The 143,251-nt window shown below is 51.3% G+C and overlaps 2 protein-coding genes, 1 long non-coding RNA gene and 4 gene segments (V, D, J or C); 6 read left to right on the forward strand and 1 right to left on the reverse strand.

The window, feature by feature from the left end:
• LOC120380443 overlaps positions 1-692 on the forward strand; it is a 719-nt gene extending 27 nt beyond the window's left edge. Inside the window, 2 exon segments of the V gene segment in view lie at positions 1-101; positions 193-692. The exon segment at positions 1-101 is cut by the window's left edge and continues 27 nt beyond it. Of these exon segments, the coding sequence occupies positions 44-101; positions 193-641 (507 nt within the window).
• A 9,340-nt stretch (positions 693-10,032) lies between these two features.
• Positions 10,033-47,038, forward strand: LOC120380442. The segment is given in 2 exon segments: positions 10,033-10,127; positions 46,604-47,038. Coding segments are annotated over 2 exon segments (432 nt in total).
• Positions 47,039-68,987: 21,949 nt separating this feature from the next.
• LOC120380830 lies at positions 68,988-69,639 on the forward strand. The segment is given in 2 exon segments: positions 68,988-69,082; positions 69,176-69,639. Coding segments are annotated over 2 exon segments (522 nt in total).
• Positions 69,640-74,053: 4,414 nt separating this feature from the next.
• Positions 74,054-79,467, forward strand: LOC120380831 (immunoglobulin delta heavy chain-like). The gene is made up of 3 exons (XM_039498729.1): positions 74,054-74,148; positions 74,242-74,577; positions 79,124-79,467. Exons 1-3 carry the CDS (start codon positions 74,091-74,093, stop codon positions 79,465-79,467), a joined length of 738 nt encoding a protein of 245 aa, XP_039354663.1. The 5' UTR covers positions 74,054-74,090.
• A 10,027-nt stretch (positions 79,468-89,494) lies between these two features.
• On the reverse strand, positions 89,495-117,931 carry LOC120380482. 2 transcript variants are annotated; one of them, XR_005587777.1, is made up of 4 exons: positions 117,765-117,931; positions 117,234-117,354; positions 96,973-97,064; positions 89,495-93,327 (listed from the first exon to the last, which is right to left on the reverse strand). It is a non-coding gene; the product is annotated as an uncharacterized LOC120380482 (long non-coding RNA). The 2 variants fall into 2 exon arrangements; XR_005587776.1 differs by lacking the exon at positions 117,765-117,931 and having other exon boundaries at positions 117,234-117,474.
• On the forward strand, positions 98,088-99,379 carry LOC120380459. The segment is given in 2 exon segments: positions 98,088-98,874; positions 98,993-99,379. Coding segments are annotated over 2 exon segments (426 nt in total).
• A 23,384-nt stretch (positions 117,932-141,315) lies between the features above and the next one.
• Positions 141,316-143,251, forward strand: part of LOC120380832 — an 80,115-nt gene continuing 78,179 nt past the window's right edge. Inside the window, exon 1 of the mRNA XM_039498730.1 lies at positions 141,316-142,091. Coding sequence (XP_039354664.1) covers positions 142,073-142,091 — 19 coding nt within the window. The 5' untranslated portion in view covers positions 141,316-142,072. The remainder of the gene's footprint in view (positions 142,092-143,251) is intronic.

Raw genomic sequence — 143,251 nt, forward strand, 5'->3', positions numbered from 1 at the left:
CAGAACTGCCCGGTCCAGCCCGCTGGGGAGTTTCCCTCACTGCATGAACACGAGAATGAAATCTCTGTGGCTTTTCCTTTCCCTGGTCTCCGTCCCCACCTGTAAGTGTCTATGGGGCAGCGAGGGAATTAGGGGCAGAACCATAGATTTGTTCGGTGCTAATACTTTCCTCACTTCGTTTCCTTTCCCCAGGTGTCCTCTCTCAGGTGCAGCTGGTCCAGTCGGGCCTGGGAACGGTGAAGCCCGGAGAGACCCTCGCACTGACCTGCGCTGTCTCGGGTGTCTCCATCACTGACAGCAGCTACGTCTGGCACTGGGTCCGGCAGCCCCCCGGGAAAGGGCTGGAGTGGATGGGGTACGTGTACCCGTATAGTAGCGGGGAGACAGGCTACTCCCCGTCTCTCCAGGGCCGAGTAACCATCTCTGCAGACACCGCCAAGAACCAGTTCTCGCTGCAGCTCCGCTCGCTGACAGCTGCAGACACCGGCACCTATTACTGCGCCAGACACACAGTGACACAGAGCAGAGCGGGACTGGCACAAAAAGGGGAAGCTGGTTCTAAGCAGCCGAGTGAGGCCGGAGAAGCGGGGAGAGCTGAGCCCTTCAGACATAAAGACACACACACAGTTGACCGAATATGAACAACCCGCACACTAACAGATAGCTTTTAAATGCCTCCAGCTGCCACCCAGTTTCTCTGGACACCATTTACCTTTCCGCTGCTACAGGAAGCTTTGCAAAGCTACTGAGAAATGTGACATTTGTTACATTACATTTATTATAGTAACAGGCAGAGAAAGATTCATGGCAACACAGTTACACAGAAATGACTCAGGACTCCTGTGTCTGTCTGTCTGCCTGTGTGTGTGAGAGTCTCATTCTGTCCAGCAGAGGGCAGCGGGTTTCCTCTCACACCCTCCACCCCCAAAGCGGTTCTTCAATAGGAAGCGCCTAAAGATGCGCCATTTCCCCCGTGTGGCCACACGCCAGGTCCCCCCGCAGTTCTGCTCCCACGTGTTGCTGTGCTAGGGACAGAGAGTGGAGGGGGTGCGGGGAGGCTGATACAATCAGTCCTGGTCACATTCGCAGCTCATGAAATACAGCGTGATCAGCCCCCTGTGTTCATAGCCCTTATCCCGGACTGCAGAGCGGGGCTGCAGCCAGGAGTTCAGGCAGAGATGGCGGGTGCCCAGTTTACAGGGGTTGTCGAAAAATGGCACAAAACATAGACAGAAGCCCATGGAGTGATGGGAGAGAAAAAACTCTGAGCCCGCACCCATGATGCACTGCGATCCATTCCCCATTCCCACAGTTCCCAGCAGCAGCAGGGGGTGAGTTGCAGTGGGATAGTTACCCATGATGCACTGCGATCCATTCCCCATTCCCACAGTTCCCAGCAGCAGCAGCAGGGGGTGAGTTGCACAGTGGGATAGCTACTCATGGTGCACTGCTCTCTCTGTCAGTGCTAGAGAACCAACACTATACAACATAAACACTAACCCAGGAACCCATCCTTGCAACAAAGCCCGATGCCAGCTCTGTCCACATATCCATTCAAGTGACACCATCATAGGACCTAATCACATCAGCCACTCATCAGGGGCTCGTACACCTGCACATCTACCAACGTGATATATGCCATCATATGCCAGCAATGCCCCTCTGCCATGTACATTGGCCGAACCGGACACTCTCTACACAAAAGAATAAATGGACACAAATCTGACATCAGGAATCATAACATTCAAAAACCAGTGGGAGAACACTTCAACTTCTCTAACCACTCTGTGACAGACTTGAAGGTGGCAGTTTTGCAACAAAAAAACTTCAAAAACAGACTCCAAAGAGAGACTGCTGAACTCGAATTAATATGCAAATTAGATAAATTAACTCAGGCCTAAACAGAGACTGGAAATGGTTGGGTCATTACACTAATTGAATCTATTTCCCTATGTTAAGTTCTCCTCACACCTTCTATAGGTCATCTTAATTATCACTTCAAAAGTTTTTTTTCTCCTGCTGATAGCTCATCTCAATTGATTAGACTCTTCCTGTTGGTATGCATACTTCCACATTTTCATGTTCTCTGTGTGTATAAATATCTCCTGTCTGTGTGTTCCATTTTATGCATCCGAAGAAGTGAGCTGTAGCTCATGAAAGCTCATGCTGAAATAAATTTGTTAGTCTCTAAGGTGCCACAAGTACTCCTGTTCTTTTTTTAGAGAACCAACTGTGGACCTGCTCTGCCGACACAGGGAGTGGCGTGTGATCATCAGCATAACTAGCTTAACTCTGTAGCTCAACTTAACTCTGTAGTGTAGACATGGCTTTAGGGAAAGCAGATTCAACATGGAGGTTCCGGCCTCTGGGGTGCTGTAATTTACCATTTCCATTGTTGCCTGCAGGGAACAAGACACTGGCCTTGTCTCACTCCGGATGTTGGTGCCTACAGATAAATCTGTTCCATCCCCCTCTGTTGTGCATCTCCCTTCAGGGCTGCTGCAGCCCCAGCTCTCAGGCTGAGACACCCCAGAAGAGGCATCGTCTCTCCATGCCCAGTTCCTTCCCTTTCAATAAAGCTGTTTGTCAGCCTCTGGTGCCTGAAACCAGCCTCTCCCTCCCACTGCAGCTGTGACTCCTTCCCCTCAGATGTTCCCAGGAGCTCCATTTCTATTGGCAGAATCTGTACGTGCCTTGTACTGATTCCATTTCCCCAGCACAGTCTGCAGTAGCCACAGTTCCAATGGAGAGAAACCCACTGACTGCTCCGGCCTGTGGGTCACACCCTAAGAGATGAAGGGCGCTGTTTCTCTCCTACCCACCAGACAGTGCTGCCTAGTTAGAGGTCTCCCCAGTAGTTTATAGTCTCTGGATGAAATCTGCATGGAAATGCCTTGCCTAGGGGGTTCTCCTGAGTCCAGGTTCTGGTAACTGTCCTCTGGACTCATCTTCCTACCCTCAGCCATCACTAGTCCATGTGCTGAGCTGAGCGCATGGTCTCCGTGTGTAAAGGGGACACGTGTCCCTGAGGGGACATCGCCATGTACCGAGCGCCTGCCCCAGGGGATTCCTATTTCAATACAAACTCTGCGAGCCTCAGTCTCTCCCCAGACATAGAACTGCCCGGTCCTGCCCTCAGGGGAATTTCTCTCATTGCTTTTTCTTTGCCCGTTCTCCGCCCTCATCTGTGAGTGTCTATGGGGCAGTGTGGGGATCCGGGACAAATCCGTAGATTTCTTTGGTTGCTAATTCTCTCTTTGCTCTGCTTTGCTTTTCCCAGGTGCAGCCAGTCCAGTCCAGCCTGGGACCAGCGAAGGCAGAGAGACCCTCACAGTGACCTGCGCTGTCTAGGGGTTCTTCATCACGACTCCGCAGTACGAGCTGGACTGGATCTGGCAGCCCGCTGGGAAAGCGCTGGAGTGGGTGGCTTATGTGGTTGCAGGTAGTGATGTGAGCACAGGCTGTGCCCCATCTTTCCAACGCTAAACCACCAACCGGGGAGACACTTCCAAGAACCAGCTCTCCCCTGGCTCAGCTGACTGACAGCTGAAGACACCACCACCTATTCCTGAGCCAGGCAGACATGGACAGTGACACGGAGCAGAGCGGGACTGGTGCAAACGGCAAGTGTCTGATAAACTGCAAAGTGAGGCCAGAGTGACAAGGGTACTTTGAGCTCCCACCCTCCACCCTGCCCAGCAACACACAGTGGCTAGAACAGGACAAACATCCCCAGAAATATTGTTAAAACTGCCCCCAGAAGTCCCCAGTTTCTCAGTGCCCAATTGACCTGTCAGCTGCCCCAGGAATCCTGGCAAGCTACTGCCAGAATACAGTGAGTTGTTTGAATTTCCTAGACTCTAGCAAGAGACAGGGAACAATTCATGGATGTACAGAGTTGGGTGCAGACAGGGACCAGGGGAGGTGTCGATCTGTTTGCCTGTGAGTGTCTCTGCGTGTTTGTGTAGACTAAGAGGTCTATTTCCAGCACAACCCCCCAACACACACATCCCCCCAATCCTCCTTCCCTCCATTAGGGAACAGCAGTCTCTCTCTCTCTCTCTCTCTCTCTCTCTCTCACACACACACACACACACACACACACACACACACACGGCTTTTATATACGGAAAGCACGTAACATGGAGCTGCTGCATTTCTCTCCAGGGTTTGGTCCAGATTCTCCCCCTGTCCCAGCCATCGCAGCCCCTGTTCTCACAAAGCCCAGACCCTGCAGCGTCTCTCCCTGCCTAGTCCCCTCCCACTCTCAGCGCAGGAAAACCCAGGAGAAATCCACATATTCTTGTGCCTCAATCTCCCCCCAGAACCCAAACTGCTCGTTCTTCGCTGGACGTTTCCCTGCCAGCCTCCAACCTGACTAGGAACTCTCTGTGGCTATTCCTTCCCCTGGAGCCCCAAACATCCCCCAGGCCTCATCCCAACCCTCAGTGTGCCCACCCTCACACACTGGTACATAAGTACATAAGAAGGGCCAGACTGGGTCAGACCAAAGGTCCATCCAGCCCGGTGTCCTGTCTATGACAGTGGCCAATGCCAGGTGCCCCAGAGGGAATGAACAGAACAGGGAATCATCCAGTGATCCACCCCCTGTCACTCACTCCCTTCCTCTGGCAGTTGGAAGTTGAGGTGCACCCAGAGCATGGAGTTGGTCCCTGACCTTATTGGCTAATAGCCCTTGGTAGACCTTTCCTCCTCCAATTCTTTTTTTTTTAACCTAGTTATATATTTTGCCTTCACAGCATCCTCTGGCAAGGAGTTCCACAGGTTGACTGTGCATTGTGTGTCTGTTGAAAAAGCCCTGTCATAGGTCTCACCCCCACTTAGAGCTGTTGGGTTCCAAAGTGGGGACCTGCCTTGGTTTCCCTCTAAACTAAAATCCTAGTTTAGATCTAGTAAAAGCTGCCACCACCCAATCAGGAACGTGGATTGGGACACAGTCCTTCCCCAAAATCCTTGGGGATCCCAAGAGCCCCAAATCCATGGAGTTCTTACACCCAGGAGAAATAAACCATTCCCCCCTGTTTCCTCCCCCCTCCCTTTTCCTAGGAGAGATACCGGGATCTAACTACAGAGGGATACCTCCCTCCTCTCCTTTCCCTGAGAATCCACCCAAGGAAAGACCAACCAAGTCCTTCATAGAAAAGAATTTATTAAAGAATAAAAAAAAGAAAGTCACTGTCTCTGTAACCAAGATGGAACAATATACAGGGTCTAAACTTATCAATCTCTGGAGAGAATTCCCCCTCCTTTCTTTCTCAGTAAAAGCAATCACAGTACAGACTTAAAGAAATTCTATAGCAAAACACAGAATTGCAAATACAGAAATAAAAGTATAAGAATACTAGTTCCTTGCTAATACTCACTAGCTTGAATAGAAGAATTTATTGCAGAAACCTGGGAGGACTTGATTAAGATGTCTGGACTCTCTTAATTCCCAAGAGAGACTCTCAAAAAAACAAAGAACAGGGGGAAAAAAAACTTCCCTCCACAGGGATTTGAAAATATCTTGTCCCTCATTGGTCCTCTGGTCAGGTGTCCACAGGTACTGCTTGTTAACCCTTTACAGGTAGACAAAAACCTTAACCCTTAACTAACTGTTTATGACAGCCCCCACGCAACACGTTCCATTTCCCACGCTCCTCATTCCTGTCACTGCAACCCCAGCCCAGAAACTGCATCTTCTACTCAGGCCTGGTTCCCTCCCCTTTCCCCAAAGCTCTTTGTGAGCCCGTGCTCCTAAAACTGGCCTTTCCTCCTCCATTAGATACTCCTAGCAGAGTCTCAGCATCGGGACATCCATTCTCTGGTGCAGTTTGCAGTATCCTCTGCTGTGATGTTCATTTTACAATCCCAGCCAGAAATGGGGGGGTGGGGTCTGATTTTCCCATTCCCCACACTGCACTCCAGCCTCCCGGGAAGTTTATCCCCACTTGGAGATACCCACATGCCAGTCCCTGTGTGGGGGAAATGCTCCCAATTCCCTTGTGTCCTTTGGTGTCATTCCCATGTTTCCTGGGGGGAGTGGGGCGGTGGTGAAGGAACTTTTAAATGTGAGCAGAGGGGAAAGAATCTGAGCCCTCCCTGCCTAAACAAACCCTCTGTTATCACCTTGATTGGAGCTCAAAACAATCCCCAACTTTATACTCGCAGACACACAGTGCCAAGATACCACGGTGATGGGCGCTAGTCTCAGACCCCGGACAGAGGGAACCAGGGCAGTGATTAGGAGGCGCTCGCTAATGCTCTGCTCATCCCCCGGCCTGTCACACAGCTAATGGGGGGAGACTGGCCAATGGGCACTGGAAATCGCACCTTGTTCCAGATCCTTTTCAAGAGGGGCGGGGGAGGTTGGGGTGTTTTATGCAAATCTCAGGCCCCCGTTCCCCGTTTAAAGAGCAGCTCCTGGGTTCTCACCGGGACCCTCCTGCTCAGGGCCTGACCCGCATCTTCACTGGTTTGCGTTTCACTTGAAGACCAACATGAAATCTTTACTCCTCCTCATGCTGTCTCTGGCCGCTGCCCCATGTGAGTGTCCAGGGGAGATTTGGGAGACGGGATCGATGCCTTGAAGCAGAATTGGGGCCTTAATGCTCTGTTTTCATTCCCCAGGTGTCCTCTGCCAGGTGCAGCTGGTCCAGTCTGGCCCGGGAGCGGTGAAGCCAGGGGAGACCCTCTCACTGAGCTGCGCTGTCTCCGGGGTCTCCATCACTACCAGCGGTTATGCTTGGCACTGGGTCCGGCAGCCCCCCAGCGAAGGCTTGGAGTGGCTCAGGTATATAAACTATGCTGGGAGAACAGGCTACACCCCGTCTCTCCAAAGCCACCTGAGCTTCTCCAGAGACACGGCTAAAAACGTGCTCTCCCTGCAGCTCCGCTCGCTGACAGCTGTGGGCACCGCCACCTATTACTGCGCCAGGAGAGACACAGCGACACGGAGCAGAGCGGGACTGGGACAAAAACGGGAAGTGGCTGATAAAGAGGAAAGTGAGGCCAGAGTGACAAGGGGAATATGAGCCCCCACCCCCCACCCTGCCCAGAAACACACAGTGGCTAGAACAGGACAAACATCCCCAGAGATATTATCCAAACTGCCCCCAGAGCTGCCCAGTCTCTCAGCGCCCAACTGACCTGTCAGCTCAGCTGCCCCAGGAATCATGTCCAGCTACTGCCAAAAATACAAAAAACTCCACGAATTTATTTGAGCAAAAGCTTTCTGCATGCGGCCGATGAAGTGGCCTGTAGCCCACGAAAGCTTATGCTGTCACAGACTCACAGATCGTGCTCACTCTTGGCCCTGTGCGGTCCGTGGGGGGTGCCCCTTTCATTGAGACAGCCCTTCTCGGGGGGTGCCACTCTCTCTGGGGGTCAGGCCCCTCCACCTCCTGCAGCCGCACCTCTCTGAGCCTTAGCACGTCTGTCTCTGCCATGGGCCCCCTCAGGGAGTGCATGCGCTCTGGGCTCCCCGGGCCTCCTCACCTCCGAAGGGGTTGATGCAACTCTGGTCCCTAGACCGCAGTGACTCTCAGCCAGCATAAACAGGAGGGTTTATTGAGAGCTGAACACAGCACAGGGAACTCTCAGGGCCTCAGGCCTGGCCTCCCTCAGCACAGCAAATCCCAGTCCCCCTGCATCCAGGGGGGCTCTGCCTGCTCCCCCTCTCCAGCCCTGAGACCCCCCTGCTTCCCAGCTGGGCCTCTGATATCCCCGGCCCCAAGCCCCGCCTCTGTCCATTGTCTTCTCTCCAGGTAAACAGGGTCATAAACAGGAAGGCCTGGGTCTCCTCTCCTCTCAGCCCCCTTCTGGCCCCTCTGGCTGGAACCGGGGTCCTCTCTTCGCAGCTCATTGTCCTCCCACTGGCCAGAACCGGCTGCAACTCCTGAGCTGGGTCTCTGGGTCACCAGGTCACCAGTCGCTGGGGTCTCCATCCTCCCGGCCATCGGCCAGGGTCCCAAGTTCCCTCTCCGGTCCTGTGTACCAACAAACTCCCTCTCCCCTCCCCTCATTAAACCAGTAACACCCGGGGACACTGAGTCTCCCTCCCTCTGCGTGCAACCCACTGGAAAACATAGAAAAAATAAGAACCCCCCCCCACTTCGTCACATGCTCACATAAATTTGTTCCTCTCTAAGGTGCCACAAGTTCTCCTGTTCTTTTTGCTGACACAGACTAACACGGCTGCTACTCTGAAACCTGCCAAAATACAGTGAGTTGTTTGTATTTCAGTGGCTCTAGGAACAGGCAGGGACTGATTCAGGGATGTACAGAGTTGGGCACAGACAGGGACCGGTGGAGGTGTCCATCTGTTTGCCTGTGAGGGTCTCTGCATGTTTGTGTGCACAAAGGTCTTTTCCCAGCACAAACCTGAGCCCCAACACACACACACACGCACGCACACACACACACGCACACGCACACACACACACTCACGGCTTTTCCATACGGAAAGTACCTGACCATCAGCTGCTGCATTTCTATCCAGGGCTCGGTACAGACTCTCCACCCTGTCCAGCCATCGCAACCCCTGTTCTGACAAAGCCCAGACCCTGCAGCATCTCCCCATAGCCCAGACCCCCTCCTACTCTCAGCACAGCACAAGGAAGCCCAGTGGAAATCCACAGATTCTGGTGCCTCAATCTCTCCCCATCACCCAAACTGCTGCTTCTCCACTGAACATTTCCCTGCCTGCCTCCAACTCCCACCAGGAACTCCCTGTCCTTTTCCTTCCCCTGGGGCTCCAAACGTCACCGGGGTCTCATCCCACCCTGCCAGGAGCAGTGTCCCCACCCCACACACTATTACATGAGAACAGCCAGACTGGGTCAGACTAAAGGTCCATCTAGCCCGGTGTCCAGGTTGTCACAGAGTCCCCGGGAAATGCTCTGGAACTGCTCCCTACAAAGCCAGTCAGGACCCTGGTGAAGTCTCCTCTCTGTGAGTAACACAGAGGTTTATTAGATGACAGGAACAGGGTCTAAAACAGAGCTTGTAGGTACATAGAACAGGACCCCTCAGCCAGGTCCATTCTGGGGGGCAGTGAGCCAGACCCCCACGTCTGCACTTCACTCCCAGTCCCCAGCCAGTGTCAAAACTAAACTCTCCAGCCCCTCCTCCTCTGGGATTTGTCCCTTTCCTGGGACAGGGGGTCATCTGATCTCTTTGTTCAGCTGGCACCTTTGTAGAGGAGGGGCCCAGGTCATTAGTTGCCAGGAGACAGGGTGTCTCTAAGGTGCCACAAGTGCTCCTGTTCTTTTTGCAGATACAGACTAACACGGCTGCTACTCTGAAACAACAGAAACAGGGCTTCTTTCTTCAATTTGCAACTCTGAATAAGACACATTTATTCAGTTATTGCTCCAACATCTGGCAGTTTTGCTGACCAGCCTTATCTTAGCAAAGGCAAGGTGATCTTTTGGTTATTCTGCTTTCTCTTGGCTAATCACTATTTGCTAGGCCTCTGGTCTCTTGACCAAACGCTGGACTTTGGCCCTGGAAAAGAGCTGGCACATTTCATATACCAAGTTCTTACCTAAGCTGCACATGGATTTTAACCCTTTATCTCTCCACACCTGCACCACTTTCCCTGTTGGATATATCTGCATGTCAGTTATTAACTAACCCATATTACTCAGAGGAATCACCTTCCCCTTTGCTCATCCCCCCTGACAGCTCATTTCTACTGACAGCTTCTGTGGACTGTTTATGCTTCTCAGAGATGCCCAATGCATTTCATAGCAGCCCCTGTTAGAGGATGGGATTCACCGAGCCAGTTGACCTCTTTCCTAAGACACATTGGAAAGTGCATCATAAGGTTCAGTGACCTCCGCATCCCAGCCCAGGCATGATGGAGATCTGTTTCAGTCCACTCCACCAGCCAATACCCCCTACCTACGCGGCTCCCTGTCGCCTTATACCCTCTGGGTGTAACCCGCATGCAAATCCCTCCCCACAGGATTGCTGGTTAAATACAAACCCCTGATTACAGCAGCCTCAGTCTCTCCCCAGACACAGAACTGCCCTGTCCTGCCTACTGGGGAGTTTCCGTCCTTGCATGAAAACGAGAATGAAATTTCTGCTGCTTTTCCTTTCCCTGTTCTCTGCCCCCATCAGTGAGTGTCAGCCAATGGAGCAGTGGAGGGAATTGGGGACAGGTCTGTGGTGTGTCCCTGTGGCTAACGCTTTTCTTGCTTTGTTTCCCTCTCCCCAGGTGTCCTCTCCCAGGTGCAGCTGGTCCAGTCCGGATCGGGAACGGCTAAGCCTGGAGAGACCCTCGCACTGACCTGTGCCGTCTCCGGGTTCTCCATCACTACTCAGTATTACTACTGGCACTGGATCCGGCAGCCCCCCGGGAAAGGGCTGGAGTGGATGGGGTACGTGTACCCGTCTAGTAGCGGGAGCACAGGCTACGCCCCGTCTCTCCAGGGCCGAATCACCATCTCTGCAGACACCGCCAAGAACCAGTTCTCCCTGCAGCTCCGCTCGCTGACAGCTGCAGACACCGGCACCTATTACTGCGCCAGAGACACAGTGACTCAGAGCAAAGCGGGACTGGCACAAAAAGGGGAAGCTGGTTCTAAGCAGCCGAGTGAGGCCGGAGTTACAGGGACAGTGGAGCCCTGCAGAGAAAGAGACACACACGGCGAACTCACTTGGAAAAACATACAGCCAAGTCGTTGGGATTTTTTTAATACTCTGCAGAATTTACCCAGTTTCTCCGGACACGCCTCGCCTTTGAGCTGCCACAGGAATCCTGGGAAACCCACTGATAAAACCCAGGTGTTTCCTTCCTTCCGAATGGCCATGGGAGCGGGCAGGGAAAGCATCCCGGAATTAAGACCTACAAAATAATCGCACCGCGTGTCTGTGTCGCAGTGCGTGTTAGGTGTGCAGCGGGAAGGTCGCGGTCTTTGCCCTCGGCAGAGAGTGGCGGGCGGCACCACACTCACAGAGAGAGAGGGAGGAAGGGAGAACAAGTCTGATTTTCTCCAGTAGGCGGCAGCAGTCCGACACGCCCATACACAGCGAGAGAGCAAATCCCATTCTCTCCGGTAGGGGGCAGCAGTCCGACACACCCATAGAGAGAGAGAGAGCGCAAATCCCATTCTCTCCGGTAGGGGGCAGCAGTCCGACACACACGCGCGGCTGCTGGGTAGGAAAAGCGCCGGAGCAGAAGGTGCCGGTTTCCTCCCCAGCCTGGGCTGCAGCCGCTGCCCCGTGTCCCGCCAGCACCGCCCTTGCTGTGACACAGCCCGGAAGCTGCTTCCCTCCCGGTCCATACAGCTGTTTGTCGGTCTCTGCGGGGAAACCAGCCTCCCCCCCCCCTGCAGCAGCGGCTCCTTCCCCATCCGACCCTCCCGGGAGAGCCCCCCGCCTCGGGACCTCTCCGGCGCGTGGTCTGTGCCGGTGGCAGGCGGCCGGCACGTTTTGGAGCAAGGAGAGACACGCATTGATTTCAAGGGGCTTTCACCTCAGACATGGCGGGGCGGGGGGGCAGTATCTGACTCTCCCATCCACCGGACAGCGCCCCTGCGTAGCGGTCCCTCCCCCGGGTAGTTTATCCCAACTGGGTGAGACCCGCATGCAAATCCCTGCCCGGGGGGTCCTGTTAGATACAAACCCCTGGTTCTAGGCACCCCAGTCCCTCCCCAGACACAGAACTGCCCCGTCCTGCCCGCTGGGGAGGTTCCCTCATTGCACGAAAACAAGAATGAAATCTCTGCTGCTTTTCCTTTCCCTGCTCTCCTCCCCCAGGAGCGAGCGTCTCTGGGGCAGCGGGGAAACTCTCTCTCTCTCTCTCTCTCTCTCTCGGGTGGGCAATTCTCTCCTTGCTCTATTTTTCTTTTCTCAGGTGTCCTGTGTCAGGTGCAGCTGGTCCAGTCCGGGGAGACCCTCACGCTGACCTGCGCTGTCTCCGGGGAATCCATCACTGACAGCACTTACCGCAGGGACCTGGTCCGGCACCTCCACCCCGCCCCTCCCGAAAGGGCTGGAGTGGAGGGGACGCGTGTATCCGTATAGCAGCAGCAGCAGCGCACACTGCGCCCCGTCTCTCAAGGGCCGAGTCACCGTCTCTGCAAACACCGCCAAGAACCAGGTCTCCCTGCAGCGCCGCTCGCTGACAGCCGCAGACACCGCCGCGTGTTACTGCGCCCGGAGAGCTCCACAGCAGGGACCGGTACACGAAGGGCAGGGGCGGCTCTAGGCACCAGCAAAACAAGCTGGTGCCTAGGGCGGCAAAATGTAGGGGGCGTCCCCTGCCGCCAGAGGGGGCGGCAGGCTGGGCCGGCGGACCTGCCGCAGTCATGCCTGCGGGAGGTCCACCGGAGCCCCGGGAGGACCGGACCTGCCGCAGGCATGACTGCGGAGGGGGCGCTCGTCCCGCGGCTCGGCTGGACCTCCCGCAGGCATGACTGCGGCAGCTCATGCGGAGCCGCCGGACCAGCGAACCGACCGCAGCTGCTGGAGGTCCAGCCGAGACACGCGGACCAGCGGTCCCTCTGCAGTCATGCCCGCGGGAGGTCCGCTGCTCCCGTGGCTCCGGGGCGCCTCCCGCGCATGACTGCTTGGGGCGGCCAAAAACGTAGAGCCGCCCCTGACGAAGGGGGAGCGGTTTCCATGCAGGGCATTTACTGTCTCACAACTTGCACTGTCTGGAGGCTTGGACGGGTCGGATTTTTACTGCCGGACCCAGTCCGGTAAAGGTGAATGTCAGTAAACACACACACAGCCCCGGCCCCTGCCCCCCAAGACAAATTTCCATCCATCATCACTGACATTTACAAATGTTCAAAGTAAAGAAAAGCTTAAAACTCAGAATTTTGTGCAACTAGGTAACGCTTCAAAATGTTTTCAACTAAACCTCAACATTGACTGTCCCAAGAATGATTTTTAAGAACCCAAATTCTGACAACCGCAATTATCTCCCATTTCAGGTGGCTACAGGCCAATAATTTCCACAGGCTCCAGGATGTTACTTCCAGTTCAAACACGTCATAGACAGTCCTTCCGTCAGCTCGCCGTGGGTGGAGCCGCTCTGGCTGCTAACCCAAAGGGATACGTGGGACTGGAATTATCAAAGAGCTCGAAGCACCAACAATCTGGGGGAGACATTCACAAAAACAGAGGCACCGGAAGTTATATTTATCCTCCTGGCACAAAATCCCGCCTGCCTCGGAATTGCAGCAACCCAGAGCGAGCTGTGCAGGGGCCGAATTGGTGATTCCTGGGTGCTGGGGTCATTTATCCTTAATAAATAAACACTCAGGATGGAACAGTCTTGGGATTTCTCTTCCCTCTCGTGGCTGCTTTAGGTGAGAATTGAGAGGAGATCCAGAGACAGAAGGATGGAAATAATATATTGTAGGTGTCAAGTGAAAGAGATTATGGGTATGGTTTTGGTTATGTTAAAGAATTTTTTAGGATTAGGGTTAAAAAAATAAGTATCGGGTTCTGGTTTGGGCGAGGATTCAGCATTCAAATTAAAATTAGGATCAGGACTAGAGCTGGAGATAGAGGACAAAGTTAGGATTAGGGGTAGGGTTAGAAATAAATGTAGGGTTAGGTTGTGGTTATGGTTACGTTTAGGAGAAGGGTATAATGAACAAATAAAAGGATGGTTTTGGATAGTAGATGTAAAGTGAATCTTTATCTTGTTAGGAGGAAAGTCACCAAAATGGAATCAAAAGAAGTAGAACTCGAATGCCCTTCAGATCAGCTTATTAATGTTATTTAATTGCCTGACTCACACTGAAATCAATGGGAGGTAGGAGCTATTGATAAGTGATTTCTTGACAGACAGGAATCAAACTAAGTTTTCTTTAACTGTCTTAAGATCTGTTTCTTTATCTGGGGATAGTGGGTGCCATTAGGACAGGGTCTCCTTCTTAACAGCTTGCTAGTACATTGTTTTAATGTAATGTAGATGGAATGTGAGGAGGTGACTTCCTGCTTCTCAGCTAATGGCTGCTGCTTGGCTGCCTTTTTAATCTGGCTGCAGATGAAGGCCATAGGCTTTAGGCCTTACAATATGGCTGCAGACAAAGGCCTTATCCTTATAGCGATTTGCATGCGGGTTTCCAAGGGTGGGTATAATAAATGACAGGGGTGAGCACTCAGTACATGACCATGTCCCCTTGGGGACACAGATGTGTCCTTTACACCTCAGAGAGACTGTGTGCTCAGCTCAGCACCCGTGTCTAGTTGGCAGTCGGTATCAAGCCAAGTGCCCCAGGGGTGGTCCTGGTTCCGATTTTGTTCAACATCTTCATTAATGATCTGGATGATGGGATGGACTGCACACCCAGCAAGTTTGTTTATGACACTAAGCTGGGGGGAGAAGTAGATACGCTAGAGGGTAGGGATAGGGTCCAGAGTGACCTTAGCAAATTAGAGGATTGGGCCAAAAGAAAATGGATGAGGGATCTGGGGAAGATATCTGTCTGTGGAGATGGTCCTGCTTTGGGCAGAGGGTTGGATTAGATGACCTCCTGAGGTCTCTTCCACCTCTAATATTCCCTGATTCATGTCAGGCTGTGGAGCTGTGTGAGGGTAGGATGGTGGGACCACAGGGCCTGGACTGAGATTCTGAAGAACCCGCTGGAACAGGGATTTGTGTATAGGTTTCACCCAGTTGGGATAAACTGGCAGAGATACTTCTAGCTAGGCAGCCTCTCTGTTGGGTTAGAGAGTCTTACATGGTCTTTATGTATGTAAGTTGTGAGATGAAGTCAATGGTTGTCTGTGCATTGGAGCACTGGCTACCACAAAATGAGCTGGGCAAACAGTGGCCTAAAATACAAACAATGCACAGACCGTGTCAATAGAAATGAGACTCTCCCGGGAGTGCGTGAACATGAGAACATACGAAAGTCCATAGTGGGTCAGACCAAAGGTCCACCTAGCTCAGTATCCTGTCTTCCAACAGTGGCCAATGCCAGGTTCCCCAGAGGGAATGAACAGAACAGGGAATCGCCCAGTGATCCATCCCGTCGCCCATTCCCAGCTTCTGGCAAACAGAGATGGGGCCACCATCCCTGCCCCTCCTGGCTAATAGCCATTCATGGTCCTATCCTCCAAGAACTTCTCTAGTTCTTTTCTGAACCCTGTTCTAGTCTTGGCCTTCACAACATCCTCTGGCGACGAGTTCCACAGGTTGCCTGCTGGGGAAAGAGCTGCAACTTCAAGGTAAGAAAGGCTGGTTTTAGACACCTGTCTGACAAACAGCCTTACCTGAAGGGGAGAGATCTGGGCATCAGGAGAAGATACAGCTTTGATCTTTGTCAGAATGACTGTGTGTTTGTGTGTGTGTGTGTGTGTGTGTGTGTCTGTGTCTGTGTGTCTCTCTGTGTGTCTGTGTTTGTGTTCGTCACTTTCCTACTATGGGGTGGAACGAGTCCTTCTCCATGTCTCTCTTTACAGGGAACAAAGTTGAATAAACCCATTTTATCCCTTCTGCCTCCTGTAAATATCCCCGGTGCCTTGGCCAATACAGGGGAAATTCCTGTCCAAGGGCCCTGAATGGGTGTGTGGAAATTACTTACCCTTTTTGTACGAATGTTTTGCTCTGTGTCACTGTGTGCCTGCCTGGCACAGTAATAGGTGCCGGTGTCTGCAGCTGTCAGCGAGAACTGGTTCTTGGCGGTGTCTGCGGCGATGGTGACTCGGCCCTGGAAAGACGGGGCGTAGCCTGTGCTCCCGCCATATGGATACACCCATCCCATCCACTCCAGCCCTGTCCCGGGAGGCTGCCGGACCCAATGCCAGGCGGTATCGCTGCTAATGGAGGTCCCAGAGACAGCGCAGGTCAGTGTGAGGGTGTTTCCGGGCTTCACCGCTCCTGGGCCAGACTGGACCAGCTGCGTAGCGGACAGGACACCTGAGGGAATTAGAGTTAAATCGTAACTACCTTGCCAAGGGCTCGGCCGGAGCGTCAGGCAGAGCGTGGCGAGTCCCGACCCCGCTCCCCCGGCCGGAGCGCGGCGAGTCCTGGCCCCGCTCCCCTGGCCGGAGCGCGGCGAGTCCCGCGGCCCCGCAATCCCGGCAGGAGCACGGCAACGCCACGGCCCCACTCTCCTAGTGGGAGCGCGGCAATCCCTGCGGAACCACTCCGCCAGCCGGAGCCCCGGCCGCACTTGCTAAAGCCACCCTGCCGTGATCATTTCCCCACCGCCTGCCCTAGACACTCACAGGGCGAGACGGACAGCAAACACAGAGTGGATAACAACGATATCATCTTCCAGTAGGAGAGTGCAGCGAAGGAAATCCAGTTCTCTGGCAGCCAAGAGCGTGGGAGAAGCCAGAGTTTGCCATTTTATGGGGTAACCCGGAGCTGAGATTTGCATAAATATCACACACCCTGCCACTGCACTACAAAGTGTGATCTCTAGCTACTGCTATTCAGTCAGTTTCTAATTAGTGTCCACTTTGCCCCTTCCTTCCTTCCTTCCTATGCCCCTACATTGGCGCCCATCACAATAAATTTTGAGTTCATGTTTGTGATTTCAAAGTTGTCGGTTCTTTCCGAAGACCACAGGGAGCTCCATTTGGCACAGATGACTGTCTTTTCTCCCATTCTACACAAACTTACAAGTTCTTTCCCTCCTGCTGATACCTTGGAAACCTGCAAAGCACAGGACAGGCCCCAAGGGAAGCGTGTTTCCCACACAGGCTGCTGTAGAATTAACTCTCTGCCCCTCCGGGCTTTCATCGCCTTCCTTTGGGGTCAATTGAATTCCGCTACACTTGGGCGCAGCGCCCCCGTCTGGTGAGACCCAAAGCTGCAGCTGCTGCTTGTGAAAAGTCTCCTTCAGTGCTGCCCAGAAGTGGGAATGAACATTCAAAATAATTTAAAAAACAATACTAGCTGCCAATTTAATTTTAAAAACAGCAAAAAATATCCAGCTCCCTTTCCATTTCTGATAAGGAATCTTGAAGTTTTAATCTCCTCAGTGTCAGGACTGGCTCTAGGCACCAGCAAAGCAAGCACGTGCTTAGGGCGGCACATTTCCAGGGGTGGCATTCCGGCCATCCTCTTCCAGGAGTTGAGGCTTTCAGGTGTTGCAAGGAAAAGAGCTCCAGCCAATGTGCTTACTCGAGATTCACGGGGTTACTGTACAATTGCCCGCTAGAAAAGAGAAGCTGGGAGCATGGAAAGCTAGAAGGAGCTCAGGTGCTGGGAACAGAGACTGGGGCTGGACCAGACAAACTTCTGCAGGGTCTAGTTCTCTTTAAAATCTTGCCATCCTACTAATGGGACTGACCCCACTGGCTCTGGTGGAACAATATGTGGGGTAAGGGTTACTAGGCTAGGAAGGGTTTGCAGGGCCACTCTCAAAATCCCAATGGAGCTGAAATCAAGAACCTCTCCAAGCGCAGACCCAGGGGCGGCTCCAGGCCCCAGCACACCAAGCTAGTGCTTGGGCCAGCATGCCACAGGGGGCGCTCTGCCGGTCGCCAGGAGGGCGGCAGGCAGGCTGCCTTCGGCGGCTTGCCTGCGGAGGGTCCACCGGAGCCGCGGGACCAGAGACCGGCAGAGCGCCCCCCACAGCATGCCGCAGTGCTTGGGGCGGCGAAATGTCTAGAGCCGCCCTTGACTCAGGCTAGGAAGGGTTTGCAGGGCCACTCTAAAAATCCCAATGGAGCTGAAATCAAGAACCTCTCCGAGCGCAGACCTCACTGTGTCCAATCAGGTTTGCCTCTCTGGGCTCCAATCCATGTAGGGTTTAAATGGAAATAGGTACCATTTCCAAGCTAACCAGTTTGCAACAAACTCTGAAGCCCTCAATCCTGAATTTTGGGGGTGTGCAAAGGGCCAGCACATCTGGGAAGAGGAGAGCACAGAGGGGCTAGCACAGACGTGTCAGCCAATGCAGGGTCCCTTCACTGGGATACCTTGTAACCGCGATGGTTTATAATGTCAGAACTCAGTCAGGCACCTGAGGGGAGAGATCAAACAGCTGGTTTGTGGATCTCCAGAGTGAAGTTCAGCCTGACAGCTGGATCCCACGTGCATCGACCCTGTCCTCTAAGCGAACATGGACTGGCCCTTGGCAAGGCTAACACAGAGTTCAGGCTATTTCACACTCATGTGTCTGGATGGAGAGAGAGATTTCAGACCGGGCGCTCCTAGGGAAACCTAGGGGGACTGTCCGTACAAATAGGCAGCGGACACAGGGGATCAGGCTGATGCAGCCAGCCCCATTTCCGCTCCACCATCACTGATGGAGCCCAATTCCCCCAGTCGCTCTGTACGGCTACAGCAGGCTGCCCCAGCCAAAGGCGCCTGGTCTGACAGAGCAGTGTCAAAAGAAGACCCGACTCTAAAGAAACAAGGACTGGTCAGAGGGACAAGATGCAAGGATTTCCAGGAGAGGCGATCTCCTCTCTCTGTGTCTCTCCTAACAAAGGCGACACCAGATGCCATCCTGGACTCATTCCGTGCTACTCTGGACACGGTGAGGCGAGTCAGGGTCAGGTTTTTTCATGGCTCTGGGACAGACTGAGTGGTGCCCCCAGACCCCATTGTCCTAATCCCTCCCCCCCCCCACACACACACTCTTCCCTTTTGATCTGTGGGATATTTCCTGACCCTAGACATGTGAGGCATTCGTTACAGGAGCAGGTCACTGGAAGGAGGGTGGTGATGAGAAAGCGGGACGGGGGGACAAGGGACATTCCTTCCAATTAAGGTGAAAGAGAAAGACACCAGGAGCCTTTTACTGAAAGGAGGGAGAAGCAGGGGAAAGAAACACTGGTGGGTTTTAGACTTTAAGGAGTGAAACTCTCTGATCTCGCTTCCAGTCTGGGTGGGAAGTGAAGTTCTGCGCTGAAAGAAGAGCAAATGCAAAAGAGATTCTCCTTTAATACGACAAGATGCCCCCAGTAAACCAAGTAACAAATACAAGCCCCGTCTTTCTTTTGAATCCAAGAGATGCCCTTGGAATGAGGTTACAGAGCCATCAGCAGCCATTGATGAGCAGAGTGGAAAACAATTCAAATCAGGGGCTGTGCAAACATGTGTAAAAGCCACAAAAAAGCAGGGGGGAGGGGGTGGTTTGCTTGGGGTGGCAAAAAAACTAGAGCCGGCCCTGGGAGGGATATGTCCACAAGTGGGCAGATGGGACCCAGACGAAGGAGGACATGGTTAAACTGATTGTACTGGAGCACCTGTATGAACATTGCCCATCCAACCTGAGAATATGATTGGTGGACAAAAGGCCAGAGGCCCTGAAGAGTGCAGGGCATCTGGCTGACAAGTTTGTGGACAGCTGATCAGGGGATGGAATGGAGGAATCCCAAAAGAATAAGCCCACCACTGTGCAGAGACAGAGTCAGTCTGGGATGCCCCAAAGGGGGAATGTGGAGAACCCCCTATCAAGGGGAACAACCAGCATCAAGACCAACCGACTGTCTCAAGGGGACCAACAGAACATGAATTGTTATTACTGTGGGCAGAGAAGCCACATACGGACCAAGTGCCCTAAGCTCCAGGACAGACTAAGCGGACCAAACCTGCGAAGAGTTAACTGGGTAGGGTGAGGAAAGTTCAGGGGTAGGAAGAGGAGGGGCAGGGGTGGGGCCAGACGGGGTCGAGCACCCACCAGGCAGAAAGGAAGTCAGCGCCACAAGCTACTGTATCTGGCCCATGACATTTCTCTCTCAGGATACCAGAGAATCTGCTTCTCCAGTCATTGTGTAGCATTGCAGGCATGAGTCCAGGGCAAAGCAAAGTCTCCTCTGTCTCTTCCAAATTCACCTTCCAGCGAGCCGCTCAGATAGGTGGCAATATCTTGGCTGGAGGGGGTCCCAGCAATTTGCTTCTTGACAGCATCCTACACAGCAGTCTCCACGATGTCCCTCACCGTGGCATCCAGGCACATCAGAAGGCGAAAGGCATGAGTGATCAGGGCAATGTCACGTAGATAACCCATTCAAGTAACGTTGGCACCGCCCTGTCTGTGCGAGATGTACACCAGTTCACTGCTGTCCCTCTGGGGAAGAAACATCCACTTCTTCACCAGCTGCCGGATGGTGTTGTCTGCCTTCTATGGCAGTACCTTTGCCATGGCAGATCCCTTCAGGATGAAAGAGATATGGAGGATCAGGCAGATGTTCAAGGTGTTGATCGTCTGCCACGGTGCCAGTAGGGAGGAATTAATTCTAGTCACATCTCATAGGATCTCCGTGATGGGGTCCTCAGGTGTCTGCTGGACGTGGAAACCCGTGGGCATGCCGAGATGTTGGTACACTTGCCCATCCTCAAGGAAGATCATGGGTTTTCTAAACCATTATGTGGAACTTCTTGTAGCTTTCCACTGTAAGGGAAGGGGGGGTCAAACTAGGAAACAAAGGACTCCTGCCTTGTGCAAATCTTATTTAAGGGTGGGGAGTGAGGTAATCCCGGCCATCAGTTCTCCCCGGCTACCCCACCCAAGATGACGTCTGGAAGCAAATAAGACTGAACAGGGGGAAAGAACTGGGTCCAGGCTGGAAGGGCAACTGGCCTGTGAAGAAGATTAGAACAACATTTATGGTGAGAACTCACATGTAACCAGTTTCTTTAGTGTTTTAAGCTTAGTTTGCATACTCTGTTTTATTTTTTTAGTAATCTCCCTTGTTCTGCCTGCTACCTCCTTAACTACTTAAAATACACCTGTTCTAGTTAATACATTTATTTCTGGGCTATAACATAACCCACTTTATGTGATTCCCTAACAACACACAGTCAAGCTGTGGAACTCCTTGCTAGAGGATGTTGTGAAGGCCAAGACTATAACAGGGTTCAAAAAAGAATGAGATACATTTATGAAGGATAGGTCCATCAGTAACTATTAGCAGGATGGGCAGGGATGGTGTCCCTAGCCTCTGTTTGCCAGACGCTGGGAATGGGCGACAGGGGGTGGATCACTGGATGATTCCCTGTTCTGTTCATTCCCTCTGGGGCACCTGGCACTGGCCACTGTCAGAGGACAGGATACTGGGCTAGATGGACCTTTGGTCTGACCCAGTATGGCCGTTCTTATGAAGCACTTGTTCATACAACTGGTACTGTCAGCTTGTGGAAATCATTGCAGGGGATGCTATAAATGCCAAAAAAACCAATTAGATAAGTTCATGGAGGACAGATCTAACAATGGCTATTAGCGAGGTGGGCAGGGATGCGACCCCATGCTCTGAGTGCCCCTAAACCTGTGACTGCTAGAAGCTGGGACTGAACAATGGGGGATGGATCACTCAGTAGTTGCCTATCCTGTTCATTCCCTTTGAAGCATCTGGCACTGGCTGCTGGCAGCAGAAAGAAGACTGGGCTAGATAGACCTTTGGTCTGACCCAGTATGGTCATTCTTATGTTCTTATGGGGAGAACCTCACACTGACCTGTGATTTGTTCAATTCCTCTAGGTCTCTAGTCCTTAGTGGGTGTTCCTATTGGTCATGGATCCAGCAGGGTTGGAGAGGGTGGGACAGGCTCCCAAAAAACAGGATAGAGGAGAGAGTTAGGATTAGGGGTACAGTTAGAAATAAATAAATGGTTGTGGTTAGGATTAGGGTTATGGTTAGGGAAAGGGAATAATAAAAAATAAAAGAAGCGTTTTGGACAGCGGAGGTATAGTGATTCTTTATCTTGATAGGAAGACAGTTGACAATATAGCATCAAAATAAATGGAACTCTAATGCCCATACATCCAGGTTTTTAACATTATTTAATTGTCTAACTCCCAAAAAAGGGGAAGAGGATTCTATGCAGTGCAGTGAGACCAGTATTAGATGAAGATCCTTGCTGTGACACATGCATTCACATGAACATAAACTCATGCACAGCAATCTCCCCAGACCCCAATACACAGTAAATTGAATATGACACCATATGCCAAAAATAAAAAGCTCTCTCTCTCTCTCTCTCTCTCTTTCTCTCACACACACACACATACAGACTCACTTATAGACTCGCCCAAAGTGAATCCACTATGAAAAATATATGTAAACATTTGTATTCAAGTAAACAGACGTCAGGTAATTTCTCTCTACTGCCTGCCCTATCCAGAGCAGGGTCTGCCTAATCTCCCACAATACACTGTCCCCAGAGTTCTGTTGCAATACACAAATTCAGTCAAAATGTGAGTTGGCATAATCCAACGTCTCGTGGGAATTCTGTGAAACAGAAATAAAATAAGGTAACAGCACAGACATGGAGTATAAAGAGTAAGAAAAAGGCAACATGCAATGTGCGGGTGTGTTCTCTGTACACAAAGGTATAAACAGACACAAAGCGAGAAGACCCCCGTTACCTCCCTTAGCGGGCTTCACGTAGATGGAAAGAGAGAGCATGTTTCCAGGGGCGGCTCTAGGGTTTCCGCCACCCCAAGCAGGGCGGCACGCCGCGGGGGGCGCTCTGGCGGTCGCCGGTCCTGCAGCTCCGGTGAATCTCCTGCAGACTTGCCTGTGGAGGGTCCGCTGGTCCCGCAGCTCCAGTGGACCTCCCCCAGGCATGCCTGTGGAAGGTCCACCGGAGCCGTCTGCCGCCCTCCTGCGGGACGCCGTCCCAAACGCGCACTTGGCGCGCTGGGGTCTAGAGCCGGCCCTGCATGTTTCAGAAACACCCACCGAACTGGGCTCTCCCACTTCAGCAGGGACCGTCAGTGAAAAACACAAAAATTCAGACACATCTATCTACGTGCACAGACAGCAATTCTCATCTCCTCTGGTGGGGGGCAGGAATTACCTGGGAACAGTCACTGCTGGCACCTTAACAAGCATCCAGTAATCACTGGGGGAAATCCACTGGCTTGTGCGGTGCAGGTCAGATTAGCTGGTGCAAATAGTCCTCTCTGGGCTAAATATAATATGAAACTATTAACCTGAAAATGACAAACTATAAGGGTCTGCTTGCCCCTCCAGGTTACTCTTAGGGCTCCCTGAGTGCAAAGTTCTTCATTGCATAAAACCCCAAAGCTGCATCGTCCCTTTGGGTCTCCGTTTCCTCCTCCCTCACTGACCCTGTTTGTCTGTATCCACTACCGAATGCCCAGTGTCTCCCCACGTCTGCACCACTTTCCCCGTTGGATATATCTGCAGTGTCACTTATTAACTAATCGGTACTACACAGAGGAATCACCTTCCACTTTGCTCATCCCCCTGACATCTCATTTCTAGTGACTGCTTCTGTGCACTGTTTATGTCTCTCGGAGATGCACACTGCCTTTCTCAGCAGCCTCTGTCGGAGGTTGGGATTCAAAGACTCAATTGAGCCCTATTCTAAGGCACACTGCACTGAGCGGAAAGTGCATCATAAGGTTCAGTGACTTCCACATCCCAGCCCAGACATGATCTTGTCCACTCCACCAGGTGACACTCCCAACCTACATGGCTCCCTGTCACTTTATACCTGCTGGGTGCAACCAGCATGCAAATCTCTCCCCAGGGCATTGCTGTTTAAATACAAACTCTTGATTCGAGGAGCTTCAGTCCCTCCAAAACACAGACCTGCCTGGTCCTGGCCACTGGGGAGTTTCCCTCATTGCATGAAAATGAGAATGGAATCTCTGTGGCTTTTCCTTTCCCTGCTCTCCACCCTCACCTGTGAGTGTCTATGGGACAGGTGGGGAAATCCAGGGCAGAACCATACATTATTTCTATGGCTAATTCTCTCTTTGCTCTGCTTTGCTTTTCCAGGTGTCCACTTCCAGGTGCAGCTGGTCCAGTCCATCCTGGGAGCTGTGAAGCCTGGACAGACCCTCACACTGACCTGCACTGTCTCGAGTGTATCCATCACTGACAGCAGCTGCTCCTGGGACTGGATCCGGCAGCCTCCTGGAACAGGCTGGAGTGGGTTGGAGGGATTTATCCATATGGTGGGAGCACAGTCTTCACCCCATCCCTCCAAGACTGAGCCACCATCTCTGCAGACACCGCCAAGAACCAGTTCTCCCTGCAGCTCCGCTCGCTGACATCTGCAGACACCGGCACCAATTACTGTGCCAGTGACACAGAGCAGAGCAGGGACTGGTACAAAAACAGGATGCTGTTTCCATACATACACAATAAGGGCCATTTGAAAGCCCTTTCTCTGACTGTGGCTGGACATAAAATATATTTACAGGAGGGAAGCGAATGCAGATACATTCATATAGAATGGGTCCATAAATGGCTATTAGGATGGGCAGGGATGGTGTCCCTAGCCTCTGTTTGCGGAAGCTGGGAACAGGTGACAGGGAATGGATCACTTGATGATCACCTGTTCTGTTCATTCTCTCTGAGGCACCTGGCATTGGCCACTGTCAGAAGACAGGATGCTGGGATAGATGGACCTTTGGTCTGACCCAGTATGGCCGTTCTTATGAGGAGAACTTCACACTGATCTGTGTCCAATCTCTCCGGGTCTACAGTCCTTAGTGGCTGTTTCCATTGGTCATGGACCTAGCAGGGTTAGAGTGGCTGGGATACGCTGGCAAAAAGCAGATCTCAGTAACTCTAGAGGATAGAGTTAGGATTAAGGGTAAGGTTAGAAATAAATGCAGGGTTATGGTTAGGGTTATGGTTGGGGAAAGGTATAATGAACAAAATTAAAGGATGGTTTTGGACAGCAGATATAAAATGATACTTTGTCTTTATAGGAAGAAAGAGGCAGGGGCGGCTCTAGCAATTTGGCCGCCCCAAGCAGTCATGCCTGCAGGAGGTGCACCGGAGCCGCGGGACCAGCGGACCTCCCTCAGGCATGACTGCGGAGGGTCTGCTGGTCCCGTGGCTCCAGTGGACCTCCTGCAGCTGCGGAGGGTTCGCTGGTCCGCGGCTCCGGTGGAGCATCCGCAGTCATGCCTGTGGGAGGTCCACCCGAGCCACGGGACCAGCGATCCGTCCACAGTCATGCCTGCGGGAGGTCGAATGGAGCCGCGGGGCCAGCCGACCCACCGCACTCATGCCTGCGGGAGGTCCGCTGGTCCCGCGGCTCCAGTGGACCTCCCGCAGGCATGACTGCGGAAGGTCCGCTGGAGCAGGCTGCCGCCCTCCCGGCAAAATGCCGCCCCAAGAGCGTGCTTGGCGCGCTGGGGTCTGGAGCCGGCCCTGGAAAGAGCACAATATAGAATGAAAATAAGTGGAACTCTAATGCCCTTTGGAGAAGATTTTTAATGTTATTTAATTGCCTAAGTCCCAAAATAGGGGAAGAGGATTCTATGCATTGCAGTGAGACCAGTTTTAATTGGAGTGTTGGATCCTCGCTGTGACAGATACATTCACATGAAAACAAACTCATCCACAGCAAAGTGAACGTAAACAACACCATATGCCAAATTCACACACACTTATATAGTCTCCACACCTGTACCACTTTCCCTATATCTGCAATCATAGACTATGAGGGCTGGAAGCGATCTCAGGATGTCATCTAGTCCAACCCCCTGCTCAAAGCAGGGCCAATCCCCAGACAGATTTTTGGCCCATATTCCTAAGTGGCCCCCCTCAAGGATTGAACTCACAACTTTAGGTTTAGCAGGCCAAAGATCAAACCACTGAGCTATCCCTAGTATGATACAGAGGAATCACCTTCCCCTTTGCTCATCCCCCCTGACAGCTCATTTCTACTGACTGCTTCTGTGGACTGTTTATGTTTCTCAGAGATGCCCAATGCATTTCTCAGCAGCCTTTGTTGGAGGCTGGGATTCACAGATCCAGTTAAGCCCTGTACTAAGACACATTACACTGAGTGGAAAGTGCGTCATAAGGTTCAGTGACCTCCACATCCCAGCCCAGGCATGATGAAGATCTGTTTCTGTCCACTCCACCAGCCAATACCCCCTACCTACACTGCTCCCTGTCGCCTTATACCCGCTGGGTGCAACCCGCATGCAAATCCCTCCCCAGGGAGTTGCTCTTTAAATACAACCCCCCCTGATTATAAGTGCTTCAGTCCCTCCCTAGAAACAGACCAGACCCTGTTCCTGACCACTGGGGACATTTCCCTCCTTCCATCAAAGCAAGAATGAAAGCTCTGTTGCTTTTCCTTTCTCTGCTCTCCACCCGCACCTGTGAGTGTCTCTGGCACAGCTGGGGAATCAGGGACTGAAGCATAGATTCGTTCAGTGGCCAATTCTTTCCTTACTTTGTTTTCCTTTTCCCAGGTGTCCTGTCTCAGGTGCAGCTGGTGCAATCAGGCCCGGGAATAGTGAAGCCTGGAGAGACCCTCACCCTCACCTGTGCTGTCTCTGGTGTACCCATCACTGACTTCAGCTATGCTTGGAACTGGATCCGGCAGCCCCCTGAGAAAGGGCTGGAGTGGGTGGGGTATGTGTACCCATATAACAGCAGGGAGACAGGCTACACCTCGTCTCTCCAGGGCCGAGTCACCATCTCTGCAGACACAGCCAAGAACCAGGTCTCCCTGCAGCTCCGCTCACTGACAGGTGCAGACACCTCCTTCTACTACTGCGCCAGACACACGGTGACACAGAGCACAGCAGGGACTGGTATAAAAAGAGGAAGCTGGTTCTAAGCAGCCGAGTGAGGCCAGAAGAGCAGGGATAGCTAAGCCCCTCAGAGATAAAGACACACACAGTAGATTGAATATGAGCAACCTACATACTAATAAAAACAACGAGGAGTCCTTGTGGCACCTTAGAGACTAGCAAATTTATTTGGGCATAAGCTTGTGTGGGCTAGAGCCCACTTCATTGGATGCATGGAGTGGAAAATACAGGAGCAGGTATAAATACACAGCACATGAAAAGATGGGAGTTGCCTTACCAAGTGGGAGGTCAGTCTAACGAGACAATTCAATTAATGGCAGGATACCAAGGGAGGACAAATGTCTTTTGTAGCAGTAATGAGAGTGGCCCATTTCAAACAGTTGACGAGAAGGTGTGAGTAACAGTAGGGAGAAATTAGTATGGGCAAAATGAGGTTTTGTAATGACCCATCTACTCCCAGTCTTTATTCAGGCTTAATTTGTTGGTGTCCAGTTTGCAAATTAATTCCAGTTCTGCAGTTTCATGCTGGAGTCCTTTGCCCCTCTGCCATGTACATCGGCCAAACCAGACAGTCTCTGTGCAAAAGAATAAATGGACACAAATCTGACATCAGGAATTATAACATTCAAAAACCAGTAGGAGAGCACTTCAGTCTCCCTGGTCAGTCAATAACAGACCTAAAAGTGGCAATTCTTCAACAAAAAAACTTCAAAAACAGACTCCAACATGAAACTGCAGAACTGGAATTAATTTGCAAACTGGACACCATCAAATTAGGCCTGAATAAAGACTGGGAGTAGATGGGTCATTACAAAACCTCATTTTGCCCATACTAATTTCTCCCTACTGTTACTCACACCTTCTCGTCAACTGTGTGTTGTGTGCAGTAAGAAGGGTTCTTTCCTTTAGTAAAGAGTAGCACAAATACACACACACAAAGAAGTCTCACTCTGTCCAGTAGGGGGCAGCAGTCGTCCTCTCTCACACCCACCACAAGCAGTTCTTCTGCACCAGTGGTTCTCAAGCCGCAGACCGTGGGCCACTTCCCGCCCAATCAGCACACAGCTGCAGCCCATGACATCCTCAGGGCCATACAGGTAGCGTATATATTGTGTGGCTGCAGCTCACATAACACACAGAGCAGCCCACAATGGTAAATAGGTGGAGAATCACTGTTTTATATGAAAGCTCCAAAAACTTAGATGCTGCATTTCCCCAGTGTGTGGTGACAAACCAGGTCTCCCCGCACTGTGCTACTGTGAGAGAGTAAAGCGGGGGTGGGGGGAGGCTAATACAATCATTCCTGTTCAGATTCACAGCTCATGAAATACTGAGTGATCAGCCCCCTGTGTCCATAGCCCTTATCCCTGGACTGCAGAGCGGGGCTGCAGCCAGGAGTTCAGGCAGAGATGGCGGGTGCCCAGTTTACAGGGCCTGTTAAAAAAAGGGCACCAAATGTATTGGGAAGCCCACGGAATGATGGACAGAAAAACACTGCATCATGGGACAGTGAGCCCTGCCCATGATGCACTGTGATCCATTCCCCATTCCCACAGCTCCTAGCAGCAGGACACACCAAGTTGCATGGTGGGATAGCTACCCAGGATGCACTGCTCTCTCTGTCGATGCTCCAGCACCAACCATGGCCATCCTCCGCCCATGCAGGGAGTGTTGTGTGAACATGCACAAGCGATGCAACTATTCCCGTTTGTGATCGTGACTGAACTCTGTAGTGTAGACACGGCCTTGGGGCAAGCGGAGTCTACACGGACAGTCAGGCCCTGTCTCACTCCAGATGTTGGCGCCTACAGACAAGACTGTTCCATCCCCCTCTATTGTGCATCTCCCTTCAGGGCTGCTGCAGCCCCAGCTCTCAGGCTGAGACACCCCAGAAGAGGCATCGTCTCTCCATGCCCAGTTCCTCCCCTTTCGATAAAGCTGTTTGTCAGTCTCTGGTGCCTGAAACCAGCCTCTCCCTCCCGCTGCCGCTGTGACTCCTTCCCCGTCAGATGTTCCCAGGAGTTTCCTTCCTATTGGCAGAGTCTGAACACGCCTTGTACTGATTCCCTTTGCCCAGCACAGTCTGCAGTAGCCAGGGTTCCAATGGAGAGAAACCCACTGACTGCCCCGGCCTGTGGGTCACACCCTAAGGGATGAGGGGGCTGTGAATCTCCTACCCACCAGACAGCGCTGCCTAGCTAGAGGTCTCCCGGTAGTTTATACTCGCTGGGTGAAACCCACGAGCAAATAAATGCCTGGCCCAGGGGGTTCTCCTGGGCATCAGCGTTAGCGAGTGTCCTCCAGACCCTCCTTCCTACCCTCACACGGGCATCACTTGTCATTACATGGCTGCTGAGCTGAGCACCTGGTCTCTGTGTGCTGTAAAGGAGACACCTGTCCCCGAGGGGACATCGCCATGTACTGAGCGCTCACCCCCTGGCAGCTCTTATACCCACCCCGGGAACCCACATGCAAATCCCTGCCCCGGGGGGTTTCTGTTTAAATACCAACCCCAGGTCCTGGGTGCCTCAGTCTCCCCCCAGACACAGCACTGCCCGGTCCTGCCTGCTGGGGAGTTTCCCTCGTTGCATGAAAACCAGAATGAAATCGCTGCTGCTCTTCCTGTCCCTGCTCTCTGCCCCCACCTGTAAGTGTCTATGTGGGAGCAGGGGAATCCGGGACAGAGCCTTAGGCTTGTTCTGCGATTAATTGATTCCTTGCTCTGTTTTTCTTTCCCCAGGTGTCCTCTGCCAGGTGCAGCTGGTCCAGTCCGGCCCGGGAGCGGTGAAGCCCGGGGAGACCCTCACCCTGACCTGCGCTGTCTCCGGGTTCTCCATCACTGAGAGCGGCTACGTCTGGGACTGGGTCCGGCAGCCCCCCGGGAAAGGGCTGGAGTGGATGGGGTACGTGTACCTGTATAGTGGCGGGGGTACAAGCTACGCCCCGTCTCTCCAGGGCCGAATCACCATCTCTGGAGACACCGCCAAGAACCAGTTCTCCCTGCAGCTCCGCTCGCTGACAGCTGCAGACAGCGGCACCTATTACTGCGCCAGACACACAGTGACACAGAGCAGAGCAGGACTGGCACAAAAAGGGGAAGCTGGTTCTAAGCAGCCAAATGAGGCCAGAGAAGGGGGATACCTGTGCCCCTCAGAGATAAAGACACACACTAGATTGAACACTGATGAGCTCCCAAAATCCTAATAACCGGTTCCCTACCGGGTCCTCGCTGACACTTCGGTGGCGGTGGGTCTCCACTCGCTCCGGGTTTTCAGCGGCATTTCAGCGACGTGTCCTTCACCCGGAGCTAGTGAAGGACCCACTGCCAAAGTGCTGCCAAAGACCCGGTAGAGAACCATGTGGTGAGTACAAGCTCCACGTGCCTGTCTCCCCTGCAACATCCGACCCCAACCCATGTCCTGCCCCCGACTGCCCCCCTCAGAACCCACAACCCATCAACCCTCCCCTGCTCCTTGTCCCCTACCACCCCCTCCCGAGACCCCCACCCTAACTCCCCCTCAGGACCCCACCCCTACCCAACTCGTCCCACTCCCTGTCCCCTGATTGCCCTGACCCCATCCACCACCACCCCGACAGACCCCTGGAACTCCCACACCTACCCAACACCCCCTGTTCCCTGTCCCCAGACCACCACCCCAAAACCATCGCCCCACCAACCGCTCCCTGCCCCTTATCCCACCCCCCTTCCCATACCCAGCCAGGCCCCCGTACCATGCTGCTCCGGGCAGCATGTATGAACGCCACGCGGCCGGTGGAGCTCGCAGCCCCCGCACCCCTTACCTTGCCGCTCAAAGCTGCCCAGACCGCTGGCGCCAGCAGCCCAGCACGCTGCATCTCTGCAAGGGGGGAGGGGCCGGGGGAGCCTTCCCAGATGAGAGCTCAGGCAGGCCGGGCAGGATCCGGCCCATGGACCGGAGTTTGCCCACCCGCTGGCCCCTTTAACAACTGGTTCTATACCGGCTTCTAAATTTAACAACCGGTTCTTGCGAACCGGTGCGAACTGGCTCCAGCTCACTGCTGAGATTGAATATGAACAACCTGCTTACTAACAGTATCAATTTAAAATGCCTCCAGCTGCCAGCCAGTTTCTCTGGACACCATTTACCTTTCCGCTGCCGGAGGAATCTTTGCAAACTTACTGGGGAATGTGTCATTTGTGTACTCAGGGTTGGAATGGATGAGTGAATGTTTCTCTGACAGCGAGCTGGGAAGAAACGGGGGGGGGGGGTGTTTATATAAATACAATTTGCTCCTGCTTTGCTAGATATTCAGCTAGTGGAGCGGTGTTTTGCTCATTGCAATCAGCTTGGCTGGTGTCGGGTAACAAATGATGTTAGTGCTGAATGTAGGGGTGGTGAAATAGGGTTACCAATGTTTGCAATTACTGTGGGCATACAGAAAAGAAGGACTGTGCTGAATCTGTCCCAAAGGAGGGGGCCACCCTCACTGAAAATAACCTTGGTAAAACAAGGACTCGAATGTCCGAACCCTGTGAAAGTAAAGGGGGGGGGGTAGATTTCTATTTCTCCAGTCATGGAGGCTGTACAGTCTTAGCCAGGGGCCTCTGTAAGACTATTTCAACCTGTTTTTCCCCACTGGTCAAAGAATAGAGCTACCTGGTTTCATTAGGAGCTGCTTTTGTTGCATTAAATGTCTCCCTGAAAGCTGAAATCAGTGGTGGGGAGATTGTGTTTCTGCCCAGAGCTGAAATCCCTAAGGGACTGATGAGCAGGTAGCTGGTGATAAGAGGCCAGCAGGGAGGCAGTGGAGATGTGTGTGAGCAGCCAGCAGGGCGGTGGCAGAGAGGTGTGATAAGCAGCCAGCAGGGCGGCAGTGGAGATGTGTGTGAGCGGCCAGCAAGGCGATGGCAGAGAGGTGTGATAAGCAGCCAGCAGGGAGGCAGTGGAGATGTGTGTGAGCGGCCAGCAAGGCGATGGCAGAGAGGTGTGATAAGCAGCCAGCAGGGCGGCAGTGGACAGGCGTGATGAGCGAGTAAGTTGCCTCTTAGCCCCGCACCCAGGGTGGGAGGTGAACTCTGCAGCTGCACCTCTGAACTCTGGGTCTGCACTGACCCAGGACAGCAACTGTGAGTGGGGAGCACAGAAGGGTTGAGCATGTGAAGGGGACTTTTGGGTTGCTGGACTTAAGACCCTGGGGGAAAAGGACAGTGCCCAATTTACTTGGGGTGGGTCTTTTGCTCACGGTTTATGTTTATGAGCCTGTTTGTGTTTTCCCAAATTAATGTCAAGTTACTTCCCTCACTTCAGTAAAACTTTCTTTTCTGCACTCACACTCTGTGCTTGCGAGAGGGGAAGTATTGCCTCTTAGAGGTGCCCGGGGTGGTGTCTATATTTCCCAGGTTACTGGGTGGGGGCTCGAGCTGGTTCTGTATTGGATCAATGGGAAGGAACTCCTAGATATTGAACCCGGCCCTGGCTGCTGCAGGGTTACATTTGTGACATTAAAATTATTATAGAAATAGGCACAGAAAGGTTCCTGGCAATACAGTAACACAATGATCACTTGGGACTCCTGTGTCCGTCTGCTGGCCTAGGTCTGTGTGAGACTCATTCCGTCCAGTAGGGGGCAGCAGTTTCCCTCTCACACACCCACAAGCAGTTTTTCTATCCAAAAGCACCTAAAACGTGGTGCTACATTTCCCCAGTGTGTGGTGACAAAGCAGGTCCGCCCGCAGCTCCGCTCCCACGTGTTACTGTGCTAGTGACAGAGAGTAAATCGGGGGTGGGGGGAGGCTGATACAATAATCCCTGTTCATATTCGCAGCTCATGAAATACAGGGTGATCAGCCCCTGTGTTCATAGCCCTTATCCCCGGACTGCAGAGCGGGGCTGGAGCCAGGAGTTCAGGCAGAGATGGCGGGTGCCCAGTTTACAGGGACTGCTGAAAAAAGGGCACCAAATGAAGTGGGAAGCCCACGGAATGATGGACAGAAAAAATGCATCATGGGAACGTGAGCTGGCACCCATGATGCACTGCAGTCTGCAATCCATTCCCACAACTCTTAGCAGCAGAGTTGCACGGTGGGATAGCTACCCAGGGTGCACTGCTCTCTGTGGATGCCCCAGCACCAACTGTGGCTGAGCTCCGCCCACACAGGGAGCGTGGTGTGAACATACACAGGTTTATGATCATCGACATCACTTGCTTTGACTTAACTCTGTAGTGGGGAAAGCGGATTCTACACAGACAGTCAGGCCTCTCTGGTGCTGGAATTTACCATTTGCATTGTAGGGAACAAGAGTGACACAGACACACACACTGACTGTGTCTCACTTGAGATGGTGGCGCCTACAGACAAAACTGTTCCATCCCCTCTATTGTGCATCTCCCTTCAGGGCTGCTGCAGGAGTCCAGCCCCCTGCCTTCACTAGCAGGACCAATTTTTGCCCCAGATCCGTAAGTGCCCCCTCAAGGATTGAGCTCACAATGCAGGGTTTAGCAGGTCAATGCTCGAACCACTGAGCTAGCCCTCCCCCCAAACAGTGGGCACATGGGCTCTGTACTATTGAGTTATCCGGGAGAGGGGGCGGGCGGAAGCCCGCCCCATGCTAACGGATCCCCCCCCCCCAGCCTAAGGGGAGGATCCACAAGGCCACGGAAACCCACTAAGTGCGGGGGACAACTAATAAAAGAACAGGGACAGGAGTGAGGTCAAAGGGTCATAAGGAGGGAGCCTGATGGGGACACCGAGCAGAGAACCCCGGACAGCGCCCACTGCTCCTCGAAGGCGTCAAGGGAGCCAGCGGACGCCGCCCAGGGGAACTCCGCCCGGAGACGTGAGCGGACGAGGGATCGGAAACAAGCCCCACAGTCGCAGGAGTCTCCGTCGGCCAACCTCCTCTCCCTGGTCGCGTGGATGGCCTTTTTAGCCAGGGCGAGGAGGAGGTTGACCAGGAGGTCCCACGACTTTGTGGGGCCACGGATAGGGAGTGCATGGAGAAGGAGGTGAGGGGAAAAGTGCAGCCAGAAACGTAACAGAATGTCGGTGAGGAGCCGGTATAGGGGCTGCAACCTGGCGCACTCTAGGTAAACATGCGCCAGGGTCTCCCTCATGCCGCAGAAGGGGCAGGTGTCCGGGACAGGGGTGAACCGCGCCAAGTACACGCCCGTGCTCACGGCCCCGTGAAGGAGCCGCCAGCTGATATCCCCGGCGGGCCTCGGGACCAGGGTGGAGTACAGGCTGGCTCACGGGGCTCTCACCTCCACAGGTGGCAAGAGGTCCCGCCACTTGGTGTCGGGGCGGGACACGAGGGTGAGGAAGTGAATGGTATGGAGCACGAGCGCGTAGAGTTGTTTCCTTGGCGCGGTTTGGAAACGGACCAGCTGCAGATCGTGCAGCCGGCTGGCGGAGAAGGGGCAGGGGGGCCGGTCGGGTCCACGGGGCAGGGGCCCGATGAAGAGGTCCGGAGGGCTCGGGGTGGGGGCTGGGCGGGGCGTGCCCTCACGCAGGACCCGGTCGAGGTAAGCCCGAGCAGCGGGCGGCAAAGCGGCCTTCACCTCCTGTAGTACGCGCCGGGGAGTACAAGGTCTGGAGAGCCCCATCCGCCGAGCGAGCGTCAAGGGATCCAGCCAGTCTCCCCGGTCGTAGTCCAGGAGGTCTCCGACCCTGGTGGCTTCTGCCAGGACCAACCTCTGGCGCACCGCGGGGGACTCTGCCACCTGCACACGGAGCTGGGGGTTGTGTAGCAGGGGCTCCGCGAGGAGATCTGCCCCCTCGGTGGCCGCCACGGACCTGGTCGCAGAGAACAGCTTCCAGGTCCGGAGGAGGTCCTGGTAGAAGACCGGCAGCCCGGAGAGGTCTCGCGGAAGGCCCCTCGGGTTGAGATAAAGGAGCTGCCGGTCGTATCGGAGCCCTCGGAAGCGGCGCAGGAAGGCGTGCGCCAGGGCTCTCCATGCCGGACTACCCGCACCATAAAGGAGCCTCTGCAGTGCCTGGAGGCGGAAGACGTGGACCTGAGTGCGGAGGCACTTCAGGCCCTGCCCTCCCTCCTCCAGGGGCAGGTGGAGTACCCCTGCAGGGACCCAGTGCAGTCCTGGCCAAAAGAACTCCAGCACCACCCTCCGGAGGTCGGTCAGGAACACCAGGGCCGGGACCAGGGTGTTGAGCCGGTACCAGAGCATGGACAGGACCAGTTGATTGAGCACCAGTGCCCTCCCTCGGAGGGAAAGGCACCGGAGGAGTCCTGTCCATTTCCGGAGCTGCTCCGCCACCCTCCCCTGCAAACCTTGCCAGTTCTCCGGCGGAGAGGGATGCGTGGCAGAAAGGTAAACGCCGAGATAGAGCAGCGGACCCGCGCTCCACCGGATGGCCTGAAGCGCGGGTGGGAGGGAGCTCGCCTGCCACCCGTCCCCGACCACCAGGCCAGAGCTCTTGACCCAGTTGACCCGGGCGGAGGAGGCTGCTGAGTACACGGCTTGGCAGGCCTCCACCCGCGCCAAGTCGCCCGGGTCCTGGACCACGAGGAGCACATCGTCGGCGTACGCCGACAGGACCAGCCGCAGCTCCGGCTCCCGAAGCACCAACCCCGTCAACCTCCTACGGAGGAGACAGAGGAAGGGCTCGATCGCCAGGGTGTACAGCTGGCCTGAGAGGGGGCACCCCTGCCACACTCCCCGCCCGAAGCTGACCGGCTCGGTCAGGGTCCAGTTGAGCCTGACCAGACACTCCGCGGAAGCGTACAGCACCTGGAGAAACCCCACAAACTGGGGTCCGAAGCCTAACGCCTGCAGAGTGCCCAGGAGATACCCGTGGTCCACCCTGTCGAATGCCTTCTCCTGATCCAGGGACAGGAGGGCGAACGACAGACCATCCCTGCACCCAAGCTCCAAGAGATCCCGGACCAGATACAGGTTATCGAAGATGGTACGGCCCGGGACGGTGTAGGTCTGGTCTGGGTGGATCACGTCCTCCAGCACGGACCCTAGCCGAATCGAAATGGCCTTTGCAACAATTTTATAGTCCGTGCTGAGGAGCGAGATGGGACGCCAATTCCATAAATCGCGGAGGTCCCCCCTCTTCGGCAATAAGGCGAGCACGGCTCGCCTGCACGAGAGAGGAGGACCCCGCCGGCAAGGACTCGGCCCAGACGGTGACTCAGGTCTGGGCCGAGGACGCCCCAGAACACGCGGTAGAACTCCACGGTCAGCCCGTCCATGCCCGGGATTTATTGGTGGGCATGCGACGGAGGGCTTCCGAGAACTCGCCAGAGTGAGAGGCAGCTCTAGCCGGTCCGTCGCCCGCTGACCGTCCGGGAGTCCGTCCCAGAGCACTTTGCAAGCGGCAGGATCGGTCGGATCCGGGAGAAAAGGCGCGCGTAGAAGGTCCGGGCCTCTCGCACATCTCCGCCGGATCCGTGAGGGGGAGCCGTCCTCCGCCAGGAGGCAGGTGACGTGCTTCTTGGCCCCTCCGTTTCTCCAGGGCGAAGAAGCGGAGCCGCGATCCATCTCCCGAAGGAGGCGGATGCGGGATCGAACAAAGGCGCCCCGGGCCCAATGGTCTTCGAGGACCCGGAGCTCCTCCCGCTTCTCCCGGCACGCTCCGCAAAGGGATGGATCCTCGGGGCTGGCGGCCAGACGCCTCTCCAGCGCTCAGACCTCCCGCTCCAACTGCCCGATCGCCGCATCCTCCGCCGGCTGGCACCCGGGTGTAGTCACGGCAGAAGAGCCGGGCGCGCACCTTCCCCACGTCCCACCACCGCCGCGCCGAGGGTAAGGCGCGCCGCTGCCCTCGCCAGGCCAGCCAGAACTCCCGGAAGGACGCCACAAAGCCCCCATCCTCCAGCAAGCTGTTGTTGAAGTGCCAATAGGCCGGCCCCGGCCTCTCCGCGCAGAGAGAGGCCGTCACGGTGACGAGGTGGTGGTCCGAAAAAGGGGCCGGCCGGATGCTGGAGGACTGGGCCTGTGAGAGATGGAACCGGGACAGATAGATACGGTCCAACCGGGAGTGGCACGACCGATGGGCTTCCACCCGGACATAGGTGTACGTGGAGGCGTCGTCCGGGTGGTGGTCGCGCCAGACGTCCACCAGGGAGTGATGGGCGACGATCTCCCTGAGGACGTCCGCGGCGGCCGGGCTCTGCTCGGTCCCCGAGCGGTCCCGCTCCTCGAGGACGGTGTTAAAGTCCCCGCCCAGGACCAGGCACTCGCGAGGATCCAGGGAGCCGAGGAAGGCGGACGCCTGCCGATAGAACTGCAGCCGCTCCGGGGCAAATGCCGGGGCATAGATGTTGATGAGGTTGACCACAAGCCCCGCCATGCGGACCCGGAGGTGCAGCAGGCGGCCCGGCACAGCCTCGGCGACCCCCAGCACCTCTGGCCGTAGGTCGGGGAGAACAGGGTAGCCACTCCAGCCTGATGGGTGGTGAGATGGCTGAAGTAGACCCGTCCCCCACTCCAGCCGCCAGTTAGCTTCGGCGGCCGGATCCGTGTGGGTCTCCTGCAGGAAAACCACGGAGTACCCCCCCTCCCGAAGGAAGGAGAGCACCTGGCTCCTGCGGAAACCCACCCTACAGCTCCGGGCGTTTAGTGTGGCAAAGGTGATGACTGCCATGAGGAGGGCTGGGGGGGATCCACGTCAGCAGGGGCGCTCACGACCCCCGTTGGGCCGCGCAGCAAACCGTGGCCCACCCCGAAGGCGAGCAGGGAGTCACGGAAGCCGCGCCGTGGTAAGCCGCGACATTCTGCTTCCCGGTCCCCTTGCCCTCCCCTATGAGGGCCCGCGTGGCCAGGAGGATCCGGTGGAAGTCCCCCCAGCGCTGGAGAGCAAGCACGACCTTGTTGCGGGAGCCCCGGAAGGGCTCTATAGCAGGGTGGACCCTGCTCCTGCTGGAAGGGGTTTAAAAAGTGGCCTGACAGGGCTTGAGAGCAGTGGCTCTCAAGGCTGAGCTGATCAGGGAAGTGGCTGCAGCTGGGGGCCACGCCCCAAACAGAGCAACAGGGCCTTATAACAAGGCAGGGAAGCCAGGAGCCAGACAGTCTCTCTCTGCCTTCAGAAAGGGATGGGCCTGGCTGCTTAGCTTGAGATTGGATACCTGAGTGCAGCCGGGCTGGGGAAGGCTGAGGCGCCGGGGAGCTCCAGCCTAGAAAGCCCCAGGCTGCGGCCTAGGAGTGGGCCGATAGGTACTGTGGGTCACAGAGGGCGGCCCAGGGGTAGGACAAAGCAGCAGGTCCAAACCCTCCTTGCCAGGGTTGAGTTGGCTGAGACTGCAGTCTGCCCAGAGTGGGGGGCTAGACAATGACTGGCAGTAGCCATACACTGAGGCAAGGTAGGGATAGAGGCAGGGGTGGCTCTAGACACCAGCGCGCCAAGCAGGCGCTTGGGGCGGCCGTTTCCCGGGGGGGCGGCATTTGGCTCCGGTTGAGCTCCCGCCGGCATGCCTGCGGCAGGTCCACCGGAGCCCGGGACGAGCGGACCTGCCGCAGGCATGACTGCGGCGGGTCCCGTCTTCCCGCGGCTCCGGTTGAGCTCCCGCAGGCATGACTGCGGCAGGTCCGCTCGTCCCGGGCTCCGGTGGACCTGCCGCAGGGACCGGGGAAGGGCGGCGCAGCGCTCCGCGCTGCTTGGGGCAGCCTACTGTCTAGAGCCGCCCCTGGATAGAGGGTAAGGGTTGCCTAAGGAGGGGAGACCCAGAGAGATGGGGGTGATTGTAAGGGGGCAGCACCCCAGAGAAAGGGGCACCGGGTCCAGGGAGGGACACGGGGGGGCCAGACGAACAGGTGGATCACTGGCCTGCAGAGGGCGCTCTGGTGCTGGATGGAGTAAATTCCATGAGTCACCAGCAGGAGGCGCCGCAGGGGGGAGTACCACCCGGTTACAGGCTCCTGTTCTTTTTGTAGATACACACATGCGGCTAACACGGCTGCTACTCTGAAACCAGTCTCTCCCCAGGCACAGAACTGCCCAGTCCTGCCCTTGCAGAGTTTCCCTCATTGCATGAAAATGAGAATGAAATCTCTGTGGCTCTTTTTCTTTCCCTGTTGTCTGCCCTCAGCTGTGAGTGTCTAAGGGACACGTGTGGGAATTAGGGACAGATCTGTGGATTTGTTCCATGGCTAATTCCCTCTTTGCTCTGCTTTGCTTTTCCCAGGTGCCCGCTCTCAGGTGCGACTGGTCCAATCCAGCCCGGGGACGGTGGAGCCCAGAGAGACCCTCCCACTGACCTGTGCTGTCTCGGGTGTATCCATCACTGATAGAGGCTACGGCTGGGACTGGGACTCGCAGGCTTTTGGGAAAGGTTAGCACGCACACGCACACACACACACACACACACACACTCGTCTCCTTCCCTCTGCCACAAAGCAGGAATCACCCACCCCTCTATTCTGCACGAAAAGGGGCTACATTTCTCCAGGGTCTGTCTCGCTGCTGTGGCCCGGCCCTCACTGGCCTGGTTCTCACAAGGCCCAGAAGTTGCCTCTTCTCTCCTCGCCCTGTTCCCTCCCCTTTCACCAGGGCTGTGCCACTTGCTGGTGCCTAAAACCAGCCTTTCCCTGCCTGCAGCAGCGGCTGCTTCCCCGTCCCACATTCCCAGGAGAGTCTCTGTGCTGGCACCGGCTGTGCCTGGATTCTGGTGTTTATTTTCTTTGCCCAGCACGTTCTGTAGCAGCCCCTGCTCCAGTGGGAAGGCCCCTGGTTTCACTGGGCTCTGGGTCACACCCGGAGACATGAAGGGGGGTGTGACTCTGTCCCCGACCAGACAGCCCTGCCTGGCTAGGGGTCTCCCTGCTAGTTTGCCCCATTGGGCAAAAGCAGCAGATAATTCCCTGTCCCAGCCCATGGCCCTGTCCTTGGCACCCTCTTCGCTCCCCTCCCAGCCACCTCCTGCCATCACATGTGCGCTGAGCTGATCGCAGGGGCTCTCTGGGGTGTAAAGGGGACATCGCCACGTGCTGAGCGCTCACTCCCTGGCATCTCATATACCCGCTGGGGAACCCACATGCAAATCCCTGCCCTGGGGGTTCCTGTATAAATACCAACCCCTCGTTGTAGGAGCCTCAATCTCTCCCCAGACACACAACTGCCTGGTCCTGCCCGCTGGGGAGTGTCCCTCATTGCATGAGAAGGAGAATGAAATCTCTGTGGCTTTTCCTTTCCCTGCTCTCTGTCCTCTCCTGTGAGTGTCTATGGAACAGCGGGGGAATTAGGGACAGATCTGTAGATTTGTTCAGCTGCTAATTCTCTCTTTGCTCTGCTTTGCTTTCCCCAGGTGTCCACTCCCAGGTGCAGCTGGTCCAGTCCGGCCCGGGAGCGGCGAAGCCTGGAGAGACCCTCACCCTGAGCTGCGCTGTCTCCGGGGTCTCCATCTCTGCTCAGAATTCTGTTTGGCACTGGATCCGGCAGCCCCCCGGGAAAGTGCTGGAGTGGATGGGGTATGTGTACCCATATAATAGCGGGCAGACAGGCTACACCCCGTCTCTCCAAGGCCGAGCCACCATCTCAGGTGACACCGCCAAGAACCAGGTCTCCCTGCAGCTCCGCTCGCTGACAGCTGCAGACACCAGCATCTATTACTGCGCCAGAGAGCCCCACAGTGACACAGAGCAGAGCGGGACTGGCACAAAAAGGGGAAGCGGTTTCTAAGCAGCCGAGTGAGGCCAGAGTTACAGGGACCGTTGAGCCCCTCAGAGAGAGAGAGAGAGAGACGTGCAGTAGAGAGACTGTGAAACACACACGTACAAACATCTATTTCTGAAACTGTCCCCAGAAGCCACCCAGTCCCTCTGCACACTATTTACCTTGGAGCTGCCACATGAATCATGTCAAACTCACCAACCAAACAGAGCGATTTGTTTACATCGAAATGCTCATGGGAACAGGCAGGGGAAATGTTGTGGAAATACAGAGTGAAACAAAGTCACTTAGCACCTAGTGTCAGTGTCTGGGTGGGACTGTTTGCCTGGGGCTGTGTGAGTCAGTGTGCTTGGTTTGTGTAGGCTAAGACAGCCCTTTGTGTTCAGCACAGGACAAGAACACCTCACAAACAGGACCAAGTAACTTTCAAGTCTTCCAGTAGGGGGCAGCATCTCACACACACACACACACACACACACACACACACACACACACACACACACACACACACACACACACACACACACACACACACACACACACACACACACCCCCCACCTACCTGTTAGGGCTTCCCTTCACCAGACGGAAGGCAGAAGGCCAGAGTCCATAGTGCGGGCAATGCCATGTTTCTTGGGGTTACCAAGCAAGCATAATCCACAGCTCTGAACACCAGCGGAGCTGTTCCCTGTCCCCCTCCACTTTCTTAGCAGGCTTATTTCTACCTGCAGTGCACACCCCTGCTCCCACCCCTTGCAATTTATGGTCATGTTCCTTCTGGGGGGTCCTGAGTCTGGGGGCTTTCACACCACCTCTTTTGTACCCCCTGGGAGGGGTAGGGAGTGAGGTTGTGTTTCCACCAGGGGCACTGTTTCTTTTGCTTTTAGTGTTTCTTATACCTGCCCCCCATCCCCCTTGTCTCTCCCGACTGGTTGCTCGACCTCGGCTTATCATAGAATCATAGAATCATAGAATATCAGGGTTGGAAGGGACCTCAGGAGGTGTCTAGTCCAACCCCTTGCTCAAAGCAGGACCAACCCCCAACTAAATCATCCCAGCCAGGGCTTTGTCAAGCCTGACCTTAAAAACCTCTAAGGAAGGAGATTCCACCACCTCCTTAGGGAACCCATTCCAGTGCTTCACCACCCTACTAGTGAAAAAGTTTTTCCTAATATCCAACCTAAACCTCTCCCTCTGCAACTTGAGACCATTACTCCTTGTTCTGTCATCTTCTACCACTGAGAACAGTCTAGATCCATCCTCTTTGGAACCCCCTTTCAGGTATTTGAAAGCAGCTATCAAATCCCCCATAATTTTTCTCTTCTGCAGACTAAACAATCCCAGTTCCCTCAGCCTCTCCTCATAAGTCATGTGCTCCAGCCCCCTAATCATTTTTGTTGCCCTCCGCTGGACTCTTTCCAATTTATCCACATCCTTCTTGTAGTGTGGGGCCCAAAACTGGACACAGTACTCCAGGTGAGGCCTCACCAATGTCAAATAGAGGGGAATGATCACATCCCTCCATCTGCTGGCAATGCCCCTACTTGGGAGAGTGTCACAGAGTGTGGGGGAGTCCGGCCCTGCACCCCTCTTCCTGGGACTCACAGTGACTCTCAGCCAGCCAGTAAAACAGAAGGTTTAATGGACAACAGGAACGCAGGCTACAGCAGAGCTTGGAGATACAGCCAGGACTCCTCGATCTGGTCCTACTGGGGGTGCAGGGAGCTTAGTTCCCAGCTTGGGATTCCCTGCATTGCACCCCCCAGCCCCAAACCAAAACTGACCCTGCCCTCTCCAGCCATCTCCCTGCCTTTGTCTAGCTTCCCGGGCAAAGGTGTTGACCTCCCCTCCCCCCTGCCTAGCTCAGGTTACAGGCTCAGGTCCTGTCCATCACCTAAAGCCCTCCCTAAAACCTCAGTGGGCAGGACCGGGCAGTGCTGTGTCTGGGGAGAGACTGAGGCACCCAGGATCTGGGGTTGGTATTTAAACAGGAACCCGACAGGCTCAGGTATTGTCCCTCACCTAAAGCTCTGCTGGGAGCCCCTGGGCGTTTAAATCAACCTGGGGCTCCCAGCTGCAGAGGTGGCTGGGAGCCCCCAGGGCTCAGGGGCAAATTAAAGGGCCCAGGGCTCCGGGCACCGCGGAGCTCCGGGCTCTTTAAATCCCCACCCCAGCTCCAGCTGGGATTTAAAGGGCCCAGAGCTCCCGCAGCTGCGGGGAACCCTGAGCCTTGCCAGGCTGGGGCCAGGATTTAAAGGACCTGGAGCTCCTGCCACTGCAGGATCCCGGCCCCAGCTCAGCCGCCAGAGCCACGGGCAGGATTCAAAGGCCTCTGGGCTGCAGCGGGAGCTCTGAGACCTTTAACTCAGGCTCCAGCCCGGCCCCAGCCCAGCTGCCGGAGCTGCGGGCAGGATTTACAGGGCTCTGGGCTCCCCGCCGGGAAGCCGGGGCGGTCTGGCATGGTGTACTGGCTCTTGCTGATACACCGGACTGGACCATACTGGCTTACTTTCACCTTTGCCTCAAGGGGACATTGCCATGTACTGAGCACTCACCCGTCATCTTGTGTACCCGCTCTGGGGAACCCGCATGCAAATCCCTGCCCCGGTTAAATTCCTGTGTAACCCCTTTGGGGTTTAGAGAGCATGGCCTCTTTTCCCTAGTGGGGAGGGGGAGAGTGAGAGTGAGAAAAAAGGAGAGAAACTCCAGGTGTGGCTCTGGAGGTGGGAGGGAGAGAGAGGCAGCAGCCCGCAGCCCTCGCAAAGGAGGCAGAGAGAACCTGCCTGCAGCCTGGGAAGGGGGGCGGCCGATCAGGGACAGCCCAGGACAAGAGCCAGGAGGAGCCCTGTGCCGGGGGGAATCGCCCGAGCAGGACAGGCCTGAGCTGGACCCAGTATCACGGCTGCCCAGAGCTGCCTGGGGCTGGGAGTGCTGGGGCTGGTGACTCTGCACTGGGAACAAGGAGGGAGGCTGTAGCCAGTTCAGTGGGGAGGGGGTCGCTCTCTGTGGCTTTGCAGCGAGCGGCAGCAGAGGGCACTGGAGGGGTTTGCTGGGGAGAGTTCACTGGCGCCGAAGACGACCAGGAGCCCCCAAGACTCACCACCGGACTGGAACTTTGCTCAGGCCTCCTGAACTCTGTGTGCAGACACATTGCTCAGTGTCTGCCCTTCCAGACTGTGCCACCACTGGGCCTGTGGGGCCTTGGCTGGGATGCAGCCCTGTTCTACTGCTCCCCCTATATTCCCCCTTGTTTTTCTCCTCTCCTCCCTCTGTAAATAAATACCTCCCTTTGTTATCTCCATTGCACTTTTCCTGTGGGTGGGTGTGTTCACTCTGGGGGGGTTGGAACCCCCCTGGGGTGGAAGGGATTTCTCCTGCTGCGTTCCTGTGCGCGCCGTCTCTTGGCCAGAGCTGCCTGCAGAGCAGACTCCATCTTGGCCACGAGGGCGCTAAAGTTACACCTGGTTAAACACAACCCCCTATTCTAGGAGCCTCTGTCTCTCCCCAGACACAGAACTGCCCATTCCTGCTCCCTGGAGAGTTTCCCTCATGGCATGAAAACGAGAATGAAATCTCTGCTGCTTTTCCTTTCCCTGCTCCCTGCCCTCCCCTGTGAGTCTCTCTGGGACAGTGCGGGAACTAGGGACACACACACACACACTCTCGCTCTCTCTCTGGCTAATTCCTTCCTTGCTTCGTTTTCCTTTCCCCAGGTGCCCTCTGCCAGGTGCAGCTGGTCCAGTCCCGGCCTGGGAGCGGTGAAGCCTGGGGAGACCCTCACCCTGAGCTGCGCTGTCTCCGGGGTCTCCATCACTACCAGCGGTTATGCTTGGCACTGGATCCGGCAGCCCCCTGGCGAAGGCTTGGAGTGGCTCGGGTATATAAACTATGCTGGGAGCACAGGCTACACCCCATCTCTCCAGAGGTGCCTGAGCTTCTCCAGAGACATGGCTAAAAACGCGGTCTCCATGCAGCTGCGCTCGCTGACAGCTGCGGGCACCGCCACCTATTACTGCGCCAGGAGAGACACAGTGATACGGAGCAGAGCGGGACTGGGACAAAAATGGGAAGCGGCTGATAAAGAGGAAAGTGAGGCCAGAGTGACAGGGGGAATATGAGCCCCCACCCCCCACCCTGCCCAGAAACGCACAGTGGCTAGAACAGGACAAACATCCCCAGAGATATTATCCAAACTGCCCCCAGAGCTACCAGGTCTCTCAGCGCCCAAATGACCTGTCAGCTCAGCTGCCCCAGGAATCAGGTCCAGCTACTGCCAAAATACAAAAAACCCACGAATTTATTTGAGCAAAAGCTTTCTGCATGCGGCCGATGAAGTGGGCTGTAGCCCACGAAAGCTTATGCTCAAATAAATTTGTTCCTCTCTAAGGTGCCACAAGTTCTCCTGTTCTTTTTGCTGATACAGACTAACACGGCTACTACTCTGAAACCTGCCAAAATACAGTGAGTTGTTTGTATTTCAGTGGCTCTAGGGACAGGCAGGGACTGATTCAGGGATGTACAGAGTTGGGCGCAGACAGGGACCGGTGGAGGTGTCCATCTGTTTGCCTGTGAGGGTCTCTGCATGTTTGTGTGCACAAAGGTCTTTTCCCAGCACAAACCTGAGCCCCAACACACACACACACACACACACACACACACACACACACATGCGCGCACACACACGCACACACACACACGCATATGCGCACGCACACACACGGCTTTTCCATACGGAAAGTACCTGACCATCAGCTGCTGCATTTCTATCCAGGGCTCGGTACAGACTCTCCCCCCTGTCCCAGCCAGCGCAGCCCCTGTTCTGACAAAGCCCAGACCCTGCAGCGTCTCCCCATAGCCCAGACCCCCTCCCACTCTCAGCACAGCACAAGGAAGCCCAGCGGAAATCCACAGATTCTGGTGCCTCAATCTCTCCCCATCACCCAAACTGCTGCTTCTTCGCTGGACGTTTCTCTGCCTGCCTCCAACTCCCCCCAGGAACTCCCTGTCCTTTTCCTTCCCCTGGGGCCCCAGACGTCACCGGGGTCTCATCCCACCCTGCCAGGAGCAGTGTCCCCACCCCACACACTATTACATAAGAACAGCCAGACTGGGTCAGACCAAAGGTCCATCTAGCCCGGTGTCCAGGTTGTCACAGAGTCCCCGGGAGATGCTCTGGAACTGCTCCTACAAAGCCAGTCAGGACCCTGGTGAAGTCTCCTCTCTGTGAGTAACACAGAGGTTTATTCAATGACAGGAACAGGGTCTAAAACAGAGCTTGTAGGTACAGAGAATGGGACCCCTCAGCCGGGTCCATTCTGGGGGGCAGTGAGCCAGACCCCCACGTCTGCACTTCACTCCCAGTCCCCAGCCATCTTCAAAATTAAACTCTCCAGCCCCTCCTCCTCTGGCCTTTGTCCCTTTCCCGGGACAGGGGGTCACCTGATCTCTTTGTTCTCTAACACCTTCAGCTGGCACCTTTGTAGAGGAGGGGCCCAGGTCATTAGTTGCCAGGAGACAGGGTGTCTCTAAGGTGCCACAAGTGCTCCTGTTCTTTTGGCAGATACAGACTAACACGGCTGCTACTCTGAAACAACAGAATAAGGGCTTCTTTATTCAATTTGCAACTCTGAATAAGACACATTTATTCAGTTATTGCTCCAACATCTGGCAGTTTTGCTGACCAGGCTTATCTTAGCACAGGCAAGCTGATCTTTTGGTTATTCTGCTTTCTCTTGGCTAATCACTGTTTGCTAGGCCTCTGGTCTCTTGACCAAACGCTGGACTTTGGCCCTGGAAAGAGCTGGCACAATTCATATACCAAGTTCTCACCTAAGCTGCACATGGATTTTAACCCTTTATCTCTCCACTCCTGCACCGCTTTCCCCGTTGGATATATCTGCATGTCAGTTATTAACTAACCCATATTACTCAGAGGAATCACCTTCCCCTTTGCTCATCCCCCCTGACAGCTCATTTCTACTGACTGCTTCTGTGGACTGTTTATGCTTCTCAGAGATGCCCAATACATTTCTTAGCACCCCTGTTAGAGGATGGGATTCACCGAGCCAGTTAACCTCTTTCCTAAGACACATTACACTGAGTGGAAAGTGCATCATAAGGTTCAGTGACCACCGCATCCCAGCCCAGGCATGATGGAGATCTGTTTCTGTCCACTCCACCAGCCAATACCCCCTACCTACACGGCTCCCTGTCACCTTATACCCGCTGGGTGCAACCCGCATGCAAATCCCTCCCCACAGGATTGCTGGTTAAATACAAACCCCTGATTACCGCAGCCTCAGTCTCTCCCCAGACACAGAACTGCCCGGTCCTGCCTGCTGGGGAGATTCCCTCCTTGCATGAAAACGAGAATGACATTTCTGCTGCTTTTCCTTTTCTTGTTCTCTGCCCCCATCAGTGAGTGTCAGCCTATGGGGCATCGAGGGGAACTGGTGACAGGTCCGTGGCGTGTCTCTGTGGCTAACGCTTTTCTTGCTTTGTTTCCCTCTCCCCAGGTGTCCTCTCCCAGGTGCAGCTGATCCAGTCCGGACCGGGAACGGCGAAGCCCGGAGAGACCCTCGCACTGACCTGTGCCGTCTCCGGGTTCTCCATCACTACTCAGCATTACACCTGGAACTGGATCCGGCAGCCCCCCGGGAAAGGGCTGGAGTGGATGGGGTACGTGTACCCATATAGTAGCGGGGAGACAGGCTACGCCCAGTCTCTCCAAGGCCGAATCACCATCGCCGCAGACACCGCCAAGAACCAGGTCTCGCTGCAGCTCCGCTCGCTGACAGCTGCAGACACCGGCACCTATTACTGCGCCAGACACACAGTGACACAGAGCAGAGCGGGACTGGCACAAAAAGGGGAAGCGGTTTCTAAATAGCCTAATGAGGCCGGAGTTACAGGGACAGTGGAGCCCTGCAGAGAAAGAGACACACACGGCGAACTCATTATGAAAAACATACAGCCAAACCGTTGGGATTTTTTTTTAAACTGCAGAATTTACCCAGTTTCTCTGGACACGCCTCGCCTTTGAGCTGCCACAGAAATCCTGGGAAACCCACTGATAAAACTCAGGTGTTTCCTTCCTTCCGAATGGTCATGGGAGCGGGCAGGGAAAGCATCCCGGAATTAAGAGCTACAAAATAATCGCGCCGCGTGTCTGTGTCGCAGTGCGTGTTAGGTGTGCAGCGGGAAGGTCCCGGTCTGTGCCCTCGGCAGAGAGTGGCGGGCGGCACCACACTCACAGAGAGAGAGGGAGGGAGGGAGAACAAGTCTGATTTTCTCCAGTCGGGGGCAGCAGTCCGACCCCCCCCCCCCGACACACACGCGCGGCTGCTCAGTAGGAGAAGCGCCGGAGCAGAAGGTGCCGGTTTCCTCCCCAGCCTGGGCTGCAGCCGCTGCCCCGTGTCCCGCCAGCACCGCCCTTGCTGTGACACAGCCCGGAAGCTGCTTCCCTCCCGGTCCATACAGCTGTTTGTCGGTCTCTGCGGGGAAACCAGCCTCCCTCCCCCTGCAGCAGCGGCTCCTTCCTCATCTGACCCCCCCGGGAGAGCCCCCCGCCTCGGGACCTCTCCGGTGCGTGGTCTGTGCCGATGGCAGGCGGCCGGCACGTTTTGGAGCAGGGAGAGACACGGATTGATTTCAAGGGGCTTTCACCTCAGACATGGTGGGGGGGGGGCAGTGTCTGAGTCTCCCATCCACCGGACAGCGCCCCTGCGTAGCGGTCCCTCCCCCGGGTAGTTTATCCCAACTGGGTGAGACCCGCATGCAAATCCCTGCCCGGGTGGGGTGTCCTGTTAGATACAAACCCCTGGTTCTAGGAGCCCCAGTCCCTCCCCAGACACAGAACTGCCCGGTCCTGCCCGCTGGGGAGGTTCCCTCATTGCATGAAAACGAGAATGAAATCTCTGTGGCGTTTCCTAACCCTGCTCTCCTCCCCCAGGAGCGAGCGTCTCTGGGGCAGCGGGGAAACTCTCTCTCTCTCTCTCTCTCTCGGGTGGGCAATTCTCTCCTTGCTCTATTTTTCTTTTCCCAGGTGTCCTGTGTCAGGTGCAGCTGGTCCAGTCCGGGGAGACCCTCACGCTGACCTGCGCTGTCTCCGGGGAATCCATCACTGACGGCACTTACCGCTGGGACCTGGTCCAGCCCCACCACCCCTGAAAGGGCTGGAGTGGAGGGGACCCGTGTATCCGTATAGCAGCAGCAGCAGCACACACTGCGCCCCGTCTCTCCAAGGCCGAGTCACCGTCTCTGCAGACACCGCCAAGAACCAGGTCTCCCTGCAGCGCTTTGAAGCGCTAAGTGTAGTCAAAGCGCCAGCGCTGGGAGAAAGCTCTCCCAGCGCTGTCCGTACTCCACCTCCCTGTGGGGAATAACTTACAGCGTTGGGAGCCGCGCTCCCAGCGCTGGGGCTTTGACCACACTGGCGCTTTGCAGCGCCACAATTTGCAGCGCTGGAGAGGGTGTGTTTTCACACCCTGCTGCAGCGCTGCAAATTTGTAAGTGTAGCCAAGCCCTAGACACCGCCGCTTGTTACTGCGCCCGGAGAGCCCCACAGCAGGGACCGGTACACGAAGCGGGAGCGGTTTCCATGCAGGGCGTTTACTGTCTCACAACTTGCACTATCTGGAGGCTTGGACGGGTCGGATTTTTACTGAGGATAAAAGCCGGTAAAAGTGAATGTCAGTAAACACACCCACAGCCCCGGCCCCTGCCCCCAAAGACAAATTTCCATCCATCAGCACTGAAATTTACAAATGTTCACAGTAAAGAAAAGCTTAAAACTCATAATTTTGTGCAACTAGGTAACGCTTCAAAATGTTTTCAACTAAACCTCAACATTGGCTGTCCCAAGAATGATTTTTAAGAACCCAAATTCTGACAACCCCAATTATCTCCCATTTCAGGTGGCTACAGGCCAGTAATTTCCACAGGCTCCAGGATGTTACTTCCAGCCCAGACACGTCACAGACAGTCCTTCAGTCAACTCGCTGTGGGTGGAGCCGCTCTGGCTGCTAACCCAAGGGGTGGGTCCCAAAGGGATACGTGGGACTGGAATTATCAAAGAGCTCGAAGCACCAACAATCTGGGGGAGACATTCACAAAAACGGAGGCACCGGAAGTTATATTTATCCTCCTGGCACAAAATCCCGCCTGCCTCGGAATTGCAGCAACCCAGAGCGAGCTGTGCAGGGGCCGACTTGGTGATTCCTGGGTCCCAGGGGCCATTTATCCTTAATAAATAAACACTCAGGGTATGGCTACACTTACAAGTTGCAGCGCTGGGAGTTACAGCGCTGGTCATGCAGCTGTGTAGGGGCCAGCGCTGGAGTGTGGCCACACTGACAGCTACCAGCGCTGCAGTGTGGCCACACTTGCAGCACTTTCCAGCGCTGTATTGAGAGATGCATTGTGGGCAGCTATCCCACAGAGCACCTCGTCCCATTTTGGCGCTGAGTATTGTGGGAAGGGGAAGGAAGTGTGTGGGTCATTCCGCTTCCTGTTCCAACGCCCCGTGGTGCATCGCTTCACATCCCAGCATTCTGTCTTTCCGGCAACGTTTGGCGCCATTGTGAGTGTCTTTCTGTTTTACTCTGTGGGAAATGGAGCCCGAGCTGCTGAGGACTGTGCTGATGAGTGTCGCCAGCACAACACGTTTGGCAGTCGAGCTATTCCTTCAGCTCCAAAGTGACAGCGAGGAGTCTGACGATGATATCAATATCGATTCTCCTGCCACGTGTGACACCAAAGTGCTTGTGGCATTCACAGAAATGCTCAGCACCGTTGAACGCCGCTTTTGGGCTCGGGAAACAAGCACTGAGTGGTGGGATCACATCGTCATGGAAGTCTGGGATGACGAGCAGTGGCTGCAGAACTTTCGTATGAGAAAAGCCACTTTCATGGGACTGTGTGCTGAGCTCGCCCCCACTCTGCGGCGCAAGGACACAAGATTGAGAGCTGCCCTGACGGTGGAAAAGCGGGTGGCTATTGCAATCTGGAAGCTGGCAAATCCAGACAGCTACCGGTCAGTCGGGAACCAGTTTGGAGTGGGAAAGTCGACCGTTGGAATTGTTTTGATGCAAGTTTGCAAGGCAATTAATCGCATCCTGCTAAGAAAGACCGTGACTCTGGGAGCGTGCAGGACATGGTGGATGGCTTTGCACAAATGGGTTTCCCTAACTGTGGAGGGGCAATAGATGGGACGCATATTCCTATTCTGCCCCCCCCCCACCTGGCATCAGAGTACGTTAATCGAAAGGGGTATTTCTCTATGGTTCTCCAGGCGCTTGTGGATCACCGCGGGCGGTTCATTGACATTTACACAGGCTGGCCTGGAAAGGTGCATGATGCACGCATCTTTCGGAACAGTGGCCTGTTCAGGAAGATGCAGGCAGGGACTTTTTTCCCAGACAGGAAGATCACAGTAGGGGACGTCGAAATGCCCATTGTGATCCTTGGAGACCCCGCTTACCCGTTACTGCCTTGGCTCATGAAACCCTATACAGGGAAGCTTGACAGGAGCAAGGACCGGTTCAACTACAGGCTGAGCCGGTGCCGAATGACTGTGGAGTGTGCGTTTGGCCGTTTAAAGGCACGCTGGCGTTGCTTGTATGGGAAGCTAGACTTGGGGAAAGCAGCATCCCGCGGTTATATCCGCTTGCTGTACCCTCCATCATATTTGTGAAGGAAGGGTGAAACATTCAGTGAGGCATGGACCACCGAGGTTCAAGTCCTGGAGGCTGAATATGCACAGCCAGAGAGCAGGGCTAATAGAGAGGCCCAGCACAGGGCTTCAAGGATTAGGGATGCCTTGAGGGAAGAATTTGAGGCTGAAAGCCAACAGTAATGTTTGCTGACTTGCATGGGAGTGAATTGCACTGTTTACACTGTTATTCTATTATCCCTAAAATGATTTGCAGTGCCTCTTTCTTTACTGGGCTAAGGTATCTTTCACTATCTGCTATAATAAAGACTGTTTTCAAAGCCAAGAATTGTTTTATTGTAAAGAAAAAAAATTCCTTGACAGACAGACAGACACACAACATTTCATGAACACAAGAGGGAAGGGTGTGGGTTGGTGAACTGTACAGTCACAAGTTTGCATATGTCCTGTCTGGAGTGCTGTTTAACGATTCCTGCACTTCAGGGTGCATATACTGCATGGTTGTGGGGGTTGAGTGCAGAGGGTAAGGGTGGTAGGTATCAGGGCTGGTTGGTGAAAGAACAGGTGTTGGAGGCAGCTGGTGGTGGTAAGAAACTGAATGCTGGGGAAAGGCGGTTTGAGCTGACATTGGGGCACAAGGAAAAAAGCTTTGGGACGGGGGGGGCTGTGGGGCAGCACGGGACTGCTCTGCCTGCATGGCTAAGATTGCCTTGAGACAGTCCGCTTGGCTCGACAGGATCTCTAGCAGCTGGTTTGTGCTTTTCTTCTTTGCCACAGCGTTTCTACGCCAATGTCTCTGGCGGATCATGCTTTCCTTCTCTCGCCACTCCTTCAGTTCCTTTCTCTCTGCAGCAGAGTGCTGAAGAACAGTCTTCAGCATCTCCTCTTTGCTCTTTCGGGGATTTCTTCTCAAATTTTGTAGCCTCTGTGCTGTGGAACATCTGCCCACTCCAGGAGTCAAGGTCACTGTAGAAATGAAACATTTAACAGGGGCAGCATTGTATCCACTATCTCCAGACATGAATTGTTACACTGAGGGAGTTTGCACTTTAACATTCTTTCCCCACACGCATAACACGACAGAAGCCACGAAATGGTGAGTGAGGGGTGCTTATAGAAGGAGAAGTGGGGCTTGATTGATAGAGGGGGGCTGGTTGCTTCGGGTAATCTGGAGTGATAGAGGTTGAGTGAAGATGCAGCTGCAGGGTGATCTTCACTATCTACCTATCTCTTCACTAAAGAGTCTCCCAACATTTTTCACAGGAGTTAATCCTGCAAGATATCTCCCTGCTGCGAGTCACTAGGGGACAGCGGGAGGCTCTTTTACAGCAATGTGGATTCCGCCCGGGACCCTACGCGGCTTCCCTGTGTTCAGAAATGATCCCCCCCCCAGTCGCGGAACAGTGGCGCGGACGCGTCAGCGTGACTGGGACAAGAAACACAGTGGCTCTCCCTATAAACCTGCGCAGGCATATTGCCCACGCTCTGGCTGAAACTTTTGCTGAGATAACTGAAGCAGATTACCGCGACGTGATAGACCACATCAACGGGCTATTCCACATCTAGAGGCTGGCATGCATGCAGCCATAACCCCCCTTCCTCTCCAGAAACATTTCCACCCAGAAAATAAAAGCCGCTTACCGTTAACCCGCTCCTCTGCTTGTCGTTCTGCAACTGCTGGCTGCTGCGATTGGGTACTTTCCTCCTGGCTTGAGAAGAGATCCTGGCTGCATGCCCACTCTGGGGTGTCTTCCCCCATCCCAGTAGCTTCACTCGTGGTTTCCTCCCCCCCCCCGCCTCCTCCTCCGCCGCCGCCGCCTCCGCCTCCTCCTCCTGTCCCCCAGCCTGCTCAGAAGTGTCCATCGTTATCCTGGGATTGGCAGTGGGGTCACCCCCAAGTATCTCGTCCATCTCCCTGTAAAAACGGCAGGTCGTGGGGGCAGATCCGGATCGGCGATTACACTCGCGGGCTTTGTAATAGGCACTCCGCAGCTCCTTAACTTTCACCCTGCATTGCAGTGCGTCCCGATCATGGCCCCTATCCAGCAAGGACCTTGATATCTGCTCAAAGATATCGTAATTCCTACGGCCGGCGCAGCTATGCCTGCACTGATTCCTCCCCCCAAGCACTGATGAGGTCCAACAGCTCGCCATTGCTCCATGCTGGGGCTCGTTTGCCACGTGGAGGCATGGTCACCTGGAAAGATTAACTGATTGCACTCCACACCTGGCTGCAGCAAACAGGAAGGAGATTTTTAAAATTCCCGGGGCATTTAAAGGGCTGGTCACCTGAGGCAAGAGCAGTAGAGTGCAAACTGATGAGCAGAGTGGCTGAACAGGAATTCTGGGATAGCTCCTTATTCCCTGGAGGACAGGTAAAGCGCTGGTGAGTGTCCACACCTGCTGAGCAGCGCTGGATCCACCAGCGCTGCACTCCTTATACCCCTGCCGGGATGGGTTTTCAGCCAGCGCTGCAACCAGGGAGTTGCAGCGCTGGTTGTGCCCTGCAAGTGTGGACGGGGTGTAATTGCAGCACTGGAAAGCCTCCACCAGCGCTGCAACTTGTAAGTGTAGCCAAGCCCTCAGGATGGAACAGTCTTGGGGTTTCTCTTCCCTCTCGTGGCTGCTTTAGGTGAGAATTGAGAGGAGATCCAGAGACAGAAGCATGGAAATAATATATTGTAGGTGTCAAGTGAAAGAGATTATGGGTATGGTTTTGGTTATGTTAAAGAATTTTTTAGGATTAGGGTTAGAAAATAAGTATCGGGTTCTGGTTTGGGCGAGGGTTCAGCATTCAAATTAAAATTAGGATTGGGATTAGAGCTGGAGATAGAGGACAAAGTTAGGATTAGGGGTAGGGTCAGAAATAAATGTAGGGTTAGGTTGTGGTTATGGTTACGTTTAGGAGAAGGGTATAATGAACAAATAAAAGGATGGGTTGTGATCCTTTTGTAAAGTGAATCTTTATCTTGCTAGGAGGAAAGTCACCAAAATGGAATCAAAAGAAGTAGAACTCAAATGCCCTTCGGACCAGCTTATTAATGTTATTTAATTGCCTGACTCACATTGACATCAATGGGAGGTAGGAGCTATTGATCAGTGATTTCTTGACAGACAGGAATCAAACTAAGTTTTCTTTAGCTGTCTTAAGATCTGTTTCTTTATCTGGTGATAGTGGGTGCCATTAGGACGGGGTCTCCTTCTTAACAGCCTGCTAGTACATTGTTTTAATGTAATTTAGATGGAATGTGAGGAGGTGACTTCCTGCTTCTCAGCTAATGGCTGATGCTTGGCTGCCCTTTTAATCTGGCTGCAGATGAAGGCCTTAGGCTTTAGGCCTTACAATATGGCTGCAGACAAAGGCCTGATCCTTACAGGGATTTGCATGCGGGTTTCCAAGGCTGGGTATAAGAAATTACAGGGGTAGGCACTCAGTACATGGCAATGTCCCCTTGGGGACACAGATGTGTCCTCTACACCTCAGAGAGAGTGTGTGCTCAGCTCAGCACCCATGTCTAGTTGACAGTCGGTATCAAGCCAAGTGCCTCAGGGGTCGGTCCTGGTTCCGATTTTGTTCAACATCTTCATTAATGATCTGGATGATGGGATGGACTGCACACCCAGCAAGTTTGTTTATGACACTAAGCTGGGGGGAGAAGTAGATACGCTAGAGGGTAGGGATAGGGTCCAGAGTGACCTAGACAAATTAGAGGATTGGGCCAAAAGAAAATGGATGAGGGATCTGGGGAAGATATCTGTCTGTGGACTGGTCCTGCTTTGGGCAGAGGGTTGGATTAGATGACCTCCTGAGATCTCTTCCACCTCTAATATTCCCTGATTCATGTCAGGCTGTGGAGCTGTGTGAGGGTAGGATGGTGGGACCACAGGGCCTGGACTGAGATTCTGAAGAACCCGCTGGAACAGGGATTTGTGTGTAGGTTTCACCCAGTTGGGATAAACTGGCAGAGATACTTCTAGCTAGGCAGCCTCTCTGTTGGGTTAGAGAGTCTTACATGGTCTTTATGTATGTAAGTTGTGAGATGAAGTCAATGGTTGTCTGTGCATTGGAGCACTGGCTACCACAAAATGAGCTGGGCAAACAGGGCCTAAAATACAAACAATGCACAGACAGTGTCAATAGAAATGAGACTCTCCCGGGAGTGCGTGAACATGAGAACATACGAAAGTCCATAGTGGGTCAGACCAAAGGTCCACCTAGCTCAGTATCCTGTCTTCCAACAGTGGCCAATGCCAGGTTCCCCAGAGGGAATGAACAGAACAGGGAATCGCCCTGTGATCCATCCCGTCGCCCATTCCCAGCTTCTGGCAAACAGAGATGGGGCCACCATCCCTGCCCCTCCTGGCTAATAGCCATTCATGGTCCTATCCTCCATGAACTTCTCTAGTTCTTTTCTGAACCCTGTTCTAGTCTTGGCCTTCACAACATCCTCTGGCGACGAGTTCCACAGGTTGCCTGCTGGGGAAAGAGCTGCAACTTCAAGGTAAGAAAGGCTGGTTTTAGACACCTGTCTGACAAACAGCCTTACCTGAAGGGGAGAGACCTGGGCATCAGGAGAAGATACAACTTTGATCTTTGTCAGAGTGTGTGTGTGTGTGTCTCTGTGTGTGTTCATCACTTTCCTGCTATGGGGTGGAACGAGTCCTTCTCCATGTCTCTCTTTACAGGGAACAAAGTTGAATAAACCCATTTTATCCCTTCTGCCTCCTGTAAATATCCCCGGTGCCTTGGCCAATACAGGGGAAATTCCTGTCCAAGGGCCCTGAATGGGTGTGTGGAAATTACTTACCCTTTTTGTACGAATGCTTTGCTCTGTGTCACTGTGTGCCTGCCTGGCGCAGTAATAGGTGCCGGTGTCTGCAGCTGTCAGCGAGAACTGGTTCCTGGCGGTGTCTGCGGCGATGGTGGTTCGTCCTTGGAGAGACGGGGCGTAGCCTGTGCTCCCGCCATATGGATACACCCATCCCATCCACTCCAGCCCTGTCCCGGGAGGCTGCCGGACCCAATGCCAGGTGGTATCGCTGCTAATGGAGGTCCCAGAGACAGCGCAGGTCAGTGTGAGGGTGTCTCCGGGCTTCACCGCTCCTGGGCCGGACTGGACCAGGTGCGTAGCGGACAGGACCCCTGAGGGAATTAGAGATAAATCGTAACTACCTTGCCAAGGGCTTGGCCAGAGCGTCAGGCAGAGCGCGGCGAGTCCCGACCCCGCTCCCCCGGCCGGAGCGCGGCGAGTCCCGTGGCCCCGCAATCCCGGCAGGAGCACGGCAATGCCACGGCCCCACTCCCCTAGTGGGAGCGTGGCAATCCCTGCGGAACCACTCCGCCAGCCGGAGCCCCGCCGGCCGCACTTGCTAAAGCCACCCTGCCGCAATCATTTCCCCACCGCCTGCCCTAGACACTCACAGGGCGAGACGGACAGCAAACACAGAGCGGATAACAACGATTTCATCTTCCAGTAGGAGAGCGCAGTGAAGGAAATCCAGTTCTCTGGCAGCCAAGAGCGTGGGAGAAGCCAGAGTTTGCCATTTTATGGGGTAACCCGGAGCTGAGATTTGCATAAATATCACACACCCGCCACTGCACTACAAAGCGCGATCTCTAGCTACTGCTATTCAGTCAGTTTCTAATTAGTGTCCACTTTGCCTCTTCCTTCCTTCGCCCCTACATTGGCGCCCATCACAATACATTTTGAGTTCATATTTGTGATTTCAAAGTTGTCGGTTCTTTCCGAAGACCACAGGGAGCTCCATTTGGCACAGATGACTGTCTTTTCTCCCACTCTACACAAACTTACAAGTTCTTTCCCTCCTGCTGATACCTTGGAAACCTGCAAAGCACAGGAGAGGCCCCAAGGGAAGCGTGTTTCCCACACAGGCTGCTGTAGAATTAACTCTCTGCCCCTCCGGTCCTTCATCGCCTTCCATTGGGGTCAATTGAATTCCGCTACACTTGGGTGCAGCGCTCCCTTCTGGTGAGACCCAAAGCTGCAGCTGCTGCTTGTGAAAAGTCTCCTTCAGTGCTGCCCAGAAGTGGGAATGAACATTCAAAATAATTTAAAAAACAATACTAGCTGCCAATTTAATTTTAAAAACAGCAAAAAATATCCAGCTCCCTTTCCATTTCTGATAAGGAATCTTGAAGTTTTAATCTCCTCAGTGTCAGGACTGGCTCTAGGCACCAGCAAAGCAAGCACGTGCTTAGGGCGGCACATTTCCAGGGGTGGCATTCTGGCCATCCTCTTCCAGGAGTTGAGGCTTTCAGGTGTTGCAAGGAAAAGAGCTCCAGCCAATGTGCTTACTCGAGTTTCATGGGGTTTACTATACAATGGCCCGGTAGAAAAGAGAAGCTGGGAGCATGGAAAGCTAGAAGGAGCTCAGGTGCTGGGAACAGAGACTGGGGCTGGACCAGACAAACTTCTGCAGGGTCTAGTTCTCTTTAAAATCTTGCCATCCTACTAATGGGACTGACCCCACTGGCTCTGGTGGAACAATTTGTGGGGTAAGGATTACTTAGGCTATGAAGAGTTTGTAGGGCCACTCTCAAAATCCCAATGGAGCTGAAATCAAGAACCTCTCCAAGCGCAGACCCAGGGGCGGCTCCAGGCCCCAGCACGCCAAGTGCATGCTTGGGCCAACATGCTGCAGGGGGCGCTCTGCCGGTCGCCAGGAGGGCGGCAGGCAGGCTGCCTTCGGCGGCTTGCCTGCGGAGGGTCCACCGGAGCCACGGGACCAGAGACCGGCAGAGCGCCCCCCACAGCATGCCGCAGTGCTTGGGGCGGCGAAATGTCTAGAGCCGCCCTTGACTCAGGCTAGGAAGGGTTTGCAGGGCCACTCTAAAAATCCCAATGGAGCTGAAATCAAGAACCTCTCAGAGCGCAGAGCTCACTGTTTCCAATCAGGTTTGCCTCTCTGGGCTCCAATCCATGTAGGGTTTAAATGGAAATAGGTACCATTTCCAAGCTAACCAGTTTGCAATAAACTCTGAAACCCTCAATCCTGAATTTTGGGGGTGTGCAAAGGGCCAGCACATCTGGGAAGAGGAGAGCACAGAGGGGCTAGCACAGACGTGTCAGCCAATGCAGGGTCCCTTCACTGGGATACCTTGGAACCGCGATGGTTTATAATGTCAGAACTCAGTGAGGCACCTGAGGGGAGAGATCAAACAGCTGATTTATGGATCTGCAAAGTGAAGTTCAGCCTGACAGCTGGATCCCACGTGCATCGACCCTGTCCTCTAAGCGAACATGGACTGGCCCTTGGCAAGGCTACCACAGAGTTCAGGCTATTTCACACTCATGTGTCTGGATGGAGAGAGAGATTTCAGACCGGGCGCTCCTAGGGAAACCTAGGGGGACTGTCTGTACAAATAGGCAGCGGACACAGGGGATCAGGCTGATGCAGCCAGCCCCATTTCCGCTCCATGATCACTGATGGAGCCCAATTCCCCCAGTCGCTCTGTATGGCTACAGCAGGCTGCCCCAGCCAAAGGCGCCTGGTCTGACAGAGCAGTGTCAAAAGAAGACCCGACTCTAAAGAAACAATGACTGGTCAGAGGGACAAGATGCAAGGATTTCCAGGAGAGGCGATCTCCTCTCTCTGTGTCTCTCCTAACAAAGGCGACACCAGACGCCATCCTGGACTCATTCCGTGCTACTCTGGACACGGTGAGGCGAGTCAGGGTCAGGTTTTTTCATGGCTCTGGGACAGACTGAGTGGTGCCCCCAGACCCCATTGTCCTAATCCCCCCCACACACACACACACTCTTCCCTTTTGATCTGTGGGATATTTCCTGACCCTAGACATGTGAGGCATTCGTTACAGGAGCAGGTCACTGGAAGGAGGGCGGTGATGAGAAAGCGGGACGGGGGGACAAGGAACATTCCTTCCAATTAAGGTGAAAGAGAAAGACACCAGGAGCCTTTTACTGAAAGGAGGGAGAAACAGGGGAAAGAAACACTGGTGGTTTTTAGACTTTAAGGAGTGAAACTCTCTGATCTCGCTTCCAGTCTGGGTGGGAAGTGAAGTTCTGCGCTGAAAGAAGAGCAAATGCAAAAGAGATTCTCCTTTAATACGACAAGATGCCCCCAGTAAACCAAGTAACGAATACAAGCCCCATCTTTCTTTTGAATCCAAGAGATGCCCTTGGAATGAGGTTACAGAGCCATCAGCAGCCATTGCTGAGCAGAGTGGAAAACAATTCAAATCAGGGGCTGTGCAAACATGTGTAAAAGCCACAAAAAAGCAGGGGGGAGGGAGTGGTTTGCTTGGGGTGGCAAAAAATCTAGAGCCGGCCCTGGGAGGGATATGTCCACAAGTGGGCAGATGGGACCCAGACGAAGGAGGACATGGTTAAACTGATTGTACTGGAGCACCTGTATGAACATTGCCCATCCGACCTGAGAATATGATTGGTGGACAAAAAGCCAGAGGCCCTGAAGAGTGCAGGGCATCTGGCTGACAAGTTTGTGGCCAGCTGATCAGGGGATGGAATGGAGGAATCCCAAAATAATAAGCCCACCACTGTGCAGAGACAGAGTCAGTCTGGGATGCCCCAAAGGGGGAATGTGGAGAACCCCCTATCAAGGGGAACAACCAGCATCAAGACCAACCGACTGTCTCAAGGGGACCAACAGAACATGAATTGTTATTACTGTGGGCAGAGAAGCCACATACGGACCAAGTGCCCTAAGCTCCAGGACAGACTAAGCGGACCAAACCTGCGAAGAGTTAACTGGGTAGTGTGAGGAAAGTTCAGGGGTAGGAAGAGGAGGGGCAGGGGTGGGGCCAGACGGGGTCGAGCACCCACCAGGCAGAAAGGAAGTCAGCGCCACAAGCTACTGTACCTGGCCCATGACATTTCTCTCTCAGGATACCAGAGAATCTGCTTCTCCAGTCATTGTGTAGCATTGCAGGCATGAGTCCAGGGCAAAGCAAAGTCTCCTCTGTCTCTTCCAAATTCACCTTCCAGCGAGCCGCTCAGATAGGTGGCAATATCTTGGCTGGAGGGGGTCCCAGCAATTTGCTTCTTGACAGCATCCTACACAACAGTCTCCACGATGTCCCTCACCGTGGCATCCAGGCACATCAGAAGGCGAAAGGCGTGAGTGATCAGGGCAATGTCACGTAGATAACCCATTCAAGTATCGTTGGCGCCGCCCTGTCTGTGCGAGATGTACACCAGTTCACTGCTGTCCCTCTGGGGAAGAAACATCCACTTCTTCACCAGCTGCCGGATGGTGTTGTCTGCCTTCTATGGCAGTACCTTTGCCATGGCAGATCCCTTCAGTATGAAAGAGATATGGAGGATCAGGCAGATGTTCAAGGTGTTGATCGTCTGCCACGGTGCCAGTAGGGAGGAATTAATTCTAGTCACATCTCATAGGATCTCCGTGATGGGGTCCTCAGGTGTCTGCTGGACGTGGAAACCCGTGGGCATGCCGAGATGTTGGTACACTTGCCCATCCTCAAGGAAGATCATGGGTTTTCTAAACCATTATGTGGAACTTCTTGTAGCTTTCCACTGTAAGGGAAGGGGGGGTCAAACTAGGAAACAAAGGACTCCTGCCTTGTGCAAATCTTATTTAAGGGTGGGGAGTGAGGTAATCCCGGCCATCAGTTCTCCCCGGCTACCCCACCCAAGACGACGTCTGGAAGCAAATAAGACTGAACAAGGGGAAAGAACTGGGTCCAGGCTGGAAGGGCAACTGGCCTGTGAAGAAGATTAGAACAACATTTATGGTGAGAACTCACATGTAACCAGTTTCTTTAGTGTTTTAAGCTTAGTTTGCATACTCTGTTTTATTTTTTTAGTAATCTCCCTTGTTCTGCCTGCTACCTCCTTAACTACTTAAAATACACCTGTTCTAGTTAATACATTTATTTCTGGGCTATAACATAACCCACTTTATGTGATTCCCTAACAACACACAGTCAAGCTGTGGAACTCCTTGCTAGAGGATGTTGTGAAGGCCAAGACTATAACAGGGTTCAAAAAAGAATGAGATACATTTATGAAGGATAGGTCCATCAGTAACTATTAGCAGGATGGGCAGGGATGTGTCCCTAGCCTCTGTTTGCCAGATGCTGGGAATGGGCGACAGGGGGTGGATCACTGGATGATTCCCTGTTCTGTTCATTCCCTCTGGGGCACCTGGCACTGGCCACTGTCAGAGGACAGGATACTGGGCTAGATGGACCTTTGGTCTGACCCAGTATGGCCGTTCTTATGAAGCACTTGTTCATACAACTGGTACAGTCAGCTTGTGGAAATCATTGCAGGGGATGCTATAAATGCCAAAAAAACCAATTAGATAAGTTCATGGAGGACAGATCTAACAATGGCTATTAGCGAGGTGGGCAGGGATGCGACCCCATGCTCTGAGTGCCCCTAAACCTGTGACTGCTAGAAGCTGGGACTGAACAATGGGGGATGGATCACTCAGTAGTTGCCTATCCTGTTCATTCCCTTTGAAGCATCTGGCATTGGCTGCTGGCAGCAGAAAGAAGACTGGGCTAGATAGACCTTTGGTCTGACCCAGTATGGTCATTCTTATGTTCTTATGGGGAGAACTTCACACTGACCTGTGATTTGTTCAATTCCTCTAGGTCTCTAGTCCTTAGTGGGTGTTCCTATTGGTCATGGATCCAGCAGGGTTGGAGAGGGTGGGACAGGCTCCCAAAAAACAGGATAGAGGAGAGAGTTAGGATTAGGGGTACAGTTAGAAATAAATAAATGGTTGTGGTTAGGATTAGGGTTATGGTTAGGGAAAGGGAATAATAAAAAATAAAAGAAGCATTTTGGACAGTGGAGGTATAGTGATTCTTTATCTTGATAGGAAGACAGTTGACAATATAGCATCAAAATAAATGGAACTCTAATGCCCATACATCCAGGTTTTTAACATTATTTAATTGTCTAACTCCCAAAAAAGGGAAGAGGATTCTATGCAGTGCAGTGAGACCGGTATTAGATGAAGATCCTTGCTGTGACACATGCATTCACATGAACATAAACTCATGCACAGCAATCTCCCCAGACCCCAATACACAGTAAATTGAATATGACACCCTATGCCAAAAATAAAAAGCTCTCTCTCTCTCTCTTTCTCTCACACACACACACACAGACTCACTTATAGACTCGCCCAAAGTGAATCCACTATGAAAAATATATGTAAACATTTGTATTCAAGTAAACAGACTTCAGGTAATTTCTCTCTACTGCCTGCCCTATCCAGAGCAGGGTCTGCCTAATCTCCCACAATACACTGTCCCCAGAGTTCTGTTGCGATACACAAATTCAGTCAAAATGTGAGTTGGCATAATCCAACGTCTCGTGGGAATTCTGTGAAACAGAAATAAAATAAGGTAACAGCACAGACATGGAGTATAAAGAGTAAGAAAAAGGCAACATGCAATGTGTGGGTGTGTTCTCTGTACACAAAGGTATAAACAGACACAAAGCGAGAAGACCCCCGTTACCTCCCTTAGCGGGCTTCACGCAGACAGAAAGAGAGAGCATGTTTCCAGGGGCGGCTCTAGGATTTCCGCCGCCCCAAGCAGGGCGGCACGCCGTGGGGGGCGCTCTGGTGGTCGCCGGTCCCGCAGCTCCGGTGGATCTCCTGCAGACTTGCCTGCGGAGGGTCCGCTGGTCCCGCGGCTCCGGTGGACCTCCCCCAGGCATGACTGCGGGAGGTCCACCGGAGCCGTCTGCCGCCCTCCCGCGGGACGCCGCCCCAAACGCGCGCTTGGCGCGCTGGGGTCTAGAGCCGGCCCTGCATGTTTCAGAAACACCCACCGAACTGGGCTCTCCCACTTCAGCAGGGACCGTCAGTGAAAAACACAAAAATTCAGACACATCTATCTACGTGCACAGACAGCAATTCTCAGCTCCCCTGGTGGGGGGCAGGAATTACCTGGGAACAGTCACTGCTGGCACCTTAACAAGCATCCAGTAATCACTGGGGGAAATCCACTGGCTTGTGCGGTGCAGGTCAGATTAGCTGGTGCAAATAGTCCTCTCTGGGCTAAATATAATATGAAACTATTAACCTGAAAATGACAAACTATAAGGGTCTGCTTGCCCCTCCAGGTTACTCTTAGGGCTCCCTGAGTGCAAAGTTCTTCATTGCATAAAACCCCAAAGCTGCATCGTCCCTTTGGGTCTCCGTTTCCTCCTCCCTCACTGACCCTGTTTGTCTGTATCCACTACTGAATGCCCAGTGTCTCCCCACGTCTGCACCACTTTCCCCGTTGGATATATCTGCAGTGTCACTTATTAACTAATCGGTACTACACAGAGGAATCACCTTCCACTTTGCTCATCCCCCTGACATCTCATTTCTAGTGACTGCTTCTGTGCACTGTTTATGTCTCTCGGAGATGCACACTGCCTTTCTCAGCAGCCTCTGTCGGAGGTTGGGATTCAAAGACTAAATTGAGCCCTATTCTAAGGCACACTGCACTGAGCGGAAAGTGCATCATAAGGTTCAGTGACTTCCACATCCCAGCCCAGACATGATATTGTCCACTCCACCAGGTGACACTCCCAACCTACATGGCTCCCTGTCACCTTATACCTGCTGGGTGCAACCTGCATGCAAATCTCTCCCCAGGGCATTGCTGTTTAAATACAAACTCTTGATTCGAGGAGCTTCAGTCCCTCCAAAACACAGACCTGCCTGGTCCTGGCCACTGGGGAGTTTCCCTCATTGCATGAAAATGAGAATGGAATCTCTGTGGCTTTTCCTTTCCCTGCTCTCCACCCTCACCTGTGAGTGTCTATGGGACAGGTGGGGAAATCCAGGGCAGAACCATACATTATTTCTATGGCTAATTCTCTCTTTGCTCTGCTTTGCTTTTCCAGGTGTCCACTTCCAGGTGCAGCTGGTCCAGTCCATCCTGGGAGCTGTGAAGCCTGGACAGACCCTCACACTGACCTGCACTGTCTCGAGTGTATCCATCACTGACAGCAGCTGCTCCTGGGACTGGATCCGGCAGCCTCCTGGAACAGGCTGGAGTGGGTTGGAGGGATTTATCCATATGGTGGGAGCACAGTCTTCACCCCATCCCTCCAAGACTGAGCCACCATCTCTGCAGACACCGCCAAGAACCAGTTCTCCCTGCAGCTCCGCTCGCTGACATCTGCAGACACCGGCACCAATTACTGTGCCAGTGACACAGAGCAGAGCAGGGACTGGTACAAAAACAGGATGCTGTTTCCATACATACACAATAAGGGCCATTTGAAAGCCCTTTCTCTGACTGTGGCTGGACATAAAATATATTTACAGGAGGGAAGCGAATGCAGATACATTCATATAGAATGGGTCCATAAATGGCTATTAGGATGGGCAGGGATGGTGTCCCTAGCCTCTGTTTGCGGAAGCTGGGAACAGGTGACAGGGAATGGATCACTTGATGATCACCTGTTCTGTTCATTCTCTCTGAGGCACCTGGCATTGGCCACTGTCAGAAGACAGGATGCTGGGATAGATGGACCTTTGGTCTGACCCAGTATGGCCGTTCTTATGAGGAGAACTTCACACTGATCTGTGTCCAATCTCTCCGGGTCTACAGTCCTTAGTGGCTGTTTCCATTGGTCATGGACCTAGCAGGGTTAGAGTGGCTGGGATACGCTGGCAAAAAGCAGATCTCAGTAACTCTAGAGGATAGAGTTAGGATTAAGGGTAAGGTTAGAAATAAATGCAGGGTTATGGTTAGGGTTATGGTTGGGGAAGGGTATAATGAACAAAATTAAAGGATGGTTTTGGACAGCAGATATAAAATGATACTTTGTCTTTATAGGAAGAAAGAGGCAGGGGCGGCTCTAGCAATTTGGCCGCCCCAAGCAGTCATGCCTGCAGGAGGTGCACCGGAGCCGCGGGACCAGCGGACCTCCCTCAGGCATGACTGCGGAGGGTCTGCTGGTCCCGTGGCTCCAGTGGACCTCCTGCAGCTGCGGAGGGTTCGCTGGTCCGCGGCTCCGGTGGAGCATCCGCAGTCATGCCTGTGGGAGGTCCACCCGAGCCACGGGACCAGCGATCCGTCCACAGTCATGCCTGCGGGAGGTCGACTGGAGCCGCGGGACCAGCGGACCCTCCGCACTCATGCCTGCGGGAGGTCCGCTGGTCCCGTGGCTCCAGTGGACCTCCCGCAGGCATGACTGCGGAAGGTCCGCTGGAGCAGGCTGCCGCCCTCCCGGCAAAATGCCGCCCCAAGAGCGTGCTTGGCGCGCTGGGGTCTGGAGCCGGCCCTGGAAAGAGCACAATATAGAATGAAAATAAGTGGAACTCTAATGCCCTTTGGAGAAGATTTTTAATGTTATTTAATTGCCTAAGTCCCAAAATAGGGGAAGAGGATTCTATGCATTGCAGTGAGACCAGTTTTAATTGGAGTGTTGGATCCTCGCTGTGACAGATACATTCACATGAAAACAAACTCGCCCACAGCAAAGTGAACGTAAACAACACCATATGCCAAATTCACACACACTTATATAGTCTCCACACCTGTACCACTTTCCCTATATCTGCAATCATAGACTATGAGGGCTGGAAGGGACCTCAGGAGGTCATCTAGTCCAACCCCCTGCTCAAAGCAGGGCCAATCCCCAGACAGATTTTTGGCCCATATTCCTAAGTGGCCCCCCTCAAGGATTGAACTCACAACTTTAGGTTTAGCAGGCCAAAGATCAAACCACTGAGCTATCCCTAGTATGATACAGAGGAATCACCTTCCCCTTTGCTCATCCCCCCTGACAGCTCATTTCTACTGACTGCTTCTGTGGACTGTTTATGTTTCTCAGAGATGCCCAATGCATTTCTCAGCAGCCTTTGTTGGAGGCTGGGATTCACAGATCCAGTTAAGCCCTGTACTAAGACACATTACACTGAGTGGAAAGTGCGTCATAAGGTTCAGTGACCTCCACATCCCAGCCCAGGCATGATGAAGATCTGTTTCTGTCCACTCCACCAGCCAATACCCCCTACCTACACGGCTCCCTGTCGCCTTATACCCGCTGGGTGCAACCCGCATGCAAATCCCTCCCCAGGGAGTTGCTCTTTAAATACAACCCCCCCTGATTATAAGTGCTTCAGTCCCTCCCTAGAAACAGACCAGACCCTGTTCCTGACCACTGGGGACATTTCCCTCCTTCCATCAAAGCAAGAATGAAAGCTCTGTTGCTTTTCCTTTCTCTGCTCTCCACCCGCACCTGTGAGTGTCTCTGGCACAGCTGGGGAATCAGGGACTGAAGCATAGATTCGTTCAGTGGCCAATTCTTTCCTTACTTTGTTTTCCTTTTCCCAGGTGTCCTGTCTCAGGTGCAGCTGGTGCAATCAGGCCCGGGAATAGTGAAGCCTGGAGAGACCCTCACCCTCACCTGTGCTGTCTCTGGTGTACCCATCACTGACTTCAGCTATGCTTGGAACTGGATCCGGCAGCCCCCTGAGAAAGGGCTGGAGTGGGTGGGGTATGTGTACCCATATAACAGCAGGGAGACAGGCTACACCTCGTCTCTCCAGGGCCGAGTCACCATCTCTGCAGACACAGCCAAGAACCAGGTCTCCCTGCAGCTCCGCTCACTGACAGCTGCAGACACCGCCATCTACTACTGCGCCAGACACACGGTGACACAGAGCACAGCAGGGACTGGTATAAAAAGAGGAAGCTGGTTCTAAGCAGCCGAGTGAGGCCAGAAGAGCAGGGATAGCTAAGCCCCTCAGAGATAAAGACACACACAGTAGATTGAATATGAGCAACCTACATACTAATAAAAACAACGAGGAGTCCTTGTGGCACCTTAGAGACTAGCAAATTTATTTGGGCATAAGCTTGTGTGGGCTAGAGCCCACTTCATTGGATGCATGGAGTGGAAAATACAGGAGCAGGTATAAATACACAGCACATGAAAAGATGGGAGTTGCCTTACCAAGTGGGAGGTCAGTCTAACGAGACAATTCAATTAATGGCAGGATACCAAGGGAGGACAAATGTCTTTTGTAGCAGTAATGAGAGTGGCCCATTTCAAACAGTTGACGAGAAGGTGTGAGTAACAGTAGGGAGAAATTAGTATGGGCAAAATGAGGTTTTGTAATGACCCATCTACTCCCAGTCTTTATTCAGGCTTAATTTGTTGGTGTCCAGTTTGCAAATTAATTCCAGTTCTGCAGTTTCATGTTGGAGTCCTTTGCCCCTCTGCCATGTACATCGGCCAAACCAGACAGTCTCTGTGCAAAAGAATAAATGGACACAAATCTGACATCAGGAATTATAACATTCAAAAACCAGTAGGAGAGCACTTCAGTCTCCCTGGTCAGTCAATAACAGACCTAAAAGTGGCAATTCTTCAACAAAAAAACTTCAAAAACAGACTCCAACATGAAACTGCAGAACTGGAATTAATTTGCAAACTGGACACCATCAAATTAGGCCTGAATAAAGACTGGGAGTAGATGGGTCATTACAAAACCTCATTTTGCCCATACTAATTTCTCCCTACTGTTACTCACACCTTCTTGTCAACTGTGTGTTGTGTGCAGTAAGAAGGGTTCTTTCCTTTAGTAAAGAGTAGCACAAATACACACACACAAAGAAGTCTCATTCTGTCCAGTAGGGGGCAGCAGTCGTCCTCTCTCACACTCACCACAAGCAGTTCTTCTGCACCAGTGGTTCTCAAGCCGCAGACCGAAGGCCACTTCCCGCCCAATCAGCACACAGCTGCAGCCCATGACATCCTCAGGGCCATACAGGTAGCGTATATATTGTGTGGCTGCAGCTCACATAACACACAGAGCAGCCCACAACGGTAAATAGGTGGAGAACCACTGTTTTATATGAAAGCTCCAAAAACTTAGATGCTGCATTTCCCCAGTGTGTGGTGACAAACCAGGTCTCCCCGCACTGTGCTACTGTGAGAGAGTAAAGCGGGGGTGGGGGGAGGCTGATACAATCATTCCTGTTCAGATTCACAGCTCATGAAATACTGAGTGATCAGCCCCCTGTGTCCATAGCCCTTATCCCCGGACTGCAGAGCGGGGCTGCAGCCAGGAGTTCAGGCAGAGATGGCGGGTGCCCAGTTTACAGGGCCTGTTAAAAAAAGGGCACCAAATGTAGTGGGAAGCCCACGGAATGATGGACAGAAAAACACTGCATCATGGGACAGTGAGCCCTGCCCATGATGCACTGTGATCCATTCCCCATTCCCACAGCTCCTAGCAGCAGGACACACCAAGTTGCATGGTGGGATAGCTACCCAGGATGCACTGCTCTCTCTCTGTCGATGCTCCAGCACCAACCATGGCCATCCTCCGCCCATGCAGGGAGTGTTGTGTGAACATGCACAAGCGATGCAACTATTCCCGTTTGTGATCGTGACTGAACTCTGTAGTGTAGACACGGCCTTGGGGCAAGCGGAGTCTACACGGACAGTCAGGCCCTGTCTCACTCCAGATGTTGGCGCCTACAGACAAGACTGTTCCATCCCCCTCTATTGTGCATCTCCCTTCAGGGCTGCTGCAGCCCCGACTCCCAGGCTGAGACACCCCAGAAGAGGCATCGTCTCTCCATGCCCAGTTCCTCCCCTTTCGATAAAGCTGTTTGTCAGTCTCTGGTGCCTGAAACCAGCCTCTCTCTCCCACTGCAGCTGTGACTCCTTCCCCCTCAGATGTTCCCAGGAGCTTCGTTCCTATAGGCAGAGTCTGAACACGCCTTGTGCTGATTCCGTTTGCCCAGCACAGTCTGCAGTAGCCACGGTTCCAATGGAGAGAAACCCACTGACTGCCCCGGCCTGTGGGTCACACCCTAAGGGATGAGGGGGCTGTGAATCTCCTACCCACCAGACAGCGCTGCCTAGCGAGAGGTCTCCCGGGTAGTTTATACTCGCTGGGTGAAACCCACGAGCAAATAAATGTCTGGCCCAGGGGGGTCTCCTGGGCATCAGCGTTAGCGAGTGTCCTCCAGACCCTCGTTCCTACCCTCACACGGGCATCACTTGTCATTACACGGCTGCTGAGCTGAGCACCTGGTCTCTGTGTGCTGTAAAGGAGACACCTGTCCCCGAGGGACATCGCCGTGTACTGAGCGCTCACCCCCTGGCATCTCTTATACCCACCCGAGCAACCCGCATGCAAATCCCTGCCCCGGCGGGTTTCTGTTTAAATACAAACCCCAGGTCCTGGGTGCCTCAGTCTCCCCCCAGACACAGAACTGCCCGGTCCTGCCTGCTGGGGAGTTTCCCTCGTTGCATGAACACGAGAATGAAATCGCTGCTGCTTTTCCTGTCCCTGCTCTCCGCCCCCACCTGTAAGTGTCTATGTGGGAGCAGGGGAATCCGGGACAGAGCCTTAGGCTTGTTCTGCGATTAATTGATTCCTTGCTCTGTTTTTCTTTCCCCAGGTGTCCTCTGCCAGGTGCAGCTGGTCCAGTCCGGCCCGGGAGCGGTGAAGCCCGGGGAGACCCTCACCCTGACCTGCGCTGTCTCCGGGTTCTCCATCACTGAGAGCGGCTACGTCTGGCACTGGGTCCGGCAGCCCCCCGGGAAAGGGCCTGAGTGGATGGGGTATGTGTACATGTATAGTGGCGGGGGTAGAAACTACGCCCCGTCTCTCCAAGGCCGAGTCACCATCTCTGGAGACACCGCCAAGAACCAGGTCTCCCTGCAGCTCCGCTCGCTGACAGCTGCAGACACCGGCACCTATTACTGCGCCAGACACACAGTGACACAGAGCAGAGCGGGACTGGCACAAAAAGAGGAAGCAGTTTCTAAGCAGCCAAATGAGGCCAGAGAAGGGGGATACCTGTGCCCCTCAGAGATAAAGACACACACTAGATTGAACACTGATGAGCTTCCAAAATCCTAATAACCGGTTCTCTACCGGGTCCTCGCTGCCACTTTGGTGGCGGTGGGTCTCCACTCGCTCCAGGTTTTCAGCGGCATTTCAGCGGCGGGTGTTTCACCCGGAGCTAGTGAAGGACCCGCTGCCAAAGTGCTGCCAAAGACCCAGTAGGGAACCACGTGGTGAGTACAAGCTCCACGTGCCTGTCTCGCCCGCAACATCTGACCCCAACCCATGTCCTGCCCCCGACTGCCCCCCTCAGAACCCACAACCCATCAACCTCCCCTGCTCCCTGTCCCCTACCACCCCCTCCCGAGACCCCCCACCCTAACTCCCCCTCAGGACCCCACCCCTACCCAACTCGCCCCACTCCCTGTCCCCTGATTGCCCCGACCCCATCCACCACCACCCCGACAGACCCCTGGAACTCCCACACCTACCCAACACCCCCTGTTCCCTGTCCCCTGACCACCACCCCAAAACCTTTGCCCCCTCCCACCGCTCCCTGCCCCTTATCCCACCCCCCTTCCCATCCCCAGCCTGGCCCCCTTACCATGCTGCTCCGGGCAGCATGTATGAACGCCACGCGGCCGATGGAGCTCGCAGCCCCCGCACCCCTTACCTTGCCGCTCAAAGCTGCCCAGACCGCTGGCGCCAGCAGCCCAGCATGCTGCGTCTCTCCAAGGGGGGAGGGGCCGGGGGAGCCTTCCCAGATGAGAGCTCAGGCAGGCCGGGCAGGATCCGGCCCATGGACCGGAGTTTGCCCACCCGCTGGCCCCTTTAACAACCGGTTCTATACCGGCTTCTAAATTTAACAACCGGTTCTTGCAAACCGGTGCGAACTGGCTCCAGCTCACTGCTGAGATTGAATATGAACAACCTGCTTACTAATAGATATCAGTTTAAAATGCCTCCAGCTTCCAGCCGGTTTCTCTGGACACCATTTACCTTTCCACTGCTGGAGGAATCTTTGCAAACTTACTGGGGAATGTGTCATTTGTGTACTCAGGGTTGGAATGAATGAGTGAATGTTTCTCTGACAGCGAGCTGGGAGCGGGGAAGAGACCAGGGGGGTGTTTATATAAATACAGTTTGCTCCCGCTTTGCTTACATTTGCCAGATATTCAGCTGATGGAGCGGTGGTTTGCTCGTTGTAATCAGCTTGGCTGGTGTTGGGTCACAAATGCTGTTAGTGTTGAATGTAGGGGTGGTGAAATATGGTTACCAATGTTTGTAATTACTGAAAAGGACTGTGCTGAATCTGTCCCAAAGGAGGGAACTGTGCTGAAACTGTCCCTCAGTTAAAATAACCTTGGTAAAACAAGGACTCGAATGTCCGAACCCTGTGAAAGTAAGGGGGGGTAGATTTCTATTTCTCCAGACATGGGGGCTGTACAATCTGAGCCAGGGTCCTCTGTAAGACTATTTCAACCTGTTTTTCCCCACTGGTCAAAGAATAGAGCTACCTGGTTTCATTAGGAGCTGCTTTTGTTGCATTAAATGGCTCCCTGAAAGCTGAAATCAGTGGTGGGGAGATTGTGTTTCTGCCCAGAGCTGAAATCCCTAAGGGACTGATGAGCAGGTAGCTGGTGATAAGAGGCCAGCAGGGCGGCAGTGGAGATGTGTTTGAGCGGCCAGCAAGGCGATGGCAGAGAGTGTGATAAGCAGCCAGCAGGGTGGCAGTGGACAGGCGTGATGAGCGAGTAAGTTGCCTCTTAGCCCCGCACCCAGGGTGGGAGGTGAACTCTGCAGCTGCCCCTCTGAACTCTGGGTCTGCACTGACCCAGGACAGCAACCGTGAGTGGGGAGCACAGAAGGGTTGAGCATGTGAAGGGGACTTTTGGGTTGCTGGACTTAAGACCCTGGGGGAAAAGGACAGTGCCCAATTTACTTGGGGTGGGTCTTTTGCTCACGGTTTATGTTTATGAGCCTGTTTGTGTTTTCCCAAATTAATGCCAAGTTACTTCCCTCACTTCAGTAAAAGTTTCTTTTCTGCACTCACACTCTGTGCTTGCGAGAGGGGAAGTATTGCCTCTTAGAGGTGCCCGGGGTGGTGTCTATATTTCCCAGGTTACTAGGTGGGGGCTCGAGCTGGTTCTGTATTGGATCAATGGGAAGGAACCCCTAGATATTGAACCTGGCCCTGGCTGCTGCAGGGTTACATTTGTGACATTAAAATTATTATAGAAACAGGCACAGAAAGGTTCCTGGCAATACAGTAACACAACGATCACTTGGGACGCCTGTGTCAGTCTCCTGGCCTAGGTCTGTGTGAGACTCATTCCGTCCAGTAGGGGGCATCAGTTTCCCTCTCACACACCCACAAGCAGTTTTTCTATCCAAAAGCACCTAAAACTTGGTGCTACATTTCCCCAGTGTGTGGTGACAAAGCAGGTCCGCCCGCAGCTCCGCTCCCACGTGTTACTGTGCTAGTGACAGAGAGTAAAGCGGGGGTAGGGGGAGGCTAATACAATAATCCCTGTTCACATTCGCAGCTCATGAAATACAGCGTGATCAGCCCCTGTGTTCATAGCCCTTATCCCCATACTGCAGAGCGGGGCTGGAGCCAGGATTTCAGGCAGAGATGGCGGGTGCCCAGTTTACAGGGGCTGCTGAAAAAAGGGCACCAAATGTAGTGCGAAGCCCATGGAATGATGGATAGAAAAAATGCATCATGGGAACGTGAGCTGGCACCCATGATGCACTGCAGTCTGCAATCCATTCCCACAACTCTTAGCAGCAGAGTTGCACAGTGGGATAGCTACCCAGGGTGCACTGCTCTCTGTGGATGCCCCAGCACCAACTGTGGCTGAGCTCCGCCCACACAGGGAGTGTGGTGTGAACATACACAGGTTTATGATCATCGACATCACTTGCTTTGACTTAACTCTGTAGTGGGGAAAGCGGATTCTACACGGACAGTCAGGCCTCTCTGGTGCTGGAATTTACCATTCGCATTGTAGGGAACAAGAGTGACACAGACACACACACTGACCGTGTCTCACTCGAGATGGTGGCGCCTACAGACAAAACTGTTCCATCCCCTCTATTGTGCATCTCCCTTCAGGGCTGCTGCAGGAGTCCAGCCCCCTGCTTTCACTAGCAGGACCAATTTTTGCCCCAGATCCGTAAGTGCCCCCTCAAGGATTGAGCTCACAATGCTGGGTTTAGCAGGTCAATGCTCGAACCACTGAGCTAGCCCTCCCCCCAAACAGTGGGCACAAGGGCTCCTGTTCTTTTTGTGGATACACACATGCGGATAACACGGCTGCTACTCTGAAACCAGTCTCTCCCCAGGCACAGAACTGCCCAGTCCTGCCCTTGCAGAGTTTCCCTCATTGCATGAAAATGAGAATGAAATCTCTGTGGCTCTTTTTCTTTCCCTGTTGTCTGCCCTCAGCTGTGAGGGTCTAAGGGACACGTGTGGGAATTAGGGACAGATCCGTGGATTCATTCCATGGCTAATTCCCTCTTTGCTCTGCTTTGCTTTTCCCAGGTGCCCGCTCTCAGGTGCGACTGGTCCAATCCAGCCTGGGGACGGTGGAGCCCAGAGAGACCCTCCCACTGACCTGCGCTGTCTCGGGTGTATCCATCACTGATAGAGGCTACGGCTGGGACTGGGGCTCGCAGGCTTTCGGGAAAGGTTAGCACGCACACGCACACACACACACACACACACACACACACACACTCGTCTCCTTCCCTCTGCCACAAAGCAGGAATCACCCACCCCTCTATTCTGCACGAAAAGGGGCTACATTTCTCCAGGGTCCGTCTCACTCCTGTGGCCCGGCCCTCACTGGCCTGGTTCTCACAAGGCCCAGAAGTTGCCTCTTCTCTCCTCGCCCTGTTCCCTCCCCTTTCACCAGGGCCGTGCCACTCGCTGGTGCCTAACACCAGCCTTTCCCTCCCTGCAGCAGCAGCTGCTTCCCCGTCCCACATTCCCAGGAGAGTCTCTGTGCTGACACCGGCTGTGCCTGGATTCTGGTGTTTATTTTCTTTGCCCAGCACGTTCTGTAGCAGCCCCTGCTCCAGTGGAGGGAAGGCCCCTGGTTTCACTGGGCTCTGGGTCACACCCGGAGACATGAAGGGGGTGTGACTCTGTCCCCGACCAGACAACCCTGCCTGGCTAGGGGTCTCCCTGCTACTTCGCCCCATGGGGCAAAAGCAGCAGATAATTCCCTGTCCCAGCCCATGGCCCTGTCCTTGGCACCCTCTTCGCTCCCCTCCCAGCCACCTCCTGCCATCACATGTGCGCTGAGCTGATCGCAGGGGCTCTCTGGGGTGTAAAGGGGACATCGCCACGTGCTGAGCGCTCACTCCCTGGCATCTCATATACCCCGCTGGGGAACCCGCATGCAAATCCCTGCCCTGGGGGTTCCTGTATAAATACCAACCCCTCGTTGTAGGAGCCTCAATCTCTCCCCAGACACACAACTGCCTGGTCCTGCCCGCAGGGGAGTGTCCCTCATTGCATGAGAAGGAGAATGAAATCTCTGTGGCTTTTCCTTTCCCTGCTCTCTGTCCTCTCCTGTGAGTGTCTATGGAACAGCGGGGGAATTAGGGACAGATCTGTAGATTTGTTCAGCTGCTAATTCTCTCTTTGCTCTGCTTTGCTTTCCCCAGGTGTCCACTCCCAGGTGCAGCTGGTCCAGTCCGGCCCAGGAGCGGCGAAGCCTGGAGAGACCCTCACCCTGAGCTGCGCTGTCTCCGGGGTCTCTATCTCTGCTCAGAATTCTGTTTGGCACTGGATCCGGCAGCCCCCCGGGAAAGTGCTGGAGTGGATGGGGTATGTGTACTCATATAGCGGGGCTACAGGCTACACCTCGTCTCTCCAAGGCCGAACCACCATCTCTGGAGACACCTCCAAGAACCAGGTCTCCCTGCAGCTCCGCTCGCTGACAGCTGCAGACACCGCCAGCTATTACTGCGCCAGAGAGCCCCACAGTGACACAGAGCAGAGTGGGACTGGCACAAAAAGGGGAAGCGGTTTCTAAGCAGCCGAGTGAGGCCAGAGAAGCAGGGACCGTTGAGCCCCACAGAGAGAGAGAGAGAGAGAGAGAGACGTGCAGTAGAGAGACTGTGAAACACACACGTACAAACATCTCTTTCTGAAACTGCCCCCAGAAGCCACCCAGTCCCTCTGCACACGTGTCATAAACAGTTAGTTAAGGGTTAAGGGTTTTGTCTACCTGTAAAGGGTTAACAAGCAGTACCTGTGGACACCTGACCAGAGGACCAATGAGGGACAAGATTATTTTCAAATCCGTGTGGAGGGAAGTTTTTTTTTCTGTTCTTTGTTTTCTTAGAGAGTCTCTCTTGGGAATTAAGAGAGTCCAGACATCTTAATCAAGTCCTCCCAGGTTTCTGCAATAAATTCTTCTATTCAAGCTAGTGAGTATTAGCAAGGGATTAGTATTCTTATACTTTTATTTCTGTATTTGCAATTTTGTGTTTGGCTATAGAATTTCTTTAAGTCTGTACTGTGATTGCTTTTACTGAGAAAGAGGGGAGGGGGAATTCTCTCCAGAGATTGATAAATTTAGACCCTGTATTGTTCCAATTTGGTTACAGAGACAGTGACTTTTCTTTTTATTCTTTAATAAATTCTTTTCTATTAAGGACTTGGTTGATCTTTCTTTGGGTGGATTCTCAGGGAAAGGGGAGGGGGAGGTATCCCTCTGTAGTTAAATCCCGGTGTCTCTCCTAGGAAAAGGGAGGGAGGAGGAAGCAGGGGGGAATGGTTTATTTCTCCTGGGTGTAAGAACTCCATGGATTTGGGGCTCTTGGAATCCCCTAGGATTTAGGGGAAGGACTGTGTCTCAATCCATGTACTTGATTGAGTGGTGGCAGCTTTTACTAGATCTAAACTAGGATTTTAGTTTAGAGGGAAACCAGTGCAGGTCCCCACATTGGAACCCAACAGCTCTAAGTGGGGGTGAGACTTATGACAACACGATTTACCTTGGAGCTGCCACAGGAATCACGTCAAACTCACCGACCAAACAGAGCGATTTGTTTACATTGCAGGGGAAATGTTGTGGAAATACAGAGTGAAACAAAGTCACTCGGGACCTAGTGTCAGTGTCTGGGTGGGACTGTTTGCCTGGGGCCGTGTGAGTCAGTGTGCTTGGTTTGTGTAGGCTAAGACAGCCCTTTGTGTTCAGCACAGGACAAGAACACCTCACAAACAGGACCAAGTAACTTTCAAGTCTTCCAGTAGGGGGCAGCATCACACACACACACACACACACACACACACACACACACACACACACACACACACACACACACACACACACACACACACACACACACACACACACACACACACACACACACAAAACCTACCTGTTAGGGCTTCCCTTCACCAGGCAGAAGGCCAGAGTCCATAGTGCAGGCAATGCCATGTTTCTTGGGGTTACCAAGCAAGCATAATCCACAGCTCTGAACACCAGCGGAGTTGTTCCCTGTCCCCCTCCACTTTCTTAGCAGGCTTATTTCTACCTGCAGTGCACACCCCTGCTCCCACCCCTTGCAATTTATGGTCATGTTCCTTCTGGGGGGATCTGAGTCTGGGGGCTTTCACACCACCTCTTTTGTACCCCCTGGGAGGGGTAGGGAGTGAGGTTGTGTTTCCACCAGGGGCACTGTTTCTTTTGCTTTTAGTGTTTCTTATACCTGCCCCCCATCCCCCTTGTCTGTCCCGACTGGTTGCTCGACCTCGGCTTATCATAGAATCATAGAATATCAGGGTTGGAAGGGACCGCAGGAGGTATCTAGTCCCACCCCTTGCTCAAAGCAGGACCAATTCCCTATAAATCATCCCAGCCAGGGCTTTGTCAAGCCTGACTTTAAAAATCTCTAAGGAAGGAGATTCCACCACCTCCCTAGGTAACCCATTCCAGTGCTTCACCACTCTCTGAGTGAAAAAGTTTTTTCTAATATCCAACCTAAACCTCCCCCACTGCAACTTGAGACCATTACTCCTTGTTCTGTCATCTGCTACCACTGAGAACAGTCTGGATCCATCCTCTTTGGAACCCCCTTTCAGGTAGTTGAAAGCAGCTATCAAATCCCCCATAATTTTTCTCTTCCGCAGACTAAACAATCCCAGTTCACTCAGCCTCTCCTCATAAGTCATGTGCTCCAGCCCCCTAATCATTTTTGTTGCCCTCCGCTGGACTCTCTCCAATTTATCCACATCCTTCTTGTAGTGTGGGGCCCAAAACTGGACACAGTACTCCAAATGAGGCCTCACCAATGTCGAATAGAGGGGAATGATCACATCCCTCGATCTGCTGGCAATGCCCCTACTTGGGAGAGTGTCACGGAGTGTGGGGGAGTCCGGCCCTGCACCCCTCTTCCTGGGACTCACAGTGACTCTCAGCCAGCCAGTAAAACAGAAGGTTTATTGGACAACAGGAACGCAGGCTACAGCAGAGCTTGTGGGCAGAGCCAGGACCCCTCGATCTGGTCCTTCTGGGGGTGCAGGGAGCTTAGTTCCCAGCTTGGGATTCTCTGCACTGCACCCCCCAGCCCCAAACCGAAACTGACCCTGCCCTCTCCAGCCGGCTCCCTGCCTTTGTCTAGCTTCCCGGGCAAAGATGTTGACCTCCCCTGCCCCCTGCCTAGCTCAGGTTACAGGCTCAGGTCCTGTCCATCACCTAAAGCCCTCCCTAAAACCTCAGTGGGCAGGACCGGGCAGTGCTGTGTCTGGGGAGAGACTGAGGCTCCCAGGATCTGGGGTTGGTATTTAAACAGGAACCCGACAGGCTCAGGTATTGTCCCTCACCTAAAGCTCTGGCTGGGAGTCCCAGAGCCTTTAAATCAACCTGGGGCTCCCAGCTGCAGAGGTGGCTGGGAGCCCCCAGGGCTCAGGGGCAAATTAAAGGGCCCAGGGCTCCGGGCACCACGGAGCTCCGGGCTCTTTAAATCCCCACCCCAGCTCCAGCTGGGATTTAAAGGGCCCAGAGCTCCCGCAGCTGAGGGGAACCCTGAGCCTTGCCAGGCTGGGGCCAGGATTTAAAGGACCTGGAGCTCCTGCCACTGCAGGGAGCTCTGAACCCTTTAAATCCCGGCCCCACCTCAGCTGCCAGAGCCATGGGCAGGATTCAAAGGCCTCTGGGCTGCAGCGGGAGCTCTGAGACCTTTAACTCAGGCTCCAGCCCGGCCCCAGCCCAGCTGCCGGAGCTGCGGGCAGGATTCAAAGGGCTCTGGGCTCCCCGCCGGGAAGCCGGTGCGGTCTGGCATGGTGTACTGGCTCTTGCTGGTACACTGGACTGGACCGGACTGGCTTACTTTCACCTCTGCCTCAAGGGGACATCGCCACGTACTGAGCACTCACCCCCGTCATCTCGTGTACCCGCTCTGGGGAACCCACATGCAAATCCCTGCCCCGGTTAAATTCCTGTGCAACCCCTTTGGGGTTTAGAGAGCATGGCCTCTTTTCCCTAGTGGGGAGGGGGAGCGTGAGAGTGAGAAAGAAGGAGAGAAACTCCAGGTGTGGCTCTGGAGGTGGGAGGGAGAGAGAAGCAGCAGCCCGCAGCCCTCGCAAAGGAGGCAGAGAGAACCTGCCTGGAGCCTGGGAAAGGCAGGGCGGCCGATCAGGGACAGCCCAGGACAGGAGCCAGGAGGAGCCCTGTGCCGGGGGGAATCGCCCGAGAAGGACAGGCCGGAGCTGGGCCCAGGATCAGGCTGCCCAGAGCTGCCTGGGGCTGTGAGTACTGGGGCTGGTGACTCTGCACTGGGAACAAGGAGGGAGGCTGTAGCTAGTTCAGTGGGGAGGTGGTCGCTCTGGGGGGCTTTGCAGAGAGCGGCAGCAGAGGGCACCAGAGGGGTTTGCTGGGGAGAGTTCACTGGCGCCGAAGACGACCAGGAGCCCCCAAGACTCACCACTGGACTGGAACTTTGCTCAGGCCTCCTGAACTCTGTGTGCAGACGCATTGCTCAGTGTCTGTCCTGTCAGACTGTGCCACCACTGGGCCTGTGGGGCCTTGCCTTGGATGCAGCCCTGTTCTACTGCTCCCCCTATATTTCCCCTTGTTTTTCTACTCTCCTCCCTCTGTAAATAAATATCTCCCTTTGTTATCTCCATTGCACTTTTCCTGTGGGTTGGTGTGTTCACTCTGCGGGGGTTGGAACAGGTGCCCCGGGGGTGGAAGGGATTTTCCTGCTGCCTTCCTGCCCGCGCTGTCTCTTGGCCAGAGCTGCCTGCTGAGCAGACTCCATCTTGGCCATGAGGGTGCTAAAGTTACACCTGGTTAAATACAACCCCCTGGTTCTAGGAGCCTCTGTCTCTCCCCAGACACAGAACTGCCCGGTCCTGCTCCCTGGAGAGTTTTTCTCATGGCATGAAAACGAGAATGAAATCTCTGCTGCTTTTCCTTTCCCTGCTCCCTGCCCTCCCCTGTGAGTCTCTCTGGGACAGTGCGGGAACTAGGGACACACACACACACTCTCTCTCTCTCTGGCTAATTCCTTCATTGCTTTGTTTTCCTTTTCTCAGGTGTCCTCTCCCAGGTGCGGCTGGTCCAGTCCGGCCCAGGAGTGGTGAAGCCCGGAGAGACCCTCACCCTGACCTGTGCTGTCTCCGGGTTTTCCATCACTAGTGCCGGTTATGGTTGGCACTGGGTCCGGCAGCCTCCTGCCAAAGGGCTGCAGAGGCTGGCATGGGTTAATTCCAGCAACGGGGGCACAGGCTACGCCCCGTCTCTCCAGAGCCGCCTGCGCTCGCTGACAGCTGCGGGCACCGCCACCTATTACTGTGCCAGACACAGACTGGCAGGACTGGTACAAAACCAGAGCAGCTTGTACGCAGCCTGGCGAGGCGAGTTTAGCGGGGATCGCTGAGCCCCCAGACAGAGACACACACAGCGAGCTGAGTAGGAAAAACACGCACAGCCCGAGCTCCTTTCAAGATGCATCCAGCGGCTGCCCGGTTCTCCACGCACAATTCACCTTCGAGGGCTCAAGCAGAACGTAGCTGGGAAATACAATTCTCTACTTGTAGCCAAATGGCTCTAGGCACAGACATGGGGACACACCGGGAAATACAGCGTTTCACAAAGCAGCAAAGGCAGCTTGGGGCGATGGGGGCAGGGTCTTGTACACTGTACAGAGGTCTCCCTGCAGAAGAGGTGATTAACAATCCACATTTCTATAGTAACACCCCCCCAAAACTCACTGCCTCCCTGAGGGGGCGGCAGTCAGTCCCTCTGGCCGGCTCAGAGAGCGCCTGCTCCGCTGTACTCAGCACCCTAACACACTGAGCCGCCCATCTCCCCCTAGTCTCTCTTTCTGTCTGAGCAGGGTGGCTCTAGGCATTTTGCTGCCCCAAGCATGGCAGGCAGGCTGCCTTCGGGAGGTTCTCTGAAGCCGTGGGACCAGCGGACCCTCCCCAGGCAAGCGGCCCAGGACAGCCTGCCTGCCGCCCTCCCAGCGCCGGCAGCTTGGCTGGGGCCTGGAGCCGCCCCTGTGTCTGGGTCCCTGCTAGGGTGACCAGACGTCCCAGTACCTTCGGGACAATCCCGATTTTAGGGGATTTGTCCCCTGTCCCAACCTTACATCAGTCACTGTCCTGATATCGGGGACCATCAGGACCGCAGCTGGGGCGCCCCCTGCTCACCGCTTCCTGGGGCAGCTCCCGGTTCCCGCCTGCCAGCAGGAGCACCACGTGCTGCAGGGGTTGGGCCTTCAGACGCCGGGAGCGGGCGGAGAGCCTCTGCCCCCCCAACCCTACCAGACCCAGGACCCTAGGATCCAGAGGGACCAACCTGTCGGATGCTTCCGGGGACGGGAGCCGCCCCAGCAGGGAATCCATCCCATCTCTCCATGTGAGACAGATGCATGTATATCTATCATTCTCTGTAGAGACAGTGTAGACATTCCGGTGTGGGGGCTCGGCCCTCTCAGGTGCGGCTGGGAGCCAGGCCGCCTCACTATGCGAGGCTAGGAGGCCATTCAATCTCCAGAGTCCAAGCCCTAGTTCAGGGCAAGGCAGTAAATAGTAGTACCCGGGCTCAGGCCCTCAGGCAGGACTGAGCAAAACCAACAGTAGTTAAGGTCCCAGCCCTAGGTCAGGGCGGGGCAACAAACAGTGGTTCGTAGGCTCAGACCCCCAGGCAGGGGCTGAGCAAACAAAGTCAGTAAAGCTCAGGCCCTAGGTCAGGGCGGGGCAACAAGCAATAGTTCAGGGGCTCAGGTCCTCAGGCAGGAGCTGAGCAAACACTGGTAAGTCCAGGCTTCTAGGCCTGAGTGCTGGTATGAGGGGGAGGCTGCCACCGTGAGTGGGGTGGCAGGGGGAACACAGGCCCACCCACTCCACTGTGTCCCAGCCCGGGGTCCTAACAGCGGCAGTTAGTCTGCAGCTGTGTCGGTGGGGTCCTGACCGCAACACACCGACATTGGCTCGAAATCTGCGGTAGCCAGACTGGGGTCAGCTACCCCCGGGCTACTTCCCATCTCCCCCTCCATGGGTACCTGCTCATCTCTAGCGTCCTCCGCCGGGTCCCACACCATGGGCTCCTCGGGGTGCTGAGCGCTGGATAGGTCAGGCTGCTCCTCCGGACACAGGGCAAGGAAACGCTCAGGCAGCTCCTCAGGGTACCGGCCTCGGGGCAGGCTCGGTCCAACAGGAGCTTGGTCAGTAACGTCTGTCCTCTCCGGCGGCCAGGCAGCAACTGAGCGCTGGGGCCGGGCCTTTATACTTCCTGTCCTGCCCCATTGACTTCTGGGTGGCGGGGACAGGTGGTGGTGGCTCCGCCCACTGCAGTGGCTGTTCTGGCTCTGCCCTCTCAGGTGCGGCTGGGAGCCAGGCCGCCTCACTACAGACAGAAAGATCGTCATGGACCTTTATTTGCTATTATTCTCACTGTCTCTGCAACTATGCGATAGTATTAAAATGGGAAAAGTCAGTGATGGGTCATAGAATCATAGAATCATAGAATTCAAGATCAGAAGGGACCATTATGATCATCTAGTCTGACCTCCTGCAAGATGCAGGCCACATAAGCCGATCCACCCACTCCTTAGCAAGTGAACCCTGCCCCATGCTTCGGAGGAAGGCGAAAAACCTCCAGGGCCATAGCCAATCTTCCCTGGAGGAAAATTCCTTCCCGACCCCAAATATGGCGGTCAGCTGAACCCCGAGCATGCGGGCAAGACTCTCCAGCCAAACCCTCTGGAAAAGGTTATATCATACCAGGCACATAATTGACCTATTGACTAAGCCCGTTATCCTATCATACCATCCCCTCCATAAACTTATCTAGCTTAATCTTAAAGTCATGGAGGTCCTTCGCCCCCACTGTTTCCCTCGGTAGACTGTTCCAGTATTGCACTCCCCTGATGGTTAGAAACCTTCGTCTAATTTCAAGCCTGAATTTCCTGACTGACAGTTTATATCCGTTCGTCCTCGTGTCCACATTAGCACTGAGCTGAAATAATTCTTCTCCTTCCCTGGTATTTATCCCTCTGATATATTTAAAGAGTGTAATCATATCTCCTCTCATCCTTCTTTTGGTTAAGGAAAACAAACCGAGCTCCTCAAGTCTCCTTTCATACGAAAGGCCTTCCATTCCTCGGATCATTCTAGTGGCCCTTCTTTGTACCTGTTCTAGTTTGAATTCATCCTTCTTAAACATGGGAGACCAAAACTGCACACAATACTCCAAATGAGGTCTCACCAGCGCCTTATATAACGGGACTAGCACCTCCTTATCCCTACTAGAAATACCTCGCCTAATGCAACCCAAGACCGCATTAGCTCTTTAACGGCCACATCACATTGCCTACTCATAGTCATCTTGCGATCAACCAGGACTCCTAGGTCCTTCTCCTCCTCCGTTACTTCCAACTGGTGCGTTCCCAGCTTATAACTAAAGTTCTTGTTAGACATCCCTAAATGCATAACCTTACACTTCTCACTATTGAATTTCATCCTGTTACTAATACTCCAGTTTACAAGGTCATCTAAATCTCCCTGGAGAATATCCCGATCCTCTTCCGAATTGACAATACCCCCCAACTTGGTGTCATCCGCAAACTTTATCAGCCCACTCCTACTCTTGGTTCCCAGGTCAGCAATAAATAGATTGAATAAAATCGGACCCAAAACCGAGCCTTGAGGAACTCCACTGGTAACCCCCCTCCAACCGGACAGTTCCCCTTCAATACTACCCTCTGCAGTCTCCCCTTTACCCAGCTCCTTATCCACCTCTTGATTTTCAATTCGATCGCCATCTTTTCCAATTTATCGAGTAATTCTTCATGCAGTAGCGTTTCAAACGCCTTACTGAAATCCTGATATATGAGTTCCACCGCATTTGCCTTGTCTATACAATCTGTTTCTCTGTCTAAGTAGGAGATCAAGTTGGTTTGGCACGATCTACCTTTCGTAAATCCATGCTGTAATCTATCCCAGTTGCCATCGGCCTCATGCTCCGGAACCACTCTCTCTTTTAAGATTCTTTCCATGACTTTGCATACTACAGATGTTAGACTAACAGGCCTATAATTCCCGGGTCACTTTTTTCCCCTTCTTGAATATAGGAACTACATTAGCTAATCTCCAGTCAGTCGGTACAATCCCGAATTTAGGGATTTATTAAAGATTATTGCTAACGGGCTAGCAATATCCTCGCCAATTCCTTAATATTCTAGGATGAAGATTATCCGGGCCCCGATTTACTTCCGTTAAGCTGTTCCAGTTTGGCTTCTACCTCAGCTACCGTAATGTCTACCCCCATATCTTCATTCCCATCGGTCCCTCTATCACTATTCCTTAGCCCTTCATTAGCCTCATTAAAGACCGAGGCAAAGTATTCGTTCAGATATTGTGCCATTCCAAGATTATCCCTAATCTCTACTCCATTTAAAGTTTTAAGCGGTCCACTTCTTCTTTCTTGGTTTTCTTCCTATTTATATGGCTAAAAACCGTTTGCTATTGGTTTTAATCCCCTTCGCTAGATCCATCTCCACTCGTCGCTTTGCCTTTCTCACAGCTTCCCTGCATCCTCTGACCTCAATAAGGTAGGTTTCCTTGCTGATCCCTCCCATTTTCCACTCCTGGTACGCTTTCTGCTTTTTCTTAATGACCCCTCTAAGACGCTTGCTCATCCAGCTCGGTCTAAAACTGCTACCTACGAGCCGTTTCCCCCTTCTCGGGATACATGCCTCTGACAACTCCTGCAACTTCAACTTGAAGTAACCCCAGGCGTCATCTGCCCTTAGATCCCTAAATATGTTAGCCCAGTCCACTTACCTAACTAGTCGCCTTAATTTAGTAAAATTAGCCCTTTTGAAATCATACACCCTAGTCTCAGATGCACTATTGATTATCCTCCCATTTATTTGGAAACGAATTAGCTCATGATCACTCGAGCCAAGGTTGTCCCCTACAACAATGTCCTCAACAAGGTCCTCGTTACTCACCAAAATCAAATCTAAAATGGCATCCCCCCTCGTCGGTTCAGCAACCACTTGATGAAGGAATTCATTAGCTATCACGTCTAGGAAAAGCTGAGCCCTATTATTATTACTAGCATTTGTTTCCCAATCTATATCCGGGAAGTTAAAGTCCCCCATGATCAAGCAGTTCCTATTAGTGTTTACCTCCTTAAAAACATTAAAGAGCTCTCTATCCATCTCTAAGCTAGATCCTGGCGGTCTATAGCACACCCCAATCACTATCCTGGATGAGGCTCTGGTAGTTTTCTTCCCCAATGTGACCATTGCCCAAACAGACTCTGTATTGTCCATTGCAGTGCTAGTTATCTCATTACATTTCACCTCATTATTGACATACAATGCTACTCCCCCACCTTTACCTTTGCATCGGTCTTTCCTAAACAGCACATACCCTTCCATACCTGTACTCCAGTCATGGTTACCGTTCCACCATGTTTCTGTTATTCCTACGATATCCGGTTTCAGTTCCCAGACCAGGAGCTCCAGTTCCTCCATTTTGTTACCTAAGCTTCTCGCATTGGTGAACAAACATCCTAATTTTTCCCGTTGGGCTCCTCTCACTCTTTTCACCCAACTCGGTAGGGACACAGTACTTCCAGTATGACTTGTAGATCTAAAATCTGTCCCCCCCCTCTTCCTTACACGTAACCGCCCCCCTCTGGCTATATCTGTTGTTATCTTGTTGTCCTCACTCCCAATGTGAAAATTTGGCGTGGAGAGCACTAGGACCTCTCCCGACCGTCTCCCCCCAGTGTCTAGTTTAAAGCTCTTTTAATCAGATGAGCCAGCCTCCCTCCTAGAAGTCTACTTCCTTCCCTACTTAGGTGGAGCCCATCCCTTGAGAACAGTTGTCTGTCCCCAAAAGCCTCCCAGTGCCCATACATCCCAAAGCCCTCCTTGTAACACCACTCCCTCAGCCAACTATTAATCATCACGATCCTCTCACCCCTTTGGCGCCCTTCCCTAGGGACATGTAGAATCCCACTGAAGATCACCTGAGCCTCAATTTCCTTGAGCGTCTTACCCAACCTGGCATAGTCTCCCTTGATCCTCTCTAGCGAGAATCTAGCCGTGTCATTCATTCCCACATGAAGGATGATCAAAGGGTTCTTACCCGCTCCTCTTAGGATCCTTTTCAACCTCAGGTCCACATCCCGTATTTTAGCACCCGGTAGACAGCACACCCTTCTGTTCTCCGGATCGGCCCTGGTCACAGGCCTGTCCAACCTTCGCAGTATGGAATCCCCAATCACGTAGACCTGCCTTCGCCTGGGGACAGCACGGTCCTCTAACCTATCCCCCGTTCCCCTGGTTGCAAGCTCCTTCCATTCCTATCATCCCTTGTGGTTCCCCTTAAGCCATCCTGTATCTTCCCTGGGCCCAAACTTGGTGCTACTTCCATCGACTCCTCCCCTTTATCTATGGGACTGGCCGCTCGCCTCTTTTTCTTTGGCCTCTCACTGTCAGCTACCACTTGCTGTACCCCTTCCTCATTCTCCAAACCTTCAAACCTGTTCCTTAGCTCAATTTCCCCCTCACTGGCTCTCCTTTTCCTTGGCCTGCTTCTCACGGTCACATGCTTCCACCGCCCATCTTCCTCCTCTGGTGGTCCCCCTTCCTTGGCCTCAGCCCCTGCTCCCCCCTGTGCACCTGGGCGTTCCCCCTCAGTTACTGCTTGCCATTGCTCCATCAGCCTCTCAAACCCCCTTCTATTCTCTATCAGGGTTTCCACCTGCAGCTCTAGGCCCTGGATCTTTTCCTCCAGCAGCTCTATTAGGCGACACTTCATGCATATATAGTACTGTTCAGGGTCCCCCGCTAGGACCAGGTACATACCGCAGCTGCTGCATGCTCTCATCCTCGGTGTGTCCTCTGCTGCTTGGCTCATGGCTGCTGGCTGCTGCTGTCTTGGCTCCGCTTGGTGTTCTTCCCTGGGGGGTGCAGGGCCTCCCCTTCCGCCTCCAATGGCAACTCCCACGCTAACTCCCCTGTTGGCAGCCCTGTTTGCTGCCTCCTGTGCCGCTGCTCGCAGCTGTGCCGCTGCCTGGCTGGGCGGCCGCTTTTATAGGCCCCTCCTAGCCTGGCTCCTCCCCCTACTCAGGGCTCAGCCAATCCTGGCTCAGCTGCCCCTTCAGCAGCCTGCCCCTCTGGGCCTCTACAGCGAGATACAAACACTACACAAACAGACGCAAAGACACTCACCTGCTCCTCCAATGGCAACTCCCACGCTAACTCCCCTGTTGGCAGCCCTGTTTGCTGCCTCCTGTGCCGCTGCTCGCAGCTGAAGGAGCTTGGAGAGATACAATGGCAGATAGGAAACAGTCAGTGTGAAAGTTTGAGAGTTCACTTAAATAGCTGAAAGCTAAGAAATAACAATGATGACACAAGATGACAAAGCACCGGGTTTAATTTTTAAAACAAAATTTACTGAACATTTTCTACTGATGCCCAGGCACATTTCCGCCTATGCAGAGCCCTTCCCTTCTGTGGTGACAATGAACACATGATGTCAAGTAACACACAGGCTGAAACAATGTTAATGTCAGCGTTTGCCTTTTGGCCCCGCTCCCCAGGCCGGAGCCCCGCAACCCCGCAGCCCCGCTCCCCCGGTTGCAGCGCGGCAAGTCCCACGGCCCTGCTACCCTGGCCGGAGCCCCGCAAACCCACAGCCCCGCTCCGCCGGCCGGAGCCACGTGGCCCCGCTACCCAGTCACAGCCCCGCAACAGCGCTCCCCCGGCCAGAGCCCCGCAACCCTGCAGTCCCGCTCCCCCGGCCGGAACCCCACAACCCCGCACCCGCCCTTCTGGCCGGAGCCACGTGGTCCTGCTAGTGTAGCCCCGCTTTCCCGGCCGGATCCCCAGAGCACCGTTCTTCTGGCCGGATCCCCGCAACCCCGTGGCCCGCTACCCCGGCCAGAGCCGCGCAACCCCGCTCTCCTGGCCGCAACCCAGTGGCCCCGCTCCCCCAGCCGGAACCCCGCAACCCCGCGGTCCCGCTCCCTCAGCCGGAACCCCGCAACCCCGCGGCCCCGCCACAGCCCCGCAACCACGCAGCAGCGCTCTCCCGGCCGGATCCCCACAACCCCGAGGTCCCACTCCCACTCCCCCCGCCGGAGCCCCGCAATCTCGCGGTCCCGCTCTCCCGGCCGAAGCCCTGCAACCCCACTCTCCTGGCTGGAACCCTGCAACCCCACTCTCCCAGCCGGATCCCCGCAACTCCCGCAGTCGCGCTCCCCCGCCGAGCACGGCAAGTCCCGCGGCCCCGCTACCCCGGCTAGAGCCCCGCAACCCCGCAGCCCCACTACCACCGCTGGAGCGCGCAAATCCGAAGTGCCGCCCAGAGAGTACATGCCCCACAAATCTGGCCCCGCACTGGCTAAAGCCGGCCCTGGCCCCAGGTGAGCCCCTCTGGGATTCCCCACCTCGCCCCCTGGCAGGTCCCTCTGGCCCTTAGGGTGGGGGGCTCTGCGTGCTGCCGGTGCCTACAAGCCCTGCTCCAGCAGCTCCTATTGACGCTTTTCTCAGCCAATGGGAGCCACGTGCTTGTGGTGGGCACAGCACGTGTAGAGTCTGGAGACCCCCCTCGCCGCTCTCACCCGAGGAGCCAGAGACCTCCTGGCAGGGCAGGTGAGTGCGGCCAGGGAAGGGGGCAGGGTGTGATGGAGAGAGTGTCTGGGAGGTGTGGGGGGGCGCTGGGCTGTGAGGGTGTGGCAGGCGCTGGGCAAGGGGAGGTTTGTGTGTGTCAGGGCACTAGGCAGTGTGGGTCTGTGTGGGGCATTGTGTAGTTGTGGTGGGGCTGTGGGGAAGGGCAGACCAGGGTGCCTCTGGCTCCGGACAGGGCTGTGCACCTGTGTCTGTCTGTCCCCAACACCCTCCCCCCCCAACTTGACCAACGTGTCCTGATATTTCACTCTTGCGATCTGGTCACCCTACATAAGAATGGCCAGACTGAGTCAGACCAAAGGTCCATCTACCCCAGTGTCCTGTCTTCTGACAGTGGCCAGTGCCAGGTGCCCCAGAGGGAATGACCAGAACAGGGAATCACCAAGCGATCCATCCCTGTTGCCCATTCCCAGCTTCTGGCAAACAGAGGCTAGGGACACCATCCCTGACCAGCCTGGCTAATAGCCATTGATGGACCTGTCCTCCATGTGGGTGCTGACTCTCCCGTCCCCCACACTGTGCTACATCCTCCCAGGAGGTTTATCCCCACTCGGAGATACCCACATGCCAGCCCCTGTGGAGGGAGGGAAATGCTCACAATTCCCTTGTGTCCTGTTTGGTCATTTCCAGGTTTCCTGGTGGGGGTTAAAGGGACTTTAAATGTGAGCAGAGGAGGCAAAGAGTCTGAGCCCTCCTTGCCCAAACAAACCCTCTGTCATCCCCTTTATTAGAGCTCAAACAAACCCCACTTTATACTCGCAGACACACAGTGCCAAGATACCACCATGATGGGCGCTAGTCTCAGACCCCGGACAGAGGGAACCAGGGCAGTGATTAGGAGGCGCTCGCTAATGCTCTGCTCATCCCCCGGCCTGTCACACAGCTAATGGGGGGAGACTGGCCAATGGGCACTGGAGATTGCTCCTTCTTCCAGCTCCTTTTCAAGAGGGGCGGGGGAGGTTGGGGTGTTTTATGCAAATCTCAGGCCCCTGTTCCCTGTTTAAAGAGCAGCTCCTGGGTTCTCACTGGGACCTGCCTGCTCAGGGCCTGACTCACATCTTCATTGGTTTGCGTTTCACTTGAAGACCAACATGAAATCTTTACTCGTCCTCGTGCTGTCACCGGCCGCTGCCCCATGTGAGTGTCCAGGGGAGATTTGGGAGACAGGTTGGAGCCCTTAGAAGAAGAATCGAGGTCTTAACTCCTTTTCCCAGCTGTTCTGTCCCAGGTGCAGCACAGCTGGTCCAGGCTGGCCCAGGAGTTGTGAAACCCTCCGACTCCTTCACTCTGTCCTGTGCTGTCTCCTGGTTCTCCATCACTATCCAGGCTGGCACTGGGTCCGGCAGCCTCCCGGCAAAGGCCTGGAGTGACTCGGGTATATAGGTGCTACCGGGGGCACAGGCTACACCCTGTCTCTCCACAGCCGCCTGAGCTTCTCCAGAGACACGGCTAAAAACGCATTCTCTCTGCAGCTGCATTCGCTGACAGCTGCGGACACCGCCACCTATTACTGCGCCAGTAACACAGAGCAATGCAGGAACTCATCCAAAAACCAGGGGCGGAGCATATGCAGCCTGGCCAGGCAAGTTAGCAGTGTTGTGGAAAAATTACCACGCGTTGTGTTTGGCTCAGAACAGCCTGAGGCCCCGTTCTTGCAGGCATGCAGGGGGAGACCACCAGTCTGGCAGCTCCCCCGAGAAAGGGAACACACAAGCTTATAGAGATCAAAACCACATTTAGTTACATTTTCCCTTACTAAGAATACAGCAAAAACAAGCTTTTCCTGTTATTCACAGGCTGTTCTTTTGCGCTTAACGGTTTTCCTAACACTAATTGTTGCAGTTACATTAAGCAAGATTGGCTGTTGCAATTGTGTCTTGTTAGAAATTTTCCTCGCTCCCCGCTCCTACCCACTGACCACATACACAGTTGTCTTGACCAAAGTTCAGGCCTACTTAATTTTGCCTTTACAATCACCTCTTTTGTGCCTTTTTGGCACCACCTTGGCCTAAACTTGCATATTCATTAAATTCTGTATCTCTGATTCTAAATTAAGTGGTGTAGCCTTTGGGGTTTTGGTTGAAGGCAACAACAATGCATGGTCAGTATGAACATGGAAGGTGTCATTATTATTACGTTTTTTGCAACAGCAATAACATAACCCTAGGCTAAACAATAACAATAAAAGCATTAGCATCCCCACTGGAATAATATGATGGTGCTGTTGGACAGCCCTAGTCACAGAACACAGTACATCATACTTAGGGCATAAAGTAGACATTCTATAAGCTGTATGAAAAGCATTCTCTTCAATTCGATATCGATTTTGGAGCATATGAATTTGCCCTTGCAATTCAGAGATTTTCTGGACCTCTGGGAGGAGTGAAAGCAAATTTTGGAACAGATCAGGTATAAGGCAGTCCAATTAAAAGGTATCTGAAACTTAAGGGCTGTTTGCAAATGTTTGTCCACAGGCCAATAAATAATATTACTGCCAGCCACAGTGGTGAGATTAAAATGTAAATCTTGCAAAATGGTGGCCTTAACATACACCCAGCTATTATTTGCACGGAAAAGCAGGTGTCCCACTAGGGTAGTTCTTTGTCCCTTACCCTCCCAGCAAACATGGCTGTGAACAGTGATGACTTCTCCTGGCCTTAGTTTACGTATACACTGGAGTTTTGGGGTTCTAACGGCCAGAGTGTCCATTGGCTCCCTATCCTCACCCAAATATCAGGTGTTATTCCAGGAGCACCGACTATAAATCCGTTAGGCCCACCAGGTATTTTAATTTCCCAAATGTCTCGGTGAATTATCCAATCCCACATGCATCCTCTCCACGGACCCAGCAGGATTCAGAATGTGGGAGTCCACACCCCTTCTATGGGTCCATAAGCTTGGAAGGAGCATTGCGAGTGTCTGCACTTCCATGCAGAAAATCTCCAAGTATGTCTCCAGGGCCATAGAACAGATGATACTCCTGAAGTATCTATAAGGGCAATGGGCCAAGCCTGATGCTCAAGATCACTTTGAATGGCCATCAGCTGGTCATTTAGGAAATCCTGAATTTCTGAACATGCCAGATCCCACTGCAATGCCTTCCCAGCCTCAGTGATATTTAGCACCAGTGTTGTGAGCAGTTTCTGGGTTATTGAACAGAAATAACACGCAATTCACCAACTCCAGCCTGCACCTGAGTTAATTGTGCTCCAGTAATAAGACCCGTGGCCTTTTCCAATTGTCCTCATTTTTCTTCATGTTGTTGGCCTTTATAAATATTTCAAATAGCAGCTGCGCTGTTGGCACCATCCCACAAGTGTCCAGCCACGTCCCTCTTTTCCCTAGAGGAAACCTAGGCCCTTTGCTGCGCTAACCTAAGGGCAGCCCCTCTCGAGCAATTAGGGTATGTGGAGGTGACTTGGAAGCTGGACAAGGGCAGTGTGAATTTTATAGTTCCTAGAGTAGTATTAATCAGGGTCCATCGATACTGTTGTGGAAAATTCAATCCACATTGTGCTTTTCAATCAGATCAGTCTGAGGCTCTTTATTGATTACAAGCGCGCAGGGGAGGACCGCTATTGGAAACGGCCTCCCCGAAGCTGGTTACAGACAGGCTTATAAAGCTTAAAACCACAAACTAGTTACACAAAGTTGCATACATTTCCTTGTTGTTTCCTTACTAAAATATTGCATAATCGATACAGATTGGAGCAAACTTTTCCCCATATTAGGCCTTTCCTGTTATTTACTGTCTGTCCTTTTGCAGTTAAACGACGACTGTGAGGGATATTGCAAAATTGCTTTTGCTAGGGGACTGTTGGGTATTTTCCACTGTCTCCTCTGTGCCCCTCCTTTGTACATTTAAGCGAGCTGACCTTGGCAGCTTCACGTGAGACTTGGGCTGATAAGGTTTGGATGCCACTGGATTTTCCCTTACAATATCCTAACACGTCCCTTTTTGGTCAAGTACTATACCACATCTGTTGGCTATACACTTCTATGTACTTTTGAGAAGCATTGACATTAATAGCACAGGAAGGGGTATATTGCAATGTTGTGCAGGTTAAGTTATTACAGTAGTTACTGGAATTATTTCAATACAGGTAAAATCTCCCATGGCAGAACAAACCCTTTGGGTATAGGTTTGATTATTTACTAATTGCATCACAAAATAACAATAAGGGCCTCTTTCATCCAGCATACTGCAAATTCCGGGAACAGCCATCAGATCTACCTCTTCATAGAACCCCTCGATTTTAATTTCTGATTCCTGGGGCTTATGTGGAGTGATGTGATATTTGTTTCCATTTCCAGCAACCCATTTGTTTTCCATTCAATTGTTCATTCATATGCTTTATTTTGGGCTTTGAAAAATAATTTTTCTGAACAAAATTTTAGTAAATTACGAAGACGTGAAGGTCTGGGCCAATGGATTTCGGTAGAATATACCGTATTATCTGTAATTGGGTAAATTTCAGGGATGTTGTCAGAGGTGGCGGAGATGGTGGGGTTAATATTTGTGCCAGCCAGGCCTTTTTTGGTAGTCATCCTCTGGAAGCCAATTAGGGAGGGCAGTACATTCTGATGGTACTTGTCCATAAACACAGTTTGCAGCCTCTGGAATAAACCCACCCCACCACTTAACTCCACATTCCCAAGAATATATCCCGCAACTCCCTCCCTGCCAATGTATAATACTTCGTTTCTTCCACCAGGGCCAATTTTCAATGTCCCTTGTTGTTAGGAATTTCTGGACTTTGGGGGCTTCAGCAGCGTGAGTGCTCCTTCTTCTCTCTTGGAACGGTCGTGGTTTAGCATCATACTGGGGAGAGGTTGCTAGCACACTACCCAGATCCTGGGCCAGTGATCTCAAGGGATCTTTTCCTTTGATGGTGCTCTTGGGCATCCAAAAGAACATAAAGGTATCGTGGAAGTTTAACAATAACAGCAAGAGCATAGCTACACACATCAACCAAATTGAGGGCGTGAGCCATTTTCGCACCATGGCTGTTTCTTTTATTCTGTCTGTGGGGTCAGCCATGGCAGCTGGGTGCCAGTGGGCGCTAGGCTCTCCACTGGGCTTTTAAAGGCGTTATTCTGGCCTTGTGTCTCCTGTTGTCCCTTTTCCAGCAGGCCAAAGCTTCAGCTGGCTATAAAGGCAGCGTACAGGAGATGAAGGTGGCTCCGATTGCCCACGGACTGATGGATCAGGGTGCTGAGGTCTATTTTTGTTTCCTGAGGTTATATCTAGGTTCCTTTTCAGGACCTGGAGAGAGGTCACTGTTGCTGTCACCCTGGCTGGTTCCTAGAGCGGGGTCTGCCGGATGGAATTCTTTAGCGTCTGGGTTCGGAGGCAGCGTTGTCTGTTTGCAGTGGGAGGTGTGGATCCAGCTGACGAGTCCCTTGCATTTTTCCACTGTGTGGGTGGTCAACAGGACCTGGTAGAGGCCTTCGCAGTGAGGCTGCAGGGAAGTCTTTCTCTGGTGTACCTTAACATAGACCCAATCTCCAGGCTGCAGCGGGTGGCACGGCGTGTCAGCTGTTTCAGGCAGAGCACTTTGTACCTGTGAGTGAACAGACCTAGCGCACCACGTTAGTGTCTTGCAATATGCCAGGGTTTCTCAAACAGGGGTCGCCGCTTGTGCAGGGAAAGCCCTTGGCGGGCCGGTGTATTTACCTGCCCCGTCCGCAGGTGCGGCTGATCACGGCTCCCACTGGCCACGGATCGCTGCCCCGGGCTAATGGGAGCTGCTGGAAGCGACGCGGGTTGAGGGACTTACTGGCCACCACTTCCAGCAGCTCCCATTAGCCCACAGCAGTGATCCACGGCCAGTGGGAGTCGCGATGGGCCAGACCTGCGGACGGGGCAGGTAAACACACCGGCCCGACCCGCCAGGGGCTTTCCCTGCACAAGCAACAACCCCTGTTTGAGAAACCCTGCTTTTGAGGATCTGGGAGAACAGGGCGGGAGACTTGGTGTAACCTTGAGGTAACCTGGTTCAAGGATATTGAAGCCCTTGGTAAGTAAAGGCAAACAGATACTGGCTATCTCAATGAATAGGGATCGAGAAGACTGAGCAGAGGTCAACAACTGTGAAATAGATGGAGGAAGGAGAAATGCAAGAAAGGAAAGTCGCAGGATTAGAAACAATGGGGAAAGTAGGGAGAACGGCAGCATTAACAGCCAAACTTGTTTGCCAGGCTTCTTTACAGGTAAAATGGGGGAGTTACACACACTGACCACAGGAATAATGACTCCTTGCTCCATTAAGGAGGCGATTACTGGTCGAATTCCTTCCTCGGCGTGTTTTGAGAGTGGATACTGCTGCACCCTGGGAAGGGTTTTTGCTGGGTTTAGACAAATTTTAACCAGTTGGGTAGACCCAATGAACCCAACCCAGTTGGCATGATCAGCCCACAAGGAGGGACAGACCTTAGCCAGCAATTCCTGTTGCAACAAGGAAGGGCTGGGGTCGGTCTCCTCCTTTTCAGCATCCACCTGTAAGACTGCCAGGACCTCATTGTGACTAGGACCAGGCACGTCTAAATACACGCCTCCTGGGGTACAATAGATGGTACAATTTAATTTAGAGCAAGCCTTTTCCCAAAGTTAACCGGTGAGCAAGGACTGAGGAGGAAGGCATGACGGTCAGACAGAGGGCCAATAGAAACAGACAGTGGTGAAGTAATGGGGTGGGGAATAGCAGTATTGCCCACCCCTATTGCATTCATGATCTCAGACGTTACAGGGAGGGAGGGAAAGTCGCTAGTGTGGAGAATAGACCACAAAGTGCCAATATCTAGCAGGCAGGAGGTAGGGGTGCCATTAATCGCACAGGTTACATATGGTCCAGTCTAGTCCGAAGGAATAAGCAGAGCGATGATGTTACCAGGCTCCTGGCTATCCTAATGGCTACGAGGGAGTAAGGGAGCTGGGGAAGGGGATGACGGTGGAAAGACAGGGTTAGTGGATCATTTCAGCTGGTAGGGACAGTCATTTTTCCAGTGGCCCTTTTGCTTGCAATAGTGACACGTGCTGTTATTTTGGTTTTGGGAAGGTGGGCAGAAGAAGGGATTACGATTCGGCCTCCCCCTTTTCCCCCACAGTGGGTGATTGTTGCAAGGTTCCTGCATGTTTTGGGCCTGGAAGGTCATTAATTTAGTTTCTGTGTCATCCTTTTTCTTTTCTAGGGGGCCATGATCATGTTGGGCAGCTGCTAAAATTTCATTTAGATTTTTTCCTTCCCAGTCTACAAGGCCAATTTTTAATTGGTCTCCTGATCGTGGGTTGAGGCCTTGAACAAAAGCAGCCACCATGGCCGGTCGGGCACGGTGCTCGGCATAGTCTGTGCAGCCACCATGGCTGGTCGGGCACGGTGCTCGGCATAGTCTATGCCAGAATGCCTTTCAAAAACTTGCTTAAGGTGTTGCATACAATCAGTGGGGTTTTCTCCTTTACAGGTGCTAATTTTAATCCAGTCTGCCTTCTTTTGGCAAACTGTGAGGACCGCATCCAGCAGTCTGTCTCTTATCACCTCGATTCTGGTCTGATTGTGGCCTGGGTCACACGTGGGCCACCAGGCTTCCTCTTAAAGGTTTTTCAATGTTTCTCTGGGCAAGACTCCTCTTACAAGTTGGTTTAAATCCACCCAGGTGGGGTTATAACAGTTTATGACAGTTCTTAATTCTTCTTGGAATTTAACAGGATCTTCTCTTATTTTTGGAAACTTTTCAGTGAAATGATACAAGTCCGTGGGAGACCAAGGTGCGTGCAAAGACACCAAGGTTTCCTGACCCAAAGAGCCTATGCCCAGGAGTTGGCACAAGGGGAACATTGCCTCACCATGGGGAGGCAAGGTTTGAGGGGTGGATCCCTCTAGTATTCCTCGCCAGCCCAGTTGAGTCTAAATCTGTTATTAAGCCTTCTAACTGATCATACAGACAATGAGCTGTACGTTCTAGGGCACTGACTGGGCTTTCTGAGGACTTTACACATGAAACAGAAGGTGACAGCGAGGTTTCTACTTGGGGTAGGAGTTCCTGGGGCGGGGGCTCCTGACCAGTTCCAGCCTGGCCGGGCTGTCCTTCACCGCCCTGCGCTGTTCCAGCCTGACTGGATGGTCCTTCACCAACCTGCGCAGGTGGTGCAGGGACAACCAATTGTCTGGACTCTAAATATAGATCCTCGGGTGGGGCTGAGCTGGTTCCCCTAAGAGGCCTTGAAGGGTAGAGAAGTATGTGCTGGCCTGCAGGAGTTTGGGGAGGAGCCAATTTCTCCCTTGCCTCTTTTAATTGTGTTTTAAGTTTCTCCTGGGAGTCCTTGAGACTCCTCATTTGAGATTCACGATGCTGTTTCTGTTTCTCCATATCAATCAAAATGTGTATCAAACTGACCTTCCCCGACTTTATTGGCCAGAAGTGCGTCTCTGAAGTGCACAATTTTGTCAAGGTCAAAACTTCCCTCTAGGGGAAACTGTAATTTTGAATTGTCTTTGGTATACCCATTCCACTTGTTCAGAAACTTGCAAGTGAAGGACTGTAATTCATGTACATGGAGTAGCAGGTGTGCCTTTCAGCGAGGCGATGGTCCCTTTGGACCCATCAGCTCCCGTTTCTCCCAGTTCTTGGCAAGGCAGAGATCACCTTGGACCCTCCGGCCCCCAGTATCCAGATCACTTTCACTCGGGTCACTCACACAGGGAAAGCTTATTTAGGACGTCCATGACTCTCCTGCAGCCCCCTTCAGCTAAGAGCGTCGGCTAGTCTCAGAGAGAACAGCGCTGTTTACTCTGGTGCTTCAGGTGAGGTGATCAGCGCAGTCAGTGGCTCATGAACCACCTTCAGGTGGGAACAGAGATGGGAGGAAAGAGGTCATGGGAAAGGACCGTCCAAGGACAGGAAAGCCTGGGGTCACACAATCCTAGCAGGACCCAAGCAGGCCCCTCGCCAGTCAAGCCATGCAGAACGAGACTGCCTCGGTCAGGGCCCCCCTTTTGGCGGTCACAGGGCTTGCATTAGAGACCTCTCTGGTTACGAGCTGGTGGGCTTCGCAGAGAGCTCTGGGCATCTTCCTGTGACCCTCACTCACACAGCCACACCCAAACAGAGTCCTACCCAGCCACCCATGTGCCTCTTCCCGCTGCAAAAGGTCCAGATCCACCGTGCAACTCACTCAAAACCAGAGACTACCAGCCATCCTCACCCAGAACCCAAATAGAGGTCCACCTTTCAGATGGTGACCGGGTCCAGTGGGGATCCGTCCACGGTCCTCCGGTCCGGTGGTTTGCTGTGGATCCAAGTCATGGCATCAAGAATTGCTGTTGAAAAATTACCACGTGTGGTGTTTGGATCAGAACAGCCTGAGGCTCCTTTATTACAAGCGTGCAGGGAGAGCCAGCCAGCCTAGCTGCCAACCCCCACCCCCGGAAAGGAAATACTGAAGCTTATATAGCTCAAAACCACAATCAATTACTCGCAATCACAGGTGGCAATGTTCACAGCCGTCTGCGAGCGCAGCTGCAGGGCAAGTGTGTTTTTAGCCGTGTCTTGGAGAAGCTCAGGCGGCTCTGGAGAGATGGGATGTAGCCTGTGCCCCCAACAGAGTTTATATACCCGAGCCACTCCAGGCATTCGCCGGGAGGCTGCCAGACCCAGTGCCAGCATGGTTGGCATGATCAGCCCACTAGGAGGGAGGGACCTTAGCCAGCAGTTCCTGTTGCAATGAGGAAGGGCTGGGGTCGGTCTCCTCCTCTGGAACTGCCAGGACGTCACTGTGAGCAGGACCAGGCACGTTCAGATACATGCCATCTGCGGTACAGTAGATTGTACAATTTAATTTACACAGCACATCTCTTCTGAAAAGATCAACCTCTTACTGCTCCAGTGACACAGAGCAATGCAGGGGGTGGAGCATATGCAGGCTGGTGAGGCAAGTTTAGCAGAGATCGCTCATCCCCAGGGAAAGAGAGACACACAGTGAGCTGAATAGGAAAGTGCGCATCCAGTGTGCATTTCAAGATGCCTCCAGCGGCTGCCCGGTTCTCCATGCACGATTCACCTTCAAGGGCTCAAGCGGAACTTAGCTGGAAAATACAATTCTTTGCTTGTAGCCAAATGGTTCTAGGCACTGACACGGGAACACACAGGGAAATGCAGCAAGCAGCAAAGGCAGCTTGGGGTGATGGGGGGCAGGGTCTTGCACACGGCACAGAGGTCTCCCTGCAGAAGAGGTGATTAACGATCCACATTTTTATTGTAACACACACCCCAAAACTCACCGTCTCCCTGAGCAGGTGGCAGTCAGGCCCTCTGGCAGGCTCAGAGAGCACCTGCTCTGCTGTACTCAGCACCCTAACACACTGAGCGGCCCATCTCCCCCTAGTCTCTCTTCCTGTCTGAGTCCCTGCAGTCACAACCCTTGTTCTGACCAAGCCCGGGGCTGCCCCATCCCCTCCCCATTCATTGAAGGGGTATGTTGGGTTTTGCTACCTAAAACCACCCTTTTCCTGCAGCTCCCTCTCCTTCCGATCTCACATTCCTAGGAGCATCTCATCTGTCATGGCCTTTCTCAGGCACTGTTTATATTTATTTTATTTAACCAGCATATTTGGCAATAGCCACTTCTGTGTTGGCGAGTCACCCATTGACAGAGACAGTCACTTGCTCAGACACAAAGCGATGTAGGACTCTCCTACCGACTTGTCTCCCTGGGAGTTTATTCTGCCTGGGTGACACCCACATGCCAATATTTAGCCTATGGAGTTCTCAATCCCAGTCCAGGACCCTGGACCCTACTTCCTACCCTCATAGCCACCTCCAGTCATTACATGTGCGCTGAGCTGAGCGCAGGGTCTCTCTGGGGTGTAAAGGGGACACCTGTCCCCGAGGGACATCGCCATGTGCTGAGCGCTCACCCCCTGGCATCTCATATACCCGCCCTGGGGAACCTGCATGCAAATCCCTGCCCGGGGGGGTCCTGTATAAATACCAACCCCTGGTTCTAGGAGCCCCAGTCCCTCCCCAGACACAGAACTGCCCCGTCCTGCCCTCTGGGGAATATCCCTCATTGCATGAGAAGGAGAATGGAATCTCTGCTGCTTTTCCTTTCCCTGCTCTCAACCCTCACCTGTGAGTGTCTCTGGGGCGTGGTCTGTGTGTGTGTCCGGGGGGTTAGGGGGAATTACGGGTGGCTCCATAGATGCGTTTGGTGGCTAATTCTGTGCTCGCTTTCTTTCCCTTACCCCAGGTGTCCTGTCCCAGGTGCAGCTGGTCCAGTTGGGCCCAGGAGTGGTGAAACCAGGACAGACCCTCACCCTGACCTGTGCTGTCTCAGGTGCATCCATCACTGACAGCAGGTACAGCTGGAACTGGATCCGGCAGCCTCCTGGAGCAGGGCTGGAGTGGGTGGCAGGGATTTATCCACATGGTGGGAACACAAACTACGCCCCGTCCCTCCAAAGCCGAACCACCGTCTCTGCAGACCCTGCCAAGAACCAGGTCTCCCTGCAGCTCCGCTCGCTGACAGCTGCGGACACCGCCAGCTATTACTGCGCCAGAGTCACAGTGACACAGAGCAGAGCGGGACTGGCACAAAAAATGGGAAGTGGTTTCTAAACAGCCGAGTGAGGCCGGAGTTACCGGGACAGTTGAACCCCCCAGAGACAGAGACACGCAGTGGAGAGAACACGACAAACAGATATTTCTAAACATGCCTCCAGCAGCCACCTAGTTTCTCTGGTTCCCTTGGAGCTGCCTCAGGGATCACGTCAACCTCACCAACAACCCACAGTCAGATCCCGGTCCCAGCGCGTTCTCCTGAGTCCCGTTATAGTGCCTCGTCCTCTAGCCCAGGGGTGGCCAACCTGGGGGGCCGGAGTCGCATGTGGCTCTTCGGAGGTTAATATGCGGCTCCTTGTCTACGCACCGACTCCGGGGCTGGAGCGACAGGCACCGACTTTCCAATGTGCCGGGGGGGGGGCTCACTGCTCAACCCCTGGCTCTGCCATGGGCCCTGTCCCCACTCCACCCATTCCCATCCCATCCCCTGAGCCTGCCCAGCCCTCGCTCCCCCCACCCCCAGAGCCTCCTGCACACCACGAAACAGCTGATCGGGAGGTGCGGGGAGTGAGGGGGGGCACTGATTGAGGGGGCTGCCGGTGGGTGGGAGGCGCTGGGAGCAGAGCGGGGAGCTCATGTGGGGCTGCTGGCGTGTTACTGTGGCTCTTTGGCAATGTACATTTGTAAATTCTGGCTCCTTCTCAGGCTCAGGTTGGCCACCCTTGGTATAGACCCTCCCCACAGCCACCTCCTTGCATAGATTTAAAGGAAGGGAAGCAGTGAAGTCCTGCCCCTGCCCCGTGCAAAGGTACACAGGGACCAGGACTCCTGCCATGCACGAGGGCAGTGGTTCTCAACCAGGGGTACGGGTACTCCTGGGGGTACGCAGAGGTCTTCCAGGGGAACATCAGCTCATCCAGAGACTTGCCTCATTTTACCACAGGCTACATCACGTCAGTACCAACTTCACTTCCAACCGCCGTGCTCCGTAGTTCTTTGGTGGATGTCTCGTTCCGGCATTGCTGCCATGACAGCCTCTGTTCAGGCAAAGCCCAGACGTTGCATCTCCTCTTCCTGCCCCATCCCCTCCCTTTCCATTAGAGATCTCAGTCTGTTCCCAGTTCTCTGATACCACAAAGGAAGCGTTCTCTCCCTGCAGCTCTGGCTCCTTCCGCATCGGGCATTCCCAGGAGCATCGCTCCACTCCATGGCTCCTGGGCTCTGCCTCACGCCCTAGGACGACAGGGGTGACTGGCTCCCCTACCCACCGGACAGCGCTGCCTAGCTAGACCTCTCCCTGTTAGAGTATCTCCACTGGGTGAAACCAACAGCCAAATCCTGGTCCCAGTGAGTTCCCCTCAGTCCCAGTCCAGGGCCCTGTCCTCTGGACCCTCCAACCCACCCACCCACAGCCACCTCCTCCCACATGTGCGCTGAGCTGAGCACACGGTCTCTCTGGGGTGTGAAGGGGACACCCGTCCTCAAGGGGATATCGCCATGCACTGAGCGCTCACCCCCGTCATCTCTTATACCCACCCTGGGGAACCCACATGCAAATCCCTGTCTGGGGGGGTTCCTCTGTAAACAGAAATCTCTGGTTGGAGGAGCCTCAGTCTCCCCCAGACACAGAACTGTCTGGTCCTGCCCACTGGGGAGTTTCCCTCTTTGCATGGAAATGAGAATGAAATCTCAGTTCCTTTCCTTTCCCTGTTCTCTGCCCTCAACTGTGAGTGTGTATGGGGCAGTGGGGAAATTGGAGACAGACCCATGGATTTGTTCAGTGGCTAATATGATCTTTGCTATTTTCTCCTTTTTCCAGGTGTCCTCTCTTGGGTGCAGCTGGTCCAGTCTGGCCCAGGGGCGGTGAAGCCCGGAGAGACCCTCACCCTGACCTGCACTGTCTCCGGTGTCTCCATCTCCGCTCAGTATTATTTCTGGCTGGATCTGCAGTCCACAAGGGCAGGGGTGGATGGATGGTTATATCCATATAGTGGGGGTACAAACTATGCCCTGTCTCTCCAAAGCCGAGTCACCATCTCTGGAGACACTTCCAAGAACCAGGTCTCCCTGCAGCCACGCTCACTGACAGCTGCAGACACCGGCACCTATTACTGTGCCAGAGACATAGTGACACAAAGAAGAGCCAGGAATGGCACAAAAGGGGGAAGCGGGCTTCTCAGAGGCTTTAATGCCTCATGCCTCCCATCATCTCCTAGTTCTGTAGGAATGTGAGACAGGATTTCACTCCAGCTTTCCAGGACATGACCTTAAGCTCTGACACATTTTATACGGAGGCCCCTGGGTGGGTCATTCTCAGTATATGGAACCGCTCTGAGAGGCCCCTTTGGTGAGTGACGGGTATTTCCCATGTACTACCACAAAACTCTTCTTTAAAAGTCATTTAAGTTTGTGGAAGTGCCACACCCAACCACCCAAACCTTAAAGGGAAGTGAATGCACAACTGCGCAGGCACTTGGCTTCCAACTCAGACTTCTTTGAAATTCAATAGTCTGAAAACAAAGAAATGAGAAGCAGGGCAATCGTCCATCCTGGCGCTTCACATCAGCTTACAAGGAACACCCTTTCTAACTCCAACAGACAAAGAAACACAGTGCACACCCCAATTTCATCCAGCTCCTCCAGTAATGCCAACCCTTGGCTAATAATGTCAACTACAGCCAAGGAAGTTTCCTCCTATACACACACACACCCACACACACACAAACATAAACACATGCACACATGTACAAACACACAAATACATAGATAAGGAAACACACCCATATGCATAAACACACACACAGCACATGCAGACTTTCCCATTCACCATTTAGAAGCTATCTAGCATTAACTTAAAGATTGCAAGTGACAGAAAATCCACCATGTTCCCAGGAAAATTATTTTCAATGATTAATTCTCCTCGTTAAAAATTTTCACCTTATGGCTAGTCTTCATTTGCTGTCTAGCTTCTTCCTCTAGCCTAGCGGTTCTCAAACTGGGGTTGCTGTTTGTGCAGGGAAAGCCCCTGTCGGTCTGGGCTGGTGTGTTTACCTGCCCCGTCCGCAGGTCCAGCCGATCGTGGGTCCCACTGGCCGCAGATCGCTGCTCAGGGCCAATGGGAGCTTCTGGAAGTGGCGCGGGCTGAGAGACTTACTGGCCACCGCTTCCAGCAGCCCCTATTGGCCCAGAGCAGCGATCCGTGCCCAGTGATCGGCCGGACCTGCGGACGGGGCAGGTAAATACACCAGCCCGGCCCGCCAGGGGCTTTCCCTACACAAGCAGCGACCCCTGATTGAGAACCGCTGCTCTAGCCTTTGAATGGTCCTGCCTTTGTCCGCTGGATTATAATACCATCGACAGTCAGAAATCTTTGAAATGGGAAAGAAGAACTGAGTGGAAACAGGAAGGTGAATTTCCCTTAAAGTCACTATTTTAAGGTCAGTATAATTTACTCTGAAGGGTTTATCAAGCTGAAAGCTCAGAGATGAAACATTTGAGACACTCAGATACCAGAACAGAAGACAATCACCGTGTCTTGCTGAACACAAAGATAACTGAAGAGATACCAGATAATCATTATATTGATGTGTAGGAACGAAGGAGCTACCGGGCCAGTCTTGTCTAGTAATTCATCACCAGCAACAGCTAACACCAGCAGTGTCTGAGAGCGGTGCAAGAGTGGCCCCCAGTGGACGACTGTGGCATGACTACCCGTGGAGGCTATTTCTTCCTAAACTTTTCAGGTTTGTGGGCTCAGAAAGAAGAAAGAAAGAAAGAAAGAAAGAAAGACGGATTCTATCTATAGCTTCAATTCTTTGCATCCATCTCTAAAAAGTAGAGACGTTGCAGTGCCCAGCTAGAGATGAGGTAAAGGACATTTGGTACGGTTGTGTATCACTGTGTTACTGGGCAGCTGGGGCTCCACAATGACACACCTCATATCAAAAACCTAAGCACACTGGCACTCCTTTGAGAAAAGACAGACTCAGAACAACTTCCTATTAGGCTCAACATTTGATTTAAGAGCATTGGGCCTCAGCTGGTGTCATTCCATGCACTTCCATGAAGCTATATCATTTTAAACCCCAGGGGGACCATTTCATTGATATTATTAAAGCAGTGCCTAGTTATTATTATATAGGTAGCACCCAAAGGTCCCAACCTAGATCTTCGTCCTATAGTACTTGGCACTGTATATAAACATAGGAAGAGATAGTTCCTGCCCCAACATTCATTGCAATCTAAACCTGGGTTTTCAAAGGAGCCTGAAATTTCAGAGCCATCTGGGCTCTTCACTCCACTCTGTGTTCCTTTGAAAAATCCAGTCTAACTATGCAAGGGGAATGGAGACACGAAAGGTGAAGTGATTTGTCCAAGATCAGACAGGGGTCAATGACAGGTTGGGAATGGAACCCAGGTGTCCCAAATCTAAATCCAGTGCTCTACCCAATCATTCCACTCCTCTCCAAAGAGTCAGAGATTTTAAGCAGACATACCTTCTGAAGTGCTGTCTCACGTTGGTCCTAGAGTTCTAAAAGATCTCAGCTGAATTCAAATATAGGAATTGCCTTCATGTCTCCTACCACTGTTCTGTCTCCAGTCGTGGTGTAAATCTCCTATCTCGGCAAGAGATTTGGTATGGGCATGCATCACTGTGTATGACAGTGGCTACCACGGTGACAAAAGCTATTATAAAAACCTTGTTCTGCTGGCAGCTGTGCAAAGCAGCCCAATTTCAGGTGACTGCTAGGTTAGTATTCCATCAGGCGGAGCCAAAGGCTGATATTTACAAATCCATCTAAAAACTTTCGATGCCAGGTTCTCAATGAAATGAACAGGAGCTTCCAATGGGAGTCAGGAACCTAACCTGCTTATGCACTTTTGCAAATCCAACTAGATACCTCTCTGTACCTTTTGGTAAATGTGACCTCTAATCCTGCAGAGGCTTTGAAGAATCTCAGCCTATATTTCTAAGTAGAGTTGGTCCAAAAAAAAGGAAGGGAAAAAAGTTTTCAGAAAAAGTTTTGGGAAAAATGTGTCCCTTTTCATCAGATATTTCAGATCTCTGTTTCTAAGTTTTGTTTTCTTCTTTCCTCTGAAGAGAATGCATCAGCCTTGTGTCCTGCCTTCTCCTGAGAGTCAATAAAATACACCTCTCTACCGGTAACAGGAGAGATCATGCTGTCCACACTCTGACTAGCCCCTAACCCCATGAGTAGTTAGTTAGGGCTTTAGAATCTGGTCCAAGGAAAATAACTTGCCAACTGTCTTTGTTGTGTTCACTTCAGAATTCTCTTATTCCCCTACTAATCTTCTTCCATGGAAACGAGAAATAAAGCTTTTCTCTCCTACTGAGATTTCCCTGTTCTGGACAAGAAATTTCTCCAATGACATCTTGAAAATTGTTAGACCAGAATGTCACTCTTTATCCATACCAGTACTTCCCAGTTTACTCAACCACTCCAGAACTGGGTAGGACACATTCTAGCCTGGACTGATTCTCATTAAGAATATCAGAACTGTGTTTTCCCAGTTTTGGAGATATTAAGGCCAGAAAATATAAATTAGATCACCCAGTCTGACCTCCTCTATAAACATGGGCCATAAAATTTCAGCCAGTTACTTCTGTGTTGAGGCCAATTACATGTGTTTCACTAAAGCATATTTTCTAGAAAGGCATTCAGCATTGATCCAAAGACTTCAAGAGACAGAGAGTCCATCACTTCCCTTGACAGTTTGTTTCAGTGGTTAATAAACCTGACTTTAAAAAACCCAGTGCCTTAGTTCCAGCTCGAATTTGTCCGGGTTTAACTTCAAGCCATTGGTTCTTCTTCTGCCTTTCTGTGTTAGATTAAAGAGCCCTTAATACCTGGTATCCTTTTTTATAAGGTAAACATATTCAGCTCCTTAACAGCTCCTTTTTGTCCTGAGAACAACAAACATTGGGGGAGGGGGGAAAAATGCAGCATTTTTCTATTTTGAATAGATTAAATCTACCTGTTTCTTCATGTTTCTTGCTTTTTATATCCTCTGTCCGTCACTGTAGAATGTTAAGGCTCGTTGTGAATATCCAAACGAAAAGAAAATGATACAAGCTTGAAGAAATTCTCCATTCACCTCTCCGACACCTGCAGCTCTTCACAACTAGATGGTTGAACAATCCAAAACTGTATTGGCCAAGTTAGATGAGATAGAAGAGATTTTTGTATGGCTCTGTACCATTGTGTGGTATGGAGTAGCAACTATCACAGTGAAAAGTCCTCTGTCAAAAACTTGATAATTTTAGAAGCTATGCTACAGAGCCCAACAGAGGGCGCACGCCTACATTTTCAAATTCTTTGCCATTGGATGGCAGAGGATTTTGTCTGACCGGATATCGCGGGGATGGGTGGATGGCTACCACCGTGACAACTCCTCCCATAAAAACCCTAGATCTGGTTAGTAGCAGCCCAAAGAATTCAGGCAAGGAAAATTCTCATAGACTTTCCATCACAGCAAAAAAAAAAGGGGGGGGAGCTCCCAGGGGAGGGAATAAATGTCCAAGTGTGCACCTGTAACAACAAGCTGTGCTTCTTCCACACTGGGATTTTCCAAGGGGAATCAGGCACAAACCTTGGGAGTTAGGTGCCGAACCTGATCACCTAGCTGCATCTTTAGCCGCCTCCTTTCCTTTGTGGATCTTGCCCCTTGAAATTCCCAGCCCATATGGCTAGCGAGACCACTACATATTACTTTAGAGAGGACTGAGGCTGAAACTCACCCCTATCATTATGGGCCCTAAGACTTAGAATGCTACGCTACCCAGCCATGAACTTTAGCTCTGTGAAATTCCTTTGAAAATCCCACCCAGACTCAAGGTAACTTGGGTACCTTCCCTGTGAGTTCCCATCCCGTCAAAGGTTTGGGTTCTTTTAAGTTTCACCTTAACTCTGGATTTCTTGTGGGAGTTTCAATGGTGTTTTTCTTTTCAGAATATTTACATATAAGTCAGTTTCCCCCATCCACATCCCCCCTTCGGTCTTTCTCTCTCTGTCTCTCTTTCTCCCCGCCCCCACAACCCCCACACCTGAGTCTTATATCAACCCCCATCGCTGCAATATCTACTTCTCATTGGGAATATCCACCAGAAAAGAAAACAATCTGATCTTGGGGACGTTACTAATTGCCACATGCAATTCTTTGGAACGTAGTGGAAGAGCTCTGCAAAAAGGCATTGACTGGGTTGAATGGTTCCGCTTTTCGTGGAGGAGGTTTTTGAACAGTTCTGTATCACTGTGCTGGGTGGGGGGTACCTCCCACAGTGACAAAACCCCGAACAAAAACCCGTGTCCAGGAGCAACAATGCAAAGAAATCTCTCTAGCAGGGGTCCTGTCATCACAGAGTCTGGGCATCTGACAAACATGAATAAATGTAGACTCTCAGCACACCTGCGAAGTAAGGACAGAAAGACACAGAGGAGAACAATGACCCCCCCCACTTCACAGGGAGATGCATTTACATATCTATCTAAGCCACTTACATGGCCCTACTACCATAGTACCTACATACCTCATAATCTTTAATGTTTTGATCCACATTATCCCCCTGTGAGACAGCTGGAGACGCAAGGAAGAGATACTAAGTGCCAAATACGTAAAGGAATTGGATGCCTATCTCTTTAGAAAGCTAAACACCTTTAAAGGTCTGACGGTAGGTGAACTTGCCCAAGGTCAGATATGTGATCTGTGTCAGGACAGGGAATCAGACTGGGATCTCCCAAAGTCCCAGGATCAGGTCATAAGCACTGGACCATCCTTTCTGCAGATGGAGAAGTGGAGTCATAGAAAGATCGAGGATCAAATCTCAAAGCTCAGTGAATCTTCTCTGATGGAAGGAATCTATCTATTTCCCCATCTTTTGGCCACCCTTCGCTGCAGAATGTAAGGCTCACCGTGAATGTCCGACAAAGAATAAAATGATTTGAGCTTGAAGAAATTCTCCATTCACCTTTCTGACATATGCAGCTCTTCACAATTAGAGGGATGAACGACCTCAAGCTGTATTTTCCACATGGATTCCCTGGTAAGACCCAAAAGATTTTTGTATGGCTCCGTAACACTGTGTCCTACCAGGCAGTGGCTACCACAGTGAATAGTCCTCTATCAAAAACACAGTCATTTCAGCAGCGATGTGGAGCCCAACAAAGGGCATGCTCCAAAAATATTTGGTCACACTAACATTCATTGCTATTGGCTGGCCAAGGATTTTGTACAGCTGAGTAGCACGGTGCTAGATGGGATAGCTACCACAGTGACAAATTGCCTAGCAAAAACCTAGACCCTGTTAGAAACTGCACGAAAATACCAGGCAAGGAGAGTTCTCACACATGTTTCTATCACCGCAACAATTGCTCCCAAGTGAGAAAATAAATATGGAAGCATACGCCTCTGACTTCTTCTGAAATATCTCTATCCCCAGGATTTTTTGAGGGGACCTATGAGAATCAGGTACTAACCCTAAATCAATGGGATTTGGGCACCCAACATGCTTAGGTGCCTTTATAATTCCCACTGCACCAGTAGGCATCTACAAAACTTTTGTCAATCTGGCCTGAGGGATTAAGGACCTGAGCCAAAATCCATTGAAATCCAGGGGAGTGTTTCTATTAACTCCAGCTGGCTGCAGGTCAGGTCCTAGAGACTTACCTACACTGGTACAAGAAGTGTGTAATAGAGCCATGACTTCAACCCAGCTCACCTAGCTCCCACTCCAGTGCAGAGGCAAGGAAGCTGCCTTTGAAACATTTTCCCATCACACCAACATCCATTCCCCTGAGACAGGGGGATTTTGTATGACTGTGTACCACAGTGATACTGGGGGGAGTAGCTACCACAGTGAAAAATCCCCTGTCAAAAACCTGAAGCGCATTAGCGATGGTGATGAGAAGTCAGATGACATGGAATCTGCTCAGATCTTCACACCAGTTCACACGAGGGGGACAGGGATTTCATACTGCTCTGTAGCACAGTGCTAGGTGGAGCGGTAGCTCCCACAGTGACACATCTCTTGTCAAAAACCTAGACACTCTCGCGACTCTGAAAACACAGTACATAATTCTGGACTCAGAGCCTTAAACTTCCCCAACTTTGATCTCTTGACCATGCCTCACAGAGTCCTGGAATCAGCTGTGTGGAAGATCTAGTCATCAGGTTAGAAGGTCCTGTCCTGGAGCCATTAGCTCATTTACTTTACACACAAGTTCTGCCATTCAATGCACAGTAAAACCTCATCTTAGAGCCACAAGAATGATTCAAGGATTAGAAAACTTGCCTTACAGTGAAAGACTCAAGGAGCTTAATTTATTTAGCTTAACGAAGAGGCGGTGAAGGGTGACTTGATCACCATCTATAAGTATCTACACAGTGAACAGAAACATCCCTGCCGACAGTGGCCAATGCCAGGTGCCCCAGAGGGAATGAACAGAACAAGGAATCATCAAGTGATCCATCCCCAGTCGCCCATTCCCAGCTTCTGGCAAACAGAGGCTAGAGACACCATCCCTGCCCAGCCTGGCTAATAGTCATTGATGGACGTGTGCTCCGTGAATTTATGAAGGATCTGGCACTGGTCACTGAGCGGGCCAGAAGTCTGATCCTGGACTCTTTATGCAAATACCCTCTACAAGCTCCCTATTCAAATACCCGCCCCTCCATTATCTCCCTCCTTCCATTCCCCCCCACCCCCGCTACCCCACAGGCTCCATGGGCAACTCTGAGTCTCAGGGTCTCTGCAGCACCACAAAATCTTTGCTGTTGCTGGCACCGAAAAGGCTGATAACCCAGAAGCAAACGTGTCACCTCTGGCTGGGATGTGGCTCTCACACAAGGTGGGTGCTTCTGGGGGAGAGCGCTGCGCTATGCCTGGGGTTCTTCCCTTTTATAATCCTCATTCTCTCTCTTTTCAAGTGGTCTGTCCCAAATCCAACCGGTCCCATCTACCCCTGGAGCAGTGAAGTATGGAGACACTCAACTGGGCTAAGATAGCAAACCCCACTGGCACTCACCAGGGGCCCTCCCAAGAACCAGCTACAGACACCACCACATAATACTACCCGGGAGAAGGGAGTAGCCACCACAGATCCCACAGCAAAGTTCTGGATGTCCTAGCCCTGACCTCAGTAAGCCAGACCCAGGGCTGAGAAAGAAATTTTTCTGGCTCACCAATATTCATTCCGAAGAGTCAGATATTGAGAATTTCAAAGCCTCCCAAGGGAGTCAGAGACACAGTCCTCACTGAAGGAGAAGACAACAATTTTCAATGGGATTTAGCCTCCAAACTACTTTGCAAATACCTTAAATCCTCTGAAAGACTGAAATCCTTTGGACACCCTACAGTCAACTGACTTGACTTCTATACACAGTTCCTTCTCTGTGTCCCTCTTCCCCTAAAATCTATCTACTTGTCTCTCTGTTCTTAGACTCAGATACCACAGTGAAGGGTGTGGTAAAAAGACCTGAAGAGGTTAGAGTAGACAACTCTAGACTCAACTAGAATACAACAGATTATACTAGCGTATGTTAGAACAAACTAGAATATACTAGAGTAGACTATAATTCAGTAGAACCTTGATTTTACAAAAATCAGTCTTACAAACGATCAGTTATATGAGCTATTTTTTCTAACGTGTGTGTGTTAGAATCACACAATGAAAGAAGTTGATGGCAAACAAGTCAACATCCCTTCACATTCAGATGCCTTTGATTCACTGGAAATCGCTTCACAGTGGTTTGAAGAAGAAGAAAGCGCTGCCGTGCACCATAGTGCGACTGATGCACCGAACCTACTGTCACTTTGAGATGTTCAGTTTTAGGAAGTTCTCGGTCCCTAATTGGTTTTAAAAAATAGGGATTCTACTGTAGGCTGGACTAGAGTAGACTAGGCTACAATAAAATAGACTATATTAAAGCAACTATAATAGATTAGAGTAGAATATAATATCCTATACTAAGGTCAACCATAATAGACTAGGCTAGAATAAATAGACAAGACTAGAATACACTGGACAAGACTACAATAGAATAGTATTTGAGATCCTTCCTGAATGTCTAGAAAGATCCTAGCATGGTTTGGCTGCTACCTTAGAGTAATAATATTCATCACGCTGAACTTCATCATTAACAATGCAAAATAGGGGGGATACTTCAGAGACTCTGTTAAGAGTTTCCACCTTTTTTAACATTTGCCCAAGCTGCTAAGACCTGTGGAAGAATCTTGGCCGTAGATGATTTTGTGCGGGAGTGTATCACAGTGTAATTACTACGGGAGCTACCACAGTGACGCACTTCATGTCAAAAACCACACATGGCCATAAAGGTGCTAATGCAAATGCAACAGAAAACCACGGAACCAAGGAAAACCATGTTATCCGGCATATCTATTTAGGGATATCTGGTTTCAGAAGGGGACCTAAGAGACTCTTCATGACACCTGGATGTTAAAACCTGGCTGGAAACTAGGAGTGGGAATTTCTGAGGAAAAACACCTTCATGCTTCTTTGGAAATACCAGCCCAGGGAATAGAATACCATGACTCAACCAGGATTTGAATTCACACCTTTGAACTCTAGATCTCTGAGATCCAATCTTTGGCTATAGCCAGGGTAAGAGGAAGAATATAAGAATGTCATCCATTTCAGGACAGATTTTGACATGACTAAATCTATCCAAAATTTTCTTTAAAAAAAAAAAAGATTAGAGAAAGAAAAATAGACCGGGATTTTCAAAGTTCTTAAAGGAGTTAGGTGCTCAACTCCCATGGGAAATTGGGTGCCTAAATACCTTAGGCTCTTTTAAAAATCCCAGCTGATAAAGATTAGGGGTGTGACTTTCAAAAATTGCTACATGACTGTGCAGCACAAGTTTCCTAGAAACTCAGCGTGACTTATGATCCTAAGCAACTTTTGCAAATACTCCCTGGGGCTGTTTATATTACAGAGAAGTTGAATCAGAATGGACTTCAGAGGGCTACAAACCAATAAACTCTAGAAAAAAGGTAGATGAAACACTTCTATTCATACTGCCTCAAAGCACGAACAAGGGGATTTTCAAATCCAACTGAAATTCAGCAATTTTAAAACTGATGAAACAAGATGCCTTCTACACATTTGACCCATGGAACTCATTGTCACAGAGTATCAGTGAGGACAAGAGCTCATCAGGATTCGATAAGAGAAGGGATATTTGTAACCATAAGGAGAACACACAGAATTACAAGAGTAAGTATGGAGGGAGAAAGGATTTTGCAGAGGACATAAACCCGTCTCTGTCAGGACATGAGACAACTTCTAACTGATGCAAGCCCATGTCAAGGTTATCCCAAAGTGCCCACTAGAGGGCAGTTCTTGCACCTCCCTCTGCATTGTCTGGAACTGGCCACAAGACAGGAGGTTGTGTGACAACAGAGTTTCTCAAACTGGAGATCCCAACCCAAAAGGATATCACAAGACTCTTGTAGGGGGGGTTGCAAGAGCAGTGGCTGCTGGCCGGGCACCCAGCTCTGAAGGCAGTGCTGCTGCCAGCAGCAATGCAGAAGTAAGGGTGGCACGGCATGGGGGGGTTGTCACTTTTGCGGGGGAGATTCATCACAGCCTGAAATATTTTTAAAGGGGTACTAGATGGACCACTGGTCTGACCCATTCTAGCAATTCCTGTGTGTAAACATTCTAGTCTAGTCTAGTCTCCTTTCCAATGTTTTATTCTATTCCACTCCACTTTCCTCTATTCTATTCTAGTTTTAAACATCCCATCACCCTATATTCCTAATTCAATGTTTTTTAAAGGGATTAGCAGTTTGTCTCCTGTCTATTATCCTGTTTGCAGGACTGGAAGGATGAGTGATCCTAATAATTATCTGATTGCGGTTATTGGAAGAGATGAGGAAGATTTTGCAGGGCTGTGTATCACTGTGCATACTACTATAGCGGGAGCTACTATCACAGTGATATACCCCCTAACAAATACCGCGGCTGTATTCATATCAGATAAAAGACACATACTTTCCATCGTGGGAACAGTAGGATGAGCGTTTGAAAGCTGCTCAAGGAATCTTGACGTACAATTCCCGTTAGACGTGATCACCTCCTACATACCAGTGGGAACGGACATTTGGTATTGGCACACATCACCGTGCTAGGTGGTAGCTGGAGTTATCACAATGACAAACACCATATCGAAAACCTCCGTATGGTCGCAGCTATGCCAGCAAGTCAGACCTAGAAAAACGGCATTTTGGAAACATTTTGATCAGAAGCAACTTCATTTTTTTTTAAATATACTTTCTCCATTGAGTACAAAATTTATCTCTTCTGAAATGCTCTTGTCAAATAAAATATAAGTGGATCCCTGGAAAACATAGAAACTGGGGAAGATAAATCATAGATGCAAACAATTCCAGAAAACTATGAGGAGTGAGGGGTATTTATTGAGCTCAATGAGTTAGGTGCCTAACCGGCTTAGGTCTTTTTGTGAATTCTACTAGGCAGCTCTTTACATCTTTGGGTGCCGAAAGACCTTGGCAATCTGACCCCTAGTTTCCTGAGTTTGAAACAAAAACAAAAAGTGACTTTGTTTTAAAAAAAAAACTAATTCATGTTTGCAAAAAGAACAGGAGTACTTGTAGCACCTTAGAGACTGACAAATTTATTTCAGCATGTTCCTTACCTGTTGGGCCACGTAGTACGCTAATTACTCTCGAGCTCATTAGCTTGGGCAAATGTTCCCATTCACTGGACGTTTTGGTATAGGCATGAATCACTGTGCTGCAGCTACTCTAGTAATAGATGGTGACATTATAATGACAATACCACAGTGAGAGATACCCTGACAATAACCTGTACGTGCTGGCAACTCCGCAAAAAGCACGGATGAACTCAGACTTTTCTAAAGGCCGCCAGCTCCCACGAAAGAAAAGCCCGGCCCAAGGTACTAATCAGCACAAGGAAAAGCATCGGAATCTGAACTCTGGTCTTCAGACGGTATAAACTAGCACTGAACTTAATGGAGCTCAGCAATCACACCTCACTATTTGCATTACTGCACTGTGCTAGGCTGAGAGGACCTGCGCCTGCCCATAGTGCAGGGGTGGGGGTAGGCAAGTCAGGGCAGCCCGTTTCAGCCGTGATACCGAGCATGGCCGTGTGAGCATGCTCAGTACAAGCCAAGCAGCAAATCGGGGTGGGGGGGGGAGACGGACACATGACCCACCTGCCCTGATGCTAGGTGCTGTACAAACACACAGCAAGACACGGTCCCTGTCCTGACACGCCTGCAGTTTAATGAGACAAGACAGACCAGAGGGGGGAGGGGAAAGAGAAGTGAAGTGATTTGCTCAAGGTCACATGGAAGATCAGTTGCAGAGCTGCACTAGGCTACAGACTAGTAAGAACATAAGAGCAGCCAGACTGGGTCAGACCAAGGGACCATCCAACCCAGTGTCCCGTCTCCTGCCAGTGGCCAATGCCAGGTGCCCCAGAGGGAATGGACAGAACAGGGAATCATCCAGTGATCCAGACCAGTGCTCTGCCCACTAGCCCAGCTGTGGTGTAGATGCCAAGGTCTTGCTTATGCCTCCGGGTATCAGAGTCTGGCCCTGGGGGGCAGTAGACTATTGTGGGGCTGTCCTCGTATCCTGCTCCTCTTGGAATTAATCTCCTCGGACAGAGCATGAATTCTGAGTAAAATCATAAAGAACCAGGACCAAAAAACGCCCCCAAAAAACCCAGGCTCAAGGATACTATTAAAGCTCAACATCTCTTAGGACACCTTGCCCAGGCTGTAGACGAGGCGCTGATGAGATTTGGTGCGGGGTTGTATCACTGTGAGGTTATAGCAGCTGGGGTTCCCACAGTAACTAATTCCATAGCAGAAACCTCCCTGGAGTGACAGTTATGCACAGAGAATCCCAGCTTGCTATTTCGTCCACTTATCCTGTTCATACTTAGCCATTGACCTCCTGCTCCAGCCATGAACGTGGGATCTGTTCCTGAGCTGCTAGGGACAGCCTGAACATTTTCACCTTCTCTGGAGAGAAAGGCTGGTCCAGTGATCAGGGCTGGACCTTGGGAGACCAGGAATCCCCTTTCCTGCTTATCCACAGATACCCTCAGTGACCTCAGACATGTAATTTAATCTCAGTGACTCGGTTCCCAGGCTATAAAATGGGGATAATACACGGCCCTACCTCACTGGGGTACTGGGCATAGGAGATGCTCAGATACTGTGGTGGGGGTGGGGAGGTCAGCTACACACATAAGGTATCGTTATAGATACAAGCAGACTCAAGTGAACCTCACTTCCAGCAGCTTCAGTGGAAGAAGATAACTATGAATGACTCCCCGGTCTCTTCCTCCACAGGTCTAACCCGTGTAGTGGGTATTTTAAGGTTTTCCTCTTAAGGTCACTGTGGCAAAAATGCACTTTAATTGGTAATGGGATTGTTCAACAAACCAATTATATTGTCTCTGTATCCCTAGTCACATCCATCCATCTTCACGCATATATCCATATATCCATCCATCCCTATGCACCCACCTATCTATCCATCCGTCCACACATATAGATAAAGACACAGTTATGATATATCATCTCACACACTTCTATTGATCTATCTTCCTTTCACACACACACACACATCTCTCCATCCACCTGGAGTAGATACCCTACCTAGCTAGCCATTCTTCCACAATATATTTCTGTTTATCTGTCCTCAGAAACATCTATCAATCCATCCCCATACACACCAATCTACCTGTCCCCACCCACCACCACATTTCGCTCTCTCACCTTTCAAGGATGATAAATTTTGCAATATCATTTAGCTGTTACCCTCGAATGCATTTTCTTAATGAGTCTGTGTCCCCACCCCCACTGCCCACTCTAGCTGTCTCCCAACAGCTTCTCGTTACCCACCGAGGTTTGTGTAGAGGCGTGTAACACTGTGACTACCCTGGGGTACCACTGTGACTAATGCTGTTACACAAATCTCACTGTCCTTACTCCCCATCAAACCTCTCACCCAAGCAGGTGGAGTTAAAAACCCACAGATCTGGTTCACTGTGGGGAAGATGGAGCCATTAGAGGAGGAAGATGATGAGATTGTTACAGATACTGAAAGAATAATGCTCTGAGCAAAACCTACAGGTAAGCGAGCTCTGAGCTGAGATCTTTCTATGCTAGAATCCAGTGGAAGTTTTTAGATGCAGGTTAATGGCACAACCACTTTGTATTTGATCATTATATTGCAATCAAGTTGTACATGGCAAACCCTGCATTATCTATCCATCCATCCTCATACACACACCCCTGTCCATCCATCCCTCCGTCCCTCTACCTCTGTATGAACCTACCTCTCTTTGAATTTTGTAAAGAACACTTCAAATGCCTCGCAAAGCCAACGGAAGGTTGAAACATTCAAAGTTGTCTCTGTCCCTTTTGCCACAGTTCTTACTTTCCCCCAGGGTGCAGGTTTGTGGTATGAAACTGAAGCAGACGTTCTGGTCTGGGGCTGTATCATTGTGGGAACTACGGGGGCACAGTGATTTACATCCATTCAAATACCAGCGGTGGGAGGGATACCTTAACTAATTAGGTTGCTGCTGGCATTTGGAATCAGAGGTCTGACATCCCAAAGCTTCTGCCAAAGGATTGAGAATCTTCAGTGTTATTGGAAATCTTGCACTGACCCATCCCACCCAATCTCATTTCTTTCCACAGTCACTGGTACAGATAGGGCACTGATTCTCCTTCAAGATCACTCAACTAATAAAAAAATATGCACATGTTCTCATTAGCATCCTCTGCAGCAAAAATAAACTGTGACATTTTCAAAGCTGTCTAGGGGATTGCAACACCCAGCTCCCATGGGAACATAGTTCATTATTCATGTTGTAAAGATTTTTCCTTGCGGGTGGAGTTTCTCTTTCCAGAGGCCACATTATTATTATATTTTCACCAACCAAACCATTTCAAAGCCTGGTTCTGAAAAATCCATGACAATGCACCTTTCCTTGCTGGTATAATTTCTGTTTAGAGAAGGCTAATTGGGAGCTATTTCAAGGAACCAGAGGCATTTAGAAGACCAACTTCAGTTGAATTTCAGTGGGATTTAGGTATCTAAGGTTCTTTACCTACTTTTGGAAACCCCAGACCGCCAGGAGTGTGCTTCATCTAAGCTACAAAAACACGGGGGAGCAACTTCTGGCAAAGTTATAGTTGGAGTCAACAACTAAGGCCGAGGTTTCCCATCAGTCTCTTACAACAATCCCCACTTAAGCCCTCCCAGTGTTGGAGGGAACGCCACCTTGTGAAGTACTTAATGTAACAGGGACTGACTGGGAATGGGGCATGGAGTCTGGCTTATTCCGCTTATTTCGGGTTCTTTTGCTAATGTTGACTCTAGTACCTTATTCCTCAAGTGGGGGAGGAGGAAGGGAGTATAGAGAGAGACAGCTTTACGGGAGGGTGGCTGGAGAGAAAGACAGACAAGTCTTTGTGGAGACAGACAGATCTGCCTTGTAAGGGTTGTAGACACAGACCTCAGGTGTCTATTAACACAATCCAGAAAGGCTCTCACCTAACACCCTACCTACTTCTGACATATGTTTTCAGCATGCTTATAAATCTCCTTTGAATATCCCAGCCGTGTTCAGAGTAAAACCACCACTGCAGCTAGTCCAGCGCATGAACAACTGGAACAAGCCCTGGGTGGCCGCTACAGGGTAGTTACATGTCATTTTCTGCCTCTTACACTGCTGGGAAAATCTACAGTCACAGCCACACAGAGGAGAGCAAAGCGACAGAACCACCCACAGCAGGGAGCCACCAGATCCATGAAGAGAGGCCACAGTTGCCCTCTGGGATTCACTCTAGATGCCCACATAGCTGGGTATACAGACCTGAAATCCACGAGCCACAGGCAGCAGCCGCTGGCGTCGGCTCCCAGCCAAAATGGCTTTAAATCCAAAATGTTGGTCCCCAGTGAGCAAGTCCACAGAGAGAAGCCATTTGTAAAATAACCTAGTGTGAAAAATTCTGCTGGTATCTCCTCCGTCCATTAAATCTATCAATCTATCTGTATCTAGCCATCCATCCATCCCCATACACCCCCTGCATCTGTCTACCTATCCCCATCCACCCCCTCTATCTAACCTTATCTATCTATCTATCTATCTATCTATCTATCTATCTATCTATCTATCTATCTATCTATCTATCCCCATCCACCCCCTCAATCTATCTATCCCCATCCACTCTCTCTCTCTCTCTCTCTCTCTCTCTCCCCATCCACCCCCTCTATCTATCTACCTACCTACCTATCTATCTATCCATCCCCGTACACCCCATGTATCTGTCTATCCATCCCATACACAAAGCCTCTCAATATATCTCTATCAATCTACCCCCATACACTCACCCCTGTCACTCACTCATTATCTAGCCTTCCCCAAACGCACGCCGCTCTCACTGTCCATCCAGCCACACACTGCTCTGTCTCACTGTACTTTGAGTAGCTCGGCTTCTGGAGTTATTGAGCACCATGCAGTCAGTTAAGCATCGCAAATGCCATTTCCGGGCAGCAAGAGGAGCCGGAACCGGTGTCTCTGTTTCTTGGTGTGTAAATTCTCTAAGGGAGGAAGTCTGTTCCCCTTCTGTTTCCCCCAGCGTGCGAAGGACACTGACAAGTGGATTTGTGGCTGGGGGTAAATTTCCAGAAAGCAGCCCAGAGAGAAATGACAAAGGGTTTGAAAAATATGTTCCACCCTTACTCCATCTTTTGCAAAGGGAGGTGAATTCACACCAAGCCCTTAGGGGTTTCAAAGGAGCCCTCTGGCAATTATGCAGCCCTATCCCATGGACTTTCTGTGGGAGGTGAACCCCTCGCACCCTTAGGCACGTGTGCAAACCCCATCCTAAGGGTGACATCTTGGCCCCTTAGAAGTGAATGGGAATCTTGCCATTGTCTTCCGGGGGACCCGGATTTCCCCCTGTGTGTGTGTTGTGTGTATTATGGCAAACCCTACAGAGCAGGGCCCCGTTGTGCTGGGCACAGCAGAGATGCTCAGTGAGAGACAGTCCCCGCCCCACAGAGCTTACGGACACAGGGCAGGATGGGGGGCAGCTGTAAGACCAGAAAGATCACCTGTCATATGCAGTGGTCAGATGGGAGACCTGGCCTGAGCTGAGTAATTAACACACGAAGGGAGGCCTCATATTTTGGAAGATAGAATTAAGGAGTTAAATGAATCACCAGGTTGAAAACAGCAAATTTGTGCTAAATAAGATACAGAAATACGTCAATAGGCTAAGAAGACAGAATGTCTGAGCCAGCTAAGATAAGAGGGAGAACACCCAGGGAACCATTTCCTATTAACTAGATAACCAAGGACAAAATAACTTAGGAATAATGAGGAAGTCAAAACATGGACAGTGAGTGGACAGTGCATGCTGCACAGGGATTGGCTCCTGCAAAGTAACCGAGCCATCCAAATGTGTGATGCAACATATAGTGAATGCCATGAGATGTGTACCGTGGACAAGGGAGAGGGTTTCGGGGTAACTTTTGAGCGTGATACACCCAGCAGCTATTCTCCCTGCGTTTGAGTCGGATCAATGGTGCGTAGCACTGCTGTGTGCCAGACAAAGAAACCCAAGTGACCAAGGCTGAATTGTTGGGAAGCCGAGTGGAAAGAGGTCTTGGAGGGAATCCCAACACAGAGACAAGGAGAGATCGAAGGTGGGATTTTTTACTGATGGAACGAGGCATCAAAACCCTACAGGCTTTCAAAGATACGAGCCTATGGAACTTTCCCAAGGGCTCAAACGGAGTCTATGGAGATGTCAGGAATTGTACCCCCATCTCTCGAGGCAGTGGTGAGACTACTGCTTATCACGCTGACCAATATTGTCATAGAATCATAGAATCTCAGGGTTGGAAGGGACCTCAGGAGATCATCTAGTCCAACCCCCTGCTCAAAGCAGGACCAATCCCCAACTAAATCATCCCAACCAGGGCTTTGTCAAGCCTGACCTTAAAGACCTCTAAGGAAGGAGATTCCACCACCTCCCTAGGGAACCCATTCCAGTGCTTCACCACCCTACTAGTGAAAAAGTTTTTCCTAATGTCCAACCTAAACCTCCCCCTCTGCAACGTGTCTCAGGGTTTCAGGCCAGAAGGAACCATCCCATCCCATTATGTTTCACCATGTCCCCAGATTAGACATTAGTTAGACCAAAGCATTTCAGTTCTCAGGAGACTCAACTAGGTGTCCCAGGCAAAGACCACCAGAGACCCAACTGCCACGGTGCCTGAGCCTCCTCCAGCGGCAGGAAATTCATGAGGTGAGATATGACCAGGTGATCTAAGCAGGCAAATGATCCCCCACACTGAAGAGGAAGGCGAAAAACCTTGCAGTCCTGTCGGTTTGCATCTATTGTCTCTTGTCTCAGACTTCTGTTTAAGCTTGGCAAAAAATGATTTTTATTTATAATTTCAACGGATGCTTATTTTTAAGCAATGTTCTAGATTTTTATTGATTTCAATGTTCACGGTTGTGCAAACTTATGGGGTTGAAGCACTGTTTTAATCGTTTCATGACAGTAGATGATGAGATTCAAAAAGTGAAAGCTTTATTGTTGTTCAAACACAAATGATCAGCATCGCATGTCAATCTATACACAGGAAATACCCTTCAATCAAACTCTACTAAATTCTCAAGCAGCCTTTTTCCTACTTGGCCTGTCTGTACATTTCAATTAGTATCGATGGAGATTTTTTTTGGTTGGTTTTTGTGTGCACAGTGAAACTGACATTTACCAATGAAAATCAAATCCTTCCAAATCTACGTACACTGTCACCTCTTTGGGGCGGTGGCTGTCCGTGATCGGTGCTTGTACAGTACCTTGCACAATGGAGTCCTGTCCCATGACTGGGGCTCCGAGGCGCCATGGTAACAGAAATAATAAACTACCTTCTCCTCAAGCAGCTGCTTGTTAGAGACAGATGGACCAGGGCAGCGGTCCCTGTCTGCGAACATTGCACTAGATGTCACTGTATCTAGCTGAAAGTCCAGCTCAGGGTTGAGTTTTAGCTCTGGTGTTTAGCACTGTGGGGACAATACAGCAGCACAGTGATGCACTCCCGTACAAAAACTTCCTGCAGGGTCTGAGCACAAGCCACGTAGTGAGACAGCGTGCCACTGCGGCTTAGCAAAGTCTGATGAAATCAGGCCAGATGCCCTTGTGAGAGAAATCAGTGGTTTAACACCCTTATTTAAGGGCTACCCCAAACACGACTACTACTACCAGTGCTCAGTTCCTGCCTCAGTCAATCACAAGGCACTTTGTAAAGGAGATCGTCATCATTATTCCCATTTCACAGATGGGGAAACTGAGGCGTGAAAAAAAGAAGTGACTTTGCCAAGGTCACCCAGCGCTGGGAACAGAATGCTAGTCTGCTGCTTCCTACTGCAATGATCTACCCAACAGGCTAAACTGTCTCCTTTCAACAGGAGTCTTTCATTAACCCCCCCCCCCACTTGTTCGTTTCAGCTGGGCTTGGCAAGAGGAGCTAAGACAATGAGGGAAATTGAGCAGAATCACTATTCCAATATCATTGAGTTATTCAGAATAGCTCCCCGCTCTATTTCCTCTTCTCACACTGTCACTTTTACTCCATACTAGAGTAGCCCCATGGAAGAGTTTTTCCAGAATAACTAAATTACACCTGGCGAGCTATCTCCCGTCCATTTCCCCTGCAAAGACAGGCCCCTGGGCACCCAGCCCCCATGGGAATTTGAGCATCAAGCCTTGGGAAATCCCCGCTCTCTGAGTACGCTCACCTCATTGTTACATGTATTCTACCAACATCTAGAAACTAGAAGCAAAATTAAGGCTCCCCCCGGTGCTAGACACAGCAAACCTCCTAAAGGACAGACCTTTCCCTCTTCTCCCCCAGGCCAAAAAAGCTTCAGATTGCAATGGGCCTGCAACTCTTATACAACCAGGAGCGAGGGAAAGAGAGCTGATTGGCTAGACAAACTGTCAATCATCCAGAGAGAATGGGCGGGACTTCCCATCTCTGCAAAGGAGTCTGGGTAGGGAAGCCCTCAATAAAGGTCCTGGCTCCTGCCCAGCTGGGGGCCAGATGGAAGAACCATCACCTGTTATAAGCCATGGAGTCCTTTAGATGGGTAACTAGACCAAAGTTGTTGTTTGCAAAGATGGTCCATCTGTCCAGCGTTCTCCTTCCTTGTGGTTTCAAGTAACTCTTTGGTGCTGTTATTTTGACAGATGGAGAAGCTGAAGGGGAGCCAGGGTGAAGAGACCCGTCTATTGATCCCATATCTCTGGAGTCCTCACCCAGTGTCATAACTGAAAGGCCATCTTTTGTCACCGTCGCTGCTCATTCCTTCAGCACAGGAGAGCAGCTGACACTGGCGACAGGCCACTGAGCTTGGATGGGCCCTGGCAGCTGTTCCTGTGCCTGGTATAAAGAGGGCAGCAGGTGCTGGCCGTTCCAGGACAGACTCCTCTTGTCCCAGAGCTAAGTTTTTGCTGCGGTGTTTATCACTGTGGAGGATACTATAGCAGCACAGTGATACGCTCCAGTGCAAAAACTCCCTTCCCAGCATGAAGCAGAGAGCCAGCAGCCGCCCCCTCCCCACTCTCTTGATGGCTTCACAAGGTCTGACCGAGGCAGCCCGGCCAGCATGGGTTTATGCAGGGTTTCTGAAACAGGGGTCGTCGCTTGTGTAGGGAAAGCCCCTGGCGGGCCGGTGTGTTTACCTGCCCCGTCCGCAGGGCCGGCCGATCACGGCTCCCACTGGCCGCGGTTCGCTGCTCCGGGCCAATGGGTGCTGCTGGTGCTGGAAGTGGTGGCCAGTAAGTCCCTTGGCCCGTGCCACTTCCAGCAGCTCCTATTGGCCCGGAGCAGCAATCCGCGCCCAGTGGGAGCCGCGATCGGCGGACCTGTAGGCCGGGCAGGTAAACACACCAGCCCGGCCCGCCAGGGGCTTTCCCTACACAAGCGGCGACCCCTGTTGGAGAAACCCTGGTTTTATGGCTGTAGGAAATGTGCTTTATTCACTGGGTTCTCACATTAATCCCTTGCTTGACCATTTGGGAGGCGGGTTTCCAAAGAGAACGCCTGGTGAAATGTGAGTGCCTAATTCCCTTGGGATCCTTGTAAAAATGCACACACACGTGCAGATATTTGTACTCCAGAAGTACTGCCTGGGGCTGTCTGAGAGTGGGACTAGACAGAAAAATCAAAGCGTGGGAGAAAGGGGGGATTATCCTCTCTGATTTGTGGATGTGGGGGGAGGGGAATGACAGAGTGACGGAGGCCCGGATTTTTAAAGGAATTCTATAAAATACTTAAGTATTCAGTGGAGCAGAAACTGGATTCCTGGGTGTCTTCACTAACCACTAGGATACACAGCCTCTCTCTTGGTCTTGGCGATAATTTAAGCATTTCATACAAAGTGGAACAACTTCAACAGTGGGAGATGCACCCTGCACTCCCAGAATACCCCATAACCTGGTGGGTAGGGCCCTGCCCTGGGAGACCTGGCTGCAAGTCCCTGCTTTGCGTCAGGCAAAGTGGGGATTTGAACCCGGGTCTCCCACATTCTGGGTGAATGCTCTAACTACTGGATTTGGGGATAAAGGGGAGGGGGGTGGCACTTGGCAGCTGTGTGTTGTGGGGCCTGCCGGGGTGTCATTCTCTGAGTACGCTTCCCGGACGGGGCTCCACAGGCTAGATAGGCAGGAGAAGGCCCAGTTTGATTATCTTCCCCAGGCCTTTGGCATAACTGGGGTGTCAGGACAGAGGCAGGATTGTCCATGCATCCCAGCGGGTTGGTAGGTGTCTAGGGGTATGTCCACACTGCTCTGTTAACCTCGATTGTGGACTTGAGCATCCCCCGTCCATTGTAAACCTGGCCTTACAATGGCTGGACCCAGCTCGCCCACGCTGAGCTGCCGTGTCCGGACAGTGCTACGCAGCCCTTGATTCGGGCCTGCGGCACAAGCTACATGCAGACTGCAACGTGATGGCGGATGCCAGCTCCTGTTTGTTTCCCTCTGCGTTCGCCTCCCAGGCAGCTAGCCGCAGAAATGCCCAGTTTAATTACGACCTCAGTTCCCCGTCTGGTGAAAGGAAGTGACTAGGAGGGAACAGGGCAGATGTTTCCTGCCAAGGCGGGAGGGATGTAACGGAGACTGATTTATCAATGGTGAAAGGAAACAAGAACTGGCTGATCCGTAGTTTGTAGCAGTTAATAACCACAGGACCCTTCATATTTCACTTGTCTTATGGGGCTAACGACCCCTCCAAAAAATGTCCATGCTGGGTGTATTTAACTGTGGGCTCCCACAAATGATTTCTGCCTTAAATTCAACATCTACATGAGAAGTATATTATACAATCCTCCTGCGGGAAGGCTAATTTGATTTTAAGTCTATATTACACTGTTTTTTAAATCTATCATTCCAACAAGTGCAAGTACTCCCCAGTGCAAGCCTGGGTCTCACCCACCCCAGTCCCCTCATCTTACTTGGCCAGTTAAACCCAATCCTGAGCAGGTTTAGGACTGGAGCTCTGACTCCCAGCCCCAACTGTTCTAACCACTCAACCCCACTCCCCTCCCAGAGCCTGGGGTAGAACCCAGGAGTCCTGGCTCCCAGTCCTCACTCCTTTTCCAGAGCCACCAATAGAATGCAGGATTCCTGACTCCCAGCAGCTCCTGCACTAACCCACTAGACCCACTCCCCACCCTGAGCCAGGGATAGAACCCAGGAATCCTGACTCCTGCACACACCCCCTCATTCTAACCATTAGCCCCCCACTTCCCCCAGTTGGCAAGAAACGGAGCCTAGAGTTCCTTTACTAGACAATAGAAAATCCTCCCTTCTCATCTGATGCGGTCTGTACTCAACATTAACGGGCATTATTTAAAGCCTAATACAAGATTCATAAGTGCGGAAGGGCCCATTATAATCAGATGGTTACACCAAATACCTGCTGCTCACATGAGGCCAGGGATGAGCAGCGGCGCACAGCATGAAATGTTTATTACTATTTGTATTTCACTAGACCACGGGCCCGCTGTGGTAGGTGCAGTACATTCAAGTAGCAAAATACTCTCCTTGCCATGAGGAGTTTGCAGTCTAAATAGACACGACAGACAAAGGAAGGACCATTCCTATTTTGCATATGCAGAGCGGAGGCGCGAGGAGATGAAATGAGTTGTCTGCTACCACCCAAGGAATCTCTGCCAGTGGGAGGCTATTGCTGACCGCAAGGCCAACCTTGTGCTACAGATGTGGTGCTCTGTGCTCAAGCAGGTGGCGCACCGATTGCAGCCTAGACCACAGCACGGTTCCATCTCTTCTGAAGTGGTCGACCGAGCAGAAACACTGGAGATCCACCATCCCAAACCGCTTCCTTCAGCACTGGCGTTCTCTCTGTTTCATCCATCTGGCCTGATGCCCAGATGGTGTATTAAACACCCGCCCTGATAATGCTGCAGGTGTGCCGAATGTGGAGAAAAAGAAGAACTGAGGCAACACTGGAGAAATGACCACCCAGGTAAGAAAAAAATTAAAGTCAGCCTAGATGTTAGGGGGATGGGCCATCTAAAACACCCTAGGAACACAGAAGTAAAGTATTGGGGATGGGGGAAGAAACAACCAAACTGCATCAGAAGAGGGGTGGAGGAGCCATTCTCCAAGACTGACGGGCACCAGGTGCTTTAGAAGAACCTGTGTGGTTTTGTTTTTGTGATTTAATTGTGTTGAACTCCGAGCCTGGAAAAGAACATGTAGCTGTGAGAGCCACACAGATTATGATGTGCTGCATACACAGTGTTTCCTCTGAACCCTTTTAAATTGGCTGCCTTTCAATTCAGTATGAGATACATCACCTGCCATGCTACAGAGACTCTTCCAGGCAAAACCTTTGCTCTATAGATTCCTTGCCAGGAGGAACCGTTGTGATCATCAAGTGGGGCCTTCAGCACAACACAGGCCAGAACGTCCCTGAATTAATTCCAATGTTTAGTTGACCCCAAAAGAAATGTGTTTTTTTTTTTCATTTTGTTGAGGAAAGTCAAAACAGCGTCACTTCAGGTCAACCCCCAAACTGATTTTTCCGTTCAGCCGCTGAACCAAACAAATCAATTATTTCCCCAGCTCTCTTCCGATGTTCCTAAACTGTGGCCCAGGGAGATTAACTGAGTTGTCTGCAGCACACAAGGAATCTCTGCCCGTGGGAGGAATTGAATCTACAACTTCAGTGGAAATTCAATATTTTGTGCGGGCGATTTAGTGTGGGTGGAGGAGGTTCTTTTCCAGCCTTGGAGCTAGATTTGATGCTCATGTTTCTAACAAGGAGGGCAGAGAGGCAGCGGGAGTTTTTGTCGTGGTGTTCATCACGGTGTGGGCTGGGGGCTCACGGTGGTGCAGCGCTGTATTAAAACCCTGTGCACGGGGACTGGGAAACCTTCAGAGCCTGAACAAGAACACAAGCCATGCTCATGAACAGCAACCAAGTGCCTACTGAGCCTGCTGCAGACTGCAGAGAGACAAGGAGTCCCCTTGTGAATGCCTGCTGCAGATAGCACTGCATTGTCATTCTCCCACCAGACAAAGCTTGCGAAGAGCGAAGATGAGCCAGAGGCTCAGGGCGCTGGGTTAGGACTGAAGATCTGAGTCTATTCCCAGCTTTGCTTCAAACTCCCTGGGTGACGGGCAAATCACTTCTCTTCCCCATGTCCATCATTAGAACATGAAATTATCATCATCTATGGTGGTACCACTCAGGGACCCCAGTCAGAACCCCATAGTGCTACCCACTGTATCCACACAAAACAAAACTTGTTCCCCGACCTTCAGCGCTTACCCTGTAAGTATGGGACTGACCCAAGAGATGAAGAAAGCACAGAGTATCACTGAGATGATGGTTGATGGACAATAAATGAAGATGGACATAACAGAAGCTTTATTCAATGACTACACACCCCTCTGTCTACCATCCTTCCTCCCACAGTCTCTGCCTACCTAACCGATCAATGGTGACCAATAGCTGATGGCTGATAAATGAAGACTGATAACAGATTTATCTACGTAATGATCAGTGCTGATAATTGTATATTGATAAGTGATGATAGGTCGATAAATGACAGGTAATAATTGCACTTTGGTGATAGGTTGATAATTGACGATTGATAGTTTGAAACTGATAAGCAATTATTGATTGTTAATTAGAGATTGCTGCTTGATAGTTAATTGGGGGTTAGTTGATTGGTCAATAATTGATGGTTGAGGCTTTAAACCTGATTATTGCTAACTGGAGGCTTTAAATTGATTATTGATAATTGAGGGATAATTGATACTTGATTTGTGCATAATTCATCATTGATAGCTTGCAATAACAGTGCAGGCAGGGTGGATACTCTGTATTTCCATCTATAAACTTGTTTTTATTTTCCTTATTAGAACAAGGTGGTTTGACAAGCTGGAAGGGGCTGAAGTTTTTGATGTGGTTTCAATCATTGTGGGTGGGGGGAGCACAGTGACTCATTCTTATACAAAAACCTGCTGCAGGCGAGAGGGAAACCCTCATAGCCTGAGCGATAAATGCAAACCACAGCGGTGAGCGGGGCCCGAGCCTGCTTGACACAGAGCCAGGGACTGTGGGATGGGCTGAATCCCTCCCCCCAGCTGTGAGCCGGTCCAAGAGATTTGGTTGGAATCTCCAGCAAGGTCTAAGAGCGTTAGGCCGAGCCCCTCAGACATATCTAGTCTCCCAACTGCCATTAATTAGCAGAATCTGAGCCTTAGTGACTTTCATCCACGGGAATGAAATTTAATGGGCATTCGATGCCTCACTCTCCCAGGTTCCTTTGAAAAGCTCAGCCAAAACCTGTGAGCTCAGAGGGTCAGATTGATCACAGTATTTTAATTTGCAAAAGCACATAGGCCCCATTGAAATTAATCCCTTGGCCAGATCCCCCACTGGCATAAATTAGCCTTCTTTAAAAATTTGGGCCAGAGAGTCCAGATTCTCCAGTTATAACAAAGCTCTCTCTCTCTCTCTCTCTCTAGCCCCATGAACCCCCAATATCCATCGACCACCATCTATCCCCATCCACACTCATCTATCTATATCTGTCAATCCCCATCTATCCCGACACACACCCATCCCTCCATTTATCCCCATACACCCCATCCCTCCATCCCTCCTCATTCACACCCATCATCCCTCCATCCATCCCCCATACAAACCCATCCATCCCTCCATCCATCCATCCACGTACACACCTGTAGCAGGGTTGTTACCCGTTCCTGCCCTTTGGGACTTAAAACAGCCCAGGAGAGGGCTGTGGCTGGGGCAAGAAGGGGTTAAAAGCTGCAGCTCTAAAAGCTGGGCTGACTGGGGAAGCGGCCGCAGCTGGGCCCCACCCTAATCAGGCCCCAGCCGGCCTGTATGAAAAGGCCAGGGAAGCCAGGTGCAAACAGTCTCCCTCTGCCTGTAGCGGGAGAAGGGCCTGGCTGCAGGGAGCGGACCTGGTTACTTAAGGTGGAGCAGGGCTGGGGGAAGGCAAGAGGAGCTGGGGAGCTCTGGCCTGGAACCCCCGCAGGCTGCAGGCCCAGGGTAAGGCCAACTGGGTACTGGGGTTACAAAGGGGCAGGCCAGGGGTAGGCAGAGGCAGCAGGCCCAAAACCCCCTTTGCCTGTGATGAGTGGCTGATACTGCAGCCTGCCCCAGGGAACGGGGGCTAGATGGAGACTGGGCAGTAGCCAGAACTGAGGCAAAGTGGGGGTAGTGAGTTGGGGGTTCCCCAGGCAGGGGAGACCCAGCTTGGTGGGGGACTGCCAGGGGCAGCACCCCAGTTAAAAGGGCACTGAGGTCCAGGGAGGGACATGGGGGGCCAAGAGGACAGGCGGATCACCGGCCTGCAGAGGGTGCTCCTGGCTGGAAAAAGAGCTAATTCCCGAGGACAACCAGTAGGAAGCGCCACAGGGGTGAGTCTGCACCTCTACAACACCCACCCCTCCATCCATCCCCATACACCCCCATTGTCCCTCCATCCATCCATCCCCATACACACCCATCCCTCCCCATACACCCCCATCATTCCTCCATCCATCCATCCCCCGTACAAACCCTCCCTCCATCCATCCATCCATCCATCCCCATACACCCCCATCGTCCCTCCATCCAGCCAGCCCCATACACACCCATACCTCAATCCATCCCCATACACACCCATCCCTCCCCATACACCCCCATCATTCCTCCATCCATCCATCCCCCATACAAACCCTCCCTCCATCCAGCCAGCCCCCATACACACCCACTCCTCCATCCATCCCCCATAAACACCCATCTATTTATATCTGTCAATTCCCATCCATCCCAATACACACTCATCCCTTCATCCATCCATCCATCCATCCCCATACACCCCCATCATCCCTCCATCCATCCATCCCCATACACCCCCATCATCCCTCCATCCCTTCCCCATACACACCAATCCCTATATCCAGCCCCATAAACTCCCATCCTTCCATCCATTCCCCATACACACCCATCCCTATATCCAGCCCCATACACACCCATCATCCCTCCAGACAACCCTATACACCCCATCCCTCCAGCCAGCCAGCCTCATACACACCCATCTATCTATATCTGTCAATCCTCATCTATCCCGATACACACCCATCTCTCCATCCAGACCCCATACACACCCATACCTGCATCCATCCATCTCTCCATCCAGCCCCCATACACACCCGTCCCTCCATCCATCCCCATACACACCCATACCTGCATCCATTAATCTCTCCATCCAGCGCCCATACATGCCTGTCCCTCCATCCCTACCCAGACATATCCATCATCCCTCCATCCAGCCCCATAGACACCAGTCCCTCCATCCAGCCCCATACACACCCATCCCTCCATCCAGGCCCATACACACCCATACCTGCATCCATTAATCTCTCCATCCATCCCCATACACACCTGTCCCTCCATCCAGCCCCAGACACACCCATGCAGTGGCCTCAGCATAACCAGACAGGAGGGGAGGAGGTTTTGGGTGCCACAAACTGGGCAGCTTGACCCCGTGCCCTTCCTGCTAAGAGTGTTAAAATTGCTGGTGCACGTATTGTAAAGAAACAAGAAGTCTGTTTCTATGTGTCCCTGGAAATGTTTGTCAGGCCCCAGGGCATGGACACTGAAAAAAAATCTCTGGTTAATTGATGATCATAAGGTGTCTGACCTTTTAACCCTGCTTGCTTAGCAAGTTTTCTTTAAGGGATTGTATTACTAATGTATAAATAAGGGGAAAAGTTTAAGGTAATTGAACTTCTCAGAAGGGCTCTTCAGGGACGCTCCCTCTAAACGCATCTTCGTGTCCCCACCGGCAGATTGAAGCCTGTCACAGTGCCACTCGAAAGCCACACTCAGCTTTGGTAATTATCAAGGGTTGGGGGCGTTTCACTAACCTGTTGCAGGCGTGTGTAGGTGCTTGAGACTAAATAAAGTTTAGCTTTAAGTGAAAGCACTCTTGTGTTGTCCTGTTTGTGCAGCATCTATCGGTCAGATGGCCGTGTCTCCCCGCATTTATTTCCTGACACCACCTCACACAGAGTAAACGTTACCAAAAGCTTTGGGTTAAAAAACCTGGGTAACAGGGGGAACACCCTCCACCCCCAGGTTCATCTTTATAACATGGCAGTGTGTATCCAGTGCAAAGTCTGTCATGTTGGGTGTCTTCGAAAGGCTCCTGAGGCACTGAACACGGTTTTTATGGTGATGTTATAGTGATTGTTACAGTGATGTTAGAATGAGGTTACAGGTTATAATTTCATGTACATAATTATGAGGTTGAAAATGTGTCCTCATGGCTTAGAGCAGGTCCATGCAAAAACTCCCCAAGAGGAGAGGGGCCGTTCACACCTCGTCAGGGCATGGATGGGACAAACCCAGCCGAGCCGCACAGGAACAATGGACACTGGCTTAGGCAGCAACAGAAGAATCTGTTAGATCCTCAAGGGAGTCGCCCCCTTCCTTTGGGCAGTTCGGGACTGTGATGAGGTGATGCTCACCTGACTCTGAAGTGGAGGAGGCAAAGCCAAGAGGAAAGAAAGGACATGATAAAAAGGAGAGACATTTGCCGTGCTGTGTCTCTTCCACCCCATCTACAGACACCACCGCCACCAGGCCACTGAACCACTGATCAAAGGGGAAAGCCTGGCTGAAGAGCAGCCAGCCTGTGGTGAGAAGCATCTAAGTTTGTAAGAAGAGGAGTACTTGTGGCACCTTAGAGACTAACAAATTTATTTGAGCATAAACTTTCATAGGTCCTATCTGATCACATCAGCCATGCCATCAGGGGCCCATTCATCTGCACATCTACCAATGTGATATATGCCATCATGTGCCAGCAATGCCCCTCTGCCATGTACATTGGCCAAACCGGACAGTCTCTACGCAAAAGAATAAATGGACACAAATCAGACATCAGGAATCATAACATTCAAACACCAATAGGAGAACACTTCAACCTGTCTGGTCACTCAATAACAGACCTGAGGGTGGCAATTTTGCAACAGAAAAGCTTCAAAAACAGACTCCAACGAGAAACTGCTGAACTCGAATTGATATGCAAACTAGATACAATCAACTTAGGCTTGAATAGAGACTGGGAATGGCTGAGCCATTACAGACATTGAATCTATCTCCCCTTGTAAGTATTCTCACACTTCTTATCAAACTGTCTGTACTGGGCTATCTTGATTATCACTTCAAAAGTTTTTTTCTTACTTAATTGGCCTCTCAGAGTTGGTAAGACAACTCTCTGTATGTGTATATATATCTCCTCAATATATGTCCCATTCCATGCATCCGAAGAAGTGGGCTGTAGCCCATGAAGGCTTATGCTCAAATAAATGTGTTAGTCTCTAAGGTGCCACAAGTACTCCTGTTCTTTTTGCGGATGCAGACTAACTGGCTGCTACTCTGAAACCTAAGTTTGTAAGGACACTGAAAGTTTTAAGATCACCTTAGAATGCGTTTTGCTTTTATTTCATTTGACCAAATCTGACTTGTGCTTTGACTTATAATCACTTAAATCTACCTTTACATCCATCCCTCATATACACCCATCCCAACATCCATCCCTCATATACACCCATCCCTCCATCCATCCCGATTACCCCATCCCTCCATCTATCTCTCATATACACCCATCTCTCCATCCATTCCCCATACAAACCCATCATCCTTCCACCCAGCCCCATACATCCCGTCCATCTATCTTTTTTTAAAGTAACCCACGGGAGTGAGGATCCCAAATTCGATTTCAATAAAAGTTGGATTACTAAGTAATTTGGTCCCATTAGTATGGTCTAGCAGAGGGGACACCAGTCCAGGAGACCTGGTTTCTATTCCCCTCTGCCCATGGGCAGGATAATTTCCCTCTATGTCTCTCACTTCCCTCAGCTGAACTCAGGATCCTTATAGCACCTGCTTCTCACAAAGAGAACAGAGCAGTGGGTTTCAGTAGAACAGGTGCTGAGCTGAGAACCTGGCTTCTCTTCTCATCTCCATCCTTGGCTCCTCTTTGTGCCTCAGCTTCTCCACCTGCAAAATAGATGTCATGCTATTGGTCTGGTCTTTTCTTTTCTTTTCTCAAAGTACTTTGGCCCAGACAGTTAAAGGTATTTGGGCACCAAAAGGAGAAGATGGGTGCCTAGTGGGATTGAAATCAACAGAAGTTAATCTCCTAGATATTTCTCAACATCCCACTAGGCAATTATCTGCACCCTTAGGCACATAAATATCTTTATACCTATACTTTACATCCAGAGGTCTTAGAAGGCCAGATTTCCAAGAGATATTGCTGATTTCTTCTCCAAAGCCTGTAGCTGGTGTGTCTTGACTTAGGACCAGGTTTACATGAAGTCAATGGGAGTTAGGCGCTTTGCTGAGATGTGTTTGTGAACCCCACTGTGTGCCTATCTGCATCTTTAGACATCGTAATATCTTTGTAAATCTAGCTGTACTTTCCTCGAGAGAAAGTAAAGGAGTGTTATTTACTCCTTCTCATAGCACAAGAACTAGGGGTCACCCAATGCAATTAACAGGCATCAGGCTTAAAACAAACAAAAGAAAGTATTTCTTCACACAACGCACAGTCAGCCTGTGGAACTCTTTGCCAGAGGATGTTGTGAAGGCCAAGACTATAACAGGCTTCAAAAAAGAACTAGATAAATTCATGGTAGATAGGTCCATCAATGGCTATTAGCCAGGGATGGTGTCACTTTCCTCTGTTTTGCCAGAAGCTGGGAATGGGCAACAGGGGATGGATCATTTGATGATTCCCTGTTCTGTTCATTCCCCCTGGGGCACCTGGCATTGGCCACTATCAGAAGACAGGACAATGGGCTAAATGGACCTTTAGTCTGACCCAGTCTGGCCATTCTTATGTTCTTTTTTTTTCCAAATCACAACCCAAAATATTTCAAAGCAATCTGGGGGAATTAGGCACCTGGGGCCAGATTTTGAAAGAGAAGCCCCCAGGGCCCAGATCGTTAAAGGTACATGGGCAACTAACTCCCATTGATTGCAACAGTCTATGGAGCAATGCTGATATCTACCCATTGAACATTTAGCCTTAAAACATCCCACATAACGGCTTGTGTTTCTGTCTGTCTGGAGGCCTGTGGGTCGCTCTTGGAGTGTGTATCTGGCCCTACAGGCCTAGCAGGGGACAGATAAAGACAGGACAGGATTGGATTCCTCTCCTCAGTCACAACGACAATTCCAGGCAGCACTAGATTCTAAATCCAGGATGTGGGTTTTTCTAGCCAACTGTAATGAACCATGTATGTTGCCAAGGAGTAGAACCTGCCCAGGGCACAAACGCCCGGGCCCCTCGTCTCAGGAAGGAAATGTTGACTGTTGCTTTAAAAAAATAAAATCTCTTGACTTCCGGATGTGGCCTCTGCTTCAGATAATCTGCAGCTGTGCTGAGAAGCTGGAACTACTGTATCCTCAGACCTTAAAGGCTGGGGATTTTAATGGAGTGTTTGTGTTGATGGAAAGTATTGTCATTGGATTCATCCATGTTCTTGCAGAGACCAGACAAAGGGTCTGTCTGTCTGTCTGTCTATCCCCATGCATCCCTTGTATCTATCCCACATTGTCACGGTATTGAACACATGTTACATGGAACTTTTTATTAACTCATTATCTGTGGAGATTGGTTCACCAAGAGGGTCATTTTCGTACATACCTCCATGAATTGGCTTTCTCCAGAGATGTGTGCACATGAGTTGCAATATGCTACTGGGATGCAGCTGAGTGCCAAGGCCCAGGACAGCAGTTGCAGAGCCAGCAGGTATCTGGTCATTAGCATTCCTTACTTCAAAGTGCTCTGATTGTTTCTTTAGTCTCACTCAGGACCTATCACCCCGATTGACTAAACTGGGAAATTGTCCAACATCCTGGCAGATTTTGAGGCCTCTTGTTGTTGCTGGGGAGGAAAGACTTTATTTAAAACGTCTGAAGTTGAACAAAAGCAGAGGACGTAACAGCTCTGAGTGGATTCCTGAGGACAATGGGATTACTACACTGGGCTGACGCTCAGCGAGCAGCTTGCCACGGTTCTGATCTCACTCTGCACTCAGCGTGACAGCCGTAATTCTGGGGAGAATACGCTGCGTCACATGTCACAGTGGTGTTGAGATCTTGGTTTAAAGCCCAAGTGAAGCCCAGCCAGGGACTCTTGCGCTGAACTTCCATGTTCTCAGAGCCACGGCCCTCAAACGGGCATAAACTGTCCGTGAATCGATTTAGGTTGGAAATTAGAAGCAGATTTCTAAGCCTCAGCACTGGGGGGTCTGGAACCACCTCCCCATAGGAGTAGTGGGGGGGAAACAACCTGACTCATTTTAAGATGGGGCTTGATAAGTGTCACTGGGGTTCCATGCTGTCTGCAGTAGCAGGAGACTGGTTCAATGACCCAGAGGTCCCATTCAGTCTTCGGCTCCTAAGAAATGACTGGGTTTATTTGGAGGGGGAGTGAGGGAATGGGTAGGCAATTCACTTCTCACATAGAGAGACAGAGGAACACACAGAGAGAATAACTCCTGCTAGCTAATAAATCTGGACATAAAAGCAGCCATACGGGGTCAGACCAAAGGTCCATCTAGCCCAGTATCCTGTCTTCTGACAGTGGCCAATGCCAGGTGCTCCAGAGGGAATGAACAGAACAGGGAATCACTGAGTGACCCACCCCCTGTCGCCCATTCCCAGCTTCTGGCAAAACGCTTTCCCCATTGGAGTCACTGGAAACTTTTCCATTGACCTTCACTGGTGCCAGGATTCCGCTCTCTAATAGCAGGAACGTCACCTGTAAATAGAGTGGGAACAGGAGTCAGACCGGGTTTTTGTTTGACCTGGCTTGGAAGACACACAAATGTGCTGGTACGAGCTGGACTACTGGGGCCAAGGCACCATGGTGACTGTAACAACAGGTATGTTAAGTGGATTCTTCGGTCCTTCCTATAGATTTTTATTTCCCAAGAATTTTCTGTAGGAAACCAAGAAGGTATTTTGGGTTTAGGCACACCCAGGCAGCTGCGATAAGAGTTACTGGGGGTGAGGAAGCATGGCCAAAAAAAAACATAAATCTAGAACTCAGGATAGATGCTGTGGGGGCAAACTGAGGCATGGCATGATGAACGTTGCGATTAGGAAAACTTCTTAAGAGCGATGAAATTCACTGGGAGCGAAGCACCTGACTCCCTCGGCCACCTTTGAAAATCCCAGCCGCGTTAATGTAGATGTTAATTATATTACTAATCCCAGCCACAGTGATTAATTAGGGCCAAATCCAATGCAAGGGGAAAGACCGCCACTGACTGGATCAGGCCCCTAAAAGAGTCTTTTTGTAAGGCGTGAATAGCGAGTAGAAGGACTGTGATAACTGGGCTATGGATTACTGGGGACAAGGGACGTTGGTCACAGTCAGCTCAGGTAAGGAGACACTTCTTACTTTACTGTCTTTTCTTTTTTAATCTCTAAACTCAAGGAACGTACTTTCCCCCCTGGTAAATTCTAAGCCCGATCTCTCTTTGCTGTGGTGTGACTTACAACCAGACCTTATTCTGTAGTGATCTGCTCAGGGGGCAGGAATCCTGAAATTCACTCTGACCACAGCAAACTGTAGAATCTGTGCTCCCAAATCCCCATGTAAACCAGAAAAGAGGGCAGGTACCAAACGGCAGCTTTCTGTGCAGAGATAAGGGGCAGATACATCAGTGTGAGGGCTATGGTGAATTCGATTATTGGGGGCAAGGAACCCTGGTCACCGTCACTTCTGGTAAGTAATAAATTGTAGAAACCTCGATATTTAGATGTGTATAAGGAATGCCACAATGGTTGTACAAATATCTCAGCCGAACGGAGACCCGCTAGATTTTTAACCGGTTACTATAATCTCTGGTAGGCAGAGTTTAAGGTGGGGAAGGGGATTTTCGGTCCTTGTAAGTGGAGTTCTCCTTGAAAGGATAAGTGGGGTTTTACACACCTAGTGGAAGGGAATTGGTCATTGTAATTACTATGGCAACTTCAACAAGGGACCCTGGTCAAAGTCACATCAGGTAAATGACTAACGTTTTCCTGTCCTGATTTAAATTAGACCCACTCTTGGGACTGGATCCACAGCTAGAGTTCATCGGTGTAACCCCATTCAAATCAATGGAGCTATGCCAGTTTACGCCAGCCTTGGAAGAGCGCTGGTGATGGCATACGCCAACTCCTGTTTGCTTCCCTCCGCGTTCGCCTCCCAGCTGGTATCAGATTTTGATGGGCTTAAGGGTACATTTCACCTTGCAGTAGGTCTATGCACCATCAAATTCTCTAAGTTGAAGGCTAAGGTGAGGTGAATAGAGCGGGGCAGTATTTGTAGAGACTCATTGAGGCATTCTATTGCTGTGTTACTATGGCTATGCTTTCGAGTACTGGGGACAAGGGACGCTGGTGACAGTCACCTCAGGTAAATTTCTAACCTTTATTCAATGCCTCATGGTCATAGCTGGTTAAATTTTGCATGGTCAGAATTTTGCTATGCCCCAACTGAGTGTATTTGTACAGAGACAATAGGACAACACTTTACTGTGCTATAACTGGGCTGCTTTTGAGCACTGGGGACAAGGAACTCTTGTGACCGTCACATCAGGTAAATTTCTAACCTTTATTCCAGTCCTCACAATAGCAGGTTAAATTTTGCAGAGACGGCATTTTGCCTTGGCCTTGACCAAGCATATTTGTGCAGAGTTGCTAGGGCAATAGATTACTGTGCTCCGGCTGGGCTTTTGACTACTGGGGACAAGGGACCCTTGTCACGGTCAGCTCAGGTAACCAACATTTTACCTTAGTTTGGAATCATGTATTATTTTGTTCCTAACCTTTTATCCTGTCTTGCCAGTCTTGCGTATGTTGACTATTGCTAAAGGGACAATGAAAGACCGTCCCTGGCTTGCATTATGTAGCTCAAACTATCTGGTGCCTTCTAGCCTTGAAATCTATCAATGGCTGACTTTAGCGAGAGTTGGATCAAGGCACAAATCTTTAAAAGAAGTCTTGCTAATGTTTTGCCACTCTGGGAGAGTGATTTTTGTACAGAGGAAAATAGGGAAGAGAAATGATGTGTTACCCACTCGAATACTGGGGCCAGGGGACCATGGTGACCGTCACGTCAGGTAAAGATAGAAACCTCTAAAAATTCTTCTCTCCTCCAAGTAACATGTGTCTAAAGATAATTGGGGTATGGGAAATTTAGTTGTTGGAAACTATTTTTAAAGTTAGTACAAACTTGATTAAAGAAGCAATGTCAAGGTGACATTGATCATAACGGCAGGAAAAATTATAGGTAGACAAATTGGTATTTGTACAAGGGAAGGGGCAGACGTATCTCTGTGTAACTGGTATTTCGAGTACTGGGGTCAAGGAACTATGGTCACCGTCACTTCAGGTAAATATTTTCAATCCTAAATTGCCTTACCTGTTTAAATTTAATCTCTTAAAGCTGATCGTGAATGTCCCCTCTTCCAAATGTGCAAGATTATGTCTTTGTATGAGAAGGTTCCTGTGAAATTCCAAGAGTTAGAATAATTGGGTGGGTGGGTAGGTTATTTTAGAGTTTCAAAGATAAATAGCACTTTAATTCCCTTTTAGCGGGTTATACAGCTCAGTCTAGTGGTTGGGGAACTGTCAATTTGACAGGTCCTCTTCCAGGATAAAAATATGGTAGCAAAAAAGTATGACTGAGATTTTCAAAGCTGCATATGTGATTAAAGTTGGGAAATGGATGTCCTAATTGCCTCTGTGGCACTGAAAATCTCACCCTAAATTTTGTACTGAAAAATGGCAGTACAAAAATCTAGAAGGAAAACCTTGAAGTAACCTCAGGTTTGGCATCCAAAAATCACCTGTCACTTTTGAAAATCTCCCCGAAATATGAGGATAGGTTCTTGTGCACGTAGAATATCATCATGTGTCATTGTGACTACTATGGTTACTTCGATTACTGGGGACAAGGTACCATGGTGACCATCAGTTCAGGTAAATACAATTTCTAAATATCCTAGAGTCTGAAATCTAGAAATAATTTCTGGAAATAGATCACAGGATATTTTTTTCTTTAGAGTAGATCAATTCAGATAAAATCAACTCATAGGTTAAAGAATATGGAGGCATTAAAATAGTATCAAGTATCATGTAGAAATAGTTAAAATGTGATAAAATTGGAATTAAATATAAAGAGGTGACTAGAGACGGAGCGCAGTCAATTGGAGTCTTTCTGCTGGCTTTGGACATGCCCCAGAAGAGAGAAGGCTTTTAGTGCTAGAGAACTCAACAAAAATCTCTTTGTGTAACGTGAACTTTGATTACTGGGGCCAAGGAACTGCAGTTACTGTCACATCAGGTACTTGTAACTTTTAATATTTTCTTTCCTCTCTTCCAAACTTAATGAGGCAAAAGAACTGAAATTAGAGTGACTCTCAATTTTCATAAGTTTGAAAGGTGGATTTTGTTCCAAAGTGTGTCAGAGTCAGAATAATTGTAGAGTGAAGACTAGAATAATTATGGGGTGAGGATCAAAATGATTAGTGATATGATAGGGTTAAAATGACCCTTAGAAAAAATAACTATTTGAAATCATTAGAAAATGTGAATGGGTTTTTGTGCGACCCTGACAAGAGATTTGAGCAATGTGATTACTACGGCTTTGACTACTGGGGTCAAGGAACCATGGTCACTGTAACAACAGGTAAAAATTTCTAATCATTTCGAACTCCAAAATGTGTGCATGAAAGTTCTAGTGAATTAACAAATATTGAGTTTGATCAAAAGCCGACTCTAACCAAGGGAAGATTACCATTGACTTCCCACTGAGTTGGCTCTGGATCAGACCCAAGAGAAAAAGAAATTGCACTTTATTTAACTCTGTAGATTGCTTCGGTATTAGATGAGATGAAATTTCATAGATTCCAGTGACTATAATTCACTGTTAGGCAAAATTAGACTGAAGGCAGTGATCATAAATAAGAATAAATGGTCAAACATTCATAGTCAGTAAAAAAAATCTAGATTCTTTGCATACTAATAAGAATCTGGAGGTAATTATAAGGGTAACTGAAGGAAAATCGAAGAGAAATAGTTATAATCAGAAAACTGAGATGAAAGACAACTTGTCAGACTAGAAATGTTGGTATATCGGGGTTGGCCCATTCCATGTAGAAGTCTGTCTAAATTAATATCTCTGTGGCTGAAGCTAAAATCAAAGTAGTAGGAGGTTTTTGTGCAAACGGCACAATCAATTTTATCAGCGTGACTACTATGATGCCTTGGATTACTGGGGACAAGGGACTATGGTCACCGTCACTTCAGGTAAAAAATTCCTCCTCTTTTCCAATCCCTATTACCGCTAACTGGTTAACTTGATTAATCTTATAGAATGATTGAGTTGTGAGACTCATGAGTGACTCCCCACCTCCAAGTCCTTGTGGGTTTTTTTCATAGGGGACAAGGTAATGAGGGCAGAAACGAACCCGAAATAATAGCTAGTATAAAAGGGAATTAAATACATAATGTGAATAAATGAAGGAGGCTGGGCTGGGAAAGTCAGTGGGTTTTAGCCACCTAGGCCATGAGTTAGAACCACTGTGACTACAATGCTTTTGACTACTGGGGACAAGGAACAATGGTGACCGTTTCCAGCGGTAAGTTGGCTCCTCGTTTTCATGTGTAGTATTAAGTCGTTGGCGAGCATGTTAAAACAGTATTCTCCTTAGGAGGTTGCATTTTTTCAAACCTGGAGGTTAGGCGTTGCCGAGTTTCTTAAACATCAGTTTAAATTCTTTGTGACCTGTCCCTCCCTTAGCAAGTGGCTTCATTATAAATCAGAATATAAGGTTCAAAAATTCTATCGGATGGTAGAGCTGACCCTAGAGCCTTTGAAGTAATTGGCAAAACGTCCACTGATCTCAACCAAACCAGGATTTGTCTTGTAACCAAGATCCCAATGAACTCTGTGGTTATTGCTTAGGTTAACAGAATAACTGTCTTTCCGTGTATAACCCATTCGATTTCTGGGGTCAAGGAACCCTGGTGACAGTAACAACAGGTAAATTCCAAGCTCTGCTATTTCTCTTCTGTCTTGTGGTCTAGGCTGTAATTAACAGTGTTCTTGATTTATGAGGGTCTTTTATTTTTCATTTGAAAAACAGCTCTTTCAAATGTGGTTAGAGCCACAATAGGGGCTGGAAATTTCTCTAGCTCCAAATTTACAAGGGCACTTCTAAAAGGCTTAAAGAGTTTGAGTGTTTTAACTTATGCCAGGGTTGGGTGAGAGGTCCTGGTCAGGATCAGTTTAGGTTTTTGTACGCTGTCTAATGGAGACTCTAGCAATGTGATTACTTTGACTACTGGGGCCAAGGGACCATGGTCACCGTCACTACAGGTATGATTTTTATTCCTATTGAAACTGTTATTTTTTAATTCTGAGATTTTTTTTTAAAATTAGGCTCGGGGGTGTCTTTTACCAGCATAGCTTTTCCCGTTGTCAGTTCCTTTGGGGGGGCTATTCTCAGCGATATGGAGGGACAAAGTACTAATCCAATCCTCTCCTTCCCCCTTAAAATGGGGTTAATTCTTTGGGTCTGGTCTTAAAATCACTGTTTGGAGGGAAGTTTATGTACAGCCGGAGGTGAATATTTTATTTCTGTGGGCTTCGCTTACTGGGGACAAGGGACTCTGGTGACTGTGACAACAGGTGAGGGGTTTTTTTTATAGTGTTTTATTACTTAGATAGCAATCAGAGATCTCAAAAAGATGCCGTCTGAGGCAGCATAGAAAACGCATTGGTTCTGTTTTGTTGGCCGGGGAACAGTCTAAACTTTAACACTGAATTAAATTAAAAAGAATCTGGTGGAGGGACGTTTGGGCAAGTAGAAAATGATTTGAGGGAGAAAACTTGATAGAATTGATAGATAGACTTGAAATTCATTGCACCTGAATCTTTAAGTGGCTAAATATCTCTGTGAACCTGGCCCTTGATCAAGCTAGTTATCTCTCTGATGAGGACAGGAGGATAAAATTATAACCTGAGAAGGTGTTTGTAAAAAAGAACAGATCCCAGTTTTTTAGACTGAATCAAAAATGCTTCTAATTTGTTACTTCAGGCAGATTTAGATGTTTCTCCAGTTCAGTAAATCATAAACTCATTTTAAAAAGCAGGTCCCTAATCCTATTAATCCCAGTTAGTTAATGAATTGTCTGGGCAAGGTTATTGTAAAACTCCAGCATAGACATGTCCCGGTGTGATAACTGGTTTGACTACTGGGGACAAGGAACTATGGTCACCGTCACATCAGGTAAAAAATAATCTTTCTTTTGTAACAATTTCAGTCATTTGAGATGGTTGTTGCCTTTGCCAAGAATCCGACTCAACTCCTGTTGAAGTCAATGGGACCCTTTCCATTGGCTTTACTGGGACTTGGATCAAAACCCTAACCTGTCTTCCATACAGCCAATGTTCTGATTTTAGAGCAAAGGCCATTTTCTCTGGTCCCTAGCAAATCAGATCTCTTTTATCCCTTTGGAATTCTGTTCCCTTTTTAATTTTGTGTTTTAATATCTTGGTAAGATCTTTTTGTGGAGTGATTGTATGGCAGCCTTTTAGAGAGAGGTTTGAATTAGGTCCACATCCAGAAATGATTTATTCTGATCATAGTCTCCTTGGCTGGGGTTTTGAAAGAGTCTCAGGATGGTTCGGCACCCATTAAATTTCAATGGGAGTTGAGCTCTTAAGTCCACTAGGCTCCTTTGAAATCCTCTGGAAGCCAAGACTCTTAGGGTCTGATCCAAAGCCAATGGGAAGATTCCAGCTGAGTTGGATCAGACCCTTCAAACTAGATTCTCAGTCTGTCTCTCTAGACCACTGACGTCAATAGAGCTTTGCTGATTTACACCATTTGGGGATCTGGCCCTAGTTCCTTATGATGGCTGGGCAATAAAACTCTCCCCTGTTTATTTTATATTGAAAAAAATGCTAAAGAAAAGGGCCGGGCGTGTAGGTTCTTGTGAACCATTGTCCAATAGATATGTCATTGTGATAACATCTTCGAATACTGGGGGCAAGGTACCATGGTCACCGTCACATCAGGTAAAAGATTTTAACCCATTTTCTATATTTATAAGTTTTGAGAAGGGCACAAATGGGAAGATAATCTAGTTCCTCTGGATAACGCAGGATTATCTCTTCTAGGGTATGTCTAGGGTCTTGTCCTGTTTATATTTAACTATCTCAGGCAACTTCTTATTCTATATTTTAGTCATAATTGACAAATAAAATAGGATGGGCTATTGATTGATTGACAGGGTTTTTAACTCATTGCCAGATTGCTATTTTAATACATCAGTTAATTGATAGTTGGCTTTATTAATCCAAATAAAGACATGAATGAATAAATAAATAAGGATTTTCTCTCTGCATAATAATGAGGAAAGGCAATAAAATATCTGCGCTTCTAAAATAAAAATATTTCCATGCTAGGGTATTTAACGGTAGTCTTAATTAAATGCCAATTAGATAAATAATATCAGTTTTAATGTTTAACTGGAATTTAAACATGATCAGGTATTTCTAGGATACATTTTTAAAGTATTTTAGATCTTCTAAGCCCACCAAATACATAGTAAAAATAGTGATTCATTGCATAGATAGGGTATTTGTGCAGACTCCCAAAAGCGGTTGATTAGGGTGATAACTATGCTGTCTATGACTGGGGACAAGGAACCCAGGTCACCGTTACTTCAGGTAAATCAATATTATTGTTGCTCATATGTGTAATAGTGAGGGAAGGAGGTTCTCTGTGTGAAAAGGGTCCCATCCTGAAATCTATGGTCTCTCAAAGTCCAAATGAGTTTGGGGGTATTCTTATGACTGCCAATTGTAAATCAAACTTCTCTCTATTCCTATACACCCCTATTTCTCTTTCTCATTGTCTATCTTTCTAACTATAGATTTAATTTTATTTAATCTGTCTATGAAATCTGTCTATTCAATCTCTGTCTCTAATCTCTCACTCTATTTTTTCCTATCTAATTTATCTATCAATTTATATAGTCTATCTGTCTATGCGAGCTCCCTGTGTTTCATATCTATCTATTTATCTTACATTTCTGAGGATAAATTACCATCCTCACAATGATCCCATAAAAACTTTAAATTTTGCCTCCCCCGACCCAACCTTCTGGCATTACAGACTGCAAATCTGACTTAAACTTTTTAGCATGATAGGACTGAGTTTAAAAATAATTGTC

This window comes from Mauremys reevesii, linkage group 13, assembly GCF_016161935.1.
Source record: "Mauremys reevesii isolate NIE-2019 linkage group 13, ASM1616193v1, whole genome shotgun sequence".
Taxonomy (NCBI): domain Eukaryota; kingdom Metazoa; phylum Chordata; order Testudines; family Geoemydidae; genus Mauremys; species Mauremys reevesii.

Excerpts from the sequence above, each read along its gene's own strand:
- LOC120380831 (XM_039498729.1), top strand. The coding sequence starts at position 74,091 with ATGAGAAGGAGAATGAAATCTCTGTGGCTTTTCCTTTCCCTGCTCTCT. Across the intron at positions 74,149-74,241 it reads CCTGCTCTCTGTCCTCTCCT|GTGTCCACTCCCAGGTGCAG; the intron begins GTGAGTGTCTAT and ends TGCTTTCCCCAG. Across the intron at positions 74,578-79,123 it reads CCACAGTGACACAGAGCAGA|GTGTCCTCTCCCAGGTGCGG; the intron begins GTGGGACTGGCA and ends TCCTTTTCTCAG.